Genomic DNA, 144,179 nt, shown 5'->3' on the forward strand with positions numbered 1-144,179 from the left:
GTCTCCAGAGCACAGAGCTTCTGACCACCGCTCTGAGATCCTGAGTCTCACTCCTCACCCTTCCCCAGGGCTGCTTCCTTACTGACAGAGCTGCTGGGCATTGCAGGGCAACCCAGATTTCAGCCAGAACTCCGTCTCTGAAAACCGCTGGCAGTGGGAGGGAGTCCTTGAGGCTGTCTCCTTATTTGAGTTGGGACATCGCTGTGGCCACATCGCTGTGGCCTCCTGGTGCAGGCTGGGTCCAGTCACTTTAGCAGCTGGCTGGCTCTCTCTGGAGATGAATAGGGGGAGCCTGGGCCAGCCTTTACTTTTAGGCTTTTGGCTCTATGTCATTGTTTTCTTTCGAGGATGCATTTGCAGTGACAACAAAGAAAATCATGCAGACTGTAAGGCTTGCGTTGCCTCTTTAGCATTTTCTCCTCTAAATCATGTCCGAGTTTCTCTCAGCAGCCATGTGGCTTTACCCCTCACTTTCCCGAAAACAATCTCCCTGTAGCTTTTACATTCAAAACTGAATCTTGTTTTTTATTTAGAATCAGACCATCCTGGCAATGGCCACAGGAGACAATACATTAAATACTTCTGTGACCCTAATGGTGAGAAGAGCAGGCCAGTAAGGAAGGAAGCATCACTAGGTGGCAGGGTGGTGTTTTTAGACAAGCAGAATCTTGTGATAGCTCTGAAACTGCACTGAGTAAGGGACATGGGGGAACATTCCCCTACCCCTCCACTCAGGACCAGTAGGACCATTCAGTGTCAGTGCTAGACAGGATCAGATAACATTCCAGCCCCTGGAGAGAGGGGGAAGTCAAGAAGACCACTAGAAGCTAATTGCCTTGGTCAAGATCCCAGGTCACCTTAGCATTTGACCAAGAGCAGCCCTCCTGATACCAGTGCCCATAGCCCTGCATGGTGCCACCTCTTCCGCACCAAACTCCTGTGTGTAGCAGGTATGCATCCCAGACTGTTGGTGGTGAAACAGCACCAGAGAGTAGAGGGGTGGAGGCAGACAAGACCTTGGTTCAGCAATCTCCCTTGAGTTCTGGTTATGACAGAATTCAGAGCGAAGACTCAAAACGATAAGAGGAAGTTTATTTAGAAAGTCACAGAGGTAGAAGAAGTGACCCATAAAAGAAATAGGCACAGGAAACAGGTTGCAGAGGCAAAATGAGGTCATTTGGAGCTTAGGAAAGAGAGGCAAGGAAAACTTGCCTGGGGAAAGGGGTTAGGACAAAGCGAGAGAGATATTACAAGGGTGGGGATTTTAGGGGAGGTCCCAGGGAAGGATCTCAACAGAATGAATATTCATCAACTTTCCAGGTATATCCTTTCATAGCTGTGGTCTCCAGTAATTGGTCAGCAGGAGGGTAGTGGGTCATCAGTCGCTGCAGCCATGGCATCTCTTGTCTTGTCTGGTTTTGCTACTTTTCTGGGCCTGGAGCTGAAATATACCTGAGACCTAGATGTTGTCCCTAGAGGTTAATGCTTAAGGGAGTGGTCGTGCTAGGGCCCATTTGGGAGTTTCACGAGGTTACTCTTTGGCCCTTTGTTCCTCCTCCAAGGGGTTCTACTGCGTGACTAGTGACATGCCAAGGAGGAAAGCTCAGGCGAGAGTCTGAACCTCCTGACCACTGATATAAAAGATCTGGGAGATAAGGTAGCCCTGGGGGCAAGGTCCTTGTTTTTCCAGTTCTGCCTGTTGCTAGGCACCCAGGGCTTTCAACCCTGCTGACCTTCTGTACCTGACCCATGGAGACAGACTCTGCTCAAGTCTGTCTAAGTGCCTACCACAAGACCACAGATTCAGGTGAGCAGTGGGTTGAATAGTGTTCCCTGGAGAAGCTACTATGTTCAAGTCCTAATTCCTGGTACCGGTGACTATAAACTTATTTGGAAATAAGATCTCTTCTGATGAAATCAAGTAAAGATAAGGTTCTATTGGAATAGGGTGGGTTCTAAATTGGTGACCAATATCTTAATAAGAAGAAAACAAGGCTCAAAGACACACACACATGGAGAAGAAGACCATGTGAAGGTTGATGGAGGCGGAGATTGGAGGCAGGAAGCCGAGGATCTCAGGCAACCACCAGGAACTGGGAAGAGGCAAGGAAGGCCTTTCTCCTAGAGTTTTTGGAGGGAGCCTAGCCTGGCTGCCCCCTTCATTTTGTGCTACTAGCTTCCAGAACTAAGAGAATCAATTTCTGCTGTTTCAAGCCGCCCACTTTATGGTAACCCTAGGAAACTAACACAAGGTAACTATTAAATATTTTATTTTTCTGTAAGTCAACATGGCATTTACTTTGTTCTTTAGTCTTCAAGGGGGTTAAGGCTGACAAACCCCGGTAATTTAGGTTCCCCACCATCTCCCGGGGCTGTGTCTAAGCTACAGCATGTGCACGTCTGTCCAGCCCAGTTGTCTGGGGACATGCCTTGTTTTTGTGCCCACCCCTCTGTAGATCTGAGGTCTCCAGAAGCTTCCGGCCTCCTGCAGGGCATGCGATTCTCAGACAGGCGTTTCACACTCAGGGACACCTCGCTGAAGTGATATGGACCTTTGCACAGCAAGTGTGACTGTCACGACGGTCAGGCCAAGGAAGAAGGCGTTAGAGCCTCTTTTCATAAAACCCACCTGTGCCTCTTCTAACCATCTTTACCCACCTCTGCAGTCACGGAAAAGCATTGGACCCATTTCCCTCCACTTCATTCCTTGGCACTGTCCTTCTGGTCTTTATCTGTGCCCTGACCCTCTAACCGCCTCACTCAGACTTTTGGGCTGTAAACCCCAAATATTTGCTGGAGCTTTCAGCTTTCTGTCTTTCCACATCCCTCCCCAGAATATATGCTAATGTAGCGGGTCAAAGAAAGTGGAAAATACTGGTGAGAAAACAAAGAATATTGGTGAGTTTATCAAGATTATGATTTGGATAAACATGATAAGAAAGAAAAATGTACTCCTGAGGCCAAAGAGACATGTAATCAGATGCCAACCATGCCACTTCTTAGCTTTAACCAGGGCAAGTTTTATTTAGTCTCCCTGAGCCTTTGCACTCACTTAACCAAAATAGGAAATTAAAGACCTACCTTCCAGAGTTGGAATGAGGATTAAATTTAGTGAGACAATATATGCAATGTCATAGTGTCTCCATTTAGCAAAAACACGAAGAGGATACCAACTAGCCAAGTTAACCTCATCACAGAAAGAACTGAAAGCTGAGCCGACTTCCCAGTTCTTTCCCAAGGCACCAGCATCCATGAAGATACTGGCTGTTTGGCCCAAAGCTTCATTATGAAGGTAGCCTCCCACTACTATGCAAGGTGCCGCAATGGAACACAGCTGGCCCTTTAATTGTCTTTCTTGTGCCAAGGAACAGCCAGAGGATGAGAAAGAGCTCGGTTTTTGGTGGCTCCCTCTCATCATTTTTGAGCTTTGGAGCTCTTTGGCTTTGGGGCTTTCCTGAGCCAGATAAATACTGTACAAACAGACTAACCCTTATATTTTAATCTACTTGGTTCTTAAACCGGAACACCGCTGAACTCTCCTGGGGAATGAAGGAGCTGTAGTGTTTTTTCAGGAGTCGGTAAAATCAGGGCAGAGCCACTGTCAGCTGCCAGATGTTCCTTCTTAGACTTCGTGGTTGTCATTCAGAGGCAGGGCCACTAGATGTCACAAATGGGGAAGAGTTCTGCCCTCTCCCCATGGTTTCTGTTACGAGGAGAGATGAGGGACTATAGTCCTTCTAAAAATAAAAAAAATTAAAATTAAAATTAATTAAAAAATTTGTCTTAAAAGGCTTAATATTTTTAAAGCAGTTTTAGGGTTTATAACGAAACTGAGAGGAAGGTGCAGTTTTCCGTACGCTCCTTGCCCCTACACGTACATAGCCTTCCCCATTACCAGCATCACTCACCAGAGGGCTACATTTTTTAAAAATGATTTTATTTATTTGTTTTGAGAGAAAGGAGAAGGGAAGGAGAAAGAAAAGGAGAGACACATCAATGTGTGCTTGCCTTCCCCACACCCCCTACTGGGAATCTGGCACACAACCCAGGCATGTGCCCTGACTGGGAATCAAACCAGTGATGCTTTGGTTCTCAGGCTGGCACTCCATCCACTGAGCCACAACAGCCAGGGCCAGAGTGGTACATTTTTCACCAAGGATGAAGCTGCATTGACACATCATTGTTACCAAAAGCCCGTAATTCAACTTAGAGTTCACTTTTGTATATTCTGGCACCCTGATCTCAGACTGCCAGGCTCCAGAGATAAATTTTTGTTGTTTATAAGTTATCCAGTTTGTAATATTTTGTTATAGCAGCCTGAAAAGACCAAAAACAATTACACAGAGTGTTTTCACTGCCTTAAAAATCTCCTGTGTTCTTTCTCGTCATCTCTCCTCCCCATTCCCCACTCTTGGCAAACCTTTATCTTTTTTTACGTTTAAATATACTTTTCTCTCTTTCTTTGCCTGATAATCCCATCACAAAAGGTATGTTACACCTTTTGTAGTTGTCCAACAGTCCTTGGATATTCTGTTCTGTTTTTTGAGTCTTTGTTCTCTTTGCTTTTCACTTTTTGAGGATTCAGTTGACATACCCTCTAGCTCAGAGATTCTTCCCGCAGCCATGTCTGGTCTACCGATAAGCCCATCAAAGGCATTCTTCACTTCTGCTACAGTGCTTTTTATCAGTAGCATTTCTACTTGGTTCTTTCTCAGGATTTCCACACGTTTGCTTACACTGCCCATCTGTTCTTGAATGCTGTCTACTTTCTCCATCAGAGCCCTTAGCATATGAATCGCAATTGTTTTAAACGTCAAGTCTGATAATTCCAGCCATGTCTGGTTCTGATGCTTGCTCTGTTGTGTTTTTGCCTGTTGGTAAACCTTGCAATTTTTAATTAATAGCCAGACATGATACCCCAGGTAAAAGAAATTCCCGTAAAAAAGCTTTAATAATGTGATGGTGAGTTGTTGGGGGAGGAGAAATATTCCTAAGGTCTTTTTAAAAAAGATTTTATTTATTTATCTTTAGAGGGGAAGGCAAGGAGAGAGGGAGAGAAATATCAATGTATGGCTGCCTCTCGTGCATCCCCTGCTGGGAACTGGCCAGCAACCCAGGCATTTGTCCTGACTGGGAATGGAACCGTGATCCTCTGGTTCGCAGGCTTGCGCTCAATCCACTGAGCTACACCAGCCAGGGCTCTTAATGTCTTATGATTAGGTCTCAGTCTTTCAGTGAGTCTGTGACTCCAGACTGTGGACTTCTCAGTGTTTCTCAGTTTTCTTCTCTTCATTTGATGGAACAGGGTGGCTAGTGTGGGCTGGAGCGGGATATTCTCCTTCCTCAGGTCAGTTAGGCAGTAATACCCTAGCAGGTTAGGCTCTGGTTAACTAGTTTCCTCAGAGGACAGGCCTGGTTAAGAACAGAGCTCTCTGGCATATTTCAACGTGGTTCCTTTTTCCCTGGCCCTGCTGGAAGGTGAAAATTTTTCTTTGGTATTTACTTTGGGAGTCTGGTCAAACTCCTGGAAGTAAATCTCAAAATATTGTGGGTCCCCTGCTCTACCACCCAGCATGACTCAATCCCTTGGGGTTTTTTTTTATTTTTTATTTTTTAAAAGATTTTATTTATTTATCTTTAGGGGGGAAAGGAAGGAGAGAGGGAGAGAAATATCAATGTATGGTTGCCTTTCGTGCATCCCTGCTGGGAACTGGCCTGCAGGGAACCAGCCTGCAACCCAGGCATGTGCCCTGACTGGGAATTGAACCTCGAATGTCTGGTTTGTAGGCCCGTGCTCAATCCACTGAGCTACACCAGCCAGGACTTCAATCCCTTGGGGTTTTTAACACACTTGTTCACACTGAGCATCCAGCGATGTGTCAACTACAGGCTTTGTTAACCCAGCACGACATCCCAAGACCTCCTGTATTTGTGTCTTCCTCTGATCTCGGGAGCAGCAGTTTCATCTGTGACCTCTCTTCTCTTATGGATACAAAGTGTTGTTGATTTTTCAGTCTGTTTAGCTTTTCACTTGTTGTTGGAACAGCATAAGGGTTTCCAAGGCCCTTGCTCGTGGAATCAGAAAATGAAGCTTCTCTAATCCTTCCTTAGCTCCGGTGACCACCCCAGTGCAAACTTGCAATATAGGCAGTCTGTCCTTCTAGGAAGGGCCCAGGAAGGTTACGCATCTTTTCCACCTTTGTTTACGGTAAGTTCTCTCCAAGATAGAAGCCTTAAGAATCCTTTATGTATAATGCTGCCAATACAGGATAAGGGGAGAGATGAGATAATGTTCTCGAAGTAAAATCTATGGAATTTCTTCCCTAAAAAGGGAAGATGATCTGTGTTACTCCGATTTGGGGTTTCCACACCGATCTGTGTGACAGTGTGGCACCGTGCTAGGCTGAGGAAACTGGAAGCAAACAGAAATGGTAGTCACCGCCCTCCTGGAAAGGCTAAGGGAGACAGAAGTAACTTTCCTTTGTAGTGAAATCAGGAAATGAAGAAACGCATAAAATTAAGGACAGCTAGCAAGATTTCCTGTAACTAAAGATACTTACCATCAGTAACTGGGTTTTTAAAAACTGTTTCTGTTTTGTGTTGATATTAAATGTCTTGTATTTTGTGAACTAACATTTGTAGGTACGAGTTTTATTTTAATAATTCTTATTTGCAAAATTAAAAGGCAGCTTTATTGTGGTGTTCTAATTTTGGAAAATTTTCTGGTCTTTAAAACCCCCCCAGTCTGGGAAGCCCTGTGCTTGATAGTCCTGAATGTGACACTTAGAGCCCAAGATGCCTCCTGGCACAGATGACCGTCCTCCTCCCCTCCAGCGCTCAGCCACTGCCATCCCAGAGGCTGTCAAAGAGAAAGCCTCAGAGAGAGTGGAGGAAAACGCCCGCCAGATACACTGAAATGAAAAATGAACAGAATCATACTTGGGTAGTGAATAGCATTAAAGTTTTCTCTAGAGAAACAGTTTTCCCAAAGCACCAATTGTGCCTACAAATTATTGATATATGTTAAATTTGAGTCTCTGGTGAGCGTTTTATAAAACAAACTCCTATTTTGTATAGTGTCCCAATAGAATTTAACCTATCCAACTTTCTTCTGACAAACATACCAGTGAAATAAGAACAAAGAGGCGAACTCTCCGCCTCAAATAACTAACCTGCCAAGTGAACATGAGAGTCTCCTTCCCTGCCAGAGTCCACTTGACCGATCATCTGTATACCAACCTGCTGCAACCTGATGCTTGAATAGCCCATTAGAATAATAATGATAATGATATTAATAATAAAAATGGTGTGTGAATATGCCAGAACCAAATGTCACCATATGAGTGTATGTATGTAGCAGTTGCCTCCACATACAGAATTTGCTACTCTTTCTGAGAACAAATGCTGAAAAAATTAACAGTGGTTAAGTAAAGGGAAATGCCCCTTTTATCTAGAATAGTGATGGGGCAGAAGGCGGAAAAGGGCTGAGCTCTTCAGGGCTGGTCCAGGCTACAGCTAGGGTGTACTCCAGAACAAACAGCACTTTATGATAATGACCTACTTGGTGTCTACGGCTTGAGAAGAACTGGGTGGTAGGCAATACTCTTCTTAACTAGAGACTTCGAAGGCATTCTGTTAGCATGGGGCAGTCAGGAGGGTGGAGCTTGGATTCTTTAGCTACCGAGTATAGCACGTGTCCAAAACAGCACAGCTTGCACTAGACCTGGAGGTATGCACCACTGACATGAAAATGGATCCCCCAGAAGCCCCATCAGGGGTGGTGACAAGCTAGCCTTCAGCTATTACTCTCTCCCAGGCATTGCAATGCCATAGGTGTCCCAGCCTGGCCTAAGGGCCTGCCCTTCCTAGGGTGGACCACATTCACTGACTGACAGGTCCGTAAAGGCTCAGTCGTTTCAGAACAACGTGGGGCTCCTTGGAAGGGCCATTATCTCCAGAACAGGACCAGGGAAAGCCCTTTATCAAGCCTGCACCCCAGGCTCCCTCCACTGAATTTTTTTCTTTCTCCCTGCTTCCACTTCCTAATAAACTTGCTATACATTAGTCTGCCTCAGAGTCAGCTTCTTGGGGGAAACTAACCTGCATCTGTGTGTGTGGAAAGGAAAGACAGGAGCTTGTGGGCCACAGTCAGGGTTCCTTTCTCCTCTTGGAGCAACACTCGGTATTCCCAAGAGTGGGAAGGCAGAATGAGCAAAGTTATTGACCTACTGTATTGGAGATTAGCAGTGGTAACTCCTAGCTGATTTTTGCTGTAGAGAATACTGATTAGAGGTGTGAATGAATAAGCTCTGGCTGGTATAGCTCAGTGGATTGAGCACAGGCCTGTGAATCAGAAGATTGTGGTTCAATTCCCAGTCAGGGCACATGCCTGGGTTGCAGGCCAGTTCCCAGCAGGGAACACATGAGAGGCAACCATACATTGATATTCTCTCCCTCTTTCCTTCCCTTACCCGCTAAAGATAAATAAATAAAATCTTTGAAAAGAAGAAGTATGAATGAATAGTAATATCCCACACAGAAACACATGTTCAAAAATCCAGTAGGGAATTAATATTTTATAATATTCTAATTCTAGATAACTAGGTGAAATCTTAGTTTTTATCCAAATTCAGTTTAAATGTCACTGGTCCTATTTTTCTTTCTGTAGCTTCCTTGGAGAAAATCAATCTCTACTTTCCTTTTGTGAATGAAGCACTTGGTATCAGTGGATGCCAAGGGGATGGAAGGAGGGGGTGGGGTGGGGAGTAATTTGCCATGGTGGCAGGCAAACAGGGGGTACATTATCTGTGGAAAGTTTAAAAACAATAATAAAACTGACTAAAGGTCAGCCTGCTTTTAATTACCACCATGCACCAGCAATTCTGTACAAAATATACTCCTTCTTTCCATGAGGAGTGCTCCCCTCTACCACCTCTTTTCCACCTTGACCTACTATGACTCAGCATATACCTCGAGTATGCCACAGTTCACATTGTATTATACTGCTTATCCCAGACTATGACTTCCTTATGTCTGGTTTGTAGGCCCGAGCCTACAAATTTAGGTATGGGTGATTTTTTATCCCTCCTGTCATTTCGGTATGATCTCTGTTATAATCCCTGGCCCAAAGAAGTCATCAATAACATTTAGTTTAATAAAAGATAGTAATTCAGTCTTTGTCTGCATGTGGGAATAGCCGGTTATCATGGCAATAACAAAGACTTCCAGTCCTAAAGCTCAATCAATATCCTAAATCAATGTCATTGTGATTTTCTCAAACTTGATTTTCTTGTATTTTTCCACAGTTATTAAATGAAAGCTCCACATCTCCTGGGATCACTAGCCTATTAGAATAGATAAAGTTATGTAACAATAATAACTTAAATATCACTAGTGCATGACCTTATCTTCCTAATTATGACTGCCATTTGCATTTATTCATGTGAGCAACAGGTAATTGTTTATGTAGTGAATAAATATTGGCTACCATGTGCCAGGTACTAGGCTAGATGGAAATCTTATCCAATTATGTCTGAGAGGTCCAAGTGGATGTCTTTGCCATGATTACAAACAGAGTGTAGGCAAAACATTGCTAATACTAACCTCTTCCCATAATGCAACTTAAATGTACTGCTTCACAGTAATGTCTGACAGTGTGTGAGTCTTTGCAAAACTCCTTTTTCTAAGGGTAAGGAAAATAGGACAAAAACAGAGGAAATATTCTGTTGTCACTCATCACCCTTCATTTCTCTAGTCTCTTCTTTACCTTATGGTTGTGGGTGGAAATCATGCTCTTCCACGGGATCACAAGAAAGCATGCCAGGGACCCACGCACGCAAAATTGTAGTGTGGCAATATGGTTTATTTGTGTGGAAGGCTGTCCCTGTGTCCCCTCTCCATCAGTCTCACCATGGAAAATGTCCAACCATGTTCTCAGTAAGGCCCAAACCACAGCCAGTGTCCAGAGTTTCTGCTTCATATTGAAGTTTAATCTTTTGGAGCCCATACCAGCTGCTGCAGGCACCTGTAGCTGCTAGACCTGTATTAATGGATGCTCCTGGGTGAGGGAGAACTTGCAAATGCTCGGGTGAGTGCGTTACTGGGCAGGGGAGAGAAAGAGAAACAGAGGGACCGAGAGAGAGTGAGAGCTTCCCAGGGGATTATATTAGCTTGGGTTTGGGATAGCCCGGGTGCTTTTTCAAAGCAACACCCAACTTTTCAAGCTTTTGTGGGCTTTTGATAGGTCCACCTCCCCCCAATCCCTTCTTTCCCCAAGCTAGACAGACAGGCCTTTTTGGTAAGCACCTACCCCTAAATCTGGTATACTGGATTGCCCCCACCCCCCTGAATCTGGTATACTGGAGGGGGAAGGGAGGAGTGTTAATTTCCTTGGAGGAGCAATGCTATAATCCCGTGGGGTGTGGGGGTGTGAAGTTGTAGCGTACCAGTGAAGCAAACAGGCTGGTGTTCTACAATATAGTAAACTCAACATCTAATTCTCGCTCTTTCTTTTTTTTTAATTTTATTTATTTATCTTTAGAAGGGAAGGGAAGGAGAGAAATATCAATGTATGGTTGCTTCTGGTGCATCCCCTGCTGGGAACTGGCCCCTCCTTGGAACTGGCCTGCAACCCAGGCATGTGCCCTGACTGGGAACGGAACCGCGATTTTTGGTTCTCAGGCACGTGCTCAATCCACTGAGCTACACCAGCCAGGGCCTCTTTGCTCTTTCTTAAAACAAGTAGTTAACTATCTGTGGTAACAAAACTATCTTCCAATATGTATGGGTAAGTCCTTTTCTTCATCATACCTTATCAGTGTTTTTTTATTGCTATTATACAAAATAAACTCCCAAATCCTATGAAATTTAAGGCTAGTAGAAGGGAACAGCATACAAACAAATATCCCATAACCAAAGTGACTGATCTATGGGAGCTCTCAGGCTTTTTCTTCTTCCTGACAGCTCAAGAGTGGTTTGCCCCCCATCCCGTCCTCAGTTTTTCTTTTTCTTTTGAGAAGAGTTCTTCCAGTGTCCCATGACACCTCCTGGTCAGTGTTGTAGTTTGGGGGGATCCCAACAACCCCTGAGGCAGGATGAACAGTGGACTCGAGCATCAGCCTGTGATCAGTCTACGGGGCTGTGCCTGGTCCCAGGAGGTGACCGTCCATCCAGAGGTGGCCTGCTCATCTTACTGTCTCAGAGGTTCTGCATAGTTCGCTTTTGTGATTCAAAACTGGGAGAATTGTAAAAAGTCTGATCAAAAGAAGAAAGTAAAGGATCCAGAGAGATGATGGCTAGGACTGAAAAGGAGTTTTTTCAGGCAGTTAGTGTGAGAAAGGACCAGAGAAGCTGCAGATTGGTATGGAAGTGAGTTGGAGGGAATAAGCTCTTAAGAAACATTACTCAAATGAAAAATCTAAGTTAATTTGAAATTTCTCTTGGTTGCTGAACTGTGTTTTTATTGTCTGGTCTGCCATAATGTTAGAAAAATCATTTTACACTCCAGACTTCATGTCTCAGTTGAACTAGCTAACCAGTTAGTTCAGGTTTGCAACTGCATTCCAGGTCCATGTGTGCTGGGAGGAGAAATCCTTTCATCTTTGCATTCATGAGCTGTTTGACCTTGACAAAGTTAACGTTTGCTTAACCTCCATTTTTTTTTCCATCTACAAATTGGGATAGGAACAGCACCTGCTTCATGGAATAGCCGTGAGGATTAAGTGAAATCGTGTATATATACAGATCATTATTTGGCATAGTGGGAGGGCTAACTAAATGATAATGTCCTGTGATTGTTCAGGTTGTTAAATGGTGAAGAGCAAGCAGAATCCTTGGGAGTGTCCAAGAACAAACTCTGTGTTCTGGCAAGCTAGAAGGGACCTAAAAGGGAGCCCAGGGCTTGCTGAATTACAGTGGCTGCCAGCAAAGCGGCCTGCTCCTTGCTGTAGTTTGTAGACATAACATGCTTTTATTTCTAACTGCTAGCGTGCCATAGTTCCCTTAAGTAGTAGTTTCTTATTTTAAGTCTTTCGTATAATTTTAACATTTTTCTGTATCTCATTTGTTGTGTTTGTTTTCCTTTTTCTTTCACATTTCATCCTGTTTCCTTGCTCTTACTCATTCCTACTTTTATTGAAAACTTTTAGGGATTGTAACACTCCTCCAAGTAGGAATTTAAGGGTGAAAACTCATATTTGAATTTTATGTAAATATTGAATTGAATGGTAAGCTTAACATGGTATCTATTTTCTTTTGGAGCCATTACCTTCTTTCCTCCCAACTCCCTACACTACACCTTAGACATTTTCCCCAAGAACGACTTGTTCCTAAAGATCTCATCTCTTCCACCTTCAGAGGAGAAAAGGATAGAGGCCTTTAGTCAGTTGTATCTTTTTGTCTCATAAAGAAACAGCAATAATGGCAATAAACCCACACTGCCTCAACGGCTAGTTGTAATGCTAAGCCAGATATAGCTTAAAATAAAATTCAAACAAACCCTGGGGCAAAAGCTCTCTTAGCCAGTGTGGTCCAAAGGGACACCCTCTTTCTTTCCTGTTGCAAACTTCCACTTCTCCTAAAGCTGACTATTGATTGTACTACAGAGTTCTGTAACACAGAACAGAGGCAGAGTTCTGCCCTTCACATCATTTCCAAATATGCAGTGTTCTTAATCTCTGGTCAGAAGTTGATAGCCAAAAGCTCTCCACTGGAATCCATGGATGCATTTCAGGGGCAAAAGATCCCTTAAAACTATCTTGAAGGTGTGTGTGCGTGTGTGTGTGTGTGTTCATGTGCAGAAGCAGACCCTTTTCTGAGAGGAGAATATCTCTTAGTAAAATTCCAAAGACTTCTCCAAAATTAGTCACAATTTGTGTAGGACTTCAATGGTTCATTCAAACGCTTAATTCCGTTCATTTTCTATTTTGCCCCTGCCTCTCTCATTGCGTGTATATATTCTTTATACACTAATAGATGTGTACCGGCACTTCAGTTCTCAAAGCAGAAATATCTCTTTCTTATTCATTGTCACTTGAAAGGATTAGCTCCCAGTTTAGGGTGTATGTAATAGACATTTCAATTAAAATTATGTTTTCAAGTAGTGTGATTGCATAAAAATACAAAAGCTAATTAAGTGTGGTTCTTGCTGTTCTGTAGTTTATAATATAACCAGGAGGCAAATTGTTTAAAAATATATGAAGAGCAACAATTGCAACGATGCAGTTATGTGTATGGGCAGTTATGAGAAGCATGGATGAGGAGTTTCTGTATCTGCCCAAGAGAGTTAAAATAGATGTGCTGAAATACATGATATTCAAGTGCATTTTAAAAGGCCCCCGGAATGTTCATAGGGGGAACAGGAATAAATGAGCATTCTTGACTGTAATGGGAACAACAGTTAGTTGGGGTGTATCTGGGGCCTGAGGTGAATGGGCAGGTAATGGTGGATCTGTTACTGGTGGGGACAGGAGAGTGAGGTGAATGGCTGCAGGTAAGTGACTTGGGATTTTAGGTCAAATCCTCTGTGTGTGTGTGTGTGTGTGTGTGTGTCCTTACTTGGATGTCTACCTAGAGAAAATGTCATTTGGGAAGAAGACTGCTTAGTTGTAAAGAACTTCCAGGGTGTGGGAGATGGGGAGGCAGAGGATGAGCAAACAGAGACTGTTGGGAAGTGAGGAGTCTGGCCTTGGTGCCCTAGAAATGCAGGTCCAAGTCTGAGATGGCGATGGAGGGACAGTTCCCAGAGACATGAAAAAGGACCCAAGTCAGTCACACAGGGAAGAAGCCAAGACTGCTATAGATCCTATGCAATTCTATGAGCACTTTAAAAGGCATCAGTAAATATACATCCTTATACACTTCTCAATTTGCTTATTTAAACTAGGAGCTTTCAGCTTATTTTACCAAGAAGTACATTGGGTTTTGTGAAGAACAGTGTGCTGAGAGAAAATGGTTTCGGTCATGTAATCATTTTCCAGATGAAACCCTATTACTCACCAGTACAGGTCAAATGTACGATGACTATTTTTGAAAAGGGGACTCTCACATAATTCCTTTTCATTTTAATAAATAGTGTGTTCATGGATACTTTATTCTGAGCATGTCTTTAGTGCCCTGGCAAATAGGCACTAAACATAAAACGGATGGCAGAGTCTATAGACCAAAGAAAGGAAGACTAAACATTGTAAAGTTGTTTGTAAGTTATGGCTCTCTGTGAGGAACCAGACATTTGTATCCTTTGCCTAGGGCTGCTTACAGACAGCTTAGCTGTCAAATAAAGTTACTAAATGGGCTTTTAATTTACTATATATGTATCAGAACCTGAGGATCCTGTTGTAAATATCTGAGAATTGGCTGTGGAAGAAGCCCAGTTTGTCTGTCATCACTGTTAAAAATGCTACATTTGATTCGTTGTTTTAGTGTGTAAAACTTAAGTTTTTTGAAGGAGGTGCTTAGATAATATACTGGAGGTAAATTTAGGGAGCAGAGTAACTATGAAAAGATTTTTGTGCTGAAAATGGCTTTCATTTAAACTCTTTTCCATGATAAAGATAGAAAACTTATAGGCTGATTTTTTTTGTTGTTTATTTTGTTTTTGTTTCCCTAGTTTCTTTCTTGATGATATAGGCTTTGTTTTTTCTATTGTTATCCTTGATTTTCATTAAGCATGTTGCTGATATTTAGGTTTAAATCAAGGATCTTTAGGGGCTGTTATGTATAAAACACATAACAATGTTTTACAGGATATAGTCACAGGGTTTGTAAGAAGTGAGAGGAAGTTCTGAAGAAGCTCCCACCTGCAAGTCGCTTTGCTCTCACCAAGGCCTGCAGCAGCTGACTGTGGACCTCGTGACCAGCATGGCTTCAGACAGAAAAGCCCCTGCCTGGGTCTCGCAGCCATGCACGCCCACAGGGCGCATTTGCAGATGGGAATTGGCAGAGAGTGAATCTCTCAGTGGGGCCCTGCAGGGCTGCGGGCATACTGAATACAGACTCTTCCCAGAAAAACCGAACTGTGTTAATAATGGCCAAAAGGTGTTTCTCCATAGGTGGTATATTATCACTAACCAGGCCAATGTGGGACACCAAAGAGGAGAAGCAGACAATACAGACCATACGGTTGTGACAGAAGAAGCCCTGAGCAGGACCTTCCTCCAAGCCTGTCTGCCTGAGGATCAGGAACATCTTTAATGTCCAAGGATTTAAACCTCAGTGAGGTGGACCCGTTCTTAGTCTGCAGATTTTTGCTGGGGTGGTGGATTGAAGAAATGATCTCAACCATTGACGGCGGAATTTCTGTATAAGGGGAAAGTGTTCTTATTTTGGAAAATCATTGTGTAATAGATTGGGGTGAAATATGAGGATTTGGAGGCAGTAAAGAGATGCTGGAGTGGTGGAACATTAGGAATAAACAGGGATTTGGGGAAAGAGAGCCACAAGTAGGAGAGAACAGAGGTGTGGTAGAAGCCAAGAGACATTTAAGAATAGGCTTTCTTAATGTTCACATTTTAAGTTTCACGTTGCACATTAGACTCTCCTTGCTCACAAAGACAGTTAACACAGTCTGCTGGACACCTCAAGGCTTTGTTTAATTGCTAAAACAGCCCTTTCTTCTCACACCTGAGCCAAATGCATATATAATCAAAATGTGTGTGTCTGACATCTGTTCTTAGCCCCTGTAAGTATAATTTTAAGGTGGTAAAATGCCAATCAGAATGTCACTATAAATATTGTGTCTGCAGCCTTTACAGAATTAAAGAGTATTTACAAGTTGTTTGCAACGGTGCTTTTCTATTTTTTTATATTCGTTTTTGGTAATATACTTGAAATCTCATCTGGACTATTTAAAAAGTAATTTTACATGGTGGCTTAAAGTATATTAATCTTACTTTTTATATGGCGAGTCATAATCATTATTTAAAAAGTAGTTTATTTGTCCAACTTGACATCTCATCATAGCCAATTAACTTTGGATGCTGGTGCTCTACCTTGATCTCTAAAGCTTTGCATATACATTGTTAGTAAAAAACATTTTTGTCCAGAAGTTTCACCCGTTAGCAATTTAATTCTTTCCAAAGTGTCCTCTAACCACAACTTACTTCTATCTAGGGACTACTTACCTAGAGACACAGTTATTTTACACTGTAGAAAAACCTAGTCACGTACAATTATAGGATATCATATACTTCAAAACAGTACCACTTTTTCCTAACCCAATGTAGTGTCAGCAATGCTATTGACTATATGTTAGAAGAACTCCATCGGCTTGTTCAGAAAAGCTTTTCTCTAAAGATAAAGATGCTGTAGGTGCTTGTTTTAGAGGATCAGTTCAGCAGTTGCTGTGTGGCACTCAGTGTCTAAACATGTTTTATATAAAGATAGTGTGAACCTAATAAATAAAAATTATCCACGTAGTCAGCTGAAGATATGTCTATTGATTTGAGGGAGAGAGAAACATCAATGTGAGAGAGAAACATCGACCAGTTGCCTCCCGTACACGCCCTGACTGGGAATCCTGTCAAAACCTAGGTAAGTGCCCTGACTGGGAATCAAACCCACAACCTTTTAGGTGTGTGGGATGGCGCTCCAACCAACTGACTCACCCAGCCCCCCCGAGGGGGCGCAGAGTATTAAAAAAAATCTAAAAAAAAAAAACTACCAACCGACCCTACTACAACGACCCTGCCAATCAGTAAGTGTGAAAGGTCACTCAGAGCAGAAGACTTTTAGGAAGAGTTTTTCATTAAATAAGTAGTCATGTTTTTAAATGCAATTAAATCCATATGTCTCCACATATCAGTTTTTTTAAATGCTTCTTTCTCAGCCTAATTCTGAGTTGCTTGAACAAGTTTATTTTCTATCTTTGACCATGGACTTTAACCCCATCTCTCCAGCATTCTTCTCCACAGCAATCTCCTCTATTATCTGAGGTGGCTGCCGATACTAAAAGTTTAGAATGTACTTTGAAATCACTAGAAGTTCCCCTGCTCTCAACACTTAAAAATGCATATATAATTGAAAAAAAATTAAGTTCCTCTTCAAAGCTTATAGGGAAATTCTTTACTTAAAATATTTATTTCTTTCACATAATTATTGTTCTGTGAAGCTATTTGTGCAATTTCTTAGCTTTAGATTTTTGTTTGAACAGAATGCATACAAAGGTTTTCAGAACGTAAGTATTTTATTGCTGTGGCTAATAGAATCTTGGAAACCAGTCATTCAGCCTACTAGATGGATGAAAATGAACTCTGGACGTGGTAAACACTGTCTTTTGGACACTGCGCTTCTGGTGAACAGTGACGGTGCAGACAGCACTACTTCTCTGGTGTTACTGTGGTATGAGTACAGACTCCCTTCTAGCAGCAATGGTGTTGTGGCCTGGCTGCTTCTGACTGCTCTGAAAAGCTGCAAAGAAAAAACTCATAAACTAGAATTTTTTATTTTGGCTCCAGGCATGATCAGGATTATCTTAAAATATTGTTTTAATCTTTTGTAACCGCAGAGCTATCGTCATGAAAATAAGACCTGGGAGTTGCTAATGATTCGAAGAGTTGAACGTATAGCTTCCTTGGATCTACTGTGTGGCTGGGAGGGAGGAAGACCATGAGGGTTCGGAAAGGGAGCCTTCCTAACGGTTTCGATGATGCTGTGTCCTGGTCCCCGCAGGGCTCCCTCTGCCAGTAGAGCAGGCCCTGCCTTGTTATCGGTGAAGCGGGTCCTGCCTTGCCTGGAAACCTCAAACAACTTCACCCAAGACAGTTATGCTGCAAAGGTGACCCTTCTCATGCCCTGCTTTTCCTATCTCTCATTTTTCAAACTATCACTACTTGTTCCAGGCAGACAAGTACAAAGTGCCACTAGAGAGGAGAGGGTTGGCAAAAAATATTTGCAGGATGTTGACAATTTACTAAAGGACAACTTGGGCATCAAGGTTAAAGGCCCTAGATCAGGAAGATATGATTTTAAGAGACACTTGTTCTCCCAGCTGCTGGGAATGTTGGCTGCTGAAAACTCACATCTAAATCCTTTAGTAAAAGTTGGCTTCTGCTGAAGAGCATCCTTGGAGCAGCCCACTTCCAAGAACTGGTCAGTTCAGGGACACAAACACCCTGCTCCTTCCCTCAAGTCAGAACAAGCCTGAGGATCCATTGTACCTCTTGAGTGTTAATGGGCTTGGCTGAAGCTTCTGTTGTAAGAGCCTTGCCATTCAGCTTCTTCCTCTGCTCAATTCTGCTTCTCTTGGCCCCTCAGAGGTGTTACTCCTGAGTGCACTGCACTAAACACTTCCTGCACTCAATCTACATCTTAGAGTCTGTTACCAGCAGAAGGGGATCTAAGACAGTCACTGCCGCAGAAGCCATCTCTAAGATGGAACACTGAAGGTGGACCCTGTGCTGTGGCTGGCAGCGAGGACCCTGTTCCTGCTCGTAGAGTGTATATAGAGCTCCTGGAATGTGCCCTTGGAAGCAGTAAGTAAGGCAACTCTTACCTCTGCAACTGGAAGAGAGAGAAAGCTAAGGAGTGGTGGCCTCACAGAACAATTCTGCACTAACTCAGGCCCACACCCCTCCTTTGTGTCAATAGTCACAACATGCAGAGACTTTCTGGTTCTTTTTATATGCTCTTCTGTCCACGTGGCAGTCCCTTGTCTCTCCTCTCATCCACTGGGGAGCAGTAACCACCCACCCCTCACAAGCAGGTGTGAGACTCTCAGTATCCTGTTAAGCCATGCTGTTGAAGGGTTGAGTATCTTAGATATTTCTTCCTTAGGCTCTGCATGGGTCTGACCCCAGCACTTGGAGGGAGGAAGCCCTCAGAGCGTGAGTGAACACATTCAGTATTTGGGAGGAAGGATGCAAACTGATATCTTAACACGCTACTGTACCACATCAAGAATCTCTATGTGGTTGTTGTGTGAGAGGCAGCAGAATATTAGTTGGAGAACTGCTGAAATGCACACATTTTTGATGAAGCCAATCAGGAAACATTTTTGTCAGATCTGGAAGTTTGGTCTGCTTTTAAAATTCCCGGGCTTTTTCAAGTTTAATTTGGACAAGTAACATGCATTTCTACTCATTTATATAGCGAGCTGAGGAGCACCTGTGGACTAGGAAGTCTACCTTATGACCCAATTTCTTCCCATACTTACTGAGACTAACTCGTATTAAATCACCCACCAAAACCTGAACACGTGTCAATAGCATTTTTCTGTTGTGTAATTTGCTCTTTATTAAAGGATACATGAAGAGGAGAAACTCAATTATTTTAAGAAAAAAAGTTATATTAGGTGGAACTCTGCATATTGGTCAGCCATCTGGCTCACAAACTCCCCAGGGATACTGAACATATTGCAACTGAAAAGAATTTGAACTTGAATGACTTTTAAATTGGGACATAAAATGTGGCAGCCCAGGCAATGCACAGATACTTAACAAGGACTAATGAATAGATCTATTTTGAGCCTTTTGCTTTGTGATATTTTCTTTTTTTTAGAGAGAACTAAAAAGGATGCAAACACTTGTTAATTTAATGAAAAACTCTCCCTAAAAGTCTTCTGCTCTGAGTGACCTTTCACACTTACTGATTGGCAGGGACACGGGTTATCAGTAGTTAAGTTCTTATGTAAAGGACACTCCTATAAAGAAAAGTCAAGGTGTTTCGTAGGTAAGTCTGCACACTGAAATGTAACAAACCTCATTTTATCTTAGCATTATTCTTATTTTTCACTTCAGACTCACCTCTTCAGCTGTCTCCCCCTCGGTCCCACTGCGCCTTGACTGAGGGCTACGGAGAGCAGCGTGGGGCAGCTGCTGCTGCTACAAGTGTGTAGGAGTTGGGGACCTGTGGACGGACAACTGAATCTCAAGCAACCGCAGTGTTTCTGCATCAGAGACGCTGTACGTCAGAGCAGGGATGACCAAGTCCCAGCTCGGAATATAGCTGGCTTTCAGTTTATACTTGTTTGTCTGGCAAACACCAATTTTAGATCTTTTAAAAGTAATTAACTAGAACCCTACCCCTAGAGTCCCCGCCCCCGTTACCTGCTCAAACTGTGATTATCTCACTCCACTAAGGGTCTGCAGTCTCTACCAACACAGGACGTGTCAACAGGTGACCTGGGGTTTTTATTTAAAGGCGTATCAGAACGTTCATGGATGCAACTGACGGTGTATAGTTTCAAGACATTTGATTCTAATTTAGAATCCTACAGAGAGGATCTTCAATCAATGGGAAAAAAAAGACTCACTTGCTACAGAAAGCTTTTTCTAAGCCATGAAAAACTATTTCTGGTTCAAATGTCCCAGTCTTTGAAGAAATTTCAACTGTTCAGTGTATGCAGAAAATTTCTGAAGGAATATGTGTTACGAATTTTACATTGTGTTTGGTTTTACAGCTTAACAAATATTTTAAAAAATATGTATTTGTGAATAATTTTGGTAACTTTTTTGGAAAAATACATTACCAGGAACAGAATCATTGTGTGTATGAGAAGTATGGTTGCCACTTAAAATTTTGACAGTTGGGCAGGAGTGTTTATCTTAAGTTGATCGTCACCAGATTGTAGAATTGTTACAGAAAACAACTCAGCTGCTTTCAGGTGTATGGAGTGGAAGTTTATTTTCACACGCGGACCCAGAGGAGTCCGTCTCCAAATTCTGGGCCCCAATCAGTGGGGAGTAATGGCTTATATAGGGTGAGGGGGGCAGTCTGTCACTTGGACCCTTACTTCTGGTGTGAAAGCAGGAAGCAGTTTACAGAAGCAAGAAAACGGAACTGCTGATAGGAGTTAATACAAATTTCTTTGTTCTTACTCCTCAGTTACTTAGTTACTTGCTCTCCCTGATCCTGTTGACTCACCGGCTAGCTCCTCTCCTGGGCAGGCCACTACATTAGAAGTAACTTGCTTTATGTAGAGCGTGGCATGTAGTAGACTAAGGGGTCATCATTGTAAGCTTCCAGGCTCCAGCCTTTGGATAAAATTATTTCATATACTGTGCTTGGAAAGAAAATCACAAATGATGATGATGATGATAAAGAAAATGATTGATGATGAATATGGCATTTATTGAACAGTTATTAGTGCCAGGCATTCTTAGAAACACCTACACATATTAATTCACTTAACAAATAATCTTAATCAGAGGGATAAGGGCTGCCACAAGTTTCTTTCCTAACCCCAGGCACTCATAGAAGGACAGCAGCAGATAGGAGATCAGCACTGGGTACACTGTCCCGGGGATTCCAGGAGAAGGGCCACCCTGACTGGGCCCCAGACGTGTGGCTGGTTCAGGGAGGAGCACACCCTTCTGCCTCTGGTGGACACTGCAGCAGGAGCTTGGTTGTGGCCACCTTATAGAAGATGTAACAAAGCCCCACTGGGGGGTATTATTTTCTTTCCTCTCCCTTCTACTCTAATCATCTGCCATGTAATAGAAAACACAGGCATTTCTCAAAAAAGTGGCTATTGTCTAGATGAGGGATCTGGAAAAAGTGTGTGTTTAGAGTTATTACAATGACTAGGAGGGAGTGATCACTAACAGTGAGTGGCTGGAAGAGTGAGGGATATGTAATACTTGAAAGGTGAGATGATCCCAGACAGCGAAGATCATTTTTATCCAAAATGCCCAGGGCACTTCTTCGGAAAAACTAGAAGTGATTCAGACCCTTACCAAGAGATATCCACGGGGCTTTACCGTGGTGGAACTGGAACAAAGTATGATGTAGGGAGGAAGTGACAGAATCTGGTCTGAAATATTTTTCCAATTTTGGGGGGAAAATTTTAGCTCTAATGAGAATGTATTAATATTGTCAGACATTAATTTGTTAAGTAACTTTTGTATAATATAGCTTTGCTGTGGAAACTTTAGAAGTAGTAACAGAAGTAGGAAAAAGGGTAACTGCCATGAACATGTTAGTGTACTTTCAGAATTTACTAGACATAAGACTGCGGGCAGCTCATTGAGATCATAAAGACAATACACAATTTTAACTCTTTTTGAACATTTGCATAGAAGAGAATAACTTTCACAGCCTCAGATCATTCCTGTATGCTTGTAAATTTTAGTTTTTTTAAAGGTTGTATAAGTGAAAAGTCATTAAACATTTACATTTCAAAGAGAAGGGACCTTTAATTACATTTTAAGTGTTTTATTTATCCTTGCATAATTTCAATAACATTGGGCAGAGTTTGCTTATATTACATGTCAAAACTGACTTGTGAAGTAATGCGTTAGGAAATGAGATGGGACATTTCTTCACACCAGCTGTCACAGGGCAGCTGACCTCCGCAGGCTGGGCTCTCCACACTGTCAGGCATCACTCTCTAGACACTGCTGTGCTGTACTGTACGTGATTTTAAATTCCCAAAGTTGATCCCAAACCATGCTCTTCCACCAAATCCTTCAGACTCTGATGCCTTGACTTTCCAACACTGAGCCTTTACAATGGAGCCTGTTCTCAATTCGCCATATGTTAGCAGTTTCCTGGATCTTTTTGGTGTCAACTAACTTATAATGTTAGTATACCTTTCTACTTATTGTCTATTCTTTTTAGTCTGGATAGGTTATTGGTTATCATTTTTTCTTTGGAATTTAAAATTATTATTCCCAGTGAAGAGAATGCAACATTGTGGGAGTGACTTCTTTGCGAGTCTCCCCCCCCACCCAGTGCCATGGACACGAGTGAATAAATATGGTGGAGACATGATGGTGATCTGCTTGGGGAGGAGGAGTGGGCTGTGGCCAGTTTCTCCGAGGAGAAAAAGGCCCCGAACGCCCTGCTCCATAGCCTTTTATCTGGTTGTAATACACAGGAATACAGGGTGGCAAGGATCAAACAGTAGATAACATTACAAAGAAATCTGAGGGCTTCAGAGTCTGAGTCCGTGTCTGTCAGGAAGAGAGTTACAGAAACTTTGGGAGACATACTCATTTCCTCTCCGACCCTTATCTTGTGAATGAAAGCACTCTTAGCAGAGCAGATTTCACAGGTTTATCAGCAAGTCTTTGTGATGTCAGATTTTTCCCAGGGCACACCCTAGCAAGGCAAGGAGCTGCACTTCTCCCCATCAGGTATTCAGGCTTAAGAGGATTAGAGCCAGGAAGTGCTTCTCCCAGAGAACTTGGGGACTCGGGCTATGTCAAAGCCTGGGGGTGAGAGTCCATTGCTCTTTGTTGCAGTCCCCTGAGACCTTCCATGAAGGCCTCCCAAGTGATCGAGTCTGGCTTAGGTTGCCCCCCTGCTGTGAGGGGTCTTACCCATCATTGACTTCTGACCAAGCTTTGGGGGCAGGGAGAGGAAACTGAGGCAGCATTGGCTGCATGAGACAAGCTTTGTCTCCTGTGGCTGGCATTCCAAAGGTCGTCTCTCGCCCTTAGCCACAAGGGATCGAGATACAATTCCTAAAACCATGGCAGAGCAGTCTACAATACAATGTAGAACTATATCCTTCTGGTTTTTTTCAAGGAAGGGTTCTGATATGAGGCCTTCATGTCTTTAGCCACTAGTCTTTCCTTCATGTTTTCTAAAGCTAGGGAAGGAAGGAGCAGGTCCACTGGCCTCTGTGCTCTCTGCAGGACCCATAGGATTGAAGAAGCTGAAGGACAGAAGGTATTTCAAGCTAATTTATTACTCTATTGCACTGTTCATGTTTGTCAGTTGCATCGCGGTGAGTTGTAGCAGAGTCAGATTGCTATACCAGACCCATAAAACATTAGGAAATCAGCTTTTTTGTTATGACATAGTTTATATATTCTATATTTTTAGAGTTGATTAATCAGTTAATTAATTTAGCAAGTGTTTAAATCTATGTTGCTCATCTAATTTTTACTAAAAACTATGCCTATTTGTATATATAATAGAAAATATGATATTATTAATCAAAATAAAACTTTACTTTTCCCTTGGGTGTTTGGATTATGAATTATATTTATTTTCTTTTTGTTCTTATCTGTATTTTCCAGTATTTTCACTGTAAATGTGTTATATGTGATAAGAAAATATTACTCATTTTAAAATGACATTTACAGCACTACACTAGACTTTGAAGTGAAAGTGGAGAATTATTAAAATCATACTAATAGTTTGTGCTTTTGTAAAGTTACAATTTAGCTTAATGACCAAAGTATATGCAAATAGAAATATTAATTATACATTAAAGGTTTACATAGTAACAAAATGAACCATGATGATATTTCAAGGTAGTATTTAATGATAAATGATAATGAATTTAATTTCAAATTATCTCATTTAATTATAAGAAAAACTTATAATATTGATATCCTGATCTTTTTTTTGGATGAGGAAACTGAGGCCTGTTTACCCATTTGACTTGTGAATCTAGATATAAACAATAATAAGAACTAATATTTATAGAGTGTTTACTATATACCAGGAGCTGTTCCATCATTTTCTATGAAGTTAAGTATGGTGCAGTGGTTAAGAGAGAGAATCCTTCAACCATCTCTTGATTTAAATCTTCACTTTGCTACTTACAAGAAGCTATGTGACTCTGAGCAAGTCATTTAACCTTGTTGGGCCTTTGTTTTCTCATTTAAAAAATACATATTAATACCTACATTATAGAGTTAGGTAAATTAAATAAATTATATATTAGAATATTTAGGACACAGTCATATATTTTGGCTACTACCAAAATATATTAACTCATGTAATTTTATAACTCAGTGATGCAGACATTGATGAGATGGGGAAACCAAGGTTAAGAAACATCCTGTGGTTTGGCCAGAGCCAGTATGTGGTGGAGCTGGATTTGAACTCCAGGTATCTGGCTCTAAAGTTTGTGCTCTTAACCACTGTACTGAATAGTGTCTTCAGATTATAAAACAGCTCAATGTCTTTTATTCAGTGAGTGAATTAGTGATATGTAGTAAGGACTGCGTATTTCCATATGTATGCACAACAAAATAAATATGCTTTTGGAAGACAGCAGATTCATACATTTTAACATGGATACTTAAACTATTAGAAAGTAGAAGTTGTCTCCGACACCTGGTCAATTGATTTCACCCAACCGTGTATCCTTCCTCAGGACAAAGGTAGATTTCTCTCACCTCTCTATTCCCTCCTCCCTTCCCACCTTTCTTCCTCCTTGTCGACTCCTCCCTAGATCCTCTTGTCTATCTTGTCTGCATTGTGTTGGTGTTTTTTTTGTTTTTGTCCGAGGGCCCATATCTGTAATGTACGGCTCACAGTGGAACTAGTTCTTTTATTTCTGAGATATAACTGAAATCTCAGAAGCCATTGACTTTCATGTGGAATTTGGTTCTTTTCCCCAAAATATTTTATACGATTACTGTGATAGCCCCTGGGTGTCAACACTTCAGATGGGGAAGAGTTTGAATATCGGAATAATATGTAAATGGTTAAAAGTCACTTTTACAGAAGTGACAATAGTGGAGCAGGCATATAAATAGCTTATTTGATACACATCTGCTCACGGGAACTATCACCAAAAGAAAAGACTAAATCAGATAAATCAAATACTTGAATAGTATTGCAAATTTAATCAAATTTACACCTATTAGACTACTTAAAAATTACATTCAATTGAGCTCTTAATATCAGTATAATTCTATATTAATTGAACGGTTTTACTTTTTCTCCTAAATCTATTAAATCTATTAAGTGGTTCTCAACCTTGGCTGACTATTAGAATTAGCTGAGGCTGGAGGAGGCTTACAGAATCCTGATGGCCAGGCTGCACTCTTGACCATAATCTGCAGTGGAGAGATGCAGGCCTTGGTCTTTTTCTAATTCTCCCAAGTGATGTAAATAAGCTGAATACAACTGCTTTTATTGGGTTGCTGAAATTCCATGTATATTGAACTTAAAAACTGGCTTGTGACATTCTGTCAGAACAGCAGAATTCTCTTCTCAGCCACTTGATCATTGGCTCTCATCACAGGAGTAAGGATTCCATGGTATAAGGATGTTCAATTTGGCAAAAGCAGAGCACAGGAAGAACTCCCAAGGACTTTATTTATCTTTTCCCTGGGCTCACAGCAATCATTACACATGAATATGTTTATTTCTCAGAATAATAAATGAGTGTTCTGCAGCCCTGGTTTTAGATTCACATGCAAGATTCTCAGCATCTTCAAGGAAGGGCTTTTCAAAGACTCTAAAACCTCAAACCCATTTTTTTCTGCTGTCTACATACATAGTATGGGAGTTTTGGAAGGCAGAGTTTTCACTGATGAAAATCAATGGGAGAAATATAAAAATGAAACAAAACATATTTCAAACAGGACAAAGAATCGGTGATTGAGCCCATTCATTAGAAACTAATTATGGGAAAAAATATTCTTAGAATTCTTGCATTTGTTGAAAAAAAACCAATAGTTTCATTGTTAGGTAACGCAAAATCTGAACTTTCTCTCAATCTGGGAAGGACTCCCTGAACAAACAGAGCTCAGGCTGCAGTCAAGTACCAATGAAATGAAAGGGCCACCTCTGAGTAGGGGAGGCAGGTGACACTGCACAGCCCCAGTGGACAGAAATAAGCTGAGAAGGAGAATTGGTGGGTATCAGGAATGACATGGCATCGTCCTCTGGGCTGACCCATGAGAGTCAGATGATGAGTGGCCATGAAGGTGACAAAAGTTTATTGGCCTAAAAGAAATATGGGGAAAATAAATAAGCTTTATTTGCTTCTCTGTAGAAATAAACGTGTGTAGTGAATTTCCTTCTAAGACTAGGGAATGTAGTCTGCTGTCAGTTTCCTAATATATCTATCGCTTCCTGAGAATCAAGGACTACAGGGACACTCTAAGTGGTGCATCTAAATAACCCAAAATGGACAGCCCAAGAAATCAAGACAGGAGGGAAATACCAGTTTCTTCTTAGTTCATCCCTGTGTCCCATTAATGGTCCAATAATCTCTTGCTTTCATTATTCTCCTTGCATATCTGACTGTCCCAGACAGGGTCCATTTATTCAAGAATAGTCTTAGTATTAAGATTTGTCACTTGGTTGGGAACTAAGGACATCACATCTGAACAGTGTAGCTTGTTTTTATTTAAGCATAATGAAACTCCATAGGACTTTTCAGTATTAGTACCAGGAGGTTTTGTACATGACCAGGTTGTAGCAATAGATGAAATTTGCTGGCAAGGTAAAAATAATATATTCATCTGTGTGAAACAATAAACACTAAAAGGGGATGCTTTAGTCCTTGAACTTTTCTTTTCCAAAGTATTTCATTGTATTCCAAATAAGAAAGGGAAAAAGTTTGGTGCATTTTCTATGTGAATATCAATGACTCAAAATATTTTTAGTGTGTTTGCGTTGAAGTCATTGAACCAGTAGTGAACTCTTGTACCTGGGAAGCCATTTCTGTATACAAAGAAAATCCAAAAGCTACTTTCCACATTGAATATTCAGGAAAAAGATAGAAAAATTAAAAAATGTTCTCTGTTGTTGAAATGTAGTGAATTTGCTATGAAAATAAAATCTCTTAATTCAGTACTAATAACTAAAGTTATAAATTATGTCATACAAGTATTTTAATCAAATTATTAATACCACAGATTTCTGGAATTATTACCCAATGAGCAAAATAAATTATGCTTTGAATCATATAAAAAGAAAAAAGCTGCCCTGGCTGGTGTAGCTCAGTGGATTGAGCACGGGCCTGTGAAGCAAAGGGTCGCTGGTTCCATTCCCAGTCAGGGGCACATGCCTGGGTTGCGGGCCAGGTCCCTAGTGGGGGACACATGAGAGGCAGCCACACACTGATGTTTCTCTCCCACTCTTTCTCCTTCCCTTCCCCTCTCTCTAAAAATAAATAAATATATTAAAAAAAAAGAAAAAAGCAATAGATTTTGGGATAGTATTACCGATGACTTAGCAACACCATAGGTATACTTTTTTCCCCCTAAGTTTACAAAAATTCCCAGGAAATGGAAATTTCTATGTGGTTACAATGTGAATGTAAATGTATTAGAACAAAATGGGTTAATTATCTTTTCTTAAAATAATGTATTTATAGAGTTTGACACAAAGAATAATGACTAAGGTTGCACAACTCAGAAGAATCGAAAGATACTGCAGTAACACAAAATTGTCTTTTAATGTTTGTTCACCAGTTCATTGTATCTTACAGAAAATGAAAACATTTTTTTCTTGTAATACAGATTGGTTCTTTTCCTCAGATTTGCATTCAGTAGGTATTAAATGCCTTTAAATACTGATTGTCTTTTGATCAGATGGCTTAATGACTTTTTGTATTTTGTATTTATTTTGTACATCATTGCTACTCTGGCAGTAGTGAGCTGTGATACAGTTAACTTCTCAACAAAACTGTCAGTTACCCATTGATCATTCTCGATGCATTCTATGCTGAAAACTGAGAGTAATTCCCTTTTACTCCCCCCGCTCACAGTGGTCAGCTACTCTGTGAGACCACCATGTTCTCTGGAGCATTGAAATCAAGAAACCCAGTATGGCTGCCAGCAACCAAATTGGAATCTCCTTTGAGTCTACTTTGAATTGCCAAAATAATAAGCGACTAAATCACTGTATAAAATAAAACTTTAACAGGTACCGGCCCCCTTTCTATGAGAGAGTTTAAATTTACAAAAACCATATCTGACTAAAAATTACTGTGATTAAATATGGCAACAGTTGTTAAAAGATGGCTTCCAGTGTTAATATGGTTAACTTGTGTCTATTCCTATTCTTTTTATATGAATCATGTCTTTTTGATGGGTTTTAAAATGTAGGTGTCTCAATTCAACTCCAAGATAAACTTTCCTGCTTATATAGGCCACATGTGTTAATTATGGACAAAATGATCAAAACAAGGTTTTCTAACCCAGCGTCCCATCTTATCTCTTCTTGATACTCTTGGAACCCAAGCCTAAGGGGCAATATCTGAATTAGCCAATGTTGTGCTGACTTTCTGTTAGTAGTTGTACAAGGATAATCTGTCTTCTCCCAACATTCTTAGTGAGATATCTTGGTCAATGAAGTAGGAAAGGAGACATTTGGTGGAAAAATGGCAAATGATAACATTAAAAAAGAACTGTTCAAGTAGAAGTCCAAAGCGGTAAGGAGATCCTCATCCTTTAGGGGAAAGTCAGAAGATAAAAATTCTGCCCTGCAGTTTTCTTTTGAAAGATTTTTTTAAAAGCTTGGAAAAATGGTGTGCAGTCAGTATAGATTTTAATCAGCTAACAGTCAGTCCAGAGTTTTTGATCAGCACCAATTTCTATACTAATAAGTATTCAAAAGTTAAGAAATGTTAGCTACTATGATTAACATTATAAAGGTAGAGTTTGAAGCAATAACTGAAAATTATGCATCTGTTCAATATAAATTTGTTCCCACTTGCATTTCCAATAAAATTCTTATAACATGGGTAATAATCATTCAAGTATAAGCTTCCTCCAATGAATTAACCTCCATACTTGAGGTGTTAAGAGTCACTCTTTTGGATAGTACCATCTTTAAATAAAGTGTTTATCTAACTTGAGACCATTCAGGAATTTTTAATCTAAAAGTTCAAGTTCTATTTGTATCATCAGTGTTTGAGTTTAAACCTCACAATCTCTTTGGATTTACATTTGTAATTTTTGTACAATTTGCATATCCAATCTAATGTAAAAATGTGCATGCATACCTTGTTTTAATAATTAAAGCATCTGAAAATTTCCAGCTATGTTCTTGATAAAAGATGTGATTTACTTTTACTTACAATATTTTGTCTGGATGATGTATGAATATAGTTATGGTTTTATGGACTTCCAATTATTCTATACCTTCCACAAATATAACTCTACATTTAGAGAGTAAATTTATTAGAATTATTACAGCACTTTAAATGCAACCACAATCAATTCAGGAAACAGATTTATTTACTCATGTTCACGGGAGGAAAATCTACATAAAAACATTCATGAAAGCATGCCAGCTATGTCATACTTGGGTTATTATACTAAATCCCATTTATTAGAACTCATTGGGAAACAATGGGAAACCATAACATGTAATTTGAATACAAATATTGGTCCCTGTGGGGTCTCAACAGTCATAAAAATATAGGAAAACAGAGCTTTATTTAAGATTGGAGCTGCTAATGCAAAAGTTGCTTTTCTGAAACTGGCTTTTTCCCCTTTTGCTGACAGCCCTGATGATTTTAGTGTAAACTCTTTGATGACAGCTTCAGTGTTTCATTTACACCTAAGGATGGCCAGCAAGGAGGGTGACATCATTCACCACCGTTGTCTCATGGAGGGAGGAAGGTTTAGAACTACTTTGCGGACTTCTTTTTCCTCAACCACAGGCACCAGTTGGGCTTTCTTATGTAAATAGAAATAAGAAAAATAAGAATTTTGAAAGCTGGGTCCTTATTTCTGGGTTAGGAATGTGTGTAGTTATTTATTTCTTTTATGAATTAAAATTTTAAATGTAATGTAAATAAAAAGGAAATATTAAATAGCTTAAAGTTATTTTTATAGGACAATAACATTTCATAAGCTAACATAAAGTCAAGCTGCTAAATTTTACAATTTTTCTGTCCAGCAGTTTATCTATATAACTGCCCTGAGTAGATGCTAAATGCTGCTTAGCCAATGGCCCTTAGAATTTAAATATAACTCAGTAAAGCTACTCAAAAGATAAGACGATTCTTCTTAGGCATGTGTAATTTTAATAATAAGAAGGTAGGAGTCTCTCATTGATTAAATATTATCTGCTTATTTAAATCTCATACTTCATATAAATGGGGTTATTAAGGAGTTTTATCTGTGCTTATTACTGTGCATTGGAGTCCTATGAATTTTATTTTATGTTTTGGTCAAAAAGGCAGGATTTCAAACAGTAAAACATTCTATTGGAGAATTGCAGTATTAACTTCTAGAAAAGTGTAGATTTTTTTTCTTGTGAAACTGAGTTTTGTGCAACCTCTCAGAATGTCAGTTTATGTAAAGAAATATGCATTTCAAATCTGTTGCTCTAATTTGTTTGTTGTAGTGCATTTCAAAATTGTACAAATGTGTAAAATTTGTGCTTGTGGAAGCTGCTGCTCTGAGTAGCTTTACTTTCCTTAATTTAGGAAAGTAAATTTCCTAAAGTAAATTTCCTTTCCCGGCAAATCCTCAGGTTATTGCATGCCCCGTCATGGGAGGGTACTTCATTGGGATGATGTAGCCTAAACAGTCTGGCTCTAAAGCCTCCTTTATGTAGCACTCCCCTCAGAATTATATTAATTTATAATATATATTGAATGATAGCTTTACAAAAACAAATTAATGAATTGATCTTTATGAAAATGACTCTTTACAGTAAGTAAAAAAAGGGTTATCACAGTTTTGGTAACTTGCATGAGTTCATATTGAAAAAAAAAAACAAAACCTTTCACATGTTCTTAATGACTTTGAACTTGCCGTGCTCTGGGGGCACGCTCAGTTGTATGCTCTGAAGCAGTAGACACCGTACAGCTTATGCTTTTTATCTGGGAAACCCACGAAGCGCACCGCAGCCTCCGTAGGACTGCAGCGCCTTCTTGGCCTAGAGATAGGGTAGCGGACACTGCCGTCCTCCAACCAGCCCGCATCGCAGCGGTCGTAGCCCAGAAGTTTCCAGGCAGCGAATATCTGGCCCACTTTCGCAATCCGAGCACCGTCGTTGAGACAAGCCTGCACCGCTTCATCATAGGTCAGCTTGGTGGGGTGGATCAGGTAATAAAAACGGCCTGCGGAGAGACAGAGAGAGATCAATGGGCCTGTGTGTGCCTGAGCCACGCAGAGGTGGAAGGAGCCCCGCAGGGAAGTGTTTCTCAGGAAAGTGGGAAATAGAGCCATGTCTCAACAGTTTTGGGGACCCAGGATTCTCAGTCAAATGCAGTGCCCCTAAATCACTCTCCATTAAATTAGTTAGTTTTTTTTTCCAGGCCCCTTAATACATGTTCAGACATACCCTTTTATAGCTCTAAAAAGGAAAAGGGGAATGACAGATGAAGTTTCTGAAGTTTCTGTTCACTAATTAGTGACTAAAAGGGCCCTTCTGTGGCAATAGAGAAGACAGAATTCCATGTTAAAAGCAAGAGCTATTTAAATTCTAGCTGAAGCAAGACTGAACCCCAGCACAAGTTTCTGGAGAGGCAAAATTTGAATGTGAAAGGATCAAAAAACATTCCTGACATAAAAGTCCATTAAAAAAAATCAAAAGCCCTCAAGTCCTTTTCATCACAGGTATCAATACGACATTATTCTTATTCAAAGACTACAGTATGAAAATGCAAAAAAAAAATACAGGAAGACACTTGCCATAAATAATACTGGCTCAGAATGTGAACCTAGTCTGTTCACTCACCAGGGAAAAGGATGAATTTATTTACTTTTTTCAACTTTCCTCTGTGGGATCCTGATACCCAACTTTTTTTTTAAATTTCACAGGAGCAATTTGAAGTTAGTCTCCAGAACTAACTGAATAGTGTTCATTACTAAGATTCCTTCAATATGTATTAAACATCCATAAAATGTACGAAATATGAGAGCACTGACTGAAGTGATACACACCAACTGAATATTTTCTCAGACTTTTTTCAGATAGAATATAATCAGTCTTGTGTCTGATTATACATAAAATATAGATTACTGAAGTATAAATTAATGCTCGCCAGTACTTTCTAGACTAAGATGATGTGATCTGGAGAAAGGGTAGATAGAAGCCATTGGAACATTAACTAGTTCTATCACTTACACCAGATGTCGGCAAACTACAATACCTCAGTCAAATGAAGTTTTTATTAAAACATAACCACGCCCATCCATTTACTACTGTCTATGGTTATGTTTGTGTTACTATGTACAAAGTTAAATTTATTACTTATAAAAGAGACCATATGGTCTACAAAGCAAAAAATATTACTCTCTGGCCCTTTGCAGAAAATTTGGTGATCCCTGATCCCTTGCTATTTGTCCCAAAGCATGTCACCAGGGAACTAACATAGATGCGGCCAGGGTTTGCTTCATGGGTGTGTGACCTGTGCAGTCAGACATGGCCGCATAATTGGTTTAATGCCCCGCTGTCACCATCTTAAAATTCTCAATACTTTTGGAACAAGGGACCAACATTTTCATTTTGACTGGGCCTCACATTACGTAGCTGGTTCCAGAAAGAGCAGGGTAAGTTTGGGAGTTTTGTTGAATGCGAAGAATCAGTCATCACCACTGAGGCAACATGAACCTCTTCTCTTCTCACTTCCAGTGTTATTGCCACTGAGTTTTCTTGCAAAGCACTCTTCCTCCTCAACTTTGTCGATCATTTATGACTATATTGACATTAGAATGGAGAGAAAGCGCACATGACAGAGAAGCCACCCTTACTTCCTTTGGGAGAGCTATATCCTAGGGAGAGTACACAGGGGCAGCCTCACTTTTGGCAATAAAAAGCAGGCCCTAGACAGCATCACACCGTAAACTGTTTCATAGTACCAATCAGATGCAACAAAACCCAAGAACAGTGGAAATATACACTTTTGCTTGACTTCTGTCAATTAGAAATAAATTATGACCTCAAAGAACTCTTTACATCTTTTCAAACTGGAGCAATACTTCAATGCTTTTATCTTTTCTTTTTAAGTACATAAGACTGGAAATGATGTGTAGTGGCATAGTACATATTGGCTTGTGGTATAGGAAAGAAGGCAGTGTGGTTGGTATCTTACCGTTGAAGTTGGATGTAAAACAGAACACATCATATCTGCTTTTCTCTTTATCCCAAAACCCATAGTTCCTGACACCGGGCACGGTGTTCTGGCCTCCGCAGGGCTCCCGTGGCTTGGTGATGGGGTACTGCACAGAGCCGTCGCTGAGCCAGCCAGCATTGCACCAGTCCAGCCCACCCCGCCAGGCATCATACAGCTGGTCGAAGGAGGCAATCACAGCATCCTGGTCTAGACAAGCCTGCTGTGCCTCGTGGAAGTTGAGATTATAGCGCCCCAGTCGTGGAAAGTAAGGGAATACCACACCTATCCAAAGGAGAAAGCACGGGATCATTAGTGGTACAAAAAGTTACATGTATGAATAGGCCCCACTTGACTGGTGAAAAAACATGATAAACTCTCCGTCAGAAGAAGCAGTAGGTTTTGGCAGCTTGCAATGGGTTCTCATTGTCTCTTCCCCCTTCAAACAGCCTCTCAGCTCTGAGCTTGTCACAGTTTGCTTTGTGGTTTGACAACTTCAGTGATTTACTTCTTTTGCTGAGTTCAACCTGAACCTTGAAATTCTCCTTTCCAAAATGAATCACCTGCAGACCATATTTCCAAATAGCCATCCTTGAGAATTTACCATCTGCTACTGGTTACTAACCCTAACAATGTATTCCTGAGCCCTGTTTGGAAAAAAGTCGATATCGAACACTAAGCATGGGAGGGGATACAGAAATGGTGCTGAGAGAGAAATTGTTCATCAAAATTCACAATGTGTTTTTCTCAGTAATTATTCTTATATAATCAGTAACTCATTTTATATTGTCTTTTAAAAGTATAAACAAATGTTAAATTATCCATATATTTTTTCCTTTTTTAATTGCTGTTCAAGTACAGTTGTCTCCATTTCCCACCCTTGATCCTACCCCCTTTCGCTTTGTCCATGTGTCCTTTATACGTGTTCCTTGACAACCTTCCCTCCTTTCCCCCACTATCCCCTCCCACCTCCCCTCTGGTTACCGTCAGTTTGTTTTTAATTTCATATACTTTCTTTTACCCTTGATCCTCAAAACTTGCAGATAAGTAACTTTCACTTACAGGTGCCTTCTGATTTGGATAAACCTCAAAGTGAAGCCCTTTGCATATCTAACAAAAACCTAATCGAACCATCTTATTTTATCTTAATGAAGCAACCCTTTACAGTGAGGAATGCCTCCATAAAAAGCTTCATGGCTCTCTTATTTGTTTCAGTTTTTAACATAGCCCTTACACTTTTTTTCCTGTTCTTAAACAAGGCAACTAAAATAATGGCTTTATTTAAAAATATTTCTATTACAATTTTCAGTTTTCACATTCATATATTGCAAAACAAAACTAAGCTTTTAAAAGCATTTTTATTACAAATAGAAAAATAAATAACACTTCCTAATGCTTGTCCTATACAAGGTAGGTAAAGAATAGACATCTGCTGATTAAGTTAATGCCAGAGAATTAAGTTAAATATTTTAAAAGGCAAATGTGTGTGGTGTGATTTGGCAGTTAGCTAGCCTGGGAAGATGCGGATTTTCAAAAGCATTCTTTTTGCTCAAATAATCATGGGAGGTGATTGAGCTGTCTCACAATTTTTTGCACAATTTCTTTAAAGGATAATGATTACTTAAGAAAGCAAAGTTGTACCATTTGCTGAACTTTAAGAAGGACACTGTATCAAAATGTTTCCCCCATTGTTGCTAAAAGACAATTTTAGTGTGATTATTCAAATCCTTGCCTTGGATTTTAAAAATATAATCAGAATTAATATTTTAAATAAGGAATATAAGAAATTGTCCCACTGACAGTAATGTGGTGAATTATATCACTTGCGCTATTTTTATGAGACTACAGGCCCTACTAAAGATGAATGTACAATTCACTAATAGTGCAACCAGTACACAGGAAGTGTTTTCTTTTATAAGTTGTCCTGGATGACCCTAACAAGCAGAAATTTCAATAGCCTAGATCAAGTCACATCCACCGAAGGCCCCTGCAGGACACGTTTGTCCCTCCAGGGCAGTCCAGCTGGCACTGTCCACGACAGGCAGAGATCCAGGGAGGCCTCCTGGTCTCATCCTGCCTTCTCAGGTTCTTGGCTAAGTGATCTGTAAGCTGAATCAGAGCCAAAAGGAAGGAGGAAAAGACTCTCGGGTTGCCAGCGCCCCCTGCAGTGATGATGGAAGGGGAGCCTGCGGATGGCTCTATCGAAGAAGAGCTTCGTCCAGGCGTCCAGCTAAGAACCCAGTCAGTGCTGGGAAGGGACAGAGCTCCCAGTCCCTTTGTGCCTTTCATTCTTTCCTCAGCAGCCCCAGGGATGCCGCTGTAAAGGAAAATGCTTAATTTATCCATTAGTGATTTCCTTGGCAGCTGGATGTCAAGTGACAGAAAAACTCCAAAATATGTCCATGTGGAGAGAGAAGGAAACCATATGGGTTGAATTTCATTTTCCAAATGGTTTAAGATGGTAACAGTGGAGAATGTAGAATAAATATTTTCTTTCTTTTTAAATTGTTATTCTGTTATCGTCATCCCAATTTCCCCCCCTTTGCTCCCCTTCGCCCAGCCCGTCCCCCGCTTTCACAATCCCCACACCATTGTCCATGTCCATGGGTGATTCATATATGTTTTTTTGACTAGTTTCTTTACTTATTTTCCACTATTATCCCCTCTGGCTGTTGTTGTTCTGTTGCATGTTCCCATGTCTTTGGTTCTATTTTCCTCATTAGTTTATTTTATTAGTTTCCTCTTAGAAGTGAGATCACATGGTATTTGTCCTTCACCAACTGGCTTACTTCACTTAACATAATGCTCTCCAGTTCAATCCATGCTGTTGCAAAAGGTAGGAGCTCCTTCTTTCTTTCTTTTGTGTAGAATTCCATTGTGTAAATGTACCAGTTTTTTAATCCACTCATTTACTGATGGGCACTTAGGCTATTTCCAGCACTTGACTATCGTAAATTGTGCTGCTAAGAACATAGGGGTGCATAAGTTCTTTTGAATTGGTGTTTTGAGATTCTTAAGGTTTATTCACAGTAATGGAATTGCTAGTTCAAAAGGCAGCTCCCTTTTTAATTTTTTTGAGGAAATTCCATACTGTTTTCCACAGTGGCTGCACCAGTCTGCATTCCCACCAACAGGGCACAAGGGTTCCCTTTTCTCCACATCCTCACCAGCACTTATTGTTTGTTGATTTATTGATGATGGCCATTCGGACTTGAGTGAGGTGACATCTCATTGTGGTTTCAATTTGCAAGAATATTTTAATTTATAATAATTTTAAAAACTAAAAAATATCAGGCTTAAATTCATTGCAATATATTTGATGGATTTTCATAGGCATTAGGACAATTTTTCTTTAGTAATTTGTCCTTGATTAATCATTGAATATTAGTGAAATGTAGTTCTGTTCCAAATCCAGTGTAATATATTTTTATTTGAGTTCCTTTTAAATTTAACATAATTTCAAGCAAGCATTTTCCTAAAGTCAAAATGAAACCCTATATTAAAATTTCACTATTTCCCATTTGGTGGATGATCAACTTACTGTTTTATTGATTTAAAAGATTTACATATATTTTAATGAATATTTGATGATGCTCAAAGAACCCACTGCAAGTACATCAAGGTCAATGTCTACATTTTACTCAGCCCAAATTTTAAAAGCTTCACTGCATTTTGCACATTCAGTGCATATATTTCAACAATCAGATATTTCTTAGAAGCAGGAACATTTCTGGAACAACATGATTTTTAGCATTTATGTATATACCTGTTTTACTTTCAGCTTATTAAGATTTCAACATCTACAACTGTGACTGCAGAAATATTCTTGGCTCTTTGAGGAAAATCTGTAATTCCTACAGCTGAATTATGGAGCCAGGGGTGTTTGCTTTCATCCACCACTTACAGAAATAAGAAAAATCAAACTTCCATGGGTGAAAAGAAGCGTATTTAGTTATTTTCAGAGTATAATTATTTTATCCTTCTATGTCAAAGTATAATAAATGTTCTTTACTTTTCCATAGAGGTCTGGTACGCATCACCGCAAAGGGGCTTAGTAAGGATGATACATCATCGCATGGAAATGAGTAATAGCAAACGATGTGAGTAGGGTTGTCAGTGGAACTACGTTAGGAATACACATCCTTTAATATTTATAATTGCAGTCTATTTTACCCCAGTTGTTGGCAAACATAAGTTGTTAGACACATGACAGGGTTTCATATCATGGTACATATAAAAACTAAAGTAAATTTCAAAAACTCCATGAAGTAAATGCATTTAGTAACAAAAAGGCAGAGACCATGCAGCACAGTTTCGCCCTCCTCTGGGCCTCTCCTGGGGCTTACCAGTGCTGTCTACATATATAGAATTATTTTCCTATTTCTGAAAGTCCTCAGATGATATTTTTTGTGTATTTGGCCTCGGTTTCACCAATATTCATGGATAATAATTTGAATCAAAAACCGAAAGCACAAGATGACGTGCATTCAGGAGTCAAGAACAATGACTGAGAGAGAGGAGAAGGTCACAAAAATGCATCTTACAACATCATGTAATTTATTAGATACGTACATCCAATAAATTTCCATACAGGTGATGGAGTTCTAAGGGGTTCAGAGGTCAAATCTTCAATGATGTGCTAGTGGAGGAAACACATCCTTTTCCAGAGGCAAAAATCCTTGGAAGGAGGTGAAAGGAGCTTCTAGCATGCACACACTTATAGTTTATGTGCATAAAGAAGAAAAATATTCTACCAATGCAGCTAAAATTCCTCCTCCAGTGGAAAGAAACTCAGAAATTCATGAATGTAAGTTTTGAGATACCTGAGAAACCACAGGGAAGTTTCCCTACTGGTGGGGCATTTAGAGTGTGGGCTTTGGGCAGAGGAGACACAGGATGACAAGGACACTTTCATTGTTGAGCTTTCTACACATTTTGGGTTTTGAACCTACTGAATATATTACACATACAAGAAATGAAATTTTCCCTCAAATGTCTTGACCATTTGGCATTCAATGTCTAAGAGACTATTGACCATTTAAAAAAAGTACTTCTTGCTCTGGCTGATGTGGCTCAGTGGACTGCATGGTGGTCTGTGAACCAAACAGTTACTGGTTCGATTCCCAGTGAGGACACAAGCCTGAGTTGTGAGCTTAGTCCCCAGTAGGGGGTGTATAAGAGACAACCACACACTGATGTTTCTCTCTCTTTTTCCCTCTCTAAAAATAAACAAATAAAATCTTAAAAAATTACTTCTTTACAATAGTAAATAAATCTGGAGGCAACTTTTTGTTAAATTGAGTTTTCAAAGTTACTTTATAGAATACAATTACATGTATTTTAGTTAGCAGATATCCTTCACAAAACTTGCCATTATTTTGAAAGTGAGATAATTTTTGAAGTATAATAAAAAAGCATTGAATCTGAATTTCTCAATAACCACGTAATGAGATTTAAGTTTTGAATAGCATAGGCAGTTTCTGAATATTATTAATTCAGTTCCACTGCACATTTGTTCTGCTTGTAAATAGCTTCAGTTTTGCACATAACCATTCTGTGCACATTTCAAGTATGAAAGCTGGAATCATAGACAGCCTACGAAATACACGAGAATAGAAAAACATTCTATGCATGGACTTTTGGTTTGTTGCACCATCGCTCTGATAACCACTAGACATCCTGAAAAAAAAAAGACTAGACATCATGAAAAAATAAAAGAGCAATGATTAATTATAATTTTTTAAGTTTGACATGATCTATGGATACTTACCTTGTAAATCTAATGCTACCACGGCAGTATCATCTTCTAATCCTTCAATCACCTCGCACTTGTATTTCCCATAATCCTCCAGGGTGAGGTCTGTGATCACCAGAGAAGCGTCGTTTTCACTGACCCCCTTCAGAAACACTCTACCCTGGTAGCCTGCATAGGCTTTCTTGTGGTATCCCATGGAAACAAAAACATCCACTTCCTTAAGGTAATCTGAAGTTAGCTTGGTCCACTTAATTCGGATTTTGTGGGTTCCTGAGCCAAATGCTGTAGGGTCTCGAAAAAATGCACACGGCAGAGTGACATTGCCACCTCTGTGGGAGAACACCTTGGCTTGTTCTGCTTCCACACGGAGATGGGGGCCATTTTCTGCTATAATTAAAAAAAAGAAAGAAAAGAACCATTAGTATGCTTTTAGACATTTCTCTGAAGTGAAATATGCTACCCATAAAGTGTATCTGATGAACAGTTGCATTGGGTGATAAGCTTCTCTGCATTGTTTGAGAGGAACCTCGTGGAAAGGTACCCCTAACACTTGGAGGGCATCTGGAAGGTAGCCATGTCTTTAGATCCATTGAAAAGAGGAAGAATGTGCATACGTATTAGGAAATATTGGATATAAAATTCCATAGTCATCTGGAATTTGATGATTTCATAATAAATGTTATTTTTTACATTTAAATGTCAAACATATAGAAACAAGGCCAAGGAAAATGATGAAGTGCCATGATTATTTCATTAATATAAACTAAAAAATTTGTAGATAAAGTGTCCTCTTCCTAGGTGAGCTTTCTAATATAATAAATCTGTATTATATTTATAGAAAAAGTATAAAACAACATGATCAACTTTTATTATACTTCTGGCCAAAGAACTTAGAATAGTCTCACCTTTATGGCCTCTATTAAAATATATACCTGTAATTAAAATGCCATTCTGGAGTATTTTAAGCAACAAGGCCGGACATCACAAAAGTATTTTAGTGAATGCTTTATAAAACCTCCAGATTTTAAAATATATCCCTTAAAACTCAAATGTTAAAAGTGTATCCAAAGTTATACTTATTTTCTGACTAGCCAAATAATTACTTCTTTATTTCCTTACATCTCCTTCTATTCCCTCTCTCTTTGCTTGCTGCTATTTCTTATTTAACAGTTATCACAGCCACCTCTCCCTTCCTTGCCCTTTGGTTTTCCTCTGCCAAGGACTTTCTCGTCTTCCAGAGAGCACCGCAGCATTCCAAGCTTGCCAAGTCAGCAGGGCTGCGGTTATCCAGAGAGCCAGCGGTTATTTTCAGATCTTGGCTTTCTCTGGGGTTTCCCTTGGTTAGCTCATTGTGCCTTTGACCTTGACAAGTGCAAGGTCAAAGATTTGAGGATGTGCAAGATTTGAAAATGAGAAAGTGATATAAAGGACTCCTGGGACACACACAGCTTTTCATCTGTACACAGCTTTCAAAGGCTACAGAAAACTGCCCTTCCTCTGCCCTTCTGCTCTAGGCAGGTAGGTACTGAGTAAACCTTGGACATGAATCGTTTAAGACACAAGACAGCATGAGTTGTAGCCTCTCACCTCCAGGCAGATCTACAACTTAGCTATTTAGTGGTATACATAGGATTCAGATTTAAAAATAAAAAGTGTACAAAAGTAGACACAGTGGTTCTATCTTTATGATATAGCAATCAAAATGATCCAACACTGAAAAATAAAATAAATTTCATATATAGGTTGGCCCCAACCCTCAGAAACAGAAAATTTTATCAGTTCCATCAATGTCCCCACTTGGGGGATAAAGAAAGAGAGAGAGGGAGAGAGAAAATATAATGACTTAATTAAAGTGAATCCAGCTCGTTAAGCATTTCCTTTAGATTTTTTCATTTTCAGGTCCACCAAATTATAAGAGATGAAAGATAATCTATCCAACTCTACCCTACATATGACTGTCCCCTACAATATCCCCGATGACTACATACAAGTGATACCTAAGGATCCCTAGTGTTTTCTTTCTGGGAGGAGAAAAATGAGCTGTTGACTAAGTTTGCTCCGTTATGCGTGAGGGCCATAGGGAACATCTTCTACCCAGACCCTTGGGAAGACACCTAGGAGATGGGCCTTTTCCTGCTGGAACTTGAGTTTTGACATGAAACAGAATTATAAGAGGTTGCAGTTTCATGTTTCTTTTAAGCTTTTTAAAGTCAAAACTAATGTCCAAATGCACCAGGATATGGGTTATCACAGTGGTTAAGAATAAGGACTTTAATGTGATAGAGACCGTGTTCTAACTTTACCTCCCTAATTTACTGGCTCTGTAGCCTAGAGCAAGTTGTGTAACCTCTAAACCCCAATTTTGTTATATGTGAATTAGGGGTAGTAGTACCCACTATATAGAGCTTTTTTAAAAATTATTTTATTTATTTATTTTTATTGTTTTTTCAAGTACAGTTTTCTGCCTTTTCCTTTCATCCCTCCCTACTACCTTTAGAGTTGACTGAATAGACACATGAAACACTTAAAATAATGGCTGAGCCAAAGTAAGTGTCCATTCGCTATTAACTGTTCCTACGGCATAGATTTTCCACAGTATTTCTCAAATATAACCCTGCCTTACACTGAGCTTAATAGTGGCATATATGAAACTTCCATAGTTTCACTTAATTATAAAGTTTTGAACTATGTGGAGTAAAAAAAATACATAAAATGCCACCTGTGTTGTACAGAAAACATGGAGATGATTGTATGGTTGGGCGTAATCATAAGGTATTCCAGAATGCACACAAGAGCTGAGTGTTTTATAAATTAAAGGGTTAAAGCCAAGATCAAAACTGTTGTGCAAAGGACTGAGACTTCTAATTTTATTGTGGTTAACTCTAAATCATCTTGTAGTACTTTAGACGTGTAAGCTTGTGATTTTTTTTAGTTACTATTTACTTTTACTCCAGCATTGTGAGTAGATGGTGACTTATGTGGTATAATGTCAAGAAGGGAGCAGACACCAAAAATCCAGTCTTTCCACAAAATAACGTTTTGTACAAGTCTGCCAGAGTGTATAAATTTCTACCATTTTATTTTTATTTTGGGGGAACTGGGTGTTGAGCTAATAGATGACAGAAGTCCCTGACTGAAATTCAAAAAATCATGAGAAAGACGTGCAATGTGTATGTAACACATTTAGTGACTGAGAGCCATTAATCATGAACCTGAACCTCTAACATGGCCTGCTGAGAACACTGCATTCTGTTTGCTTGTTTTCATAGCAGATCCACAGTGCAGATTATAGAGCATTGAACGCTGATGAGGAGTGGCCTACTGCAGAACAGGTAAGATGTAGGCATGAGCACTGGTCAGCGAATCAGGAGCTCTGGCTTCTATTGCAGGTCCTAAGAACTTAGCTATTTGAGTGACAGGTCTATATGTCTTGAGAACATTTAGTGTAAGAGTTTAAGATTCTTAAAGAAAAATTTTTGTATTTAATTTTTAAAATCCTTACCCAAGAACATGCTCAGTCATTTTAGAGAGAGGGGGAGAGCTGGAGAAAGAGACAGAGAGAAATTCTGACACCAAGAAACAGTGATTGGTTGCCTTGCACCATGACTGAGGACACACACAACCCAGGCACGTGCCCTGACTCGCAGTCGAAACTGCAACCTTTCCATTTACTGGACAATGCTCCAGCCAACTGAGCTACACCAGCTAGGGCGAGTTTAAGATTCTTATCAGACTCACTATGGAAAGTTGTCCTGCTAGGGATCAACCAGGAAACACACTAGGCTGGAGAGGAAGAGGGAAGGCTGGAAGAGTAGAAAAGGGAGCCGAGAGTGCTGGTGGCAAACTTCACACTGTCTTGTCTAGTGGAAGTTGTGCGTCTGATCGCTGAACACAAAAACCTGGATCAGTCTAACATTTATGCTTAACTCAAAATTGTTTGATCAATATTCAGTTGCAAAGCAAGTAAAATAGAAAAATAAAAATAAACTTTGGTAGTAAGAATAAGTATTGCTTGTTTTGCTTTTTAAAAAAAATGTAAAAAAAGTTAATAAAACAAGGCAGCATACATATACTCATTTGGGGGTAAATTTTTTTAAGTTAAGTTTTTAAGTTGCAGAAATTTCATATTCCTATTAATGGGTTTCAATAACAGTGACTTGAAAGATTTGATGCCCTTCACGGACCACGGTTGTCTCCAGGGCAAACAGCGGGGTCTTGTTATTATTTTACAAGTTCTGCTGTGAAATCCAGGACGTTGTTCAATTTCACCAAATTATAAAAGCAATGACATGACCAAATAAGTGATCTTTATATTGCCATATAATTTAGATGCTGTCTTTTAAACAATAGAACAAAAACAGTTGCAGAAAAAAGTTTTGAAACATATTAGACTATTTATTACCTATTGTTCTTCATTGTTGAGAAATACACAGGTAACAGACAAAGAAGAGAAGGTGCTACAGATCCAAGTTTTCTTTTCAAACTAAACTGGCGATTGTGCACATAGCCAGTTTTGGTTGGTTACTTGCTCTCTGGCATGTAGGTGAAGTAGCCTACAGACTTCTGAACTTTGTAGATCAATAAAATGTAAACAGAAAACCAAAAAAATTGGGGAATATAACATGGCTAAATAAGATACTAAACAAGGACATTGAAAATACTCCCCTCTACCACCATCTGCATTTTTGATTGTAGTGAAATATACATAACTGTATGTGTTTGCCATTTTAACCATTTGTAAGTGTGTGATGCAATGGCATTAATTGCTTTCACCATTTTGTACAAACACTAGCACTACCTATTTCAAAAACTTTTCATCACACCAAATGGAAAGCTCTTTCTTCTTGCCATTCCAAACTGGGAGGCTGAGACGCAACTGTTAGCTCCATGGTGAGTCACTTGAAAAAATCGCACTGGTTTAAAAAATAATTCCTTATTTCTGTGACATCTGTTATCACCGTGGTGGGCTTGGGTGTGTAAGACTAACACTTTGAAAGCTGTTACTTTCATTAGGGTAGCCAAGCCTGCCTGAGGGGGAGCAGCCTACATGGCTTTGTGTCCTTGCTGCTGTGCCTGCATTGTCTACTGGAAACGATCACTCCGCCTCCCCTGCCATGTCTTGTTCACATGGTTCCTCACTTAGCAACATCGCACCTGTCGTGTGCAGTGTCTGCGACCGAAATGGGCTGTGCTCCTGCTGCCTAGGGCCTGTACGAGCCGTAGCAGTAAGCATGGATACCTGCTATTTGCCTTATAGAGTTATATAGCTCTAAAATTAGAACACTTATAAAAAATTAAATACACATACTAAAGACTATTTAAAAGAAAGTATAACTTAAGCATTGGTCTCTCATTGTACCTTGCATATTCCATTTGAGTAGGGTAACTTGGAAAAAATGAAAAAAAAATGGAGTATCTTACCTATTTAACTGTTTATAATTAGTTTTTTTCAGCTTGGAACAAATGTAATTTTTTGTGAAGTTGCTCACCTGGTGTCAGAAGTTCCCATCATTTGCTTATACTTCTGATGTCTCTGACCAGCTTTGCATTAGAAACTTAACAAAGGTCCTCTTTCCAGACCCTCCTGCCTCCCAACCTCCGCCTTCCATCCAGCCTTTACTGTCCTGTTGGAGAGCTGATGACTTTTAATTTGTCAGAGGCAGAGCTTTCATTTATTCCCTAGATATCCCTGAATGCAAAGGACCCTGAGCTTCTCTGTGACCCAGCGCCTCAGGAAGGGTGGACCTGATGAGGGCAGGAGAGGAGTTTTAATGGGGATCAATTCTACCCTCTGCCCTCGTGGACTTGTTTTGAGTTTGAAACCCTCTTGGATTTGTCCCCAGCCTGTCTCTGCTTTCATCTGAAATTCAAACTCTGCCCTAAAAGTACGTCGTGCTTCTTACCATTTGTGTAAACTCAAAGAAATATGTATATGTGCATAGACTATATATGAAAAGATTTGCAAGAAACTAATAAACTTGGTAGCCTGTAGAAAGCTGAGGTAGATGTCTGGGTGCAGGAATCTTGGGAGACTTCCACTGTGTATACTTGCACATTTTTAATATGTTGAACCATGTGAATGCATCACCTATGTACAAACTAAATGAAAATGGTAGGAAAATAAATTAAAGAGTTGAGGAAATTTAACTAACAAATAAAGAAACCAAAAAACCCTTATCTAGAGCATCTCCAGAACATATGTTGAAGAGCTCTTAGCCAAGATTGTAATAATGTAATACGGTTATAACTGAAGGGTAAATTAAAGGATTTTTTTTTGCAGAAGACCTATTGCTCTCTTAATAAAAATGTTTCTTTAAACATGTCTTTAAAACATGCAAAACTCCTCTCATAGTCTCTGTTCCTTAAAGGTACTGTCGTCAAGTGTCCTGACTGGTGTCTGGTTTTGAACTGCAAAGGGAAAAGCCATCGCTGAAAACAGGCCGAGTGAGGACTGCTCTTCGCTGCGAAGTGTTCAGTGCTGGTTTCCACCACGGGCCCTGCCTCGTGGTCTCACAGGCCACAGAGATTCACTTCTCTCACCCACCCTGCTCCCTCCCCACTGCCTTCTCTCTAGACTTTGCAGAGTCTTTGTGCCCTGCTACTTCCTATCAATCTGTAGCCGAACCAAATTGCCTAGAATTGTGTTTTTACAATTTCTTTGCAGCATCTTCTTAGGTAGTGCCTTAAATTAAATTGTTTTTCTAATGGGAAACTATCCAGCACCAAAATATAGTATTGTTTTGAATGTGTACCAAGTTATTATATGCAAATTTCAGAGTAAAAATTAAAGAACAAATGTTATTACTATATTTTATAGCCTAGAGGTTGAACTCTGGCAATACATATTGAAAAAGTTTTTTCCTGGAAGCATGGGACTTTCCTCCCCAAAGGATATTTAGGCAAAACTTTGCCATATAAATCCGAAAAAAGGTAAGCTTCTCTGATTGAAATGTGCCACCCCCTGAAGACCCCTAGGGGACAGTCAACTAAACACTACTTAATTAAAAAAAACACATTCTGAGATGTAAAGCTGAAATTGTTAATATCCTGAAGAAAATTCTGTCTTCTTAATTCTCTTTTTTGCATGTTTTTCTACCAGGAAGAAGTATGATGAGGGAGTTCAGCTCTGTTCTGCTGATGAAGAGGTTTTCAATCATTCCACGATCATTATTCCTTCACCTACTTTTTAAACTGTGTGTGTGTGTATTGGTTAAGTAAATGCTCCATGCCCCTTATACTGTGTCATGAAACCTCTCCATGCCTCAGTTTCCTCATCAGCAAAACAGAGCTAAGTCACCTCCTTCCCAGGGTCCTGGAGAGAACTGGGTCCAAAGTGAGGTAATACGTTGCCAACTTCCTCCTGCCTTACGTTCTGTGAGTGCCCAGGAAAGCGGGCTCTTACTAACAAACAGCTACCGCGCTCCGCAAGGGTGCCAGGTATGCAGCAGCTTCTGTCTTCCACGTTGCCTTCCTTCCTGTGCTCCTTCAGAGACGGTTCCTAAAAACTACTGGTTCCTGACACATTCAAATCTCATCAGCTTTTGATGATTCTTTTAATCCATTGGTTCTTATCAAAATAACCGTGCATTTCAGGACCACTACCTGAGAAGCCTATCAAGAAAATCTCTTTGTGTCTATATAATCCAACTGCTTTCTAGAGCCTCCTCAGTTTCCTTGGGGGGATCCAGACAATCATTATTCAGGGATAGGGGTGTAGTGAGTTTTTTGCAGCTGCCAACCCACCCCCGCCTCACCAACTCCTCTAAAGAATCACCATGGTGGCCTATAGTAAAAATTTCTCTGAGGTCCAAGACAAAACTTTTTTGAGCGTGACTTGATTTCTTCTGGAACACAATTATATTCATTGAATGAAATCAAATAGCCAGTTTACCCAGTACTTCACTTAAAAGTTTCTAAGAAAAGGTATAGATGAGGCTATATAGTTCCTGTGTGAGTTAGGAGCACAAGAACTGGTCTGCCTGAGTGTGAATCTCAGCTTTACCTCTCAGTAACCACAGGACCTGAGGCAAGCTACTGAACCTCCCTCCACCTCAGTGAGGACAACCACCTTCATACTGTGCTGTGGGGAGGAATAAGTGAGATGGCTCAGGCAGCGTACTTTCTACTGTGTATCAGACACAGTAATATTGATATTATTGCCATTGGTAAGTCCAACACAACTGATCCCAGAACTAGAGACAATCTTAGTATTTTTGGCAACTCAGAATTGTCTTCAGAATTTCAGAATTTAAATTTTTCTGAGTTATCAAAGATTTATGAAAAAAGAAATAGATTTAGTTGTTATTATTTTAGATTTAGAATAAAGCAAATTAGTTATCACAGTTATAGAGAGATGAATGAATGCATTACAGGAAAATAAACTAGAAAATAAAATCAAACATTTCACTAATATAGTGAATGGCATTCTTAATATAAACATACTGTGCAGAATTTTAACTGTAATGGAGGCCTATTTCTAGAAGTATGGGGAAATCAAAACACTGGTATGAGTCATTTTTTTTTCATTAGGCTGTAATTAACCACACAGTCCTTAATTATTGGAAATGTCTTTATGTGGTAGAGGGGTAGATGGCTAATCTACTTATCTCCACTCGGACCACTTCCACTTTTTGGTGAAGTATAAGGTCAAGTTATCTGTAATTTGCAGAAAGGCCACAGTTGGTTTTATACTGATATGGTTAATGTCCTCACTTAGCATCAAAGACATAAAAATAATACTGTCACAGTCAATCCTGGAGGCAAAAGGGGCCCTGTGATTCATTACTTAATAAACAATTATGAACTGACAGCATTTGATGTGCCAAGTATTAAGTTTAGTGCTGAAAACAAAATGAAAGGTAAGTCAAGCAGAAATACGTGGGCGTGCAAGGCTGTGAAAGTGGAGAGGGCACTGCAGTCCTGAGAACACGGAGTGAGAAGGACACACCCCCATTCTGAAGCAGGAACCGCTTCCCACTGACGTTGTCCAATGGGAATGCAGGTGGAAGAATAGCACATCTTTGGGTTTTTCAACAGACACTAGAAATGCAGATTTTAATGCAAAGATCCCCTATTTTTAGCTTCCGAGGTCAGACGTAAAGATCCCCTATTTTTAAATGATTGCAAATAACTTAGATGTAAAAAAAAATATGAGAAAAAAATGGCCACACTTCAGTGATGAGAAGTCAGACTCAGGAAGCATTTGCACCTGGGAACCTGTGCCCCCTCCTTTCCACACCTGTTGGAGCTGAGGATCTCCAGATCTCAGACCAGGGCTGGCTCCTTGCCGCCATCTGCACTGCCTTCTTTCTCAGGTGACCTCATCCAGTCCCACGGCTATAAATACCACCAAGTGCTGATGATTCCAGAATTCCCTCGCACTACACTTTTTCCTGGATGCCAAACAGTAAATCCAACTACCTGCCGGTCATATATTGAACATCAAATAGGTAACTTGAGTCCCTGCCTCGCCCAGCTCTGTTCTCCCAATCTGCTTCAATTTATTATTTTTTATTTTTTAAAGATTTTATTTATTTATCTTTAGAGGGGAAGGGAAGGAGAGAGGGAGAGAAATATCAATGTATGGTTGCTTCTCATGTGTCCCCTTCTGGGAACTGGCCTGCAACCCAGGCATGTGCCCTGACTGGGAACTAAACCATGATACTTTGGTTCACAGGCCCACGCTCAATCCACTGAGCTACACCAGCCAGGGCTCTAATCTGCTTCAATTTAGTTTCTACTTCCACCATCTATCCATTTGTTCGAGCCAAAATCTAGGGAGTGTGTTTACTGTGTTTCTTCCTCCTGTTCTCTACACCCAAGTGCTGTTGTCTTTACCTCCATTTCCCCTGAAACTGGATCATCTCCATCTGCTACCATTCTGGTCTATACCACTGTGATTTCTCACCCAACTACCTCAAGACTTTCCTAAAATTCCCCTTACCTTACCCACTTGGCCCACCATAATCCACTGTTCACGTGGTCTTTTGTACATGTAAATCATACCACATTGTCCCCTTGTTCTAAACCTTTAACCATTTTCAGAATAAAATCTGAACTCTGTACTCTAAACCAAACACAAAGTACTAGGGTCTCACTCTGGCCTACTTTTCCAGTCTCGTCATAAACCACACCCTGTCCAATGCCAGGCTGCAGCTCCTTCAGCTTCCTTCTGGTTTGGAAACGTGCTTATTCCCGCGTCAGAGAAGTCTTCCTCTTTCTACCTGGAATGCTCTATCCCTGGCTTTTGATGTGACTGGCTCCTGTTCCTTGTCTATTTCTCAGCTAGTTTTACCCCACCCACGACGCCCTTGGGGCTCTCTCACAGCATTTCCCCCTTAAAACACTTGTATATTTATTGTTTATATGTTCATTTATTTTTATTTATTCAATTATGTGTGCAGGCCAAATAAATAGTTGTAAGAGGCTGAAGCTAAGAAGATTGGTTTTGGAGTATACTTTATCTCTAATTTATTCTGGGCGGTCCATAAAAGCAGTCCATAAAAACAGTCACTTTATCTGGGCAGTCCATAAACACAGTCACTTTATCTGGGGCAAAGAATAAAATTACTTATTCTTTAAAATTTGATTTTTGTTTACCCGATACTATCTCAATGAAGTATTTGACATCTAATCAACTTTTTAGTATTTTAAACTAATTAAGACTGTGTAATAAAAGAAAAAGTGAAGAGAAGACACAAAAATAATCATATGCAGACTTTGGAGATTTAAACCCTGTCAGCTTACGAGAAAGTAAGAATTGACAAAAAGTAACTGGAATTTGATCCTGGATTTATTTAATGCCCATGTGTTGATCATCTACTATGTTCCAGATACTGACTTAGGTGGCGGAGATACATCAGCTATCCCTGCCCTGGTGAGGCTGACCTATGTTCTTGCAGCAGAGATGGACAAAAACAACTACTTAAAAATAAAGTTGACAGCCAGTTCTACAGAGAAAAAGAAATGAAGATGTGAGAGAAATAAGAGTCCAGAAAAAGGGGAGAGTGCAGTAGTCAGGCAAAATTTTTTTTAAGATTTAATTTATTTATCTCTAGAGGGGAAGGGAAGGAGAGAGGGATAGAAACATCAATGTATGGTTGCCTCTCGTGAGTCCCCTGCTGGGAACTGGCCTGCAACCCAGGCATGTGCCCCGACTGGGAATCGAACTGCGATCATGTGGCTTGCAGGCCCGAGCTCAATCCACTGAGCTACATCAGCCAGGGCCTCAGGCAAATTTTTTTTACCTGAGAAATAAGCCCAAATTGGAAGAAGGGGAGGAGATTAGCTGAGGGAAACTGTTCCTCATTAGCTATGCAATCTGGGACAAGAAACAAAATCTCTGGATCTTGATTTCTTCATTTGTACAATGGCATATTGATCTAGATGTTGTACACTGAAGTCCTTTTAAGTTCTTAAATTCTGTAAACCAGGGGTGTCCAACCTGTGGACTTTTTGCTCATCAGTTTTTGTTAGTGTTTATATATTTAATGTGTGGCCCAAGACAACTCTTCTTCCAGCATGGCCCAGAGACGCCAAAAAGTTGGACAGCCCTGCTGTAAACTATGGTTTAGCTCTTGTCAGTGTTAGAATGAAGGCAGTCATCAAGTCAGTGTTCATTAAGCCTATGCGATGCGTCATTGTGTTGCTAAATGCCACAGATGCCACAGGATTTAAGAAATGCTTATCATGATAGCAATAATTTGGATATATCCCATTATACTCATTCATTTATTCAACAAACTACATATTACATATTACTAAAACACATATTAAACACCTACTATGTGCTAGGTACTGCTATAAAGCTGCGGTGTTACAAAGCTGACAATCTGATGAGGAAAGAGAGCCATTTGAACTCGAAGTAACACATTCTATCCTGGAACAGCAGAGTACTTTGAGATGCACAGAATGGAGAAATTAACCCAGTGGGTGGGGAGTGCCCACTTCTGCCAGGGGTTCTAGATAAGCATTCTTTTTTCTACCCATAAACTTCTGACATTTCTTTCTTTAAAAAATTATTGCTTTATCTTTGAGAAAGTGACAGTAAACTTTACTTATTAAATAGAAATAAACAATTTTTCTATTACTCTTATTTTTTTAAATTTAAAAGAATAACATTTAGCTTATCGCTGTTCACCTTGTAAGCATATTAAAGGAAAACTACTTAAGTTTGGAAAGCTTCCATTTTTTACAAGGAAAGTAAAAGTATCAGGGAATGTTTAATACTATTGGGGAAATTTTAAATTGTGAAACTAAACAGAACAATGAAGGCAATTTATAAAATGTTTATTTCATTAGAACTACAGTTCTGTTAACAAATACGTTTGAGAAACATGAGCTTTTCCATCAGCCTTTGTGTTTCCTTTCCCTGGGCAGCGAGGAAGTAACAAACATGACGACAATAACTGCCTTCTACTGGAAGCCAATTGCGTGCCAGGCTCAGTGGTAAGCACTTGTTCAAATGGTATCCAATGTAATCCTTACAAAGCTCTGTGGAATAAACTGCAACTATGCTCAATTTTATACATCAGACAACTAAGACTTGAAGAGATTAATTGCCTATGTTCAAAGCCAGTAAATGGCATTAGGGGAAAAACTCTCTAACTTGTCTTCAGAAGACCTGCACTTGAACACCAGAGACAGAAAGCATTGGTTCTCTGACCTTAATAACGTCAACCAGTTACTTATTTAGTATAATTTTTACTATTTTGCTTTTTATGTTGCTTAATGAGCAAATGGTCGTATAGTTTCTCTGCTATCTATGTAAATGTCTTCTTAAGCACTGTGTTTTTTAAAAAAGTATATCCATTATCTCTGAATCTCTATCTGTAATTAAAAGTCTACGGAAAGAACTTTTGGACCCGATCCAAATATTTTTAAAAATATACTTTTGTGTATTGGTACTCCATATAAAATTCTTCCTAATGGTCTCCAGTTTCAAAGGCTTCAGAAGCTGTTTGACTAGGCATATCGTGAAACAAGAGATGTAACGCATCAGTTGAGAGTGTTGTAAGACAGTATTAACAGCAGCTCTCTTCCTGCATCTGTATTTGAAGAAATTCCTATCCTCTACATTAGGGACAGCAGATGATAGACAACCTAATATGTTAATTGAACATTTTTAGCTTACTCGATGGACAAGTAAAGCTTGCTTTCTTTTTTTAAATTGTATTTTAATTTTAATTGTTGTTCAAGTACAGTTTTTTGTCTTTTACTCCCATCCCAGCCCACTGAAACTTGCTTTCTTATGTAACCAAATTGCTTCAATAATATAATTAAAAAATAAATTAGTACATTTACATTTTTTATCTAAGACTGTGTTTTAATGGGAAGCTGGGAGAGTATTCTTTTTTTAAAAAATATTTTATTTATTTTCAGAGAGAGGGGAAGGGAAGGAGAAAGAGTGGGAGAGAAACATCAATGTGTGGTTGCCTCTCATGTGTCCCCTATGGGAACCTGGACTGCAACCCAGGAGAGTATTCTTTTTTATAACTGGCAAAACACTTTTCACCAGAAACCCTTTGCACAGGGATGTACACATGCATTTTCTTTCCCAATAATCTTACTTGAAAAAAAAGAACAGATTAAATACTTTTGTGCCCATATATCTATAGATGCTCCCACAACAAAATTGTGAGAAAGCCTTCAGAAAAATAATCAGGTAACTTCTGCATGAGACTCAAAATCACACTGTCAAAGAGCTCAGCACTGAATCAGGCAGCTCAGGAGAATTTGAGAATCCTGTGTGTATTTTCCTGGGGTGATTTAGGCCTGTGAACTTAAGAGTATAAGCATAGAGATTTAATGAAAAGTGGGAGGTAGAAACGGTGTCTTTGCAGTGATGTGAATTTTGAACAATTTTCTGTCACAGAGGGAAGCTTGTATTGCTTATCAGTACAATTCAGGAATTTAAGAGTCAGATTCACTAAATCATCGGACAGCAAAATTCTTATAAAATTTTATGAGGGTTTTAGCCTCTTTAAAGTCCTTCTGGAATTAGCCATGCTTGATAAATAAAAGCAATAAGACGTGCTTGATAAATAAAAGTATAAATAAGAGAAAATAATCTTATTTAAAGTAAGTAATGCGAGTTATCTGCATTAGAGATTGCTATGCTGAGCAGTTTATTTTTGCATATGAAAGACAACTGAAATTACATCAGGCCCCTGGAAGTGTTTCTCTGAAGGATTGATGAATGTGTGTGTTCAATCTAAATGCTGTCAGAAAGGGAAAAGAAAATTTTCTATTAGCTGAAAAGTAACAAGAACAGGTATTTGGAGTAATTTTAAAATAAATTAAGACTTGTGGACCTAGCCAGCATTATAACCCCGATCCAAATCCCATTTCAGTATTAGCAAAATGTAGGCCTTGTGGTTTTATTACTTGAAAGCTATGAGCAACTTTCTAAGAATATCAATTTACAATTAAAATGAAGTGAACTATTGAGTTATTTTTTTTAAAAAGCTAGATAGTGTATGCAAATAATCTGGGTAATTTTGAGACCTCCTGCCAGAAATTCCTTCACACTGTATTCCAACAGAATATAAGGGAATGGAAAGACTGGAGCCATAGAAGTTTTCCCTGTTGATGAAACTTAAATATGACTTAAAGGCTCTCCAAGTGTAATTTTGAAATGTTAATACACTTCCAAAATAATATTTTCATACTCTGGGTGCAATTTAAACTAAATGGTTTGTACATAGTTCATGATATAACAGGTATTTGTCTAATCATAACTGAAAACCACAGCTAAAGTTTATTTAAATCATCTTTAAAACTGCTATCCTTAATAATGAGTAGGTATTAACCTTTTGGCTGAACTGAATTCTGTGACTAGATGTTACAAAGATGTTATTTCTCATCAGTAAAAGACTCATGGACTTGGACCACAGTGTGGGGATTGCTGCAGGAAGGGGGTACAATGAGTCTAAATGGAAAAAATACAATAAAGATCAAATTTAGAAAAGATATCTTTGTGTATAAACATAGAGTTTGGGAAACAGCTTTGATTCATCTACTGTACACATTAAAAAAACAGCTGAGTCAGCAGCTTGCATAGTAACAATTTATGATTGTATAATTCCTTTTCATGGTCCAGCAGTGAAAAACACAAAGCTGTTGGGAGCAAAAAGAGCTGAGAGAGATGTGTCTAAAACAGCTAGCTATCGTCAAATCAGAATTCTATTTGGGTAGTCATAATACACACAGGAAAATGCTTCTAGCCAGACTTACACTGTCATTTGACCTTCACAAGTCATACTTTTCAACAGTGGATGCAGTTTTCTGAGACTACCCTTTTGACCTTGAAGACATAACTTGATGTTTCCTACCTCTTAGCAAACTTACATTGCCTCTGGTCCCCAGACTGGGCTCACCTAAAATTAATATCATCATATGTTTAAACTGTTAAACTATGTAAGACTTCTTTTAATTATTTAGCACACAAGGGCAAAGAGAGAAGCTCAAGCTCCTTTAGAACCATCTTTTCCTAATTGCGTAAGTCTCTTAGCTTTCCTAGTGCAGGATGTCCCTCCTCTGAGGCTGGGACTGAGGAAAACGCTGCATCGTACTGCAGCCCCAAATCTTGCTACAGCTCTAAGGCTTAGGGATCAGCTGAGCTGAAAAGACTTATTCAGAGGCAATGTGCTGGTCTATTGGAACTAAATATTTACCAAAGGAGGTTATAACGGGGTAAGTTACTTTTCCCTCAGCCTTAGCTTGTCTGACTTTCATTTTCACATTGCTTTTCCTAAGATGATTACGTTAACAGCATGACCTTATAAGTTTTACTTCCTATTCCCCCCCCAACCCCGCTCCCATTGCCTTGCATTTAAATAAACTTTAAGCCCTCTGTTCTACTTAAAAGATATCAACTGTGCTAAAAAGCCTTGACTAATTGCATCAACTCCCAGTAGTGGGACATTCATAAGCCATTCCACTTTAATTGTCCCCAATTCTTAACTCTGCTGTAATGCTATAGCATTCAAAAGCCAGGGAGCATGTTCACCAATTAGCAGAAAGGAAAAGAGAAAGTCAATGCAGCATAACTAAAATGAAGAAACACTAACCAAGCATGTCAACTCGAAGTAACTTGAAATTCATTTGAATTTCATAAGAGAACCTGCGTTTTCTTACCTTGGATGTGAATAACTCTGCCATGATCTAGGGTATAGTTGTCTGAAGGAGGGTCAGCCCAGCAGACTGAAATCAGCACCAGAAGAAGTAGGCTCTTCATCTTTGTAGCCCAAGACTCTTCTTCACTGTGAGAGCATCACATACAAAGAGGCTTGTGAGATTTGGAACCCTTTGGAGTGTTGCACTGCACAACTTATTACCGCCTTATCATCATAGAATGGGTCTGTAAAAATATTTAACCCAATCTGTTCAGAAAGTTTTTGTAGCTGTCTTTGGGAGCTGAAGACTGCAGCTTTGAACAATTCCAGTTTCGTTTATGGAGCCAGAGTCCAAATAGTGTTTAACTCTATCTTTGCAGAATTGTAAAATTTAAGATAGTATAGTTTCGATAACAGAGTTATAGCAAGGTGCAAAGACATGTGGCAAGGATATAACAGACTTTTAAAAGAATGTTTCAACCTCTTAATTTGAAGTATAAGATAATTACACACATTTCATATTATCTATATATGGATATTTATCAGCCAGTCTAATTAGAAATAGAATGTTAAACAAGGGCAAATAAAGAATATTTGTGTGAAAGTTAACATCATCATTCATTTTCCATGTGGCTTCCTAAGCAGTTTAGATTTGCTTGTTTTAAAAGGACAAAAAAGGACCAAAAAAAAAACCTGATTAAGCAGAAGCAGCACATTCATTACACAATCACTTACCATCTTAAACACTGCTTAGGTCTATGGTGAATAGTTGCAAATTATGGACAAACTAGGTTAGAGTTGTACCTGCTACCACTGCAGTCATTCTGATTGATTTTTCATTCATTTCCACCTAAAACGCTGACGCACCAACTTTGAGTGCCAGGTAGGGTCTCTGCAGTCAGCAGAGCCACGCCGCAGGGAAGGTCCCTGCCAGCCTCACAGTGCAATTAGGCAAATGAAGAGCTGAGACAGACGGTGAGCAGCAGCTCTGGTCCTAAGTGAGAGAGGCAGAGCCATCACTCGGCTGTCCTTTACTGCAAGACCAACTGATAAAAGGGGACAGCATCTACCCCTCAAACTCCGTCACTGGAAGGAGCAAAAAGTCTTTCCAAGTGATTGATACAGACCTTATGACCTTTGCAGTTTCTGCCGAGCAAGAGTTTCAGTGTGGCTGCTCTGTTTCAATGTGGAATCCGAGGCAAATATTAACAAGGGCTTTCTTTTTCTCTCATGCACACAGAAGCCTTCACAATACTTGGCTATTTTTAAAGCTGAAATTGCACAGTACTGGCTTCTCACACTAATTTGTTTTTTCCAGGAAAGCCTGACTCCCTGGAATACTTATTAAAGAGCTCTCAGTCTGTTCCTGGAGGTCCTCACCAGCCAGCTTCTATTCTAGAGCCAAACGCCCTGTTCACTCTACTCATTGACATCCCCTGAGTCTCTCTGGGGACCACGACACCTGCCTGCATTCTTCTCCCCTCTACACACTGGCAGTACCGTGATGCTTAAGGCTTTAGTTTTTCATGTTTGCTTTAGCACTTTTCTTCTTCATTATGCCACAGAAAGAAGACGGTGGATGAGCAAACTGAGAAATTTTTCCAGAAAATGAAGTGTCACCTTCAAAATTCTACCTGATACACTCATCATCTTTTCAGAAGTTCACTACTGGCTTGTTCCTCTGAGGATTTTTTGAAATGGTTATTTTTTGATGGCACTGACTTTTGACCATGGAATACTCTTAACAAAGATTACCTGTTTTGATCCCAGAATATATTTGGGTAAAGAAATATAATAAAGTTGGCCATTTTGGAATTTAGAATATAATTGGGACAATTGTATACACAAACATAAAACAATGGGCAAAACAGCACAAATTTATAATTCTCCTTTAATTCCAGACCAAACTATTAAATATTATACCACTAAGGGCTCACTTCATTTGTTAAGGTACTAATTGTCCAAGGACCCAATTACATATGTAAACATGGGGTTAGAAATAACAATAATCCTAGTAACTCTTTTTGACTGAATGTCTACTACTTGCCAAGTGTTATCTATGCTAAGTGCCATGCATACAATGCTCATGCAATCTCTGCAATAACACCACGAGACAAATATTTCCAATTTTGCAGTTTCTTGCTGAAGGTCATGCATCTAGTAAGTGGCAAAGCTTGTATTTGCTTTCAAACAAAAATAGCACCTACTTTGAGTTGTGCTTATATTTCCAAAAAAATGAAACATTTTATTTGTTTTGTTGCCTTTTTACATTTAGGCTTTTTAACTTGAACCTACTATGATCTTGAAACTCTGACCTGTGTTATACATGAATACAAACTTCCCCCCCAAGACTTAGATAAAAGAAGCCAGATGGCGTTTTGGTTACCACGACTGCTCACCTCCTTGTTTATGACACCGCCCTGGTGCCATGGACACTTTTTTGGTGGCTCATGTGTATGTACATACATGTGCACTCTCACACACACCATCTTCAGTTTTAGAAAAGCTGAGGACATTGCACGACTTCAGTGGTCTGTGATTAGAATGGAGGCATCTTTTCCGTGAACGCCTCCAAGGACCCACTGCCATTAGCACCCTACAGGTAGGACAGAGTGGAAATCATCTTTGCCACACTGGCAGCATAACAACGGTCTCACCAAAAGATCTGTGACTAGAACATTGAACTTTAGGGACACAATCTGCAGGTCTTTCAGCAAAGTACGCACGGGGTACCACACACTAGACTGAGGTTCTTGAGGACAAGGGCTGTGCCAGAGGTCTGTGCACCAGCCTTCAGAGAAAAAGGGTGCCGAATCTTGCTTACTTGCATTTTATAATGATGTCTTCTCTGAATATTAGGTGTGCTTGGCAAAAAAATTTAGCCTTTGATATGAGTAAAATTTAGGACATTTGGGGGACTTTTATCCCACCAGCCTTGAATCAGCATTCTTAATTCGATTACAACTCATACACAGATGATCTCTTTTTGGAACCCATCCAGCCTTGAGACAGTGATGCTAGGGCCGGCTTCCCAATGAGTTCAAATAGACATGTCCATGTCCATAGTCAAAGACATGGCGGACTGTAATTTTACAGTTCAGCTTTAGTGATGATTGAACCTCTATTTGGGAGCAAGATATTTTGGACAACCCAAAATTCTAGAAGTTTGATAGATAGAAATGAAGACATGTTAATTAATACCAACAGTCTAACACCAAGGTGGCCAATTGTTATTCCTTAAACACCCACTATTTAACATTATTGTGTTAGGCAATGGATAAACAAATCCAAGTGGCATCCACACAACTTTCTGTGCCTGGAGAGCTAACGTCATCTATTTCCTCCGCCACCACTTTATGCTCGGCAGTTGAAGTAGTGTGTTAGGAGACCCCTGTCAGAATGGTGAAGTCCCATCATGGGCAGGGAAGAGCCTGCAATCTGGGCAGTGTTCCCCGGAGCCCTCACTCCCCACCCCTCTACTGGTGGCCTGTGTGCCCGAGGAATGTCACCGGCTCCGGTAGCCAGCTCTCACGACTCCTTCAAGGTCTCACTCGCACAAGCTAGAATGCCCTCATCCCTCATCCTCATCCCTCTCTCACCGGCTTGTGGGTGTGTAGCACTGGGTGTAGCCCTGTTTGTGCAAGGCATCTGCGAGTTCAAGTCTGAATGCTCTTCCAGCTGCACACCTGGCACCCCGCACTGCACTGTGTCCTGAGAGGAAGACTGAATGGAAAATGGGCCTGGGGAAGCCAGTCACATGGAATAAATAAGCCAAAACTGAGGGGAGATTTTGCTCCGTTTAAAGATTACGTGTGTAATTGTATGGAGGATGATGAAGAGCTACTTTTTCTCCATAATGATACAAACCTGTTTCAGTTTAGCACTTGACATTTAGTTTAGGAATTATGAGAATCAGTATAGAGGTTTCTAGAAAAAAATTTTAACTCTATTTTTTTTAAATTGTTCAAGCACAATTGTCTCCATTTCTCCCCCATCACTCCCCCCAGCTCCCCTTCCCCCACCTCCCACCCTCAGTCCTACCCCCCTTTGGCTTTGTCCATGGGTCCTTTATATACGTTCCTTGGCGACCCTTCCCCTTCTTTCCTGTTATCCCCTTCACCCCTCCACTCTGGTTACTGTGAGTTTGTTCTTTATTTCCATGTCTCTAGTTGTATTTTGTTTGCTTATTTTTGAATGAACAAAGAAACCATACAATCTCAAACCAAAAAATATTTTTTGATGAAATTATTTTAAAATAGACTGAAACTTCTCTTTGATATCTTATAAGTCTGATCTATTCACAGTCAGAAGAGGGTTCATGATTAGCATTTTCTAAAAACTGGTCAGTGGTGCAATGAAATGAACTGCAAAATGTACTTTTGTTACTGGGTTAAATTTACTCAATTTTAAAAAATGTTCTTATTTTTCTGAGGTTACTTCTCTTGCCATTTTGCTGTTAGAAAGACCTTTATTTTATAAAATTATAAATGTTAGACTTTTCAAATTATAGATTTACTATCCTTACTTAACATTTTTAATGGGTCATCAATTGCTTTATGTTGGTGGTGAGCTTTGTTTTCTGTTTTGACATTACATGTAGGAAAAATACAGAAGTCAGACCATTGATGTAAATGATGGGGAAAGACCTTAGACTAATGATGTATCTGAATTGTTCAGTGTGTGCAGGTATAGTACATCTGGTTCTTTACTTAAGCCTCAGGATTCACTGCATATAATGGTAAAGAATGCAGAACTGCTTGGAATATACCCAATGCTCAAGAAAGAAACCATAACTGAAAAAAATCTTTGTTCAACTATACGAATAATTCCCCTCAGGGAGTGAGTTTGTATATACTTCAAGTGAACAAAGCATTCTCCATCATTTTTCATTGTTCTACCAAAGAACAAGCTACTGAAGAAACTGAAGGGCATTTGTGATGTCCTGAATTAGATGTGCAGTCACAGACATTGTGGTGACCTCCTAATCTGGCCCTGGTTCCTTGCCCTTGGCATGACCCTTTGGCAACCTGGTAAATGGAAGGAGTCCTAAATCAAGAAGAAGAAACACAAGTTCAACTCCAGATCTCATCTCTACTATATCAAGTCTTGATTTCTGCACCCACAAAATAGTAATAATTATAATAATAACAGTAACAATAATAATAAATTCTCTTTAGGGTGCAAAGTGTTTCTGAAAAAGTATAAAAACTAGATAAACTATTGTTCTTGAGCTGGCATAACTCACCTCAAACCCAACTAATTTTTATGGGCAAACACAAGAAAAAGAGCCCACTAAAGATATGGAGCACACTCACACTCAGAGGGGGCGAGTTCCAAAAGTTCGCTGTGTGGAACGAGCGCAGGGGCTGGAACACAGTGTGGGTCCTGGTGCAGCAGTCGGTACAGCACCAGGACACCTGTTTAGAAAAGCAAGTTCTTGGGTCCCACCCCAAACCTCCTGAATCGGAAACTGGGGTGGGACCCACGCGCCTCGCCAGTGTTGCACAAGCCCCGCCCTTTCTCCAGGTGAGTCTGACAGGCTCAAATTTAGGAACCACTAGTCTATGCCGTTAAGATTACCAGATGTTCTTCATCTGCAGCTGGACTTCAGAGAGTCCATAAATCCCTGGAAGTAATGTTTGCCTATGTTCATTTTCCTTCCTTAATTTTCCTTACTTCTACAGTGCACATGTGTTTGTTTTTAGTGTTACATTAAAACACTAGAAAGTAATGCACATAGCATGCTAGTTATTTTCTTAAAACGTCAGGCAAATGGACATTTTATAAACTTTTCATAATGGTGCTATGTTTATAAAATCAAAAAGGCAGAAAACTGCGTGATCCAATTTGGAACAATTCCCATCCAAAAAATGGCTAACAATTCAAAAAATATATTTGACATTAAAAAAGATTATTTACTATGCTTTATATTCTCTAAATTTGGAAAGACTGCCATGTTACTAAAACAGTCCCAGATACGTTCTGAGAGAGTCTCTGGACTTTCGATGTCTGATTCTGAGGTTCCCGTGAAGCACCAGCTCTGGGCCCATCGCTCCTCTCTGAAAGCAACGTGGTTTCCCTTGCAGGCTCACTGTCAAAGGACGGCAAGTGCATGGGGATAGAGTGAAAAGTAGAAGGTATAGAGGAGACATTAAGAGAGGTATGTAAAGAGGAAGTAAAGGTCACTCAGAAATAAGAAGGGTGATAAAAAGCAGCAAAGGGATAATAAACAAAATATTCAGCACACTGTCTCCGAGTTTGAGTACATAAAAATGCCACAAGAAAATGAACATTGTATTGTGATTTCCAGGTCCAAGAATGTCTAAAGATGGCTTCCCTAAGAATAAGATTTGTAGTAAAGCCTACAGTTACTGCTGAAGGAAGATCTAAGTACACCATAGCAACCTGTATGGAAACTGCTTAGGTTTAGAGCAAGCCATTTTAAAATGACCACTTTTGTAGATGTTTCTACTATTTACTTGTAGTTTCTTTCCTAAGTATTTCCAAGTTATGAAATCCAAAGACCTACATCCAAGATTGATCTGTCAAGCAAAGCTTTCATTTAGAATGGAAGGACAGATAAAGTGCTTCTCAGATAAGATCAAATTCAAGGAGTTCATCATCACCAAGCCCTTACTATATGAAATGTTAAAGGGACTTACCTAAGAAAAAGAAGATAAAAAAGATGAACAGTGAAAGGACAGTAAACTCGCAGTTATTAAGAACCACACCTAAAACAAAAGCAAACTAAGAGGACAGCTAGATCAGGAGTGAACCATAGAAATGAAGATCATGTGGAGGATTAGCAACAGGGGAGTGGGAGAAGGAGAAGGGGGGAGAAGGTACAGAGAATAATTATCATAGACAGTAGGTAGAAAATAGACAGGGGACAGGGCAAGAATAGTATGGGAAATATAGAATCTAAAGAACTTGTGACACATGGACATAAACTAAAGGGGGGAATGGTGGGGGAGGGGGTGTGCAGAGTGGAAGGGAATGAAGGGGGGGAAATAGAACAACTGTAATGGCATAATTAATAAAATATATATTTTAAAATGTCTCAGCCCTGACTGGTGTGGCTCTGTGGATTGAGTGGCAGCCAGTGAACCAAAAGGTCACAGGTTTAATTCCCAGTCAGGGCACATGCCTGGGTTGCAGGCCAGGTCCCCAGTTGAGGGCACGTGAGAGGCAACCAAGCAATGTATCTCTCACACATTGATGTTTATCTCCCTCTTTTTCCCTATCTCTAAAAGTAAATAAAATTTAAAAACATTGTGTGGGTTTTTAAAAAATAAAACAAAAAGTCTCAGAAATCTCAACAAGTCATCAATTTATGCTGTGCAGATAAAACTTGAGAGGTCGAATCTAAGATCCTCATGACTCTCAGAATAAGCTGCATTTTAAAATTTATGGGTTATTTCTCTTTCTCTTCCCTCTCTGCATTTCGTAATTAGCCTATTTTTTCACCCCCCCCGAAATTTTTCACCCCTTTATTTTTCTCCTGTTTTTCTTTCATATTTCCATTTTGTCATTCATTATATACAAATCTGACTCATCCACTCTTCACTTTTTCTCACTTCTTTTCCCTATGTTAAATTTATTGCATTATTTGATATTTGACATGATCACATGACTTATCCACAGAGCAAACAGGAGAACTATCTACAATGAGGTGGGAAACCAGCGACATGTGAATTAGGGCTGTCTCAGGGAGATGGGGAGATGTGGAATGTGTGTAATGGAAAAAAGGGCAGACTTGAGTTTTGTTTCTTGTTTTGCCACTTTCTAGTTTTGGACCATGGGAGAAGCCACTCAGCTGCTTCATGTTCAAGTTTTTCATCCATCAATTGGACTAACTGGTTACAAATGTCAAAGCCTTACACGTACTAGTTCCTGTTATTGTTGGAGATATTAGGCCTTCTTTTCTACTTATATTGTATTTTAGGACAGTCCTCCTCAACACAAAAATGCATGGATTTTTAAAGGGTTGATAACAGTAATGCTTGTTTAAAGAGCATTTCAATACACTTATTGCTCTTGGATGGTTATCCTTCATCAGCTCTCCCTTAGAGAATATTGCAAATTCAGGACAAACTCTGCAATCCTCCACTTAATCAAAGCACATTTGTTCAAGCTGTTCATTAGCCTATGTGAACCCATTTTGCACAGTTCTTGAGATAGGGGCTCAGCTTCTCTGAAACCAGCTTTATTAAAGGGTCCCTCACTGGTTTTGTTTGAATATCTAGGGCACAGGTGGCAAACACAAGGCCTGCAGGCTGAATCCAGCCCTCCTCCACCTTGTTTGATCGGCTCAGCACCTTGTTTTTACCCAGCAGCAGCACCAAGCTCTCATTTAACTGTTAAGGAGTAGTTACATTTATACAGTCCTAAAATTACATTCGGCCCCTTGAAGGCAACCGGGAGGCTGACGTGGCCCCCAGTGAAAATGAGTTTGACACCCCTGACTAGGGTGTGAGGGGACAGCAGTGCATATACATGCTAATAAGTGCAGGACTTACTGGGACTTTTTGTTTGTTTGTTTCTGAGTAACTGATAGTCTGGCACTGCTGAATGCATAAATAAATGAAACTCATATAGCAGGATTTTAACACTCCTAGGTTACAAACTATGCAAGACCCTACCCTAAAAGTGATGCTTAAGAGTTGTAAACATTTCATTCAACCTTTATTTGCAAATGATACCTTCATTTGGAATTGTATTCTCCAACCCAGTTCACATTAAGTTTGGGAATGAAATTTACAGATATAACAGATATAGTATTGCAAATTTATTTTATATGTCATTTGACCCATTTTTTCCACTACTAAGAGAGTTAGCAGAGTAAACTATGCCTCTTCAATTTTGTGGTACGTCTTCTTCAACCAGGAATCTGTCTATATTGGATAATACCGGTGGACAGGCAGTTGTCAAAATCTACTCATGTGACAGGAAAGAAAGACTATAAGTTGTAACTATAGGAAAAATTATCTTTCTTGTTGCTGTGTGTTTGTAGTACTTTTTGTATGTGTAGCCACATAATGCAGGTGAGACTGGGTATATACACAGAAACACCAATTCATTCTGACATAACTATGTAAAAATGTTTTTTAATTGGGCAGTCACTAAGACTCTCTTTGCTGGCCACACTGAAAAAATTCCAGACTTGTTTTCAATATATTACAATATTCGAGTTCTAACTTTAGTGGATAATTCACAGTCTGTTGGGGAAAAATATGGCATGATAGCTAGACAAGACTTATGACCTCAAAGCCTCAGAGTGCAGTAGAAGTCAGTGCGGTAGTTTCAATAAGTTACTCCGAGCTCTGGCGGTATGTTATCTGCAGGGGTTCTCACTACGCTCTCAAAAGTTTTTCAGTGAAATGAGACATCTCAGTTTCTAGGGTCAGGAGGGGAGCTGTATTCTACAATTAATAGTCTGGTACATAAACAGATAGTTGTGGAGGAAGTAAATAAATGCATGTTAGGCAATACATTTTGATGAATATGGTGACATTAAAAAATAAAACTTTTAGCTTCCCTTCTATTTATCCTTGAGGGCTTTATTCTGTTTTTGATGCCTTAAGAATCATAAAAGTACCACAAAACATTAAAAAATAAAATATAACCAATATAAATATTACAATGCTATATTCTTTAAAATGCATCCTTCATGGAATGAAAAAGAAAACATATTTTCTGTCATTACACATAAAAAAATCATCAAAAATCAAAGCACCTCATGAACTATTTTTAAAAGATGATTAATCTGTCAGAATATAAATTAGCAATGCTGCCACTTCTCAGACGATCTCATAATTTCTTTATAGTTTAATATGCTAACTGTTATCACAGTGTATTGGCATAATAATAATGATTATATTATGGGGATAAGTCCATGTGCTAGATGTAATTTTGACTAAAATGATAATTTAAAAAATTTTTCTTTGTTTCTGTCCTAATGTCGGTGTCACAAACTCTAGCAAAACACTCAGAGTGTGCTTTTTAGGCAATGCTTGTACAGGAAGGATGTCATCTCAAGATTCATTCTTTCTTCATTCCATGATCAAAGCATTATATCAAATAATATTAAACTGTACTTTACAACTCTTTCTTAATGTAGGACATCAAATAGCTCATTGTCATTACCAGTAATAGCAAATGATTTTTAAACACTGACAAGGAATTTAACACTAAGAACTCTAAAAAGGTAGACATATTCCCTAGTGAATTGCGATTCAAATAGAACTTAAACACAGTTATTTCAAAGAGATCGGAAGACCCCTTTTAGTCAAGGATGAATGGTAAACAGTTTTTTTTATTTCAAATGCTATAAAAGCATGCATATATATGTATATATATATATATAAATATTAAGAACTTAGATTGCTATCTCATTGTTTCCTTACTAACAACTAACAAAGTCGAAAGAAGAAAAAAGCAAATAAAATAAAACAACTAAACCATTTTTATTACTTTTTTACATCATTTCAAAACTATGAACAATAACTTCATTTTTAAAGTGCACATATGAATAACTCTGACATTGTTAGGATTGCTATTAAATGTAGGTTACATAAAAATGAGGTTAGAATCTAGCCCACATACACACAACTAAATAAATACAAGCCTTAATTTTAGGCTTTATAATATAAAACTAAAATTTCTAAAATAAAATATTTAGAAGTAAGGAGTATATAACTAGAAAACTGATCATAACATCAATTTCAATTAAATTACTTTCAGAATTATTTCTAATGGAGCTAGCAAATCAATATCTTAAGGCTGAATTTCATTTAAAATTCTAGCATTTCTTATAAAGTTCGAAGTTCCAACAGCTGTCAGTTAAATCTTATATTAACACCGGATCTAAAAACAGAACTGCAAATCATCTACAGCAGTTTGGTGGCATCACAGATGCGACAGCAACTAGTTTTCTACATAATGCGAAAGCCAATTCTAAGCGCACCACCCTGCTCCACAGGTGATTCTAAACTAGCTCACAAACAATGAGAATCTGGCAACTCACACACATGGTAGAGGGTGATCAGACGCTGAGAAGGTGTAGAAAGGATTTAAATATTATGTCAATTCTGAGTTTTTACTAAAGACTGATCGATGATTCGCTGAGGTATCTGATTGTATTAAGTCATGATAAAAACAAAAATAAGTCCATTAATGATTTTTAGCAGCAGAAACTTCTCTCTCCTCTCCTCTTGATGCAGTCCCCACCTTTTCTGGCTGTCATTCGTAAGCTATCGTTCAGGTGTGAAGCAGGTTTACTATTGGTCCACACCCTATGTCAGAGTATGATCTCATCAGAAATCAGTTTATTGGCTTATGAGTAACAAAGGCTGTTCCAGTCCAAAAGGCTGTGTCTACACAGCACAAAAAGGGAGACTACAATGTTCTCCAATGAATTTGGCAAATACTGGCAGATAAGCTCATTAAGTCAAGCTTCCAAATTGGTTTTGTGATACAAGACACAAACTGAGTATTTATTTAATAGGTTTCTAATTTATAGTAATCTTTGAAAGATTTTTTTAAAGCTTTTAAAACTCAACAATCCCCAATCACATCTTCTGTAGCTGAGGAATTTTTACATTCTGAAAGCAACTAAGATCATTTGACCAACATTCTTCATAGGCACTGAAGCTCTGTCAGTCAGTCAGAACTGATGACTCTAGACTCCACAATTATCTACATCATTCGCAACATTTATAAAGGTCAATGCCATTTAAGCTATATAAGTTTTATGTTATATAAGTATTGGGCTTGTCATTGACTTAGAACTAAATAATCATCTATGAGTACAAAGCACAAAAATTTGGGCAATATTCTCACAAGAAGTAGGTGTACCTGAAACTCAAAGGCTTTTCAATGTCCAAAATACCATAAAATCACCACCCCCATCCTTCCCACAAGCTCCAAATTTCCACCGTTAGAGTTACCAATACAAAGTCCCCCAAGGTACTTTTTTACTCCAAACATGACCATGGTTTTGTAAAATATTATGGAGAGCCTCAAGTCCATGCTAGAGAGAGTGGCAGAGTTCCTGGGTGGGTCCTGTCAATGTCAAGAGGAAAGACGTAACCGTAAACACAAAGCTTCTCTTCCATAATTGTTACACAAGAAATGGCCATCCGTGAACAATTATAAAATACCCAAATTCTCCTCCATGCTGGGCAAATCATGGCTGAAGTTTATTTGTGTACTAATGATCTTCAAATAAACTCTTTCACATTGTTAACTTTAGCAGTTAACAGAGATGTATTTATATCTGGGTGATGAAATGGAATCCTGAGAATATAGTCCCTAGAAAGCAAGAGGAATGGAAATATTGTAGGGCTCCTCAAAAAAGCAACTGCTATTCAAAAATTGGAGAAAAAAACCTCAGGTACACAGCTGTCAGTCAGCACCCTCAGAGTCTGGCAATAGCTGCCTACCCAGAAGTAGTTTTTAGTGCACACAGTACTGCAAATACTGAGAGAACCACGAACGATGAAAATGCCATGAGAAATATAATGTCAATGACTGATTCAGAGACTGGCTTCTAAAAAAAAGGTGCTTTGGCAGGTAATTGTTTAAAAGGTAGAAAGCCCTTACCAATGAGAAGCAAGCAGAAGAGAACAAGAGAGAAGAGGAGGAAGCGGAGCAGGAGGGGAACAGAGAATTGCGAGGGGGGAGGGAAAAGAGAGAGAAGTAGAAAAGGAAGACAGGGAAGATGAGGATGAGCGGTGGGGGAGGGGAAAGAAAATGCAGCACCTGGGCAGAGGAACAGTGCTCCTTAGTGGTATTGAATGCCTACAAAGTCAGCCAGCAGCACAGCCATCGGAAATGGGAGAGATGACTTGAAAGGCAGATGTCAAAATAGAGAAAAAAATCAACCAGATAGGCTAAGTGAACAATCTGAACAGATGCAGGGAAAGAAAACCCGGCCTTACACATCTCAAGGGCTCCTAAATTATGTACTATGCCATATGAAGCCATAATTCAAGTAATTATCTATTGAGAACCACTTTATGTCAGGCAAGCTGAACAAGGCTCAGCTTCAAATCCCAAAAGCAGTCACCCTTTTGGGAGGCTGCAAGCCCCAGAACAGAACAGGATGCTAAGTGCACAGAGAGGCATAGTCAGGCTGCTATTGGAGAAGGAGGAGGGTCTCTCCAGCTTGCAATGAGAATGACACCCCCTGGAGCTGTGCAAAGCAGTAGCCTTGGTAGGCACCTCACCCAGCCTGGGAGGAGACGGAATGGTTTCACAAAGAAGATGATTGCTCAGCTGGATCTGCAAGACGTGAAGGAGATGGAGAGGAGGGGCAGAATACTGCTGAGTATTGGAGTGACACATGCACACAATAAGGGCTGTGAGAGGGCTTGTGTTGCTTCTATGACTGCACGCAGCTTCTTGTGATCAGCGAGTAGGGCAATCAGCATGGGCTGGCTGGAGATAAGGCTGGTGCTAGCAGTTCTCCTAAACCAACCGCTACCACCACTGCATGTCATTTCCTTCTCTTTACATACCTCACAGTGATGCCCTGACAGTATCTCTGTGTTAGAGCATATGACATAGAATATTTTCTTAATCGTGTCATGTATACCCTGTTTATGGAGGAAGATGAATGCAAGACTAACTGAAAAGATGTCTATGTTTTTTTTAAAGTAAAATGTAAAAATTTCAAAATGTCACAGGTTATCTCTTAGTGCTGTATTCTCACTCTTTAGACAGGCCAGATTAATATAAATATTGCTATAAACTCAATGATCAATGTAATTGTGGAACCCATCAAGAATTTAATACATTTTTATATCAAGTTATATCAAAAGGCTGTCAAGCCGCATACTTTAATGTGATTGCAGGAATATTTTATGGGATTTGAAAGCAGAATCCAGCCCACTGTGTAGCTCTATAACCACTGAAATGCAAACTCCAAAAGGCTAGAAACTGTCCTCACAATATCTTCTCACCCATGGCAGGAGTTCAGGGGAGCTGGCTGCCCTGCAGGATGAATGGCAGTCCCCGTGTTGTATGACATGCAGCACGCACACCCATGTGCTGTAGCTTCTCTATATTATACACCACACACACACACACACACACACACACACACACACACACACCTTGTGAATAAATCATCACAATTCACACAAACACAGAAGGCAGTCACATCATTTTTAAGTGAAAGATGAAGCACCTGAAAGTGTTTGATGTCATGCTAACGTTACAAAAGTTTAAACCACTTGAGGACAAAAACCATATTTGATTAGTCTCTATAGTACTGGCATCTAGTGAATTTTCAGTGAGTATTCAATGAGTAAATAAAAGAAACTGGCGTTTTTGTGCTTCTAAACACAGCTAATGTAAGGGTGACCAAGAGTTAACTAAAGTAGGTGCTTCATAATTTTTTGATTGCTATGCCTCTTTCTGACCTGCCTTGACCTCAGCTTGTCATGAGCAAATCTTGTAAGTTTGCTGCTCATTTGAAAAGTGTAATCTACTCTGACATAAAAGGACCACTTTTGGCCAGGAATATATGACTCCTACACATTCCTGCAAGTGTTTCACACGAGTTCTTGAAGTCCATTTGTAGGAGAACATTACAGGACAAAAGCTTTTAAAAGGCACTTCCAAGGGCTCTTGTTGCTAACTATCTACCTTCTCTCCCTCTACCGCTAATCTTCAGCCCATTTTATTGACAGAATACTCTCACACTGCTGGAAACAAACACAGCACAAGCCATCGAAGTCACTGTGTGAGTGGGATTGATTTTTCATCAACATTTCCTATTTCGTTTCTTGAAGAAATCTTGGAGATTGTTTGAAATTGTACTAGTACCAGTGGCAGAGTCAAAACAAAACCATGGTCATAAAATACAGTCAAATGGGAAGAGGGAAGGAAAGAACAAGACTGGAGGCTGAATAGTCTATCTCGTTTCCTCCTACTTACTAATTTAAAATTTGCTTAAGGATAGTGTCCTTTGATCCACTCCTTGCATGATTATTTGCCCACTACCTTACACTGGGAAAGCTATGACAGATAAAAAGCAAAACGACAAACAAACAAACAGCTGTTACTAGTGCTAAAAAGGTAGAAGGGGGAACAAGACAAGACTCTAATATGATGAGGCTTTCCAAACTCTGCTTCTTTCCTGCCAAGTTTATGGAAATCTTCCTTGGCTTCGATGAGAGACAAAGAGAGTTTACTCCACATACTTTAATTCTCGTCTGCACTGGTGATACTAATAGCAGCAATGAAATAGGAAGGCTCAATGTCGTTGGGCTTCCGGTGGTAATTTCTAGCAGTGAGTGATTTCAAAGGCATCCATGTCACCTCTTCATTCTGCTAATGCCGACTGGAAAGTAAGGCATCAAACCCAGTGCAGACGCTGGCCTATGTCCCATCCCTCAACCCATCTCTACCATTGGAGACACAGGCAAGCACGTGAACTTAAGAAAGCTTCCTCAGTCTGCGCTGCTGGGCCAAAGGGTGGGAGAAGGTGGCAAAGCAGGTGGGGTGCAAAGTGACACAAGAAAAAAGAAGGTGATTTAAGTTTTGGGAAGTTCAAGAGCAGGCTAAGTTTATTTTTTCAACATCTGGAAGGGTGTGTTGTTTTTTTCATTCCTGAATTTCAAGGAAATACTTTCATACTGTAAAAAAAAAATGCCATTGCTAAAACCAATTCAAGAAGAGGAAATCAAAAACTTAAGCTGGCTGTTTTAAAGTTAAGGTAGTTAAGGTGACAGGTATTTTTGGTATATAGACAAAAGAGGAAATGTACTTAAATTAGTATGTACAATATAACTGGTATAAAAAAGAGTAACTGCTCATTAAAAAAACAGCAAAGAAAAAAAGACAATGATCTCATTGAATCATTAATTTTAATGATCTGATGTACTTGAAATCAATTTTAATTTTTTAAAACTGCACAATTGGTGAATATTTTGTCTGTATGTGGCGAGTGGCTTAAGGATGCATCTGCCTGCTGTTCCTCCCAATGAGGAGAAAAAGCACAGACCACAATTTGCATTTTTAATGGTAGTTGATGAAGGTCTTTGCAAAATAACCCTGATAGCAAAGGCATAAATGTCTGTTTAGTCATATGCATAGGCAGAAGAGCTACTTACCAACATTGTATTTAAAACATTTACTGAGCAATATTTTAGAGGCAAGTAAATAAAATGCAACCCCTATCCCCAAATATCTTTCACCATTATGGAATAACCAGAAATGACCTCATTAAATCCCATTGGATTGCACTGGTGTCACACTAATGTCATCAGATGGGTAACTTCCCCGACTATGTGTAACTGCCATTAGAGCCATGGCCACTTTCTGTATTATCTATCAGTTCTTGAATATCCAGCACCTGAGCTGGAAGAATGTTCTCATAACTATTTATCGAGTTATATCTGTCAATCTTAATGTTTGGAACATTGTAGTCTTTAAACTAAATAACGAAAAGTAAAAAAGGGAAAAATATCAAGAGGATCAATTAACTTTTGTGTCTTTGGTGTTAGATATCTAAATTTTGAAATCCATTTATATAGAATGTTCCCAATTACTGCTCTTCAACTGAAATTTCAAAAGTCTGCTTTTACGCCCTTGGTTTCCTTCAACTGAGTGCAAATATCAGATAAATGAGAAATCTACATCACAAAATAGGCCAAACGGGACCACCTAAATTTGCTCTCATATCCCTCCATTCCTTCCTTTGTTTCTCTTTTTTCTTCTTTCTCTCTTTAGAACACTCTGGTATCTGGACATTTTAGCTACTGATGGATCTACCTTTCCACACTCCCACCTCAGATCTACTGTTCTGATTCAAGTGTTAGCTTCTTTCTGACCCTCTCTTTCTTTGAAACCAACACTTCTCCTTTTTCTTTAGTCTTCCAATAATCTCTTCCTTCTGATTCAAAGGTTTGTCTTCCAGAGTGAGTGTTTTAGGCAATGAGAGACATGCTTTGTCCAAGAAGTCATCCCATTGGCCGAGACACACCATCCCCCTTGGCTGTCTGTTCTGAAACATGGGTTATATTTACCGATATGTAGCAGCATAGTTTCTTCAATTCTTTATTTGGTTCTTTTCGCAAGTTAAACTTCTGGTGCCCACAGTGGATCTGGCATGAGCCCACTGGCACGGACCCCACTTTAAGAAGTCCTTGTTCTCAATTGTAAAATGAAGTTGCTTCAAAATACTAGTATAATTGGCCAATCAAATCCTCTCCAATAATTAAATGCACATGAAAAGCAAATGGTTGTTGACCTCCTTAGTGGGCACCCAAGATTTTTGGATAATTTCCTGGAGTAGTGTTTGCCAAATGCAAATGCAGCTTCCAGTCTCTCTTTTAAGCTTTGAATAGTGGGTATTTGAGGAAAGCTTGTTACTCGGGAGACAATAGTACAAACTGGAGAGACACTAACACTAAAAAATGTGCATTCAGAGCAGTGGTGAACAGAGTAGGAAACTTCCATCATTTTCTCCTTAAGTACAGTGAGGAACAGCTACTAATAATTCCACTAATAAAGCCATAAGCCAAGAAAGCTAAGCTGTAGACCATGATGGTGTTTACTTGCCAACTAATGCCCATTTGGTCAATAGCTGATGAAACTCACCAGCGCCATGGGGAATTTTATTCAATGTTCTGTATTCAGGCTCAAGTATGATTCTTTGTACAGACACTGTATTTACATAGCCAAAAATGCCACTTAGAATGAGCTTGCCCGGAGGATTTGTAAAGTCTCCAATAAGCACATAGTCTGTCTTATTCAAATTTGCTCAGTCCACTAGCCAACCATCTCGATTATTAGGTTCCTATTTGTAGAAGATTTTCTTTTTTCATGACAGATTTAATTTGACTATCTGTCCTATTTGGGATGGGTGGGTGGGGAGGGTTTGGGGTCACTAGATTTAGTCAAAGCCAAAATGAAACATTCTAAAAACCTAAGGGCTGACTGTTTCCCCGGTCAAACTGACAATAGGAAGTACAGCAACAAAAATCCCAGTACGGGTATCTGAGGAGTAAGTACTACAAATACTCTCGGCACGTCCTACCGCTCTCTGGAGGGAATGGCAGCCTCGATGGACGTTTTTTAAAAAGATTTTATTTATTTATCTTTAGAGGGGAGAGGAAGGAGATAGGGAGAGAAACATCAATGTATGGTTGCCTCTCGTGCATCCCCTGCTGGGAACTGGCCTGCAACCCAGGCATGTGTCCTGACTGGGAATCGAACTGCGATACTCTGGTTCACAGGCCTGTGCTCAATCCACTGAGCTACACCAGCCAGGGCTCAATGGACATTTTTAAGGACAGCAAAATGCAATTTTCTTGGACCAAACAAAGAAAAGGAAAAAGAGAAAAAAAAGTCTCTGGGAAAAAATGGTGTGTCCACAAAAGCAACTTCAACTAAGTATTCTGCCAAGAGCAAACTATTGTATAAGGGGAGAGTAGTATCCAGAGAACACACAGGGGGGATGTCAGACCTGAAAGAATCAAATGTGTGAACTAAGGCTAAGTAATGGCCTTTTTAAAAAAAAATAGAAGGCATTTTGCATTTACTATATATCTCTAAATATTTTGAATGTATTATATACTAAGTTTAATATACAATGTATTAAGTATGCATAGGTATGTATCTATTTACATATTAAAAGGAAGTAACACATGTTGTTCATACACACAATTAATTAAACCTGGCTAATCCTAAGCCCAAAGAATACACATATCTTTTAAATAAGTTTCTTCCACTGTATTTATAGGGATTTTTTTCATAGTAAAAATCGGAGATAGGAAATTTTATATGAATAAACAAAAATACTGAATAGCTATTCATTCTTTCTTGGCTTCAAAATTAAAGGGCGAATGTTATTTTACATTTACAGTATTATTAGTTCACTACTCTCTTCAAAGGAGTATTTTTAAAAGACCACCCAGAAGTTTCAACTAATTGAGGAAGCAATCTTTACTTTCTTACAAAGAAAGGGTGCATGGGGCACATTCCTGGCACCAGGGCCCCGTCATAGCTGTTTGGGCTGGATATACTGGAAAAGACAATCTTCGATTTTTGTTCCTAAAACAACCAAAGCAAGAAAATAATTAAAAATCTCTGATACCTTTTTCAGAGAGATTGTTTCATAATTTGAGGTTTAGAAATGCCAGGAAAAAAAAAGTGAGCCACCCAAGGAGATCATAGAAGGCCAAGTCCCAGATGTAGAAACAGGTTTCCGGCGTGCGATGCATTTTGGAGTTTAGGGAAAGTGTAAGAAGTTACTCAAAGTGGAGGACTTAGGCCATGGAATTCTCATTAGCGGTTTGGTCATGGGAGAAACTTTTACAAATGGGGACTGAAGTTTTTATTAAAAATATTTAAGGAATACATTAAATCTAGAATAAGGAAAATGTTGGGTAATTTATATTTAGAGCTAAGTAAATGCTATTCCAATACGTACTATTGTAACATTTTAGGGCTTAGTAATATGGGTTTTTAAAAATAAAAAGTAACATATCTTTCTTTTCAAAACAGGTCTTTCCATTTTTTCTCCTGACTTATGATATTTGTGTGCCTGTGATTTTATCCTGAGGGGGAGAAATGTCTGAAGTAATTTGGATGCTAATAAAGAAGTTGAAAACTGTATGGTGAATGTATTAGATATTGGCATGTTAATATGATTAATTACCAATAAATCTTATAATACTACACTGCTTATTTTATTAAAATAAGTCACATGTAAAAAAATAAAAATAAATAAAATAAGTCACATGTTTTTAATATCACAAGTTTTATATGTATGTGTGTACTATTTTAGAGATATTAGAAAAATTAAAAAAGCAAAAATATTAAACTAAAACCATCTACAATTTCGGCTTATGATGAAGATAGAAAAAGAGAGGCAGGATTTACCCACCTATCTAAAACAAAAAAAAGTGGACAAAATATAGAAAGAAATAGCACTCAAGATGTCGGAAATTAGTCAAAAAAGAACAATACACTGAAGCGAGCCATATGATTATCCCAGCTTCTTACCTAAAGAAAGTTTTCAGCACAAAAAGACAGGATGTATGCAGACCGTGTTGGACAACTTGAATTGAGGGGATGGAGCCCAGAGTTCTGGAAATCCAGGGAAGCTAGAGATCAGAGGGCAGAATAATGGAGAGGAGATGAAGGGAGAGCAGGGTATAGTAAGGGAGGTGAGGGGAAGGGAAAGTTGGAGAGGGCAGAGGAAAGACCAGCCCAAAGCAAAAACTCAGGATATTTACAGAATCTGCCACTGAAATATTTAACTGAGGACTGATCAGTGCTTGTGGGTGAGGAATCTGCCCAAATCCAGGGAGCGATCATCTTAAAAGATGAACATTTACACAGCACCGACAATAGTACTTATTTCCAAAGCTGAAACAGGAAACTTCATGATTCATGGGGCATTATGTTAGACACTTAAGAAGATTTCTTTATGCAGTAGTGGGGGAAAATGAACACTAAATTAAATGCAACTCTGGTAGCATCTAAAAAAGCTTACAAGAATGACCTGAAAGAATCAAACTGTTTCTAAGTACCTGAATCACATCCCCAAACAAAGTATAATATTCGAATGAATAAAAAATATTCAGAACTAAATAAGGCACAAGTCAAATTTTATGGTATCCAGGAAAAAGCTACCAGGCATGAAAAGGTCCAGAAAAATAACCCCAAAAATAATGAAGAGGAAAAAAAAATCAATGAACTGACCCAGAAATGATACTGATGATAGAATTAGTAGATATAAATGATGGATATAGTAGACAAAATGATTAAAATGCTATTGTAACTGTATTCCACATGTTCAAGAAACAATTAGAATTATTTAACATGTTAAATAAAGGTTTAAAAAGACACTTATTAAAGACCCATATAAAACATTTGGAAAAAAAAAACAATGTCCAAGATGAAAAAATGTACTGAATGAGATTAATGGCAAGTTAGACAACAGAGAAGAAAAGATGAATGAAATTGAAGATGTTAAAATAGAAACTATCTAAAATAAAACACAGAGAAAATAGACTCAAAAATAGAAAAGAAAATAGCATAGATTACAGCCCAAGTTTAAGTGTCTAAAGGAGAGGAGAGTGGGCGGGAGAAAATGAAGAGGCAATGACTGAAAAATCTTATATTTGATGAAAACTATAAACTCGCAGATCCAAGAATCTCTACAATCTCAAGCATCAGAGACATGAAGACAATTAAAGCCAGGCACACAATAATAGCATTACATGAAATCGTTGGTAAAGAAAAAAATCTGAAAAAAAGCCAAAAGTAAAAAGGTACGGTACGTACAGAAGAATGAAGGGAAGGATCGAGGCAGATTGCTGGAGCCAGACCTTAAAAGTACTGAAAGGAAGCAACGGTCCACCTGGCATTTCAGGTGTTGCCGCTGTCCCACTTCTGAGTGACTCTCTCCCCTCCCATCAGGTTGAGGGAACAGTTACTGGCTTCTAGCAAACTTATTACAAGCCAGAATTCAGAAGTATTGTTTTACAGGAGTCTCATTCTTAGCATGAATATTGCCATGCTGGTGCAGGCAAGGAGGATGAGGGTGGCCAGGGTGGGGGTGGGTATGAATTTTCCCCCCAAAGATATACAGTAGTGCAAATTAAAAATCACATTTTGCTTTCTAAGTAAATTAGTATTTTTCCTCTGATGTTTAGATATCAACCTGGTCAAACTATTTTGTTTTAACTTTGGGCAATTACTGCGTTACCATTAATAGTAACTATCAGACCAAACTAGTTTTTTTTATATGACCTGTTTGAGGATGCAGATATTTAATGGCATTAGAAGAACAATTAATGCTCTTCTCACTCTGCTGTCTGAAGATTAATTTGAAATAGTAACAATACATAATGAAACCAAGTCACAAGAAGAGTGCAGATGGTCTATGCCTTCAGTCTTCAAAACAAAGGTTCTCAACTCTTCATTGACATTTGTTTTCCATGTCTCTGCTGCTGCAGCTATTTATTTAATAAAAGGAGACCTTTACAATAACAAAGACATTATCTTATTCATTTCTATAGTTCTGTGAGCACAGTCAATTCAAGAGGTTTGCTTTCAAGTCATGTTACTATAAATGAGTCTTTTTTTCCATTTAGTCTTAGAATTTCAAGACTTGAAGCCTGTACGTGGGCTGTGCAATGTGGCTCAGAAGCCAGAATAAAAAAATATGATTTGCAGAGTGGAACTATGGGCCTGAAATACAATTTTAAAGGACAAAACATAATGTTTTGCATTTAGAAATAAATTGCCTGACTATGAACTAGGGAAGTTATTTGAGTTACTCAGTGGAGCTCCACAGGGCGCAACTAGAACAAATGAAAGGACATTAAGGAAGCTGATTTTGTACAAAGTGAGTGAGAACTTTCTGGTAAGTCCTCTAAAAGTGAAATGAACTGCCCCATGAAATACAGAATGTTTTCTGCCACTGCAGGTGTTGAAGCAGATCGACAAACACCTGTCAATTATGTTACACAAGGGATTCTTACAGTGGGTGGGAACTTGGAATAGACTAGGTCCTTTGAACTCTGATTCTAAGTCTAAATTTAGAGGTCAGAACTCTGAACCATTTATCTAATGGATAAAACAATCTGCTAACAAGGACACTACAAAATAGGAAGAGACATTTCAACAATTACAGCAGTGATTTACAACCTTTTTCATCTCATGGCACAATAAACTAATTACTAAAATTCTGGGAAATACCAAAAATGTTTTATTTTTTTGCTGATCTGACAAGAAAACCAGATGTGATTTTGGCACATTTACACCAGATGGCTATTGTCTTTTTTTAAATTTGACAATCTAAGAGAAAAGAGGTCAGTGCCCCTGACTAAATAGTCAGGTATTGCATATTTAAAAAAATTCTTGTGGCACGCTGCTTGAAAATCGCTGACTTACAGTATAAATATATAGAAAAGAATGTCAACTGAAGTAATGGTGGTGCATATAAGAAATAATTGAGAAATATATGACTAATTCCAGGTAGCAGTACCACGGAAGGTTGCCTGGAGGAAGTGTTATATTAATGACGCTAGAGTGAGCCCTATTTCAGGTGGCAAGGACAAAGGCACGGGGTTTCTGCCTGAAAGAAGCGCTTTGCAAAAAACTAAGAAGTAGAACTTATTGAGTGTTAGGGAAGAGAAGATAGATGTTTTGGAAACCACCAGAATCTTTGTGATCAATTTGCATTTACTTCCGAGACCTGACTTTCAGTATACTAAGTAGTTATAACATTGTAAAATATCCTGTATAAATCATAAACTTCTCAATCATTATATTAATTTCTTCCTTGTAATTTAAAATAACAGGAAATAGTGATACAGTTAACAAGTTAGGAAGCATCTTCCCTTACAAAGAAAAAAGAATTTTTAAGTCATACCCCTAGTTTGAATCTGCTCATAAGATCCATTGGGTCCCTACTTTAGTTCAAATAACTGACTATAAAATGCATGTAGCATTTTGTGTTCTTAATATTACTTTATTTATTGAGTTCCATCTCTGAATTATTCTTTTTAGAATTTATTTTCTCAGTAGTTCATGTGTGCACACTCTCCATTTTGAAATATGAGGCATTCCAGATTAAAACAAATAACAATATATTGGGGTAAAGATGGACATAAACTTCCTAAACTACTTCCATAATTTTTTTCTAAGTAGGAGTAGGACTAGATAGCATCGGAAAATACGTTGTAGGGGATGAGTTGCCACCAAAATTTATCTTAGTCCTAGCTTCTTCAGAGACTAGGCACACACCAATACCCCTCTGTGCTTGAAGACTTAGCTCTTCCAGAAAAAGTGGACCGAGCAGATAATATCAACCCAGAATACAGTCATGCCAGCCTGCTGATTTTTGGCATTTCCTAAAGTGGGAAAAAAGGCAAAGTTTTCAACTAGCTAATTTTGTTACTTGTTAATTGACATGAAGTCTTATGTTTCTGAAAAAATTTTAAGTGTCTCTGATTTAAAATCAGCTTTTCCATGCCATGTCTGGATATGGATTTTTTAATTTTTTGGTTACTTATTATTTATGCTGTTGGGGCTGTTTGTGCTTCCTGAATCTGTGACATGAGGAGTCACAAGCTATTATTTGTAACAGATCGTTTCTGCTCCCTTTGCTCCTTCTTCCTCTGGGACGCCAATGTCTCTGTCCCACATTGTCATTTACTCTTTCTCCCACCTTTCAGCCAGTACTTTTCTTCTTTTCCTGTCATATTTTGGTTTGGTTATTTTTTTCAGACCTATTTTCCAGGTAACTAACCATCTCCTCAATGTGTCTAAGCTTTTTGAGAAATTCATAATTTTAGTTACTACATTTTTTAGTCCCAGAATTTCCATTTGAATCCTTTCCCTGTGTTTTCTAGTTCTTTGGTAAAATTCTCTTACCATCTCATTTCTTAATTTTTTTACTCACATAAAATCTGTATCTGAGAACTCTAATATTTAGGTCTCTTACTGACTTGTTCCTGTTTTTTGTCTTGAGTTTTTTTGTTATTTGATCCTGTTAGCTGGTCTGTTGGGGAATTTTAGCTGATGAGAGGTGAGTCTGGGATTGTTGGCTATGACTGATCAATGAGAACCTTGAAAATGGTATTAAATAATCTGGATTAAAATTTCGCTGCAAAGAAAGGCTTCACTGCAATCAGAGGACTTAAGTAGGCAAATACGTCCAGATTTATACTTTAGAAAGGTTACTCTAGCTTCACCGTGGGCGAATGCTCTAGAAAGTGACATGACTGGAGACACAGAGGCTGATGGGTGAGATTTGTAGGAATTTAGGCAAGAGAGGATGGTGACAAGGATAAGGCTTCTGCTAATGGAGACAGAAAAGTGTGTGTATATTCAAGAGATATTTGTGAGCTAAAGTTAACATAATGACTTCTATGTTTCTGTTTTTGGAAACTGAGTAGGGAGAAAATTGAGCCATTTATTGAACTAGATAAAACTGGGGGAAGTGCAAATTTAAGAGAAAGAAGAGGTGTCCATCGGGGGCCTCGGGAGATGGAGATGTTGTGAGACCTCCCAGTGATAAGACCTATGCGTTTTGAATGCTCAGGAGAAAATGCCGGGCAGATGCTGCGATCTGGGAAAACGGGCACACAGGTGGTGGTGGTGGTGCGACGCACAGGGTTACGCAGAGTGGGGGCAAGGCACCCTGGCTGTTGGAATGCAGGTGACTCTGCGGCAGGTGAGCTTCTCCTTAGATGCCTGAAGTGGAAATGGAGATCGAATCATCAAAGAATCTATGGAAACTTAGGAAAGTGGGATGTCACAAAAGCCAGAGATTCTTGTGAAGGGAATGCAGTCACCAGCACTAAATGCCACCAAGAAAACACATTGAAAACAAATCTCGATGACTCTGGTGAGGAGCATTTCAGTGGAGCAGGTACCTGCGAAAGCACATGGCAGTGAGTTGAGGGGTGGAGCCGATGCCGAGTTAGAAAGTGAGCAGATTATTCATGAAGTTTGGCTCTGGTAGAAGTAAGAATGGTAGATAGAATGTATGGGAGAGTAGGAAAAGTCATATTTTTAAGACAAAAAGATTGAACCATGATTAAATGCCAAAGAAGAAATAACCAGAGCAGGAAAGGTTGAAGATACAAGAGTGAAAGAGGCTGACTGATAGAGAATGATTTTGAGAAAATTAAGGATAAGAGATTTAGAGCTCAGGGGACAACGCTGCTTAGACTCTTAGAGATCCAGGAGACTTTTTTCCTAACAGAAGGGAGAAAAGAACATATGGGGGTGCTAGACATCAGGGACTAGTCTGGGTGGCGGGATAGTGAGAGGGTAGTTTTTTATACAAGGCTTCTATTCTTCAGGATAAATTATGGAGGCTTAGAACTTTGCTATAGAGTTCAAGAAGCAAAAAACTTAAAAAAATCCTCACCCATGGATATGTGGATATGTTTTTTTAGTTAGTATTTTTTAAGAGAGAGAGAGAGAGAGAGAGAGAGAAACATGGATGGTGGCCTGCCATATATGCTCTGACCTGGAAGGAACCCACAACCTAGGTAGGTGCCCTGACTGGGAATGGAGCTCACAGCCTTTTGGTGTACTGGATGATACTCCAAAAAACTGAGCCACACTGGCTGGAGGCAGAAGCAAAAAACCTTTAAGAGATATGGCAGAACTACCACACAGCACTGAAGATCCAGCTGAAGTCAGGTACATGAAGTGTACAGTGTTCTCATTCTTCGGTGTGATTTGAGTTTTTCCTAGCAGCTTCCAGCACTTTGAGCAAGTGTGGAGGAAGTGGATAGTTTGATTTTTTCCTCTACTGACAACAGGACACGGGCATTGAGAATTTCAGCAAGCAATGATGTGCGGTGGAGAAGAAAGTGAAGACGAAAGGGAGCGAATGGATGGAATGAATATAGGAAGTCTGGGATGAGGGTTCCAGCTCAGTGTGATGACCCCGCAGTCTGTGACTCCAAATTTTCTAGCTTGGTGACTGAAATTACGGTATATATTTTACTTATAGTGTCTATAAGGACACCAGTTGGTCTGAGCCAGTCTTGGCTTATACTTGTTTAGCTGAAATAATTGGTAAGGCACTTCATCCACTTTCAAAAGTGTTCTGGTTTGGATAATAATTTATGTGGTAATAGTATCTATTTAGAGATTACATGAACAAGGCTTGAAAAAAGAAAGATAATGAGTTCAATTTTGGATGTGTAGAGTTAAAAGTTTATTGGAAATTCAGGCTAGAAGATATAGTGAACTGAACGTATATGTAGGCACAATGTAAATTTATCCATAAAACAAAAATTAACACAGTACTAAATGACATAATTTTGTAATTATTTCAAGATTGGTATACTGATTTGCAAATAATCCATTAAACTCCTGCAGAATATTTGCATTAAATGCTTGACAGCTCTTTCTTGGTTTTAAAATATATGCCACTTTTGGTCCTGGCTGGTGTGGCTCAGTTGGTTGAAGCATCATCATGTAAATCAAAAAATGTCACAGGTTCGATTCCCAGTGGGGGCACATGCCTGGGTTGTGGGTTCTGTCCTAGTTGGTGTGCATGTGTAAAAGGCGAATGATTGATGTTTCTCTCTCTCTCTCTCAAATCAATGAGCATGCCCTTGAGTGATGATTAAAAAACTTGACATTTTGGGGGCAAAATGAAAAATATTAATCATTTGAGAAATAATTTTAACAATGAAATTATCAGTCTGGGGTAACAGAATATAATGAGTTAATTTTTCATACCTCAAAACATCACAAGGCAGCTGCACATCTACAATGTAACACAATTAACAAGGGAAAATATCCCTTTTGGATATTCTGTATGTAGAATATGAGAATTTATACTCATTGTACATTATATATATTTTAATGAGTTTACTCTTTCATTTAAAAAATTTACCATTATTGTCAACTTGAAAAGGTAAAATTCAAAAGTTTTATTGTTTAACATGCATATTATTTTAAAATACTTTAGACTAAAACATAATCACTAATACACACTTAACGCATCCTTAAGATAGCTATTAGTACATAGGGTATAGAACACCATGGCTATAAATGTTTTATAAATTTGCATTTTGACTGGTATATTGTAGTTAGATAATTTTATTTACAGAATATCTTTAATACATTTAACTCACTAGTGAAAGTAAATTCAGTAACTTCAATTTTTGGCCTTTTGAAGGAGAGTTCAGAAGACTCATGGAGAAATTCTTTTTTGGCTATATTCTAGTTACAGGAACTTCAGCTAGGGAGGAACGGTTATCAGATTTAGTCAATAAAAAACACAGGGTGCCAGTTAAAGATGAACTTAAGATAAACAACAAATAATCTGTTTAGCATAAGTATGTACCATGAAATATTTGGCACACGTGTATACTAAAAATTATTCAATTATTTGTTGTGTTTTATATAGCTAACTTAGTGCGGTGGTAAGTGAAGTGGGAAGAAGAGTTAGGGGGGAAAAAACAAGTTCTTGAGAAAACCAGAGAAATTTTAGGATCTGGTCTCCCATCTAACTTAAAATTTAGAGGCCCTCAAGATCAAGGCACCAGGAAAGTGATTCCAAATGGACTGTAGGTTGCATTCTGTGGTGAAATCGTTTATATGTTCAGCTAAACAACATGGGTTAATCAAGTACTCTGGTGAATTACTACCTACACCACACATTGATTACTGATCTTCAAACAACAGCAACAAAAATATAACAACATATATTTAAAGTTAGCTCAGTATTGGGAAAAGCTGAATAAATAACTACAATTCAGACATTTGGGGGTCTACTCAGATTCGGGGTCATCATTATGAAAATCTCTCATTAGGGTATCAAGGCTGGAAAATGGCATTTTAATTTCATTGGATTCAAGAAACATGTCTGATACCTTCTATTTCCATGTGTCTAAAACCGTGAGATATAAGAATTAATAAAATGAATGTTATCTGACTCAGTGGACATTTACAGTTGATTAAAGTAAAAATCATGCAAAAATGAAGCAAATGCAATCTTACCAATTTTTTCCTGAGTTTCAGTCCTTGGTGCACTGTTCTCCCTTTGTTTTTCCCTGAGATGACATTCTTCCCTCTTGATGAACCCTAGCTCTGGAAATCACATGCCTCCTTTCTCTGTATCTACCCCTTAGAGACCTAGCCTTTTCCCTGGAAAGTCGGCAGAAGAGTTGCCTGGACCTGGCCAATGCTCACAGGGCTCGGACATCGGGCAGGCTAATGATAACACCTTGACCTATAAGTGATGTTTCAGTTTCTGAGCCCTAAGGTGGAATAACCCCCTGGTTACTTTCCCATGGATCAGAGAGTGGGTGCCTGAAAAAGAAAAGAAAAAACCCCCCACCAAAAAACAATAAACAAGCAAACCTAAAGGCTGTTTTTAAGACCTGAAGAAATCATTCATTACTATCATCACACCTTTGACAAGTCAGCCCTCTGGGCTACCCTGAGCCCCTAACCCACAGTTTCTTGCGATTTTGCCCTATATAATCTGTAACATATATGCCACTGGGGAGTTTCAACTTTGAGCATTAGCTTCCCTTGCTCCTGCATGGTGCCATTCATAACAAAATAACCAGTCTTTGTCCACTGCAATTCTCAGTGTCCAGTGTTTGGCTCTGTTATGTTAACATAAAACAGTCAGTCAGAGGAGAGCCAGGGAGTCTCCCTTATCAGCCAAGATGGTGGCAGTGGGAGGTTCTTACTCCGAGCATGCAACGAGGTAGCAAAATAATGGGATAGAAAATAATGTCCTTGCCATCTTCCCCTCCAATACCAAATTGGGGGTGGGGCCAGGAGAAGGCAAGTAAATACATCTTAAAAGTCCAAATGGTGCAGGGGGAGGTGCTAGATCAAAGAAGCTTGTCACTCTAGCCAGGGGAAAGAAGGGATTGGTTGGGAGGTGGGCCCATTTGAACTACGCAAAAGTTTGGGAAACTGGTCATTTTTGAAAAGCTCTCTCGTTCGTGACCTGCACTTGCACAGTGCACTCACCTGTTCTCTCCGTGGGCCACGTGGCTTTGCGGCCCACGGCCACCAGGAGAGAGCTTCACTCTCTCTTGCCCACCCGATGATGCACACTCTCTTCCCTGGGACCACACAACCATGTAGTCTTGGCAGCCAAATGCTTGTGGCTCCCAAAAATTGTACTTTCAAATGGAGCAGGAACTCTGGATGCTGGCTTTTTGTCTTGGCCTTGCTGAGGACTTTTTCCATGGCTAAAAGAGGAGATGGGCTTTAAGATGGGAGTCTGCCATTCTCCCATATCATGCAGCACCTGATAAAGGCTCTTTCCTTTTGCACCAGCATCTGCCTCACGAATTCAGCTTTTGTGGCAAAAGGCAACAGAACCTCCATTTTTGTTCAGTTACATTAGCACTGGGTGGGCAAACCCTCTCTCTTCTGAAATAACAATGACAACCAAGAAGCGACTCAGCCTTGAGTGGGCTTTCTGCCTGCTGTTCGGCAGCCCCTGGCTGGTAGCATTCTCTTTAGGTTCTGTCTGAGCAGCTGCCTGAACCAATTATTCCAGGGATGGATACGCAGTGCTCATCACTGACTGGCCGCAGCTGACCTGCAGTGCTTTCATTTTGCAGTGAGAGGAGTTGGGCACTTGGTTTAGGAAACATTTGCTGGTGAGTAACCTCGTGGGTGAAGACCCCAGGGAGCTCCCCGCCCCCACTCCTATCTCTTGTGGTTGGATCCTTAAGGGACTTAATCTGACTTGGTTTGGGGACCTTCCTAATGGCTGTATTAGGGAAAGGCCCTGAGAAGTTAAAATTAGCAAGTAGGACTGATTGCTGAATTGTATCTGTTTTTGTTGAGTCTGTGTCCCATCTGGTGGGAAGGCGTCTGACTCCGAGGGCACTGTCACGGTGCAGCAGACCTTGAAGTGGCGTGAGGTGGACGCGCGAGGCGGACGCGCCACGGAGCCATGGCATTTTGTTTATAACTTGAAACCGGTTTTGAAATTGGCCTAAACCTGGCAAATTAAATGTGAAACTGTTTTCTGTTGGGGGGAAATGTATGAATGTGAGTGAGTGAGGGATGTTACTTGTTGATATTATTTGTTTTACTGAATGCAAAGTTTTGGTCATTTGATCGAAGCCTTAAATTAGTCCATCTGCTGGAAATGTAATTTGGATCTAATTTTTCTTCTAGGTTTTAAGTTGTACCTGGGACGCAAAAGCTAGTGATTAAAAATTAAAGCTATGAGGCCTCCGTTTATAATTATTTGTATGTTTATGTATGTCTGTGTATGTTGTATATATAAGCATATTTTCACTAATGAATAATATTGCTTATTTCTTTTTTTTTTAATATTTTATTTATTTATTTTTAGACAGAGGTGAAGGGAGGGAGGGAGGGAGAGAAACACCAGTGTGTGGTTGCTTCTTAGATGCCCCTGAATGGGGACCTTACTCTCAACTCAGCCATGTGCCCCGACTGGGAATCAAACTGGCAACCCTTTGGTTCGCAGGCCAGGGCTCAATCCACTGAGCCATAACAGCCAAGGGCTTCTTATTTCTAACATTAAATTAACTTAAACAAACAAGTGTTTATATGAGAAGTTTTTAGAATAAAACAGACTAACCCAAATGCTTTTCAGAATCACATTACTTAGGAAAATATTTGATATTAAATTTGGTCTGAGTTTGATTTGCTTATATAAGCATATTCTTAAAATGATCAGCATTAAATAATTTAAAAGTATTTTATTTATTTATTTTTAGAGAGAGGGGAAGGGAAGGAGAAAGAGAGGGAGAGAAACATCAATGTGTGGTTGCCTTTTATGCACCCCATACTGGGAACCTGGCCCACAACCTAGGCATGTACCCTGACTGGGAATTGAACCAGCAACCCTTGGTTCACAGGCCAGCACTCAATCCACTGAGCCACACCAACCAGGGCTAAATGTTTTTATTCTGCCTGGGTTTGTCAGTCAAATCAGTTCATGTCATCTGCATTGTAAACTTTGCAACAACAACAACAAAATAACTTGGTATCGTAAAATATTCATAAGTCATTTAAAGTTAATTGTTAGAAGCAAGTAATTTAAACAAATGTAAATGAAATTAAAAGTTTCTTTTAGGTTACTTCTTTACCAATAATTATATTGTATGGTACTCAAATAGTTTTCTAAACCTCTTTGGTAATTTGAAACTTTAGAAGTTTACTAAGTTAAAGCATAAAAATTATTGAATGTCAGGTATTTCCAAGTAGCATGAAATATTGAAACATTAATTGCTTGAAGTGTTTAAATTTACTTCTTTTTGACTTCTTATCACAAAAAACTAAAAGATAAACTTATATTTGTTAATGAAAACATTTTGTGTTTGGCCAATAAAAGAATGCATTTTTCTCAAGTTTGTGAAATAGACTTATAAATTTGCCAATCTAAAGAATATTGATTATGCCCTGGCCAGTGTGGCTCATTTGGCACATAGTCCTGTCACCAAAAGGTGGCAGGTTCGATTCCTGGTCAGGGCACTCATGGGAGGCAACTGATCAATGTTTCTCTCTCACAGTGATGTTACTCTCTCTCTTCCTTTCTCTCTAGAAGCAAAAAAAAAAAAAAAAGTCCTTGCCTCACAATAAAAAAATAAAAAATAAAGAATGCTGATTACTTACATTTTAGTCACCAGTAACAATGTTATAAAGGTTATGAATTCTAATTAATGTAGAAGGAAGTAATGGGTGTTTTCAGTGGAGAAGCGTATAAGGTGTGGAAATACATTTTTCAAGGAATTAAAACAAAGTTGATTGTTCTAAAGTGAGATTTTTTTGAATAAGTAAGAAGAGACAAGCCAAAGTGGTCCAGGAAAGTCATAGAGGTTTATGGAAAAGGAATCCTAAGAAAGAATAATTTATGTATGGTCAAGGTAAGTAAGATCAAAGTCAATTTAATAGGGTAAGTTAATTTAAGTACCTAAAGTAACAATACTGAATTGGAGTTTGGTTCTCTTTCACACTGTCAAAAGGATAAAGTTTTCCTATACTGTTGTGCTCCAGATAAGATATTATGAGAAATTTTCTAAGTAGACAGCAGTAATTCTATATTTTATTTAAGTAGTTTTCTGTGTTTCTTATTTTCTTCATCAGTTACTTGACCACTGAAGAAAACAATCTTCTTAATCCTAAGAACTAAAGCTTTGATAATAATAGGTAACTTATATTTATGTTGGAAGTCTTTTATTTTCACTTTGAGTAAAAGAGTACTTTAATATCGTTTCATAGTGATATATATATTTTTTTGTCAAGCATGTTTGACAAACATCTCAGGGTTCCGGATGTAAAAGGAAATTTTTTTTAAATTTAGAAATGGATTAGGGTAATTTTCATGGGGCCCTGGTATACTTCAAGAATTTATTGTCTCTCCTTATACAAGATCAATTTAAACTAATTAGGCCTATTTGAAATACTAAAATTACATGGGAAGCTTTGTCAAATAAAGAAATAATAATTATATTGAGTTTGTATTCTTATATTCTCATTACTAAAAATAAATTTTTGGGAAATTGTAATCTCCAAGAGTCTGCAGTATACTGATGTGTGTTTTCATCTGTAATTCTAGTTGTTGTCTTAAAATGTTGTGTTGCAGGAAAAAGCAAGTTCCCTTGCCAATCGCATTATGCTCATCTATATAGATAAAACCATATTATTTAAAGTTTTTGCCATTTACAGACGGTCATTATTTTACTGTGATACTTTTGAAAACATGTTTCATCTTGAGAAAGACAGGGAGGACTCTGTTTTCCAAAACACAGGTCCCTTGAGAATAAACTTTTGGATTTTACCTTTAAGATAAGTAAAGATTTACAGAACTCTAAGGAATAACTGTAATCATGAAATACTGACAAGTGATCAAGATAAACACAAAATAAGGCACTGAGTGAACTGAGAATGATTATAATTTTTATGAATTTTTGTTTAAAATATTACAGATTTTTTAAAAAAAACGTTCGCTTTCCAGATTAAAGGAAACTTGTTCCTCTTACCCTACTATGATTTGGCAATTTGGTAAATTACACCTTTGCAAACAGAACTGAAACATTGATTTTTTTCTCCCTACTTAGTCCCTCCAGAATTCCAAAACTAACCCTTAAGGAGTTGAGCATTTTTCTTTTCATGCCAATGTGATTGCCTTAATTCAATAAGAATCTGCTCCCTTTATAACAGGACATAATTGGAAACTAGTTTTTATTATCAAGAGTTTGACTAGAATGGCACATTTGAATGGGAAATGCATAGACTTGAATGTGACCACACAGCTTCAAGGAGTTAAGACTTACTTGTGGAAGCCAATGAGAATCATTTGAAGTATTGGCCTTGTACTTTGCTGGCCTGGTTCCCAGCAGCCTTACTATGTGAATGAAGAATGTCACTACTTGACAGATGCAGGAACCTTGATATATTTTGGGACTTCAAGAGGAGAGGGACTCACCCAAACCTCTAAGTACTGCAGGCAATGTCTGACGGAAAGTCTTTGTGTTGGCTTTTTTGGACGTGAGAGGCTGTTTACATTCATTCTAAAGATGCCTCATGAAAGACTCCAACAAAGCACACTTCAAAGTGCCTATATGGTTAATTAATATTCTTGCTGGACTTACACAATTAATCAGGCCAAGTTTATTGAAACTAGACTTATTCTGCAAATAAATTAGTCTTAATTTGGATATCTTTTGTAAAAACAGGGATGATTAGAGGGAAAATCATGTTTTAATATGATAACTATAATATCAAATGATAATATATCTTTGTGGATATTAGATTCTAGTGTTCATTGTCTTTTGGATTTTGTTTTGCTTTCTGCTTGTAAACTGGTTGAATCCTGAATCCTTCTAATTTCCTCCAATATCTGCCTATGACTCTCCAAACATGTTTCCGATTTATCTCCCCTTCTTTGACTAGGAATCACTGAGAATTAAAACTGCCTTTTCCAAAGCCTTACAAGCTAAAGACAGAGAGCTTGATAGGAAATTCTGAATACTGCCACAACAGCTGACACTTAAACAACCTGTGACTGTTGCTGTGTGAGCCGTGCAGAAAGTTTACCTGAGCACCTGATAGCATCATCAGAGTCATTTCAAACTACAAAAGATGCTTCCAGCCTGAAATCTAGAAATCCTGACTGATGGCTTTCAGAAGCTGGCTTATAATTTGCTTGGATCATTAACCTTTTGTCTTCTGTTTTCACAGACATATTTTCTTATTAAATACCTGGTATTATGGAATTTAACATAAAGCCATTTAGCCTGTTTTACTGCTTGAACTCTAGGACTCCAAAAGACCTCTTTAGAGTCCTCAGCACGTGTGAGACCTTACCCAATAGGGTTGCTTTAGATTGCATGCTTGCTGGCAAAACAAATAGTCTAAATAGCAGCTAATACAATATGCTATACCTACATTAATACCTCTGGAGAAGTTAGACTCAGAAAAACAGAATTATGCAGCAGGCTACTTTGTCACAGATGTGAGAAGGAACCATTAGACAATCTCTTCTCCTGGCTCCATTCTGGAATAGCAAGCCTCTTTCATTGGTTATTATGGGGATGCATTATATTGATAGTTCTTGTCATGTTATGTTTCCCAACTGTTAGAGGTAGTATGCCTTTGACTGAAGATCTACCTTTAGAACTAAAAGCAGAGTTCCCAGGGAAAAGTCAAACATTATAATAGTAAGCAACATTCATGGTAAACAAAGAACTAAAAACTATTTTCAATGAACTATAAGACAGTTTCATTTCTCTAATCCTGAACTTTGCCCCTGAATTTTTAACAGAAATCACCCAGAGTGCTACTCACCCTTTCCCCTCAAGACCCAGGAATGATCAAAAGAAAAAGAAGAATTGAAACCAAGGGTCCTTATGACTTTGAGTAAATTTAGTTTTAAATTCTACCTCTAAAAACAATCTCTTTTTTTCTCTCTATCTATACCCTCTAGAGGCCTGCTATAGATAATCCGCAGAACATAGAAGCCCAGACTGGGCAGACGCTCACAGGGTGTGGACCTCTGGCAGGCTAAAGATTACATTTTGACCTAAGTGAGGTTACAGTTCCTGAGCCCTGAGGTGGAACTGTCCCCTCCCCTTCCCTGCCCGTCACTACTTTTCCCAGGAGATCAAACAGAGAGAGGCACTGGAAAAGCAAAAACCAAAACCAAAGTCTTAGAGCTGTCCTCAAGACCTGAACAAATGATTCATTATCCTTACCACACCTTCAACAGGTGTGGTCAGCAACTCTCAGCCCAATTCTAAATTCTAATCCACATTTTTTGGTGATTTTGCCCTATATAATCTGTAACCTGCCCACCACTACCAGGAAGTTTCAGCTTTGGGCATTAACTTCCTGTTCTCCTGGATGACATTCGTAATAAAATAGCCAATCTTTCTCCACTGCAGTTCTGAGTGTCTAGTGTTTGGCTCTGCCAGGGCTGGGTGGATGACTCTGTCTTCTGTCACACCCTGGCATAGGATTTTCAACTCCCATTTTAATACCAACGACTTCCGAGTCGTTATTTCCAGCCACGACTTCTCCCCTGTGCTTAAGATATGCATGACTCAGAGGGGACCTTGGCTCTCTCACTTCCTAAATTAGACTCACCTTTGTCTTTAGAAACTTACTTTTCCTTTATTCCCAATCTTAGTTCATTGCATCCCTCTTCATGTTACCTTTCACCCTTGAAATAGTCACAATATCCTTGACTTCTCCCCCCCCCCCACCCAATCAATGCACTCGGATTAAATCATGCCCATCCTGTCACTCATATTAAATCGTGCCCATGAACGGCCTCTTAAAACTCATTTCCTGCCTCCAGTCCTGCTCCCTTAAACAGAGATTTATTAATATTACCAATTAACATTATTTACTTTATAAATTTTATACCAATTACTATTACTTAAAGCTGAGAAGAGTTTATAAATTTAACAGCATTGAAAGATAGAGAGTTGACTGATAAGGAAATAAAGATAGTCAGGAAATGGCCTGGGCTTGGGAGGTGTTCAGACATCCGAATACAGGCAATTGGGATACAAGACAGGGAGACTGCTGGTGCTGCACATTCGGCATTGTACTGGACACCTGCTGAATGTCCAGCATTTAAATCCCCTGTGCAGCGAATAGTGAAGGCCAGTGATCGATCCCTCTACTCTAAGCTACAGGGTAGAAAGGAAAGGAAATCAACTTGCTCGATCTGGGCCATCAGTCCTAGCAATTTAGGGAGTAGAAGCACATTTTTGTACTCAAGATTAGATCAGTATCTTACAGGAGCACCAAACAGGGGGGACGTAATCAAAGATCTGAACATAAATAATCTGAAATGGCTTCTAAAACACGACTGTCATGGAACCATATGTTAAACATGAAATGGGAAGGAATTTAAACAAATGACTCTGATTAGTGTTACTTTTTATATAGCCAAAGCAAATTTTCATTGTTCTTTTTTCCGCGGTTAGTGTTCCAGAATCTATAATCAGCGTTGATAGCAAAATTTCTCTGACACCGATTGCAGTTAAGTACCTGGCCACACTTTTAAAAAGGATGTTGACTTTGACTCATATTTCATTGTGATGTCTAGTTCCTGTGCTTGCCCCGTGAGTATCCTGGCTTCCTCATTCAGCCCCTGGACTGAGAGCAATTCTTGGACCAAATATGTAGATTCTCAATTATTCCCTCCCTCTAAACCCAGATTTTTGGGGTGGCATAAGGGCTCAGACAGTAGAGTATAACCAGCTATAGGTGCCTTTCTTGTTCAGGGGCAGCAACTCAATCTTGGTAATGAGGGCTGAGAGGCCCTGAAAACAGGTTATAGCAAAGTGAATAGGAAGGGTTCAGATGAATGGGTTTGGATGCCACTGGGAGGGGCGTGGGGTGGAAGGACAGGTTGAACAGGCTCAGGGAGAAGAAGCCAGAGGTTAACTGAGCCCAAAGTCCCTCAGCTTTCTGTAAACAGGCCTTGAGGGAGTCCCTCCGGCCTCACCTTGGAATGGGGTTCACTAAGAGATGGAAGAGCAGAGATGACTCAATCAGCTTAATTACACCTCTTGCTGTAAAGATGGTTAGGGCTCCAGATGTTTGAAATTCTTTTCACAGAAAACAAAACATTTACTTTAAGGAGATAAAAGGCTTGAAATGTAAATGTGAGTGAAACTCATTCACACTTAGGTGTGTGATCAGTCAAAATGAATAAACCAGAGAAGTATCAGATCTGGGTCCTCTGGGTTGAGGAATGGAGGGCATGAGTCTCAGTTTATGAGATAGAAGCGGGTGGAAAGTTTGGTTAAGTTCAAAGGGAAAAGACTTGGGACCCTAGGAAGGCAAACTACACCTACTTGGCAAAATTTACCAGTGATTCATGGTGCATGTCCATCTGTCTTCTCCACTGGCTGTGAACTCCGGGAGCTAATTACTCTGCAACTCCTAGCATGGAGCCTGGTGCACATCACATGCAGGAAATCATTCTGTGCTCAATCTGAATTTTAGTTGCATACTGGTAGATGGCAACTATGTGCAAATAAGTTTTTGCTTTTCCTGACCATCCGACTAGACATATTATTGGAACCCTAGCCCTCCTGGGGCCCTGAAGTCTCCGAGCTACCTCCCCAGATCCATCTGCACCCACACAACCAAGACACAAAGCTGTTACCCACTCAAAGCTAGGAGATGGCAAACAGAGAAATGACTTTCAGGATACATGCTCAGAATTCTCTGAAAACAAAAACTGTGAGCCTAGAACATTTTGGTTGTTTCTGTTACTCAGGATCTTGCAATACTTTAGATTCATTATTACCAGTTTTGATTTTCTATTTTTTTAAAATTAATTTTCAAGGTATAAAGTGAGAGCTACAGCACATAGTACCGCTAGTACAGTGACTGGCAAAAGCAAGTATTCAATAAATTTTTGCTAAATGAACAAATGGATGCATGAATGATGAAGTGAGGTGATCTCCAAACTCAAAACAAAAAAAAAATCTCATAATATATAGGTAGAGAATGAGCCAATATATTACTTATAAAACTTTGAGAAAAGTTAAAAAAATTCAGAAATAATTTGAATGTATTTAACTTAATTGGCTTTTACTTAGTACAGTAAAGGTAGTTGGAATATAGTAAGTAGAATTTAGTAACCATTCAACTAAATTGTATTCTCTTTGGACAAAAGGAGACATTACTGTTTCTCTTGCAAGATTGAAACCCATCCCTGAACTTTAGTAAGTTTCCCAAATGAATTTTAGACTCGGTTAGCTTATTCTGTTTGTTTTTGTTTTGCTTTGTTTTTCAAGTAGCCTGCTGGCCTTCTAGCATTTACTCCATTTCAGATATCACTCACCTACCCCCTGTTACGCTACAGAACAGTGAATAGAAGCTCGAAAATAGTCTGGCAATGTAAGACAGTCCACTCGATATCTTAATAACTCCTGGATTTTATGAATACGGCTAGGAACTCTGCAATACCAGCGAGCCCCTGCAGGCCTCCCTCACTGGAGAAGCCACTATGAGGAGCTACCATAGTATAACCCAGAACCCAGGAGCATCAGACCTTTCACAGAGCTGGCTGATTCTCTCTGGTAAGGATGGTTCTTGTCTACAATAGTATCATTATGTCATGAAAAATCATGAGAATTTCCTGTAAGAGTTTTCCAATCCATGACTCAGCTTCCACATTCATGTCCTTTGACTTTCAGGCGATCTCTCACTGGCTTGAGTTTGCGATTCATCCTGAATCACAAAAATGATCAGTTGACATTGTCAACAGGATGGCCTGTTTCAGGGGGATAATGACTTATTGGGAAATGCAAATTAAGATATTATGCTTTATTTTACTTGGTTGTTAGTGTTTCCAGCCATCACCACTGACCAATTGAGGCTACAGTTTTGTGGCATTAATGAAAAAGGACTTAATGAGCACCTTCCTCAGGCACCAGGTAGGTCTCCCTGCCATGTACAAAACCAAAGTTCCTTCAAGAGGAAACTTCCATTCCACACTGGCAGGCCTTCCTCGATTTATGGATTATACCTCTAGACTCAGTAAGTAACAAATTAATCATTTTTTCCTACTGAGTCATTTTTTCCTTCCAATCTGAATTTCAGAACTGGCCTTGATTAATGCTGATGTACTGAACACTCTTCCCATTAAGTCATATATCTTGCAGGGAGCCAGTTGGAGCAACCATTCATATATCTCTCAGAGAAAAGTTTTTCAAAACTCTCAGTTTAATATTCTGATGGATTAATCTTCTATGATATCCTGAGGCTTCTTTCAAACACTGACTTCCGTTGTAATTATTCCTGCTTAGGATTTTTTTCCATCGTGGCAATTTAAAGGAAGCAATGTTCCTGCTTCAAAACTACATATGCATAACAGGTATGTATAGAAGGAGTTGTTTGACGTGTTAATTATTGCAGTTTGAGCACAATATTTTGTAAAAAAAAAAAAAGAAAAGAAAAAAAAACCCTTGCTACCCAAAAGCAACTTTTATTGTTATCCTTTTAGATGTAATGAAACAAATCTAAATAATATGTAGTAATATGTGCTATTTTTTGTGTGCTAACCTTTTAAGCTAGTGATTATTTACCCTTTTAAACTTGAAAATAATAAACCTTATAAAAATGTATTTTTATTAAAAAATGGCGATTCAAGATTCAAACTCTCCTCACCCTTTTTTGAACAAGGTCATGACATGTCCGCAAAAACAAATCCTACATTAGAAGCAAGTTACAGTTAATTAAACTGGATTCTCATGGAAGCAGAACTTTAGTGGTAACTTCCCTAGTAAAGTGTGAACTGGTTTTAAATGCAACCATCGGGAATTTAACCAACCGTTAAATAGTTCCTTGGTTTTTAAATTCTATAAAAGTCATTTGCTGTAGTTTCTACTTTGAGCTCCTATTCCAATGCCTGACATGTAGTTTGCAGTCAATGTTAACAGAATGGAAGGAAGTCTCGGAATTTTTTAAGAGGCTGCTGAGAGCGCCTTCTTTGACTCATCCACTAGGTGGCACCCAGGCACCACACTTCACACACAACCATCACAGACCTTCCCATTCATGGTGCAAAGAAAGAGCTGCATTATTAATTTATACCATCACGACCACTCTACACCTAATATTTATTTAACCAGCTGCTTCCTCTAATCCTCCTTAAACACTATTGATTAAAATCCTAAGTATATTCAAGTTTCCACCCCTCCCTACTTCCTCCCAACAACACTTTGTTACTTCTGAATAACAGACTGACGGCATTTAAATAACATAGACCAGGTGATATGGTTGCTAATAGTAAATCCAGGCTGTTGGAAAACTAACTACAGGCAACAGAAGACTATAATGTAAAAGTTATTTTCAAATTTGTTTTTGCATTTCGTTGGGGTTTTAATTGGTGGAACACCATTACCTTAAAAATAGAATCTGAAAATAAAACATGCATGGAATAAAAAGAAAACTAATGCTAGTGCTTTCAACATAAGGGAGTCATTTTCTGAATACGACTCTTGTTCATCTCTATGAAGATGAAGTGCAGTGCCACCTAAGGGTTCAAAGACTCTTTCAACTACTCAGAAAATGCCAATATTCTACACCCAGGATACTAAAAAGCAAGATTGTGTAGCAGGCCGTCTACTCAAACTCTGCATACTCTGAATGTAGAATGTATTTATCCTGGATGTGTTACTCGCTCCCAAAGGAATGCCAAGGATGTGAAACCACTAGGACTATAATGAATTGATTCTTCTCGGTGAAAGTCTCTTCAGTACTTCTAAATTACAGTGTCAGTCATTCCTCTGAGAGACAGGGCACGGCTGACATAAATGACTCATTTTATAAGAACATGATGTCCCCCCTCTTTCCTGTAGAAAGCCCTGACTCAGTGGACACTCCGACTGCAGTATTGCACCCTGGGTACATTCTTCCTGAGGACCAAGGATCTGTGGAGGCACTTGGTTTTCTCTTGCTCATTTAATTAAATTTAAGCACAACACTTCTTATCTAGTTTTCCCATTTCAAGCTGTTTCCAATTTTTGGAAGAGACTACCAAAAATATAAAGTCATCCTCTCTTAGCTTAAACAATTAAATTATTAGGGAGCCCCCAAATAACTAAAGACCAAAGCTTCAATGTTGAGTAAACATTTGGCATACATTCCATTTTACTGAATGGAAGGAAAAACATCTTTGTTAGTAGAAATAAATAGACCTAATGTTGAAAACTAATGTAAAAGATTAAGAAACATCACATTAAAAGTAATCCAAAGAGAACTACTATGATATATTTTTAGTAGGGCAATATTCCCATTTCATGATTCCATTAAAATATCAGAGTATAAAAGACTGAAACTATTACATACTGAGTGTGCATAAAATTACTGCAAATTTAGTACACTGAAATAATCAAATAAAAATGGTTACCAGAAACTACATTTGTAATGAATAAATATTACATTTTACTTAGAAAGAAATTAATTCACAGGCTTTATTTCTTAAGAACCGTTAGCTTCCAAGAAGCCAGCCAGCATGTTGGGTTTTATGACATCACACTGGGACCTGGGCTGGAACAGTTTCCACCTAAAAGTCCCCAAATGTACTGGCCACTTTGTGTGTTTTTCCAGTGATAAATAAAAATAAAATAACCTATTTTCAAAATAATAAATCATCTTATGTTCAACACAACAGTCATATTCAATGGAAGAAAACCATTTAAGCCTCAAAGAGTTCACATTTGCTTAGGGTGGTGAACAGTCTCAACCCATAAATAATTCCTTTCATTAACTTTAAAAAATAATCTTAACAACTATGACAAAAATTTTTGCATATTAACATTATTCATCAATGTGATGCTCTCTGTATAAAATGCATCTCAATTCTATGATCTTAATTGTACAGTTAACTGGAGAAGCCTGGACCAAAATTGGTAACATTGCAAAGATGATCAATCTAACAGCTATTGTCTATGATAACAGTAACTTTCATTTTCACACACATCTATCTATTCCCTAAAACCTAACTCATAAGTCTGAAGTGGACAGTCCCATTCCTCAGCATTTCTTCCTCCTATACTATTCTTTTTCCCCTCTCAGGTGCTGTAAAAATGCCCACTGGAGCACAGATGGAAAAGCCACCACTTGGAAACCAGACGTCTACCAGATTTATAGGAGCATTAGCAAATGCCAGGATACTAGAGTTAATCCTTGCCCCAATTCTAGACTGAGCTTATTTACTGCTATACAATATTTTATTTGACATGGATCCTAAAAAGTTGAGATGTTATGTTAAACTCAAAAGAAAATCATAAGAAAATTTGTTTTAATATATACATATATCGTGATATGTATTACTCTTCGAAATATGAAAGGCACCAAGGTTTGGCAGAAAGAGTAAAAAAGTGATGGAAATTTTACCTTGTCCTGAAAGCCAGAAGTTCAAATGTTCTCAAGTCCTGCTGAAGTTGGAGACTGGAGATCAAGTGAAGCTAGAGCTCTTTCCCCTCACCTTAAGTTTGTCTCTAGGCAAGTGTGTGCGTGTGCGTGTGTATGTGTGTGTGTGTGCTCAGAATGTCTCTTTGTGGCGCTGGATGGCAGAGGTCCTGGTCCTGAGAAGAAGGAGGCACTTTCTCACCAAAAGCAGAAGAAAAGCAAAGCGTCACCAGGAAAGTTTTCCTCCCAGATCCCCTAATTACAGCCTAACATGCACTTCATGCAAACTTCAGGGAGGAAGGGAGGGGCAGCTCTGTGCCCAGACCTCGTGAAACAGCAGCTTTTAGACGGCTTTCCCCGCTGCTCAGATCCCCAAGTGCAGGCAGAGCAGCAGCTACAACCACAGGCTCCCACCCACACCACACCTCCTGCGCCCTCATCACTTCTTGGGTGTGTCCTGAGGGGATGGGGCAAGGGGCTGCGTCGTGAGGCAGAGGAATAGTGAATGATTTTCATTTTGTTTTTTAGCCTCTGTTTAAAAGGAAAATTCAAGGGTAGCAGAGGTCCTGGCTTTCCTGCCTTTTCCGCCCCAAAGTAGAGCCAGGATAACCAGGTAGAGTGGCAATTATGCCCATAGATAAGCTTCCTAATCTGGAGGTGCCCTTGCAGGGCAGTGGCCAGAAGTATATTTTCTTGTTTACTGGACTCAGCATCGTTATTGGGTTTGAATCTCCTTTAACAAACAACTGCTATTGTACCTCTGGATGACAGAGCTCGAAACCTGGATTTATTTATAGCCTGAGGAATGCGAAGGGCAGACGGGATGGGTGGGGTTGGCTTATGGATCTATACCCAGGATTAGAACCAGATGGGCCCAGGGTACTTGCGGACACACACACTCGCCCCTAAAATAACCATCGGGGAAGATGCTGGGACACGCGGGAAAACACCTCCTGAGTAAATAGACGCTTATTTATAACTCCGGAGAGAGTATATAGGTCCATTGATTCCCGCCTTGAGTAACCAAGGGTATTGGAGAGGAAATGGCTTCATATTTCAATAACAGAGCCACCTTTGATGGAGCCTTGCAGGGGAAAACAGAAACACACCGCAGGAAGCGAACGGCTGTGCGAGCGCCCGGGCGGAGGGAGCGGGGCGGCCTGGCGAGGAGGACGAGCAAACCGGCGCCGGGGCCCGGCCGGGAGCGCGCTGCAGGGCGCCTCGGGCGGGGGCCCTGGGGCGCCGGGGTCCGACCGCGAGCCCTCGGGTCGGGCCGGGGCACGGGCGCCGATGCGGCGGGGAGGCAGGGACGCGGGTCGGCAGGTGACTCGCGGGGCAGGTGGGGCCCGGGCGCGGGGCGCGGGCGCTGGGTACCGGCCGTGCGGCGGCGGCGAGCGGCGCTATTGTCTTAGAGATGCACCTACACCCCGAGGCCGCTTCCTCCCAGGAGGAAGGCGGGAAAGAGACCGCAAAAAAAAAAAAAAAAAAAAAAAAGATCTCCCGCTTTTCCTTGACGTATTTCACCAGTTCCTGCGCCCGGGCTCGCCCTTGCCCGCTATTCATCTCTGGTAATTTAACACGTGCCTGAAAAAATGTTATTCCAAAGGCAAACCAAACACTCACAAACCCTCACGAAATAAAGACAGTTATTTCGAAATGAAATAATTAAGAATGAATCCTCCAACGGACAATTCATCCCCTTTTCTGTACTTCCAACACCTGAGCCAGACACCTCTTCGTTTTTTCTGTTTCTCTCCACAGGCCGCTGAAAATTTTTAAGTTTTATGTCGTTAATTTCATGGCTATTGAAATGGCTGTTGGAAATGCATCAACTGCCAATACAAATAAAGTGCATCTGCTTTTTAACCATGAAAAGAGTGTTTATGCCATTTCTTGTAAATGTTCAGAATGGTATGCACTTTAAGGAACATAAAGGAATTAGAGTTTAAACCAAATGTCCTATAATTTTTATATTAAAGCTCCACGAAGGTGGTGAGGCTGCTGGTGTGTGGCTGTGAAATCATATAAAGATAGTTAAATACTGATCAGGCCCCCTCAGCTTAGAAGGTCATTTCTGGGAATTGCCTCGGGAGGAAGTCAGCGGGCCCACGGATGCCCTCGTCCCCTGGTCTGTGTCTGCTCTAGTCATTCATGCCATCCCAATGCTAAGAGAATGCAGTGCGTTCTCTTCACGAATTGTTTGTTAGCCACACAAAACCATCTGTTTTGCAATTCATTCAGACCACAGTAAGAATATAAAAAAACTGGGACATTTTTTTCGACTTCAGGTATAACCCCATTTGAGACAGGCTTTCAGAAATAATGACAGGCACTTAACCCTTGCTGTTCCTTGTCGTTCCTACCCCACCCCTTTCCTGTCTTCCCTTCCAAGTTGTCTACTAGTGTTTGTTAAAAGATACTCAGTATTTTTAATCACAAGTACTTAACCTCTCAGTAGTGTGTGTTTCAAGTGTTATTCAGGCTTAGCTTAATTATAAATATACGTTTTCATTCTTTTTTGTGTTCATGATTACTAATTATTTAAACTTTACATTGTATCCCCGCTGGCTCAGTTGGTTCTGCGTGGTCCTGTAGAGCAAAAGGTTGCTTATTTGGTTGCGGGTCAGGGCACATGCCTGGGTTGCAGGTTCAGTCCCCAGCTGGGTGCTTCCCAAAGGCAAACAATAGATGTTTCTCACACTGATGTTTCTCTCTGTCTCTCCCCTTCCCCCTCTCTCTAAAGTAAATAACTGAAAGTAAAATTGACATTGGAATTAGTTGATGTCCTTTAAATTTTTAAAAAATATTTTGTTAACTAATGTTATCTTAATAGGTATATATTACTTTGACCAGTCATTATAATTATGCATCAAGGCAAAATTATAAAATGCTTTGATAAAAATCAAGTAAATAAATAAAAGACAAGTATATTTTTATGACCAACTATTTTAGAAAGTATAAATTATAAAAAAATATATTAAAGATACAAATTTCTTTTCAAAGGAAAAACAGCAAAAAAGTGTTCTGTATATGAAGATTCCCTCTAAGTATTAACAATAAAAGACAGAAAACTGTACTTGAACAACGATTAAAATAAAATAAAAAAACCCAACATTAGTTCATGTGGAAACTCATGTCCTTCATTGCATATTGAGATGTTTTTGTTTGCTTGTTTTTTCATTTATTTTTAAGTTTTTAATTGTTGTTCAATTATAGTTGTCCCCAGAGATGTTTTTGTTTTTACTTTAGAGAAGGCAGGGGGACCAGCGTTTTTTAGTTTCAAGAGAAAACAAATATTTTCTTCAATATTAATTTTTAAAATTACTTACTTGCTTGTAATTCATGTCAGGCTTTACCTTAAATTACCTGACTATTGCAGAAGATACAAAGCCAAAAAATCAAAATTGAAAATCAAGGCCAGTTCTGAAAAAACAGGCACAAATTTAGAGATAACGGGTAATACATGCATTTTCCGCACATTTTAAAAAGATCTTGTTTAGCATAATCCAAAAGTATTTTTTTAAATAAAAATTAGATCAGAATGGTGTTATAAAATATAATTTTGCATTCTTTTGCTAATTTTAGAAAATTTGAGTAATCGGATTGAACCAAATAAAATAGAATATTCAAATATTTTTGACTCATCTGAAAAGGCAATTTTATCTGGCTTAAACTAATACAAACTTAGATATGTGCAAACTATAAACATATCAAGAACATTTTCAACATTTAAAGACTATCGATCTAAAATATCATGAATCTATAAAATATAACATATTCTCCAACAGAATGCTATTTCTCCTCACATGAACAAAATATATATTTACATTCAAATGGGAATTATCTAAATTCACCTCCTCTTCCAACTCTGAAAAAGGCTGGTCTATTATCCACTGAATTCCAGAGAACTTCTTCCATGTGAGTTGAGTTTCCTGGAATTTTTGCCTCAGGCTAACATTGTACCTGGTTGAACATCTGCTAACCTAAAGGTGCAGCTCTGTGCACTTTGAGGTACTGGGGAGGAAAGCCATTTGACCTTGCCTGTCTGAGGGCTCAGAACTTCATTAAAGCATCCCTTGAGATTGCCAGCCTCACCATGAGAAAGACATCATTTGTAATTAAGTCCTTCCCACTGGCTATATTCTTGTTGAACTCTATGATTAAACACAAATTCAATATTGTAACTGGCCACAAAGCATTTGATAAAAGGTTATTTTGCTTTTAATGCAATGGGAGGTGGACGGCATTCAAAGGGCCTACTTTTTTGTACTATCGCTCTGGGAAAGTGTCCTGCAGGGAGACTCTTGAAAAGGGCGAACGAAATAATTAGGCAATAAATTGGTCAAGTGTTAAGAGCAGGGCCATTTCAGAAACTAGTGAGGCCATGTATGAATATTACACCAAGTAATAAAATAGCCTTAACTCCTGAGAAGTAAAAACGTGCATTTTCCCTTCTTGTCTGCTGTTGGCTTTTGTTTTCACAGCATCTTCCTTGCACTCTATTGTTCTCTCAGCATGTTATTTTGTCCAGAATGTTGAAACTCTGTTTTCATTTTTTCCTCATTAACTAGATTCTACTCATTTTGCAGTGAGCCACGGCTTGAGTCTTTTGCCATGCTGACTGTCTGATTAGGGAAGCTATTCTTCCCTCACAGTCCCATCTTCCTGCTAAGGACATCCACTCGCCACTTTTGTGCTGCTCTGTGTTTTTTTTTTTATTTTCACATATTTAGATGTTGACTTTAGTCAGGTGTCCCATAAAGCCTATTATTTATATCTTTACACAGCTACTAAAAGCTGACCTAAAATGTTTATTGACATTGTTGAAGATGATGATAAATTTCTTTATCTTCAGGAGAGAAAATAAAAAACAAATGAGGGATGCTAGTTATTGAAAAAGCTAGTTTAAAAAAACAGCTCTCATAGACACAGACAATGGCACGATGATTACCAGAAAGAAAGGGGTTGGGGAGGTACATGAACAGTGAAGGAGGGGTAATGGTGATGGAAGGAGACCTGACTTGGGGTGGTGAACACACAATACAATATACAGATAATGTATTATAGAATTGTGCACCTGAAACCAATATAATTTTATTAAGCAATGTCACCCTAATAAATGCAATAAATAAAAAATTAAAGTGTAGATGATACCACCAAAAACACCTAGTTCAGAGTATTTTTGCCTCTAATAGCCAATGGCATAAATAATAAATCATCTAAGATTGATTAATAATTTGTGTCATTGTTATTCATCTCATAGAATTAAAAGAACCATAATACATATCTTTATTCTATGCTTGGCTATAAGTGATTATATAAATTATAATCAACGAAGGTGAAATATTTTATTCTTTTAAGAAACTAGGTTAAGGTTAGTGACGAAATAAAGTTTTTTCTTGGAATTACAATTGCAGTCACTAGAATATTGATTTTTTTACTTTTGCTTATATAGGTATCTTTAATTTAAACCAATTATAACCATCAGTAAATGTAGTCCTTATTGTATTTTCTTTCTGCTATTTTCTTCTTATAACCTTCAGAGGAAAGGATGTCAAGTTTAATTGGGCTGGAGTGATTTATACATAGTCCTTCTTAGAGTAAAACGGGTGTAAATTAGCTAATGCATCAAGGTTGGCATAGGCCAAGACTACTCAGGAGAGACCAAGACATAGGGCTTTGATTGTTTGGAATTGAAGAAAAATAGTCTAGAGTTGTCAGAAAGAGGGAGAAGAAGACAGGAATACTTTGTACCAGAAGCCTCTGAAGAATGTCGGAAGGGAGTGATTAGCTAAGTGCCATGCTGAGGGACGGTTCTACCAGAAGACTAGAAGAGAATATTAACGTATATCTGGAACAACATGCCCCACAGTAAATTTTAATTTAAATGGTTTTGAGTAAACACCTGGATGCTTTTCAAATTTTTATATACAAGTCTGTGCTAAATTTGTTAGGTAAAACCACATTTTTCCTCATCTCAGCAGAAGTACAGAATTAATCCTGTCCTTACATTGAAGTTTTAGGCAGACACTAGACAGTATTTAAAAGAATAGCTGAAGTACCTATCTATATCTACATGTACACGCATACACATAAATCATATACATGCTTTTTTATTTTGGCACTGAGGTCATTAGAAAGCCCACTCTGGCTTATTTTAAACACTGAGGAAGTAAAAAGATTTTGGAGGAAATCTTTGAACAGTGCAGGTGGAAATAGCTTTATATGCATTTATCTTGAGTACTTCCTTTCACAGAATAGTCCAGCCAATTGATTCTACTCTAAATAGGAAACCTGCACTTCTTTCTTAACCACAGTCAAGTTGTTCCAACCTATGGCTAAATTAAGGTACAAAAAGTTAAACTGGAAGGAAGACTGTGAATAAATGGACAAATGAAAAAGAAGAAGCATTGCTCCGTGTCTAACTGCTATTAGCCTTTTTGCTAAATGCACAATAATTCTTCTGCAATCCTGCACTAAATGTCAACTAGATGACCCTTTCTGGTGCAGATATGTGGTGTTTGATGTCTTTTGAACTCAAAGGCAGACAATTTGGGAACATGAAAAATGTTGAAAATTTGCAAAGTTCAAACGACTCTCTTTCAGCTTGAATGGAAAGAACTGCCAGTAACTTCAGAATCTGGTTATCTCTAGGAAGTCTTTCCCTTTTAATGTTCTCTGTTCTAAAGTCTCCTTATCCTCTTCCAATAACACTTAAAGAGAAGTAGAAAGTTGTTCGAATTAAAAGTAAGCTGAAATGATCTAAGGACAATCCTTTACTTTCTGGATAAGTAAACTGAGTCTACAGATTGAGGAATTGTCCCAGTGCCACCCAGGTATCCTAATGTAAGTTCTCCCAGCCACTCATTTCTGCAAATCTGGAGTATTTAAGGGGTGGTTGTAATTAATACATTTTTCCTACAACACAGCTAAGAATTAATTATTTTCCTTACTGTTTATTACCTTATATCTCTATTATGAACTCAGCACACAATTAAATTCACTAGTTAGGTATATATTTATCTCTCCCATTACACTATGAGCACATTGATTGCTCATGTCTAATTCATTTTTCAGTCCTTCCAATGTTTCCTCCCAAATCAACTCAAGCATTATTCCTTGTACATTTGGGGATTGAAAAATGGTTGTTAAATTAAATCAAACCATAGAGGAAGTATATTATAAGGAAGAAACTGGAAAATGATTCTAGTCCAATTTTTCAGGTTTATCTTCTATAAAAGATAGCAATGTGTTTTGATTTGGGACCTGAACTTAATTCATTTTTATGGCCTTTGGTCCTCCCCTCTCCCCTGCTGGTTTTGCTTTTCAGCATCTTAGTGCTTAGCATTACAAATGTTTGGTATTTCGTATAAGTTGGAAACTATCATGTCAGGATTCTGTTGGCTATACAAAAGCCTGTAATGTTTCTCAAAACTCTCGCCTTTTCCTCATTGTGAATAACCCTTTCTTATACATTCTTTGTAGCAGCATCGTATTCGCCCTCCCTGACTCTTGGCTCTCCTTTGTAGGGATCCACTTCTACGTGCCTAAAATATTATTTCATTCTGTCTTAGCTCTGAATGTAACACTTCCTTCATCAGGAACTTTTTTGATGGGCTGGCTGGAGAGTTGAGCTCTAAAAGCCTGAGGTGTATGCAGGTATCCCTTGGTTTTCAAAAGTTCATGTTATGCCACTTTGCTTTTATGAGAGACTTGTATTAGTACCTGTTTTCTCTGCCTGAAAAAAAATCTGAAGAGGATTTACACTTTTACAAAAAAATGATGAAAAATGAAAATAGCTTCCAGTGTTTATTCATTTTGCATAGAGCCATTGCAGAGGTGACATGCATCCCAAGCAGAGAGGGTGGCGCTGCCAACTCCTTTCCTGGGAACCACAGGCAGCTTCTTAGCATTGGGTCACCAAAGCTTTGAACTGTCTGTGAGCATGTGTGCTTTATCTCAATTTATTTTGTGCATCTGTTAGCAAATGTGTCCTAAGGTATAGGAAAAAGCTAATGGTGCTACGCTTAGCATAAAACTGGACATGATTAAGTGTATTTGTGATGCAGACACTGGCCCGCAGTGTCTGAGGCATTATGGATGAGGCATGAGACAAATTCACATGGACTACTGAGTCCTGTGGAGGAAAAGAGATAGCATGGCTACTCTCTCAAGGGGAGAGTGCCTTAGAGCAACTCGGCCACTCTCTCAAGAGGAGAGCGCCCTGGCCCTTGCCTTGACAGGCTTTTACTGGGTTCAATTTGCACAGAAATACAGGTAAAGTTTATTAATTATTTTTAGGCAGTAAGGATCAAACAATAGATAGCATATAAAGAACTCTGAGGGCCTATTCCAAGTCAGGGTCTGTTAGCTAAAGGGCTACAAAACTTTGGGAAACAAAGTCATTTCCTGCTCAGACCTTTATCATTTAATCGAGAACATTCTTAGCAAGGCAGGTTTCACAGGATTTTACACATCCTTTCTCAGGCCTGATCATCCGGGGAGTCCGCCATTCCCAGCACAGGGCTGCACTGCCCTCTGTCATTGTTTCAGGGTTAAGTCAGGCAGAGGAGGCAGATAACCAAGGAATTCTCTGAGACTTCTTGTGGACTCAGGGGAATCAGGATTCGTCAAAGCCAAGGGGCGAGGGTCCATCACCCCCTTTCTCCATAGCCCCCCAAGTCCTTCCCTGGGGCCTCCACATGATCACGCCTGTCTTAGATGGTTCCCCCCTTGGGGAATCTTACCTGTCATTGGCTAACTGACAAAGCATTGGGGGCCAGCTATGAAAAAAGGAGCAGAAGCAGCACTCCTGCCAGGGAGATAAGCTTTGCTTCCTTAGTGGCTTATGGTCCAAAGCTCACTCACTCAGCCTTAGCCATGGCGGGGTTACAGCTCCTGAAACCAGGCAGGGAAGTTCCCAACATATTTGATATGATTTGGTAGGTTATTTTGGGGGCCTATTTATGGACATGCTCAGACATTTTTCCATATAAATTAACGGTAATTGCTTTTTTGCTTTATGCCACTTCGGTTTACAAAAAGTTTCATAGAAGCAGTATACTCTCAGATAGTGAGGGAATCTCTATTTGGTTTTGTGACCTAGATTTTAAAATCTACACTGTTTTACTATACTTGGCCTGAGAGTGGCATTCTTTACTCTTTGAATCAATTATGTTGTTTGGAGACAGTAGAAACTACCTTTGGATCAAGTTGAGTAAATATAGTTGTTTATCAGATTCTGGCAACTGTTAACACATATTTTTTATTATCTAAATTACAATGCATGAAACTTTCTTAAACAGATAGGTCTGTGCTGAATGCAATTGTGTACTCCAGTTTCATAGATAGTCACTATGCTTCATTTCCTTACATCTGGACTCATAAAATAATGGGCAAATATATGTAAAGCAAAAAATACACTTGATAATTTTGTATTATGGTTTGATCACATTGTGGATTTTCTTGTGGCTATTAGGCTTTGTGTTGCATATTTCTTTTTATCTGAGTACTCAGAATAGTGTGTAGAGAGTTCAGAAGCCTCCACCCTCAACTGGAATACCAGTTAAAAGAAAACAACTGTGTATGTTGTCTTATTAAATTTCTATTTAAAAAATATTTATCATTTTTACAGCAGTTTTAGGTTCACAGTAAAATTGAGAGGAAAAAGTATACAGATTTCCCCAAACTCATCCTCTCCCCACACATACATAGCTTCCCACATTATTAGCATTCCCTGCTAGTGTGATGTATTTGTGTCAAATGATGAATCCACATTGACGCATCCTTATCACCCAGAGTGCGTAGGGTTCACTCTTGGTGTTGTACATTGTAAGGATCTGGGCAAATGTGTAATTACATATGTCTACCATGATAATATCATACAAAATAATTTCACTGTTCAAAAAATTCCCCGTGTTCAGACTACGCAGGCCCCAGTGGTGGGAAGCGGCAGAGGGGACCACCATTGTCCCTCTCTGACCCCACCCCCACATACAGCGTCACAAACCAGCGACCTGGGTGGCCCTGCCCTGGTGAACAACTAAGGCTCCACTCCTCATACATAACAGGCATGAACAGATCAAAACATGGCTCTAGAACAACTCAGAGCCCCAGAGCCAATAAATCTAGACGACGAAGAAATAACCAAACTTTCAGATGCACAGTTCAAAACACTGGTGATCAGGATGCTCACAGAACTGGTTCATTTTAGTCACAAATTAGAGGAGCATATGGAAGCTAAACTAATTGAAATGAAGGGAAATACACAGGAAACCAACAGTAATGGAAAGGAAACTGGGACTCAGATCAAAGGAGTGGACCAGAAGGAGGAAAAAAAATGACCAAAAAGAAAAGGATGAAGAAACAAGAATTCAAAAAATGAGGAGAGGCTTAGGAACCTTCAGGACATCTTTAAACATTCCAACATCCAAATTATAGGGGTACCAGAAGGGGAAGAGGAACAACCCCGAGTGGAAAACTTATTTGAACGAATAATAAAGGAGAACTTCCCCAATCTGGCAAAGAAAATAGACTTCCAGGAAATCCAGGAAGCTCAGAGAGTCCCAGAGAAGTTGGACCCAAGAAGGAACACACCAAGGCACATCATAATTACATTAGCCAAGATTAAAATGAAGGAGAGAATCCTAGAAGCAGCAAGAGAGAAGGGGACAGTCACCTACAAAGGAGTTCCCATCAGACTGTCAGCGGATTTCTCAAAAGAGATCTTAGAGGCAAGAAGGGGCTGGAAAGAAGTATTCCAAGTCATGAAATCCAAAGACTTACATCCAAGATTCCTCTATCCAGCAAAGTTTTCATTTAGAATGGAAGGACAGATAAAGTGCTTCTCAGATAAGATCAAATTCAAGGAGTTCATCATCACCAAGCCCTTATTATGTGATTTCAGTTAAAGGAACTTACCTAAGAAAAAGAAGATAAGAAAGATGAAGTGAAAGGACAGCAAACTCACAGTTATTAAGAACCATGCTTAAAACAAAAGCAAACTAAGAGGACAGCTAGATCAGGAGCAGAACCATAGAAATGAAGATCACATGGAGGGTTAGCAACAGGGGAGTGGGATGAGGAGAAGAGAAGAGAAGGTACAGAAAATAAGTAGCATAGACTGTAGGTTGAAAATAGGGGGAGGGCAAGAATAGTATGGGAAATATAGAATCTAAAGAACTTGAGACACGTGATCATAAACTAAAGAGGGGAGGGGGTGTGCAGGGTGGAGGGGAATGAAGGGGGGAATAGAACAACTGTAATGGCATAATTAATAAAATATATTTAAAAAACAACAAAAAATTCCTCGTGCTTCCCCTATTTACCCCTCCTTCAACCTAACACCTGGAGACCATCGAGTTTCCATTTTTAATGCATCTGGATATTTTAATCAAGCTAACAGTGAAATTCTGTGAGATCTCATCCTAAATAAAATTTACAGTCCTCACAGCCACTTAGAAAACAAACAAACAAAAAAAGAACAAATTTGTGAGATTTTAAGATATACATTTGCTATTTCAAAATACATCCTAATATTGTCTAGCTTCTATATAGAAGCAGATAAATGAAAAGTTTTGATGTAAACTAATTCAGTCCTTGAGGATTATATTCCTGGCCTTTTACTAAGAGTGAAGACTCATTTCTGCCTAGTGCACCATCATGCAGGCTGCTTTGCTGCTGATGATATCCAATGGCTAGCCTTCTTTATGTCTTTATTAATGGTGGTACTATTTTCTATTTGGTAATTTTGCTATGAAAATAATGAATCATTTTTATTCAAGTGTATAATTTCATGTGAAACTACATTTCATAGCATTATTTTCATTTCAGTATAAAATACGCATGCCATTTTGTGACTAACCTTTAAAAAGTTAACTCTGAAAATGATTTTCTAGCACCATTTTTAAAAATAATTGAATTTGAAGCATATTTTAAAGATTTTATTTATTTATTTTTTGAGAGAGGGGAAGGGAGGAAGAGAGAGAGAGAAACATCAATGTGTGGTTGCCTTTCACGTGGCCCCCACTGGGGACCTGGCCTGCAACCCAGGCCTGTTCCCTGACTGGGAATCAGACTGGTGACCCTTTGTTTTGCAGCCTGCTCTCAATCCACTGAGCTATAATAGCCAGGGCTAATTTGAAGCATATTTTGTCTCACTGATTCTTCAAAGTTCTGACTGTCAAAAGCCATCTTTTTTCCTTAGGGTTTAGAAAAAAGAAGACTCATAAAATAAAATATACATCTAATTTTAACGTCTGTAATCTTTCTGTATGCTGCTATTACCAAGAAATAAGAAAAACAATAGATCCATGGCTATAATTTTCATTCTTTTATTTACTTGACTTCCAGGAAAGGAATAATGTGAATAATCCATGTTTGTTGTTTTGATAGGGTAAGATTTTTGTTAAGGTTTTTGTTGTTTTCACTTCAGAATGGAAGCAGATTTTACCCTATATTGTGGATTAGGCAATCACATTTGACTGATTAATCAATGAAATAATATGTTGTTAATGCTTTAAGTCATTTACTTTGTGTTCCTGCATCAAAATATTCATTGGCAATTATTAAAGCTATTTTGCTTTATTCACCTGTCATGCAGAAAATGGAAATAATAGAAAATAGAATATATATACTTTAAGAAGTGGGAGAAAGTATATTATAATACATTTATGTAGTTTTGAGGCTACACGCCCAGGTGGACTTCTCCTTCATAAACTGGTCAAATAATACTCTAAAGAGGTTTTTGTGTCTTGTTCAATAGAATACATGTTCTGTCAAGGAAAGTTTATACCTGAGAATCTTTGGTGCTTGCAAAAGTTATAGTAGGACAGTTCTTTAGAACACTAATTGCCTTACTAGACAAAATTTTTTTCAGAGACATATGATTCATATGATTCTCTCTTCCTAAGATGTGTTTACCAGTGCATGGGTGTAAGAAGCCACAATTACTTCTTGTATTATTGGCGCTTGAGGAATAGTTTGAAGAAAAAAATCCACTTAATCTACCAAAATACTAACAGACTTCTGTTTCTGGTGTCTTTGAACTTTAATCACTATAAAGTTATGTTTTAACTGGCTTTAGTTGTAGTTATAATACATGATTACTACCTACTAAGTTCTAACTATTTTTAGAAATTAAGTGTGCAGTTATATACTAATAGAAATCAGAAAAGGGCCTCAGTTAAGTTCTCTTTTTTCAAATTTATTTCCTCATGGCATTTGTTTTAATTCGAGAAATGATAAACTATCAAAACTGTAATAGAATTGGAAGGAAACGATGTCTAGATTTTTTTTCTGAGAATTGTAGCCTTGGTTCCCCTGCCATCACTCCCTTAGCACCCTGAACCCCTGTACATCGTGTTCTGTGACATCTGAAATCTGTCTGCCTGGGTAGAGTTAAGCTACCCTGTGCCACAGATATAGCCCCATTGTGTTCACTGTTTTATCTTCAGTTCCTAGCAAGTTGTAAGTTACTGATAAATAGTTGACAAAAGTTTTTAAAATGATGTTTTGTTTTAAAGGTATAAAACAAAAAATAGAAGAACTTCATAGCCAAAATTAGATTTTACGTCCAAAGTGTTATCCTTAATTGACTCTGAACGGCACTGACACTCGAGAAAAAATGTTTTCCTACCCCAATGTACACATTCCCCTTCTTCCAGATCTATTAATAAGAAATAGCATTGAATTATTTTGAGCTGGGATGATCCTGCTTATAAACAGAGTGGAAAGCAGCGTCAGTGGCATAATTTGAGGTACAGAGAGAGGCCTGTCAGTTCAAAAATAGCTCCCCTCTGGTTGCCACAGTATTTGGAGTACCCGTCATTACAGTTGTTTTGTTGTTGTTCTTGCCGTTGAAGTGGCCCTGGGAGGCCCATTTTAAACTTATTTATTCTGGTTGTTGTAAAAACAGAATGATATACTGGCTCCTCTATGGGCCAGAACTTTTAGTTAAGGCTTTATTATGTGAAAGGTTACCTTTTGACAAGTAAAATGACACATGATTTTGCTCTATAGGCACAGATGATCCACCTGAAAATTTGAGAAAGATAAACACACCTAACTCTAAAAAGATATGTTAAGCTTTAGGGAAGGACTGGAAATTACTCCTCGGAGGAAGGTAAGTGGATAAGAGGTTGAACAATATCAAGCCCAAGATTATTTCTGCAAAGTTTGAGAAAAAAATGAAAGCGAAATGAAATATTCCTGAAGCATGGAAAAACCTGTGTGATGTGGAAATTACATGTTTTACTTATGCATTTTTATTATGGAATGGATAGAATGACCGGGCCAGAGTTGGTGAGCAGTGGCCATCGGGACAAGAATGAGCAGAAGGAGAGGGAGCTGCTCAGCAACCCAAAGGCCATCACAGCGATGAGGGCCTGGTCAGAAGAGAGACCCGGTTTGTGAAACTGCGCCTGCCCGCTCACCTGCTCACCTCGCGGGGGAAACAGAGCAGAGGTGGGTCTGGGGGCGGTGCAGAGTTCCCTTGTTTTACTTCCGGGTGACATTGTGAAGATTGTGATAACAAAAAATATACACAGTATATTTTTTGTGCAGTTCTGCTTTTTGTAGTTTCAGACACCTGCCATCGACTGTGGTCTGAAAGTAAATATTAAACGGAAAGCTCCAGAAATAGACAACTCACTAGCTTTAAATTGTGCACTGCTCCGAGTATTGTGATGTAATGTTTCGTGTTCTGCTCTGCCCTGCCGGAGTGTAAATCGTCCCTTCGTCCAGTGTCTCTATGTTGTGTAAGTCCCCCACGTGTCAGTCACTTGGTAGCTGGCTCAGTTACCAGATGGCCTGTTGCTGTGCGCAGTGTTTGTGTTTAAGTAACCCCTAATTTACTCAACGATGGCCCCAAAGCACAAGAGCAGTGTTGCTGGCAATTCGGATCTGCTGAAGATAAGCCATAAAGTGCTTCCTTTAAGTGAAAAGGTGAATAGTATACAATGAAATATTTTGAGAGACAGAGCCACATTTATGCAACTTTTATTATAAGATATTGTAATTGTTCTACTTTATTTTTCATTATTGTTCATCTCTTTCTGTGTCTAATTTATAAGTTCAGTGTTATATAGAGTAGTATAGTCTACACAGCGTTCAGCCCTCTCCATGGTTTCAGGCATCCGCTGGACATCTTGAAATATGTCCACCACAGATAAGGGGAGGCTACTGTAGTTGGTCTTCATTCCCATTTTTGCCACAGAGCTCCTGAAGCTCTTGGAGTTCTCTAAGTGATAAGAATGACAGTATATCTTTTGTACGTTAGTGAGGTGATTTTGGATCTCACCTGAGGATGGGGGCTGAGTGGAGATGTGGGGAGAGCGTCATGCTTGGAAAGAGGAGGGAGGCTCCTAGCCCCTTCCCCGTACCCTGCCCTCTGCATGTCTTACGTCTGACTGTTCCTGAGTTACACCTAGTGAGTAACATGCTTCCTGAGTTCTGTGAACTGCTCTAGCAAATTAATCAAACCCGAAGGGAGTTGCGGGAACCTCTGTTTCATGGCTAGTCAGAAGGGGAAGTAACAACCTGGATGAGTGATTGGTATTCTGAGCAGGAGGGGGCACCTGTAACCTCCAGTTTGTAGCCATTAGATCAGAAGCACAGGTCACAACCTGGGCTTGGGACTGGCATCTGGAGTCAGGTGCGGTGCAGTCTCATAGGACTGAGCACTTGACCTGTGGAATCTGATGCTGCTACCAGGTAGATGGTGTCAACTGAGTTAAATTTTAGGACACCCAGCTCATGTCTCAAGCAGTGCTTGTCAGTATGGGAGAGACACCCTCACCCCAATGGACTTGGGTTCTTGTCGTTGGAGTGTGAAAAACCTCCACACGTTTGATGACTAGAAGTGAAGTGTTCTGTGTGAGTGCAGGGGTAGTTTGAGAGCAAAAGAGAAGCACTGGGTTTTTCTTTACATAGGCAGACTGAACTGAGTTTTTCTAATTGTGCTGTCTTGTTTTATGTTTGTCTGCTATTGTCTGCTTTCTTTTTGATAGAGGTGAGAATGTGTTCTGCAGCAGCATTAACATGTGGGATGTGAGGCAAAAACAACCCCCCCAAAGGCTCCAAACTGCATGGGAAGTATCTGCCTCAGTGGCTGAAATATGGGAAGAAAGGAAACCTTTGATATGTGACAAAAGTGGTACTTTATTGAGCATGTTTTCCTCCTAGAAGATTTGTCATGATAGGTGGTTTATGCTTCACGTGAGACAATACCAACTAATAATGAAGATCTTAGAGAAATGCTGTGAACTGTAATCACAGAGAATTTTAACTACTACATGCTAAATAATTAGAACAAACAAGCCGTGGTGAGCAATCTGATTAAACACTCATCTTTTGAACTTCCCTCTTAGACTTTTTTTTTTTGGTCTAAACTAAGTCACTGCTTCAAAATTTTTGCTTAAGAATTTTGTGACAGTAGCTTCTTTTCTTCCCCTTTGCTGCTGAACCACCATAGGTCGGTTCTGCCCTATTCACCTGACTGTTCTCCCAGGGGACTAATGTCATTTATGGTGTCAACTCCCAAACCAGTGGACAACCGTCAGTGCTTATTTGCCACTTTTGATACTGTTGCCCACAAAACCTGTTTTTCAAATTATTTATTCCCTTAGCTTTTGTGCTGATCCTCTCTCCTTTTGCTCGTAAATCCCTGACCATTGCTTCTTTGTCTGTTTTGCAGGATTTCCTCTCCTGCCATTCCTTTAGTGTTTTCCGCGTTTCAATTCTTGGCCTGCTGCTCTTTTCTCTTTGCATATTCTTCTTAGATGATCTCATGCATCTATCATGCGTGTCAATCACTCCTAAATCTGAATCTCCAGAGTTTAGACTCCAATTTTCTAACATATGTTTGACCGTATGTCCAAAGTGAACATTCACCTAAACCAGCTCCACCACAAATACGCTCAGTCTCCTTGTTTCCTGCCTTGGCTTATGGAAACACCATCTGCCTACTTGCCTACACCAGAAAGCTTAGGAATCACTCTCAACTACCCTAGCATCATTCCTTACACCGAACAGAGCCCAGTTAGATTTATTTCCTCATACATGTCAATTTGATCTGATTGGGTGAATCTTTACTGACACAAGTCATTGTGTCTTTATTATATGTCCACTTTTATCATTTTTATGATTGTGATAACAAGCCCTTAAAAGGTTCATACTACATGCCAATATCTAAGTGTGTTATTATCTTTAACTCATTTAATTCCCAAGACAAGCCCCCAGAGTAGGTATTCCAGCTAGCTGCCTCTTCTAGATGAGATCATTGAGGTACAGACAGGTTAAATAACCTGCCCGAGATCACAGGGATGATAACAAGTGGTGGCCAGATGTAAACTCAGGGAGTGGGGCTCCAGAGTCCATCCTCTTCACTGTTTTGAGAGTGATCTTTGCCCAAGGAAATTTCACTGCATTGTTTCCCTGCTGTCCATGGCCCCCAGAATCTCTTCAATGTGTCTATATAGCTTCACTTGTCACTTACTTCACACTATGTCCTAGCTACACTAAACTCATCCTATACTCTATCAATACATGCAATAGCCATGATCATGTCTATGCCTTTCTGTACCCACCATGCAGCTTGGCATTCATTTTCTCTGTTCTTGTATTGATAACTTTCTTAAACACACAGTTTACAAATACTTTAACAGCTTGGCTAGCTTGTTAAAAAGGTATTGTGTCAGACAGAATGGTAAAGTACCCCTGCCAAAATTCCTGGCCCTTGGTGTAAATATAACTTCTCTCAGTTAATTATGTTAAACAAACACTAATCTAGGTACTGCTATAAAGGGATGTTGTAGATGTAATTAAAGTATCAAATCAGTTGACTTTATAATGGGAAGATTATTTTGGTGGGCATGGCCTAATCATGTGAACCTTTTATAAACAGAAACTTTTTTTCAACTGCTTACAGAAAAGAAAGTCAAGAGATATAAAGCATGAGAAAGATTTGGTATGCTGTTCCTGGCTTGAAAATAGAGAAGACCCCATGTCAAGGAATGAGAGAGTCTTCAACTCATCTAGGAGGTGAAACCAGCCTCTGGCTGGAAGCCAGCAAGAAAACAAGAACCTCGTCTGGCAACTGCAAGGAACTGCATTGTGCCAACAACAAGGAAGAGCCTAGAAGCCATTTTTAAAATATAAGATCATGTCATCTTTGAATAAAGGTGGTTTACATTTTTCTTTCTAATCTGAGTGTGTTAATCTGAGTGTGTTTTATGTCCCTTTTTGTCTTATTTCCTTAAGTAGATCCTCCAGTGCATTGTTGAGTAGAAGTGGCAAAAGTGGACATTCTTGTCTTGCTCCTGAATTTAGGAGGAACGATGTCAGTCTTTCAGCATTCAAGCATGATGTTAGCTTTGGGTTTTTGTAGATGTTCTTTATCAGATTGAGGAAATTCTCTTCTATTCCTAGTTTGTTGAGTGTTGGTTGTTTTTTTTTAATTGTAAAAGGGTGGTGCTGAATTTTGTCAAATGATTTTTCTACATTGATTGCGGTGATCATGTGATTTTGTTGTTTACTCCATTGCTGTTTAGTCTATTGTAGTATTATGTTAACTGATTGTGTGTTGATAAGTGTATTTCCTGAGGTAAATCCTAATTGCTCATGGTACATAAACCTTTTTATATGTTGTTCGATTTAGTTGGCTAGCATTACAACAAGAATTTTTGTGATTAAGTGAGTAACATTTGCCTGTAATTTTCTTTTGATGTCCTTGTCTTGTTTGGGTATGATAGAATAGGCTACAATAGAATGAAATTAGAAGTTAATAATGGAATAAAATTTAGGAAATTAAAAATTATGTAAAAATTAAACAAAACAGTCCTAAGTAATCAATGGGTCAAAAGTGAGATCACTATAAAATTTCATTAAAAACAAAGGGAGTTACAAAAACTTACATAATGTAACTAAAACAGCGCTTAAAGGAAAATTCATGGTTGTAAACACTTACATGAAAAAGAAAAAAATCTCAAATCAATATCCTAACCTTACACCTATAAAAAGTAAAAAAGAGAGAGAGAAAAAAACCCTGTAAACTCAAAAACCCCTGTAAACTAAAAAAAAAAACCAACAAAACCCTGTAAACTAAAGCCAAACTAAAGAAATAAAATAATTATTAATGTAAATAAACAAAATAAGGAACAGGAAACTTTGAAGAAAATCAATAAACCCCAAACTTTATTCTTTGAAAAGATCTAGAGAAATTATAACACTTTGTTTATAAAGTGAGAAAGAGAGATTAGGCTCAAATTACTGAAATTAGGATGAAAGATAGAATGCTACCGTCTAAGCTCTAATTTTCTCATCTGTAAAATGAAAATTACAATATATATAATCATCAGGTTGTTGTAGATATTAAATGAGAAACTACTGACCACTGTACCTATAGTAAGTTGTTAAGAATTGTTTCTCCCTTCCGTCTTTTGTGCTTCGTGTTCATTTTACACCATTTAAATCTTTCCAAAGTCTATTTTAAAAACCAGAATTGATTATTTACACATGTTTAAAACGATTACTCTGCTATCCTTCCAGTTCCTTCCATGTTGTGATACCAATTAACCTTTCCATTTATGGTCCTCTCTATACTGTGGTATTAATGCTTAGTTAGCTTCAGCCAAGTTCTTTCTTTCATGAACTTTTCCTTGGATTGCAAAGGTTGTTAGTGTTAGTTTACATGTATTTATCTGTTTATTGTCTGCATTTTTCTTTCCCTTTATCTCTGGTCTTTTGCTGATACTCTGTAGGCTATTTTTTCTCCTCCAGTCCAAAACAGAGCAGAATCAATGAATCAAGGCATTTCTTTCTTTAGTGAAAGGCAGAAGCATTAGGTCCTGTTAGTAGAGCTGTTTCTTTTGCACCTCACCCCCTTATTTAAATAGCCTTCAAACTTCTTTCTCTCATACTATATACACCATTCAGGACCTTGTATCCTGACTCCTCCTTCAACTCTTCATTCATGCCCAGTTTGAAGCTCAGTCTACTTCTGCATGTGATTACAATCAGTTATTTAACTAATATATCTTTTGGTTTATTTAACTGCTGTATGACCAAAACTGTAGCAAGGCACGTGTATACCAGCATATCAGTACAATGTTACTTTGGATTGAATTATAAACAACAGGAAAAAAAAACACAATTTAAAAAGTTTTGATTATAAAAATAAACAATATTTCAGGGAGGTTTATTAAAAGGGGTTTTATGAATTTTTTCTGGCACATTTTTGTTCACAGAATCTAAAATAAATGTTTTATCTTTTAAACAATCTCATCAGAAAACATTAACTTTAGATAGGTTTTATTGAATATGTGCTGTAAAAAATTAGGAAATCAATGCATGTACATTTTCCCACTTCCTATTGAACAACTTTATCTTATTTTTGTGATGCATATTACTGTTATTAATATTTTCAAGGTTTACAGTATAGATATTCTTTTTTAAAATTTTATTTAGTTATTTATCAAGTACAGTTTTTTTGTCTATTTCTCCCATACCCCCCCCCCTGTGGTCCCCACCTCCCTCCCCTTTCCACCCCCCTTAGTTCTCGTCCCTGTGTCCTTCATACTTGTTCCTCCAAATCCCTCCCCTTTTTTTTCCCTTAAATTCCCTCCCCTCTCCCCTCTGGTCACTGCCCACTTGTTCTCTATTTCAGTGTCTTTATTTTCACTCTGCTTGCTTGTTTATTTTGTTGTTTAGCTTCCTGTTAAAGGTGAGATCATATGGTATTTGTCTTTCAACCCCTGGCCTATTTCACTCAGCATAATGCTTTCCAGTTCCATCCATGTAAAGGGTAGTAGCTCCTTCTTTCTCTGCTGCATAGAATTCCATTGTATATATGTACCACAATTTTTTTATCCATTCATTTACTGATGGGCACCTAGGTTGCTTCCAACTCTTGGCTATTGTAAATTGTGCTGCTGTGAACATTGTGGTGCATAGGTTCTTTGAAACTGAAGTTTTTCTTAAGCTGGCCTTTTAAACTAAGCAACAAAATACCCATGTGCCTTTAACATGTAAATATAATTTTTGACACTTGTTATATGGGTGCATAGTGCATTCCATTGGATGGATGCTCTGTAATTTATTTAACCTATGTCCTGTTATAGGATGTGGAGATGTTTTCCATTTTTCCAATATAATCACTATTTTGATGATTATTCTTTTTAATGTTTATTTTTTATTTAATTGTTGTTCAAGTACAGTTTTCTGTCTTTTATTCCCATCACAGCCCACCCCGCTCAGTGCTCCCCACCTCTCTCCCATCCCCCCCCGCCTTAATTTTTGTCCATGTGTCTTTTATACTAGTTCCTGTGAATCCTTCCCCTTTTCCTCTGAAATTCTCTCCCCTCTCCCCTCTGGTCCCTGTCAGCCTGTTCTCACTTTCAGTGCCTTTGGTTATATTTTGCTTGATTATTTGTTTTGTTGTTTAGGTTCCTGTTAAAGGTGAGATCATATGGTATTTGTCTTTCACTGCCTGACTTATTTCACTCAGCATAATGCTTTCCAGTTCCATCCATGCTGTTGTAACAGGGTTACAGGGTTAAGCAGTTGGCGGGGGGTGCCCCAAAAAGGATTTGGAATGGGGTCCAGAACTCAAGGTTTCCAGGACATATAAGATGCCACCGCCCCCCACATAGAAAAAAGGGGAGCAGGCCATTTTTACATACAATTTTGCAGCTAACCTCTGGAATGGTAATTTAACATATCTGTAACCTTTAACTGGTTTTATAGATATGTTAAATAGCTGTGGCCAAGCTTTGAGCCAGGGAGAAGGAAGTGGCTTCTACCCTGGATGTAACTAGGGGCAGGTCCCCTGATTACAGCACCTGTGTGGGAGCTTGGAGAAGATTGGCTCTAGAACATGGGGTCACAACTGCCCAGACTCACTATGGCAGCCCAGTAAAGCTGGGAGGGTATGGAAGTCCTGGCAGGTGTAACTGATTGTAGGAGGAGTAAGCAATGGGGCTGCAAAGGAGGACTGGTGCAGGGATTTAAACGTAGACCACCTCTCAACCATGTAGGAGAGAGCCACATGGTTTTTTGCAGAGTTAGGACCCCCTCTTGTCCAGGTGGGAGAGAGAGCCACACGGTTTTGCCAGAGCGGGGACCCCTGCAGCCATGTGAAGGAGTACCACTCAGCTTTGCCAGAATGGGGACCCCTGCAGCCAGGTGAAGAAGAAAGCCACACACCTTTGGCAGAGTGCAGACCCCTGCAGCTCTGGTAGAAGAGGCCCACACGGCTTTGGGATGCTCCCTTTGGCCGCATGGCCTGGGAAGCAGGAGAGACTTTGCCTGGAAGAAGAGTGAAAGAACTCTTTGCCAGTGGACCATGAGAAGATGCCATATGACTTTGAAGTAATTAGAGATCCTGCCTGGATGGCGACACAGCTGATGGTGCCAGTGGCCTGGAAACACAGATGTGTGCTTCTTTCCCTGAGTTACAGTACCCTGAATTAGGGCAGGGGGGAAGGAAGTGCTGTGGGCATCTGTGGTTATCCTGAAGGAATTTGATATTTTAATGGGGACATTGGGTCACTGCTTTAAGTCTGTATAGATTTAAATAAACCTTTCCTTTTCACAAATCTCTGGCATTGAGAGATGTCTTTCCAACTGGTGGCAGACAGATGAGCCCAGTAGGTATTAGTACACCATCCTTGGGAGGGGCCCCTGTTTCCTGTAACAGTTTTTGGCATGCCTGGGTGGGCCAAATATTGCCCCCCACCCTTGGACCTCTGTTCGGTAACACTGTTGCAAAGGGTAGTAGCTCCTTCTTTCTCTCTGCTGCATAGAATTCCATTGTGTAAATGTACCATAGTTTTTTGATCCATTCATTTACTGATGGGCACCTAGGTTGCTTCCAACTCTTGGCTATTGTAAATTGTGCTGCTATGAACATTGCGGTGCATAGGTTCTTTTGGACTGGTGTTTCAGGGTTCTTAGGATATACTCCTAACAGTGGAATTGCTGGGTCAAAAGGCACCTTCATTTTTAGTTTTCTGAGAAAATTCCATACTGTTTTCCATAATGGTTGTACCAGTCTGCAATACCATCAACAATGGATTAGGGTCCCCTTTTCTCCACAACCTCTCCAACACTTGTTGTTTGTTGCTTTATTTATGATAGCCATTCCGACCAGTGTAAAGTGGTATCTCATTGTGGTTTTAATTTACATGTCTCTGATAGCTAGCGATATTGAGCATCTTTTCACGTGTCTCTGGATCCTCTGTATGTCCTCCTTGGAGAATTGTCTGTTCAAATCCTTTGCCCATTTTTTAATTGGGTTGCTTGTCTTCTTAGAGTGGAGCCGTGTGAGTTCTTTGTATATTTTGGAGATTAAACCCTTGTCTGAGGTGTCATTGGCAAATATGTTTTCCCATATGGTTGGTTCTATTTTTATTTTAATGCTGTTTTCTTTACCCATGCAGAAGCTTTTTATTTTGATGAGATCCCATTTGTTTATTCTTTCCTTTGTATTCCTTGCTCTAGGGGACATATCAGTAAAGATGTTGCTGCATGAAATATCTGAGATTTTCCTGCCAATGTTTTTCTCTAGGATTTTAATGGTGTCACAGCTTATATTTAAGTCTTTTATTCACCTTGAATTTATTTTTTGTATGGTGTAAGTTGGTGCTCAAGTTTCTTTTTTTTTGCACATAGCTGTCCAGTTCTCCCAACACCATTTGTTGAAGAGGCTATTTTTATTCCATTTTATGTTACTGTCCCCTTTGTTGAATATTAATTGACTGTAGAGAATTGGGTTTATTTCTGGGCTCTCTGTTCTGTTCCATTGGTCTATGTCCCTGTTTTTATGCCAGTACCAGGCTGTTTTGATTACAGTGGCCTTGTAATACAGTTTGATATCAGGTATTGTGATCCCTTCTACTTTGTTCTTCTTTCTCAAAATTGCAGTTGCTATTCAGGGTTGTTTATGGTTCCATATAAATTTTTGAAGTATTTGTTCTATGTCTGTGAAATATGCCATTGGGACTTTAATAGGTATTGCATTGAATCTGTAATTTGCTTTGTGTAGTATGGACATTTTGATGATGTTTATTCTTTCAATCCATGAACACGGTATATGGTTCCATTTGTTTGTGTGTTCCTTGATTTATTTCTTCAGTGTTGTGTGGTTTTCTGTATATAGGTCTTTTACCTCTGTGGTTAGGTTTATTCCCAGATATTTTATTATTATTTTTTTTGCTATATTTAATGGGATTTTTTTCTTGATTTCTGCTTCAGCTGTTTCATTGTTAGTTTACAAAAATGCCTTTGATTTTTGGATATTGACTGTTTTGCCAAATTCATTTATTAGTTCGAGCAGTTTTTTGGTAGAGTCTATAGGATTTTCCATGTACACTATCATGTCATCTGCAAACAGTGACAGTTTTGTTTCCTCCTTTCCTATTTGGATGTCTTTTATTTCCTTTTCTTGTTTGACTGCTGTAGCTAAAAATTCCAATACTATATTGAATAGAAGTGGTGAAAGTGGACAACCTTGTCTTGTTCCTGATCTTAGTGGGAAAGCTTTGAGTTTTTGCCCATTGAGTATGATGTTGGCTGTAGGTCTCTCATATATGGCCTTTATTATATTGAGGAATGCACTTTCTATTTGCACTTTGCTGAGTGTTTTTATCATAAATGGGTGTTGTACCTTATCAAAAGCTTTTGATATAAAAGCTTTTGATATATTTATTGATATAACCCACATTTATTGATATAATCATGTGATTTTTGTCTTTGCTTTTGTTTATGTGATGTGTTACATTTACTGATTTGCAAATATTAAACCATCCTTGCATTCCTGGGATGAATCCCACTTGGTCATGGTGTATGATCTTTTTAATGTGTTGTTGGATGTGATTTGCCAATATTGAGGATTTTAGCATCTATGTTCATCAGCACTATTGGCCTGAAGTTTTCTTTCTTTCTTGTGTCTTTATCTGGTTTTGGAATTAGGGTGATGCTGGCTTCATAAAAAGAGTTTGGGACCTTTCCACCATTTTGAATTTTTTGGAATAGTCTGTGAAGAATAGGGGTTAGCTTTTCCCTAAATGCTTTGTAGTATTCTCTTGTGAAAGCATCTGGTCTAGGGCTTTTGTGCGATGAGAGTTTTTTGATTACTGCTTCAATTTCATCTGCTGTTATTGGTATGTTCAGGCTTTCTGCTTCTTCATTGAGTTTTGGAAAATTAAATTTTTCTAGAAATTTGTCCATTTCACCTAGGTTTTCAAATTTCTTGGCATACAGTTCTTCATAGTAATTTGTTATTACAATCCTTTGTATTTCTGTGGTGTCAGTTGTAATCTCTTTTCTTTCCTTTCTGATTGTGTTTATTTTGGTCCTTTCTCTTCTTGATGAGCCTACTTAATGGTTTGTAGATTTTGTTTATCTTTTTAAAAAAACAGCTCTTGGATTCATTGATTCTTACAATTGTGCTTTTAATTTCTATGTCATTTAATTCTGCTCTGATCTTGGTTATTTCCTTCCTTCTACTTGCTCTGGGCTGTCTTTGTTGTTGTTCCTCGAGTTCTTGTAGGCATAGGGTTATGTTGTTTGTTTGAAATGTTTCTATCTTTCTTAGGCAAGCCTGTTTTGCTATGAACTTCCCTCTCAGGACTGCCTTCGCTGTGTCCCATAAGTTTTGGGTTGTTGTGAGTTCATTTTCATTTGTTTCCAGAAACTTTTTGATTTCTTCTCTAATTTTATTCTTGACCCATTCATTGTTTAATAGTATGGCATTCAATCTCCATGATTTTGGGTGTTTTGGGTTTTTTCCTTTGGGGTTGGTTTCTAGTTTCAGTCCTTTGTTGTCGGAGAAAATGCTTGGTAGGATTTCAATTTTCTTGAAATTGTTGAGGCTTGTTTTGTGTCCTATCATGTGGTCTATCTTTGAGAATGTTCCATGTGCATTTGAAAAGAATGTGTATTTAGCTTCCTTGGGGTGAAGGGCTGTATAATATCAGTTAAGTCCATTTCAGCTAGGGTGTTGTTTAACGCCGCAATATCTTTGTTGATATTTTGTTTGGAAGATCTGTCCATTTTTGACAGTGGGGTATTAAAATCCCCTACTATAATTGTGTTGCTGTCAATATCTTTCTTGAAGTCCTCTAATATTTTCTTTATATATTTGGGTGCTCCTATGTTGGGTGCATATATATTTACAATGTTAATGTCTTCTTGGTGGATTCTTCCCTTGAGTATAATGAAGTGACCTTCTGGGTCTCTCTTTATGGCCCTTTTTTTGAAGTCTATTTTGTCTGATATGAATATTGCTCCCCTGGCTTTTTTTTTCATGTCTGTTTGCTTGGGAAATTTGTTTCCAGCCTTTCACTTTTAGGTTGTGTAAGTCTCCTGTCCTAAGTTGGTCTCTTGTAGGCAGCATATGTGTGGGTCATGACTTCTTATCCACTCAGCTATTGTATGTCTTTTGATTGGAGCATTTAATCCATTTGCATTTTAAGGTTATTATTGATAGGTACTTATTCATTGCCATTTTTGTATGTGTTCCTCTCAGTCTCTCTCTTCTCCTTCCTTTCCTTAAATCAGTCCTTTCAGCATCTCTTGCAGAGGTGGTTTGGTGAAGGCATATTCTTTTAGACTTCTTTTGTCTTGGAAGCTCTTTATTTGGCCCTCTATTTTGATTGAGAGCCTTGCTGGGTAAAGTAGCCTTGGTTGCAGGCCTTTGGTTCTCATTACTTGAAATATTTCTTGCCATTCTCTTCTTGCTTGGAGTGTTCCCATTGAGAAGTCAGTAGCTAACCTTATTGGGGCTCCCTTGCATGTTACTTCCTTTTTCTCTCTAGCTGCCTTTAAGATTCTCTCTTTGTCTTGGAATTTTGCCATTTTAATGATGATGTGTCTTGAAATAGGCCTCTTTGGGTTCCTCTTGATTGGGACTCTCTGTGATTCCTGGATTTGTGTGACTTTTTCTCTCATCAAATCAGGGAAGTTTTCCCTCATTAATTTTCAAATAAGTTTTCTATCCCTTGTTCTTCTTCTTCTTCTTCTGGTATCTCTATTATTCGGATATTATTATGTTTCATATTATCTTGCATTCCTTTTAATCCCTCTTCATTCTTTCTGAGCCTCTTTTTATTTTCTTGCTCTTTCTGGGAGTTTTTTTTTTTTTTTTTTCTACTTTGTCTTCCAACTCACTGATCCAATCTTCTGCTTCATTGATCCTGGTTTTGATTCCTTCCACTGTGTTCTTCAGTTCAGAAATTGTATTCTGAATTTCCTCTTGGCCTTTGCTGATAGTTTCTATTTCCTTTTTCATGCTGATATAGTTTACGGTGAGTTTATTGTAGCTCCCTGTAGTTTTTGGTATCTCATTGTGAGCTATTTGAACTTCCTGATAACCAGTGCTTTGAATTCAATATCTGATAGTTGACTTTCCTCTATTTCATCTAACATTCTTTCTGAGGATTCCTCCTTTTCTTTCATTTGGGGATTGTTTCTTTGTCTTTCCATTGTTTGTGAGACTCTTCTTGCTAGCCTCAGCTTCTTAAATTGATCTGGTCTGACTGACTGGGTTTATGTTGTTAATTTCAGTGGTAGAATACCTGTGAATTTCAGTGGTGCAGTCTCCTTCCTGTATCCTGATGTTCTCTGCTTCCACCTACTCCTTTTTTTTTGTGATCAGTTGGAGGGGGAGGCAAAATGGTTTATGACAGCAGGAGAGTATTTTATGATATTTATAGTCACAGCTGATAGAGAAGATATAGAAGGCTATATATAGTGTTAGGCTATATATAGTGTTAACTTTAGGCTATATATAGTGTTAACTGTAATGTTCAACCCAACTTGCCACTTTAAGAAAGGATGGATAAAAGATAAGTCTCTTGTTGGGGAGTGAAGGCTTGTGAGTTGGATCTAGAAAGCAGTGAGGTTGTGGGTGGTCAGATTCTGAGGCAAGGTGAGAGTAAAAGGTAGTAAATAGGTGTAGTGTGTGAGCAAATAGACTTAATCACTACACTAATAGAATTCAGGAACCTGTAAAGTGGGCTAAGATCTGGGAGATGTGTTGTGAAGTATTTACAGTTGTATGGAACAGCTATTATTTATGATAATATTAGAGTAGCAGTCATATAACAGACTCTATGTGATCTGTCTGAGTAGGTGGTATAGAACTTTGGATAGTGTGCTAAATGAAAACAAGTGGAGTGAAGTATAGAAAATTAGCAATACACTGTGGAGGAAAGAACAGGGGAAACCTGTCAAATGATATAATATAACCAGCCAAGGCAAAGAAGCCTATACAGGAAGAGGAGGGATACAAAGATCCTATTAAAATATAAAAAAGTGAGAATAATAAAAATAATAATAATACAAATGTGTAGCAACTTGTGGTTTCTCTGCTGTAGCAAAGTGAAATTCGTCTGTCTGTCTCTACTGTCGGGATGCCCCCTCTTTGGGTCCAACTCTGGTTTTCTCCCCGTTCCAAGTTGCTTGTGTCCCTTGTGGGTAAAAGAAAAGATAACAAACAAACCAATAAAAAAAGGCAGGAGAAGGAAGGAAAAAGTGATACATTTGGAAAGAAAGCAAAAAGGAATAAAACAGGAAGAAGAAAGGAGAGGGAAAAAGTATTGAAAGATAAAACAATAATAAAATTAAAAAGATACAAGATTACTAAAAAAAATTACTAACCCCCCCTACACACATACACCAAAAAAAATCTCTTGTTGGTTTCAAACTAGTCAAACCATTTTTTCTGGCTGCAGCAGCCTGAGGGTCGATTGGTATGGTCTTTCTACGAGTGGTCTCCCAAGAGCTAGCCCGCGCCTCTCCCCAGTGCCCCATGAAGGTGATCTAGGTTCTTTTCAGACCACTTTCCCCAGGGGTCCTCTCTGTGGGCTGGGGTGCGGGCTCGCATGCACCAGGCAGGCTGCCTGGGTCCTGCAGGATCTGGCATGGACCTTCCCAGTTTTGTGGGGGAACTCAAGGGCTTCTGCCCAACCTCTGGATTACTGCCAGTCTGGGTGGGGAGCAGGCCAAGCTGCTGTTGTGGGAGAATCCTTCAATTTACTTTCCAAAAGCTTTCTTCTTTAGAAAGCCTGCCTCTCAGCCCAGTCTAATCCCCCAGCCAGACCCGTGACTATCAGAGTCAGAGCCTGACCATGCGCCTCTCAGTTCTCCTGGGCTGGCCACCACAGAGTCCGAGGTCTATCGTGGCCCTTTGTCCTTATCACCCTCTCTGTAAACTCAAGCAGACAGGTCTCTGCCCAGTGTTGCCCAACCTTGGTTAGACAGGGAGAAAGGGAGCTGATGACCTGGCTCTTTCCCAAGGTCCCTGCAGCAGGCCTGAGGCTCCCAAAGAGTCTGCTGTAGACCTGCCAGGTGCCGGGGCTCCTGAAGAGTTTGTGGCAGACACCCCCAGTGATGGTCTCCAGCTGAGGCTGCTGGGCGCCTGGTGCTGGCTGCTGAGCGAGGCCGCTGGGCACCAGCCCATGCTGCTGCTGTTCTTGTCTTTGCTGAGGTCCCCGAGACTCCACTGACCTGCAGCTGTCTCCTTATTGTCTAGTCCTTCAGTGTCCATCACAATCTCTGGTCTCTTATTTTCATAAATGCTGGGGAACTGTTGGCTGTTTGCGCTGTTCCTCCACAGATCTGCCAGGATTTTCTCCCATGTGTAAGGGAAATGGAATCTGCTCTCTCCTACTCCATGGCCATCTTCCCAAAACTCTTAATGATTATTCTTATAATTAAACTTTTGCTTACATTCTTACTTTTTTCATTCTTTCTTCCCTATTTATGAAGAAAAAAAAGACAAGTTTCAAAATTTAAGCCTGGGTAATCACTGGCCATCATGTTAACCAAGAATACAGGAATTTCAATGAATGTATACAAATCCTACTGCAGTTCACTCATACAATTAAAATGTGATATCTGCTTCCCCAAGGTTTTGAAAGTACATTTACATAGCATCTGAAAAAGACATGCTGTCAAACAGAGCAGTGTATTCCTAACTTCATTGTTGAGGCAGCACTATGAAACCATGCCAAGAGAGCACGGCTTTTATGTTTTATTACTTTTAGATGTAAACGACTACTTACCAAAATGGAAAACACTGTGATAATGTCAGAACAGTCCTGGGTTCTACACATTCCTAGCTTTAAACACTTCAGCAGACCATGTGGTTAGAAACTTCTAAGACACTTGTTTTGGAAAACCACATGATAATGGCTTTTTCAAATATTTCTTTTACTGACCATAGTATTCTAAATGAATTGCAAATCTAAAAGTTTAATGTGTATTTGGTCATTTGCCTAATTATAATACAATTCCATCAATTGCAGTAATGGCATTTTTGTATCCTTAAAAAATTGCAGAGGCTCTGCACATACCCTGTGAATAGAGATGTTAAAATAATCTCTGTTAGCTAGTTAGTACCTTTCATAATATTTGCAAATGATATACTAAAACACATGACTTCACAAAACGGGTTAAGGTTGGAGGAGATGATTTTTAAAAATGTGCTTAGGATAAAAGGAGAGGTGAAATCCATTAATGATTCAAAATGCTACCATTAATACTTGCCTAATTAAAAAAAATGTCTTCCCTGAATCTGTCGAGTGGCATGTCTGTGTGTTACTGACGTCTCTACACCATTAGCTTTCCTCTTCTGTTCAGAAGTGTTTAAAAGAGAAGCAAACACTATTTGTAAACATGCCATGGGTTTGCATGGTGTAGACAGTAGAACGAACAGTAAGATCCTCCTGTGGAGAGGGCACTATGCCAGGTGCCAGAGACACCGAGATCCACCCTTAGTGCCTTCTGTCTTTGATGGGTTTACAAACTAGAGGGAAAAATAGACACATAAGCGGGGCATCTCAATATAATAATTTTAAACTAGTATTTAGGAGAAAGCACTCCAGGTATTTTGGGGAACAGAATCTTGACATAGTCAAGGTAAGGTAATGCTATCACTGAGACTTTGAAGACAAATGGCACCCAGCGGGCAGTCCAAGCAGCAGGCAGTCCAAGCAGCTGGCAAGGTGTGAGCAATTTCAACCAGCTCCTGTCTAGTCCCACCGTGGCCAGTAGACTTAGTGTTGTTCTGTAAGCCGTGTACTGAAGTCAAGCTCACGCTGCCCTGATTTGCACTCTTAAAACTTTGTATAATTCATCTGTCCAGAGGAGGCAACTTTTGGTAATTTCTCCATTGAGAGTGGTGCCTTTTCGTATTTGTTCACTCAGAAGGGGTACTTTTTGCAGTTTTGCAAGGCACTGCACTTTTAGCCTTGCACTGTCGGCCAGAGGGTGAGGTTTCTTTTCAGATCATCTTTAACTTACAAGCATCTTTTCTAAACACCCATAACAGCTTCTTACCCTCTCTTCTGGAAGCTTTCAAGTATCCTTAGCTATCAGATTGAGAAGTGGAAGGAAAGTGTTGGTGTGCACTCCAGGTTGTCTCTCTACGGTCTAGGTTAAAGTCAAAAGCAACATGGACGACCGGCTAGCCACTGAAAGGAGTAACTCTCAAAAGGGAAAACACTGCACAATGAGTACGTTTTTGGAAAAGTTCATTTCCAGGGGCTGGTGGTTTCTCCACGGTCTTCTTTCTACCTGGCGCCTCGTCATCGTTTTCACTGGTAGTTTGAAACTGACAGAGACTGCTTCTGTTTTTTTCTGCCAGTGGACATTTTCCTCGGCCGTAAGCCTCTGAATCTCTCTCTCTCTCTCGCCTTGTTCTCAGACTTCGTCTATGACTCTATAGTAGGTGATTCACATCTGCCTGTCTTTGTGAAAGCCTGAGAGAGGTCAGAGATCCTTGAGAAAAGCAATGAAAAGAACTCACTAAATTCAGCTGTATAAGCAGGGAAAAACAGATTAAAATTTAGAAATATTCTATATTACCATATGCAAGATATCACTTGCAAAAGAACAATTTGAGAATGCTCGGGGTAGTGCCGGGCAAGCACAGATAGTCACTTAGTTTAACTGAACCAAGTCTCTGAGAAGGAAATCAGGTACTGATAGTGAACAGTGCCCTGGTCAGATACTAGAACTCCATTAAGCAAAGATATTAGTGTGGTCTTTGAAGTTGTTAGGCAAATATTAACCTCATAGATAATAAAGGACTGATAGCAAGTAGTTTAAATTCCTTTTCTGCTCCTTGGGGGAGTCATAAGGAGGCTCCTAAGTATATTCAAAAGCCTTTAAATTTTTGGCTGGGTATTTTTAAGGAGCTCCGAAGAAAAGGTTGCAAACTGGGAAGCATGGCTTGGAACAGAAATTATGTGATCTTCGGGGAAGTCCCAACCCAGCAAAGTCCTGCTTTTACTTAGAAGTTGGACGCAAAAATACGATCTTTAGCCAAGAAAACCAGCAGTAGCTATTCAGCAGCAATCAATTGGCAAGTAAAAAAACCATTTCAAAAAGGGAAAGTGCTGAGATAAAATTATCCAGACAAATCGGAACAAGAGTTAGTTGGATCAGGGCTCCTGGAAGAGTTGGATGGATATTGAGATGTAAGCCTGACCTAGAGAGATTGAACAAATACCGCTTCTCAGAACAGGCAGGTTCAAGGTAATTTTTGGCCAGGTGACCAAAGCCTGCAGATGCTCTGCCACCGTCCTGTACACCAGCTTATGGCAGTGCCTACGGGAGGAGGCTGAGAGCGGCGTGCAGCACAGTCACTCGGGGTTTGTCAAATATGTCAGGTTCCTGGACCCCAGCCTGGATCTACAGCCTTGGTGTCTCTGAAAGGGCGACTCCAGGATCTATTTTTGTAATGGCTCTAATTTCCATGTCCTTTGCCATTTAGGAATTATTAATTTACAGAATGCTATGTACTACATGTAGTACTGACAGGCAAACATATAGGAGTTCACACAAAGATAACACAGGTGTAGGTATAGAAATTCTTTTTTGAAGATTTTACTTTTTTATTTATAGAGAGAGGAAAAAGGGAGACAGAGAGAGAGAGAAATATTGACTTGTTGCCTCTCCCACGTCTTGAACTGGGGACCTGGCCTGCAACCCAGGCATATGCCCTGACCAGGAATTGAACTGGCAACCAATTGCAACCTTTCTGTTTGTGGAAGGACACCCAGCCCACTGAGCCACACCTCTCAGGGCTAGAAACTCTTCAGTATGCATATATCTCTGCATGAGAGGACTATGCTCCTTCAGGATAAGAGCATAACTACCAAGTCAATACAGTTCTCATATAAATTTTTCCTCCTTTTTCTAAAAAACCATTTTTTTTAAAACAGAAAGCTTTATATAGATAAACTGGAATGAACTGGGGGTGGATAGATGAAGAAAAAGGAAAAGAAAAGTTGGTTGTTCACATAATAGCCTGTTTATGATTGAGGCCACAAACATGACTAAGTAAATTGCTCTGATTATTATGGCGGTATGCTAGTAAATGTTTAATCACTTGGTCTTTGTGATAAAGTCTGATTTGTCCAATTTTCTGGTTTCTGTGGTATAAATATTTCCATATAGTGAATTTTAAGCTACCGATGATTTAATAACTGGTTAGGAAATTTCCTAAAATTTTAATAACTGAGTTCTTGTGAACTAATGCTAGCTATATCCACTGATTTTATATATAAGCAATTATATTTCTACTTATTTTTCAAAGTTAACTTTGGAACTTATTACACTGAACAGTACATATTTTCTCCATGTTGCCATCAATGTTCATATGCTCATGTATTTTTTTTTGCTGCTCTTTGTGCATTCTCATGGTTTTGAGATGTTAACATGGGAAGTGCATTTTTGCTCAAATTGTTCTTCTAGAATTACACACTTTTAGTGTGCTTTAAACATGAAAAAAGATATCTTAAAATAGTGATGGATAGTTAACAACAACTATTAGAGGAAGTAAGTTAAAGTTATTTTTACAAGTATTTCCAAAATAAAATGGCATCAATGTATTAAATACCATCTGACTCATTACATTTTTTCTCTTTTGCAAAATAATTGGGTTTATGGACTTTAGAGGCTCAATTGCTAGAAAACTTTAAGTAACTATTTGATATTCACTAGGAAATGCAAGCTGATGTGTTCTGGCAGCCAGTGGGTTTGACAAGGAAATATTTGTTATATAATTTTCTGAAAAGAGAGAAAAGGTTTAGGAGAAATGCAGGGAGATATTTTAACAGTATTTGAAGATACCCACATACACGTTTTTATAGTTGGAAACATCGGTGAGAAGGTCAGGTGTGTTTTGAGGAAGCTCCACCTGATAATCTGATTTAATTCTTATGTAGGTATTATCTAACTATCTGTAGGCTATGCTCCTTGTCTCGGCCAGACTCGCCCTTCCTTAAGAAGCACTTGGGTAAAACACAGACAAAAGATTGGATTAGGGTTATGATTAATTCAATTCTACCTGAAAATATTATGTTTAGAGGAAATAAGAAAGTAGGGATTTAATTTCTTAAAGTGCCATTAAAATTGTTCTTCTGAATAATTCAGCTAAATTAACATGAGTTTATTAGTAGGGAGGAAGACTGTGGTGTTTTGGTTAAAAATGCTAAATACCTGGATAACATGTGTTATGGACTGAATTATGTTCCCTCAAAATTCAGAGGCTGAAGACTTAACCCTAAGGTATTTGGAGACAGGGTTTTAAGGAGGTTATTAAGGTTATATGAGATCATAACATGGGGCCTCCATCCAACAAGTTTGTTATCCTTATAAGAAGCGGAATAGATATCTCTCATCTCCTTCTCTAAAACACTCGCCCCCCCCCCCAGTTTGTGCACAGAGGATGGAGAGAAAAGGCTGATATCTGCACACCAAGGTGAAAGACTTCACTAGAACCCAACCTGCTGGCATCTTCATATTGTACTTCCTTTGTCCAGAACTGTGAGAAAATAAATGTCTGTAGTTTAAGGCATGCAGCCTGTGGTATTTTGTTATGGAAACCTGAGCAGATTCTCTCTCTCTATTCTCTATCTCTATTTCTCTATCTTATCCATATATATATATATATATATATACATATACAAGATATATATGTAATAAAATAATGTATTTTATTAATTTCAAACAAAAAATTAAAAAACAGGCTGAATATTCTTTCAACAGCTATTATCATAACAATAATAGCATAAACTAATTGAATTTGTCTATTTATGTCAGGCATAATTTCAACCTTTTTCTGCAGCATCAATCTATTTAACCCTCACAAGTCTACTAAGTTGCTACCTACTTTATTGTTTTCCTTGTGTTACAAAATGAGGTAATGGAGGCACAAGAGTTTTAAGAATTCTCCCAGTGCCACAGTTCAAAGATGCGGTAGCATCTTTGAACCCATCGTTCTCACTCGAGTCCAAACTCTTACTCGCTCACTGTGCTGTAGGAATAGTTCATTTGTAGAACAGATATGTACTTCTATAAATGTTTGTTTTACCAGAGGCAAATTGCTCATCTAAATTGCTTGTCATCACCCCATGTAGTCACCACCTGCACACATTGTTCTCGAGGGGATGTGGGTGAGGCGATATTGATAGAAACTCACCCACGGTTCGTAAATTCCATTTCTCTTGACCTTGTGCCCTCACTTTGGCCATAGTGACCCCTACTACTGGTAGAGATGTGTTACATATTCTGAGTCCAGGGAAGGAAAATGTTTGAGAACCACTGGTTAATGTCCTTAGACTATTAAATTTATAATGTGGGGCCTGAATGAAATTTCAGCTAGAATCGGCCCACTTGATGACACTAGAATGTTCAGAAAGATTATTACTTGAACAACAAGGTCTTCGAACATCCAGCATTACCAGGTGTAATGAATAAATCGGACAAGTAAATCTAAATGTGTCTTCATTGAGTTTTCGTCATAGTCAAGTGAGAATATTTTGATGGACCTTGGGATAAAATTTATATACAGAAAATATATCTCAAGATAGACATGAGAATACTTTGAGGCAGGACTCTGTTATTTAATTATGTAGGTTATTTTATTTTAAATATAAATTTTACTGTTCCCAAACAATTTAAAGTGGATTTTAAAATAAACATGTAGAGAAGTATGACAGGTTCTTACGTACATTCCTATGTATGGGGGCATTAAGGGTAAAAAACGAAGTTAGAAATCACCCTGTAAAAGGAAAGGTAGTCGTTTGTAGGAGACCGTTCTGCATGGCGTGGGCCCAGCTCCCACTTGGAGATGCAAATGATACAGGGTGCAGCCTGGGGGGCACCCAAAAAAAAGATTTAGAAAGGTGTCCAGAATTCAAAGTGTATAAGAATATTGGAGAGACATATAAGATGTCCTCACACCTCCCACCAGGGGGAAGAAACGAATGGAGCAGGGCCATTGAGAGCTGTTTTGCATAGCAATAGTTTTGCAGCTAACCTCTGGAATGGTTATTTAACATATCTATAACCTTTAACTGGTTTCATAGATATGTTAAATAGCTGTGGCCAAGTTTGGAGCCAGGGAGAAGGTAGAAGGGCTGGGACTCAGGAGGATGAGACTAGGAGCTGCTCTCCTGAGTGAGAAGGGAGTAGCAGGGGACTCAGGATGGAAACTAGGAGCCGCTCTCCTGAGAGAGGTGCCTGGGTGAGAGCTTGGAAAAGACTGGCTCCAGGACATGAGGGGAGAACTGCCCAGGTGATGAGAGAGCCACACGGTTTCAGCAGAGTGAGGACTCCCTCTTGGTGAGGTAAAAGAGGGAGCCACGCGGTTTTGGCAGGGTGTGGACCCCCTCTTTCCCAGGTGAGGGGGAAAACCACGCAGCTTTGCCAGAATGGAGATCCCCACAGCCAGGTGAAGAAGAAAGCCACATGCTTTTGGTGGAGTGCACACTCCTGCAGCTTTGGTAGAAGAGGCCCACGCGGCTTTGGGGTGACCCCCTCTGGCTGCGGGGCCTGAAAAGCAAGAGAGACTTTGACTGGAACTGGGTACAAAGGACTCTTGCCAGTGGACCATGAGAGGGTACCACAGTACTTTGGATTAACTCGAGATCCTGAACAGTGACACAGCTGACAGTGCCAGCTGCCTGCAACACAGACGTGTGCTCTTTTCCTGATTTACGGTACCCAGAGTTGGGACAGTGGGAGAAGGGAGCGCTGTGTGGGTGTAGGTGTACAACCTAAAGGACTTTGATATTTTAGTGGAGGCATTAGGCCTAAATAGCATTAAATAAACATTTTGTTTCCCTTTCACAAATCTCTGGCATTGAGAGATGTCTTTCCAATTGGCGGCGGACAGAAGAGCCCAGTAGATATTAGTATTTTGTTTTTTTTGGGAGGGGCCCCTGTTGTATAGCAGTTTTGGGCATCCCTAGGTGGGCCAAATATTGTACTGCCCCTCCCTCCGACCTCTTGTTCGGTAACACAAAGGACCCCCGCACACAGATAGGTTCTCCCGTGGGTAATCAGGCCTGCAATATGCCGAGTCCGCTGTGAGTCTGGCTTTTGCGGATTTCTCAAAAGAGACCTTACAGGCAAGAAGGGGCTGGAAAGAAGTATTCCAAGTCATGAAATCCAAAGACCTACAGCCAAGATTGCTCTATCCAGCAAAGCTTTCATTTAGAATGGAAGGACAGATAAAGTGCTTCTCAGATAAGATCAAATACAAGGGGTTCATCATCACCAAGCCCTTATTATATGAAATGTTAAAGGAACTTACCTAAGAAAAAGAAGATAAAAAAGATGAACAGTGAAAGTGTTATCGAACAAGAGGTCCGAGGGAGGGGCAGTACAATATTCAGCCCACCTAGGGATGCCCAAAACTGCTATACAACAGGGGCCCCTCCCAAAAAAACAAAATACTAATATCTACTGGGCTCTTCTGTTGTCCACCGCCAATTGGAAACACATCTCTCAATGCCAGAGATTTGTGAAAAGGAAACAAAATGTTTATTTAATGCTATTCAGGCCTAATGCCTCCACTAAAATATCAAAGTCCTTTAGGTTGTACACCTCCACCCACACAGCGCTCCCTTCTCCCACTGTCCCAACTCTGGGTACCGTAAATCAGGAAAAGAGCACACGTCTGTGTTTCAGGCCACTGGCACTGTCAGCTGTGTCACTGTTCAGGATCTCGAGTTAATCTAAAGTACTGTGGTACCCTCTCATGGTCCACTGGCAAGAGTCCTTTGTATCCAGTTCCAGTCAAAGTCTCTCCTGCTTTCCAGGCCCCGCAGCCAAAGGGGTCACCCCAAAGCCGCGTGGGCCTCTTCTACCAAAGCTGCAGGAGTGTGCACTCCACCAAAAGCATGTGGCTTTTTCTTCACCTGGCTGCAGGGATCTCCATTCTGGCAAAGCTGCATGGTTTCCCCTTTCACCTGGGCAGTTAGCCCCTCATGTCCCGGAGCCCATCTTTTCCAAGCTCTCACACAGACCTACTCACTCAGGAGCACAGCCCCTCGTAACCATCCTGAGTCCCCGCTACTCCCTTCTCCCTGGCTCCAAACTTGGCCACAGCTATTTAACATATCTATGAAACCAGTTAAAGGTTATAGATATGTTAAATAACCATTCCAGAGGTTAGCTGCAAAACTATTGCTATGCAAAACAGCTCTCAATGGCCCTGCTCCATTCGTTTCTTCCCCCTGGGGGGGAGGTGTGAGGATATTTTATATGTCTCTCCAATATTCCTATACACTTTGAATTCTGGACACCATTCCAAATCTTTTTTGCCCCTCCCCCCAGGGCTGCACCCTGTATCAAAAGGACAGCAAACTCACAGTTATTAAGAACCACACCTAAAACAAAAGCAAAGTAAGAGGACAACTAGATCAGGAGCAGAACCATAGAAATGAAGATCACATGGAGGGTTAGCAACAGGGGAGTGGGAGGAGGAGAAGGGGGGAGAATATACAGGAAATAAGTAGCATAGATGGTAGGTAGAAAATAGATAGGGGGGAGGGCAAGAATAGTAGGGGAAATATAGAATCTAAAGAACTTGAGACACGTGGACATAAACTAAAGGGGGGAATGGTGGGGGAGGGAGTGTGCAGGGTGGAGGGGAATGAAGGGGGGAAAATAGAACTGTAATGTCATAATCAATAAAATATACTAAAAAAAAAGTCCTCACCCGGATTAGTGGCAAACATTTACTGCAAAGTAACTTCCTAAAATTTATGCTCAACCTTCCAAGTTCAACATCTAAACCGGTTCAACCACTTTTCCCTGTTCATTTGCAAATATCTCTCTTCTGTGATGTGATTAGCAGCATTGGCTCTTGTTTTCTATAAAAGGTAACCACCTCAAACTAACCAGTGCATAGTAAATGAAGACCATCATGTAATGTGCAGAGAAACCCAGGAAAGGTGGGTCACTTCAAGGACCACAGCTTTTGCTCCCCTTGAGAGAAAAGCCATGCTGTCCCTTTTCCTCCACCGGACTCGGTAGTCCGTGTGAATGTCTCATTTCATCCATAATGACACGGACACTGGGCAGGTGTCCACATCAGTCATTCTGCCCACCAGGGATCAGATGGTCCATAAAAGTGACCATTAAATTTACTCTGGGCGTCTTGGTATTTCAAGGAAAGAATAATTCAATAGTTTCTTAGATCTCCTTGTCAGTATTAGGCACTTTATCACATCTTAGTACATTTTATTGTCCAGACTGTGGTTAATATTCTGCTGTGGAATAGAAATAGTTGATTTCTATAAATGAAAAATGATGGATCTGTAGGGTGACATGGATTTGCTCCAGCGCAGTTTTTCCTTCAGGCCCTTGGCTTGCCGGTATAGCTGGGTGGTTGCAACTTCAAGAAAAGGAAGAAAATGCTGTTTAATGTCTGGTTGTTTTTTCCTGGCCAGAACAAAGGGTGACTTTGGTAGTTATCAAGCTCTTTCCTGTTTTTGCTATATTTGGTCCCTTCCTGCACTCTTCCCTCCCGCTCCCCAGCTCCTTCAGAGCCCGAGTTGCCATTTGCTTGAGCTTTGGACCCTCAGCCCCGCACCCTCTTGCAGTAGACATGCTCTTTTCCCTGGGAGTGTAAGATATTTAGCATTTCTGAAGATTTTTCTTTTCTTTTTTTTCCATAGAAAAAAGCTATAGAAAGTTTTATTTTTGAATCCAATAATTAGAATTTAATTTATTAAGGTCACAATTCAAAAACTTAAATTTTTCTTGTAAGCTTACAAAATCTTACTATTATGATTTATAAGTCTAGCAACATTCAACCATCATTTTAAAGTACTTTAAAATAGTTTTTGGTACCTTTTAAAACCTAATTAATAAACACATTTAAATCTACTTAGCTAATTTAGAAATTAAATATGTCCAACATTATTCTTAAATATTTCAATTGTCTGAAGAGAAAGACATCCATACAAAGATCATCTTTCTGCATAGTAAACACTTCCAACATGACAAAATTTATACATACTTTCAGACTCCTTAATATTTACCTAAATGAGCATGCCTTTAATTGAACTGCCATGAAACACCTTATCCCCAAACCCTGTGGCTTTCTGCTTGGGATCTACCTGTCTGTCACATGCTGCTGAGAATTTTCTTTAAGGAAAAAGCCATCTAGATATGAATATTCCTCCGTGTAGTTCCCTTCCTCAGTTTCTGTCTTTTTTGGTTTCTCTCCATTGCTTTCAAATAGTTTTTAAAATAATTTGTCTAAGGTTTTAATTGTTTCCTGTGGAAGGGTTAGTTTGGTATCAACTACTTGGTCATTACTTCCTCGACCAGACCTCTTGCACCAGGGCTCTTGATTTGTTAAGGGGTCAATGAATATAAGGTACAGGCTGGGGTGATAAGATTTCATAGATAATTACCCAGCAACATATAATGTCTTCTCTCACAGGCAAAGCTGAAATTGAATGTAAAATTCATATGTGCCTTTCCATTGAGCAGTGCTTTGGAGTTGGCATTGGCTCAAAGATGGCATTTCAGAACTGTGCCCTAGAACCCTTGATGTGTTTTATTCTCCATTAAGTGGCTCAAATACCTGACAAATAGCAGATTATTGACCTTTTAGCCTGCACAAATGAATGGATATGCCTGTAGCATATTGAAACACTTATGCAGACTATAACTGTAAATTTTGAGTTTAAGCCTATGAGAAAATGTCATTACTCCATTTGAAACATAATGTATTGGAATGCCTCATTCAATGCAATATAAAAAGTTGCAAGGAACAAGTACAGAGAAGGATGGTGGAGGAAAAGATAATTTTTAAACAAACATTACACATAAAACGTATCTGAGGGAAAAAAAAAACAAAGAAGGAAAGGTGCAAAAACCATCTAAGCCAGTTTGGCTGGGCAGCAATGTCACCTCAGATGAATAAGCATCGTCACCTCCAGTGAATAGAGATACGTGCGAAGCTACATGTTTTTTCCCATCTTCATGTTATCCATTGATATTTTATGATGAAAGCAATTTCATCATATTTTTTGATAAGCAAAATCATATTTTATGATTATTTTAGTCTTAGTCTAAACCTCCGTTCTGACTAATTTACAAATACTTATTAGCAAACAGGAACAAATGTAGGCATATAATCTTTTTCCTTTTCTTTCTTTCTTTTTTTCTTTTTACCTGTAGAACATCCATCTCTCTGTCCTCAGCCCCTCTGACAGGTTTCTTGCATGAAAGAGTCAATCTGAGGACAATGCAATGATATTTTGATGGCAGGCTCAGCCAACATTTGTACGGGTCAGATGAGAGGCTTGTCCTTAAAATGGAGCGATCCAAGGCCTGTAGAACCCTGAATTTCAAGTGAGTCCCAGTTTGAGTCATTGAATTTTTATGCCTTCTTCATCTAGTCTCACATGTTCTTTCTAGCTTATTATACATTTCGGAAACCATTCATTTTCGCAACACAAACTTCTTGCTAAGATTTCTTAGAGATTAACAAAACTTCTAGTAAAGATTTTGATGAAATATTTGAAGTGATTAAGTACACTTCCTGAATGTGGATTCTTCTTTAATCCATTTCATATGATAACTGAATGCCCTGCCTTGAGGATATACCTACATACATTGCAGTGCTTATTGATGGATCTTAAAAGCCGTTTATTACACAGATAATATAATATTCTGAATAACAATCAGATATGTCTAGAACACCTTAGCTCGGGGGTGACAAACTCATTTTCACCTGGGGCCACATCAGCCTTGCAGTTGCCTTCAAAGGGCCGAAGTAATTCTGTTACAGGAAAATGAAGAAACCAGACACCGAGGGATTCTGGAGTATGAGGTTTATTAATGTGCACGGGCCCAGAGGAGCCAAACTCCAAATTCTGAGCCCTGAACAAAGGATTCTTAGGGTTTATATAGTCTACAGGGTCTTCCTGTCTACGTAGCAAAGCAGGATATAGAAGCGGAATGTGGAAGTTAGTTCTAGCTATAAGGCTCCCTATACCTACCTGGCAGAAGCAGAGTACAAAGGCTAAATGTGGAAATTAGTTCTAACTGCGGGGGTGCTAGTCCTAGCCCTTGTGAATATCCCGCTGTTTGTTTTTCCCAGGCGGCCTTACCGCTCTCCCAGGGCGCTTGGGGTTTGGGTGAACAAAGGTTTTCCAAAGCTTCCCGCATCAATTCTAGGACTGTATAAATAAAATGTAACTACTCCTTACCTATTAAGGAGTTGAAATTACACTCAGCCCTTTGAAGGCAGCCATGAGGTGGAGTGTAATTCCAACTCCTTACTATTCAGGAGGCCGATGTAGCCCCCGGTGAAAATGAGTTGACACCCTTGCCTTAGCCCAAATGAATAGATCTGAATCACTACCCTTGCATTGAGGTAGACATTACTAATGAATAATCAACTATTTTTCTGGTAGAATTAAATATAGATTCACATTTTTTAGCAGGAAAAGCAGCCCCTACCAATTAGAATTTTTAGTCGAGATATGCCTTATTATTTTAGGCTAAGTCCTTCCTCAGTTTGCTGTCAAATGTTTATTTTATTTAAACATCTAGGTAATAACCAAGGTTTCCATTTCCCGTATTGTATGGTAGCAGCTTCAGGAAATACGCATTTGACATTTGCAATCATGAAGCATTTTTCCCCTGAGAAACAGAAAGATTGGGGGGTAGTTCAGTCATGATTATCGCAGTGTTAAGAGAAGTCAACATTGCAGATGATTGCTTACAAGTAGTAGCAGGGAGAGACCACCTATGAGGAAAACAGCGATAATTACAAACAACAATCACAGCTGTTAGCGGCAGCACTCATAACACACCCTCAGCATGAAAAGACTGCAACTAATGCATCACATGTCAGCTACACGGAGTCACAGTGACAGGCCCAGAGTGGAGACAATCTATAGACAAGCCAACTCTCATAGCAGCAGAGGTCAGAATTAAAGTCCACAGCTTATCTGGTGTGAAAATTTTTATTTACATCAGAATTAAGTTCTAAAGGTTCAAATTATTTTACATAAGAACTATTTTATCTAAAGGTTACTTATCAATCAACTCTGCAAGATTTCTTACCTTACTTTAACATTTCCTATAGGTGGCACTTGAATCTTGATGCTTATTTTTCCTAACTGCAAAAAGAACCACCTATCGTGCAGATATTGTGCTCTGCATTCTGTAGGTCCAAAGAAACACTTCCTTGCTCCTAAATAGGTTCCGTAGCTAAGGGCTAAGTTATGTGGGACTCTTTTCCACAAAAATAATTATGATTTACTCAAGAATATTCCTTTTTTTTGAAAACACTCATTTCATTCTCTGTGAAGCATATTTAATATTGGGATTATTTAATAAATGTTTTTCACACTATTTTTAGGTATTCATGTCCTACCAGGCTCACAGAATAACCAGTAACCACAAGTCAAGTAACACACACAAAAATAAACCATGCATAAAAATAATAATTGCATAGGTCCAATACATTATTCAAATTCTAATAAGATCACATATAATTTAAACATACTTCATGTACTTTGACATAAGCAGAATAATTTGAATATATTGTAATTTATAAGTATGGTCAAATGAAGCAAATAAGACCATTACTTTTCTTTGTGATCCTATCTGTGTATCTAGTTAACATGACATATGCATTTAAAATGTTTATTGTCATGCACAGAAAAGATATTTTGTTTCTGACAAAGTGTTAGTATATAATGTGTTTGCTTAAGGGACACCAATGTGCAGAAAACTATTAATGAATTCAGTTTTTGTTTGAATTCAATGGCGGTTAGCTGGTCTGTACTGAGATTTAGCTGGAAGTATCGATTTGAGAGACAAAAGCATACAGATTAGTTGCAGCCTTGGCCAGAAATGAGTTTATGCAGGACTGTTGAGGAATATTTCCTCTCCTCATTACCCAGGAAAGCAGGTCATGATGTGTGTGGAGTTAGATTACTTAAAGAGAGGGAATTCTTGCACCATAGCTTCTATTCTCTCTTAGAAGAAACGTGAGGTCAGTTTCAAAATACATAGTGACAATTTCTCCATAGAAGTCTAGCAAGTAGCTCCATTTTTAACGTTTTTTTCCCCTCCTGAATCTGTTTTCTCTCATCCTAATAGAAATTTTGAAGGGAATTTAGTAGAAAACTTACATTACACTTGGACTCATGTCAATGAAGCGATGTGGAAGGAATAAAGTGATGACAGTGGGAAAGTCTGATTTCACACCTTCTTTTCCCCCATCTTCCATCTGTGTTAATTAAGCAGCTTTTGAGTATATCCAAATGCATACCACACATAAACTATACTAAGTTTTCAAAGCATTGTCACATATAATTTTTAATTGATCTGAAGAGTGGTCCAAAATGTAGAAAGGGAATACATTCTAATTCTTAATAAGACACTAATGGCATCTCATATTTATGGAGCATCTCGTAACATGCAAAGTGTTTTCATGTAATTTTCTCATTCCAGCTTCAAATTATCTGAGTATCAGGACAATTTGCAAGAGAATAAATATGAGTAGTTAGTTTTCACAGAAGTTGGTCAAGGTCAATTATGGCCAATAAAGTATAAATTAAAATGACCAGAAAGCACTTTCACCTGCCAAATAATTGAGGGAACGGTAGACTCAATTTTATCCAAGGCTGTGCTGGCGAAAGGATACTGCTGTATGCTGTAGGTGAAGTTATTTGTCACAACATGTCTGCATGACATTTTGGCACTAGGAATTTATTACGAGGAAGAATGGGAGGTATAAACAAAAGTTTACATGTAAATGGATTCATTAGAGAGTTATTTATAATATAGAAATTAGAAACCACATTTATCTGGGCAAAAGTAGTTTGAGGCAGTCATCTGAGAACGAGAGGAGACCTTGCGGATGCAGACCCTGTGCAGTGAAACCAGAGCTGGGGGAAGGCCGGGATTGGAGCTGCCCTCGTTAGCCTCATTGCACATTTCTAGAATCTTACATGAGAAAAACAAAGCGCGCAATTCTTTTGGGATTAATTTGTTAACAACCCAACCCAATTTTAATTGGCATAGGTATACTTGCTGGGTTATGCATATATAAATGCATTTATTTAACATCTAAACACATGTTTTAGGAAACCTCTCAAAGAAACTGTGTTATTAGGTAAATAGTAGGAATGAGCCTACATAGGAATGACCGACTTGTTAAACCATTGCAGAACCAATAGGTATTGAAAACTGAAGTTATTTAAAAAAACTATTGAGATGTGTGTCTCTGATTAAAATGGCTTAGGTAATAGCCTTTATTCTGATTTTAAGACTTGATGATCCTGAAATTTCTTTTAACTTTATGAGTCTATGGTTGATTTAGCAGTAACATTTATTATTTGAAGAAAGTGAGAAAAAT

At 39.0% G+C, this 144,179-nt stretch overlaps 1 protein-coding gene and 2 long non-coding RNA genes across 10 annotated transcripts; 2 read left to right on the forward strand and 1 right to left on the reverse strand.

The window, feature by feature from the left end:
- Positions 1–1,774: 1,774 nt before the first annotated feature.
- Positions 1,775–18,339, forward strand: LOC119047512 (uncharacterized). The gene is made up of 3 exons (XR_005082155.2): positions 1,775–2,252; positions 17,501–17,770; positions 18,252–18,339. It is a non-coding gene; the product is annotated as an uncharacterized LOC119047512 (long non-coding RNA).
- Positions 18,340–30,548: 12,209 nt separating this feature from the next.
- HAPLN1 (hyaluronan and proteoglycan link protein 1) lies at positions 30,549–98,601 on the reverse strand. 3 transcript variants are annotated; one of them, XM_037142969.2, is made up of 5 exons: positions 98,471–98,601; positions 55,602–55,726; positions 39,480–39,851; positions 33,692–33,994; positions 30,549–31,714 (listed from the first exon to the last, which is right to left on the reverse strand). In XM_037142969.2, the coding sequence occupies exons 2-5, from the start codon at positions 55,699–55,701 to the stop codon at positions 31,425–31,427; spliced, it is 1,065 nt and encodes a 354-aa protein (XP_036998864.2). In that variant the 5' UTR covers positions 55,702–55,726; positions 98,471–98,601; the 3' UTR covers positions 30,549–31,424. The 3 variants fall into 3 exon arrangements, with proteins under 3 accessions (XP_036998864.2, XP_053520393.1, XP_053520392.1); XM_053664418.1 differs by lacking the exon at positions 98,471–98,601 and having other exon boundaries at positions 39,480–39,848; positions 55,602–55,827; XM_053664417.1 differs by lacking the exon at positions 98,471–98,601 and having other exon boundaries at positions 55,602–55,827.
- LOC119047507 (uncharacterized) lies at positions 36,487–57,328 on the forward strand. 6 transcript variants are annotated; one of them, XR_008391450.1, is made up of 7 exons: positions 36,487–36,545; positions 37,732–37,809; positions 42,734–42,796; positions 46,564–46,901; positions 48,779–48,913; positions 50,297–51,911; positions 57,145–57,328. It is a non-coding gene; the product is annotated as an uncharacterized LOC119047507 (long non-coding RNA). The 6 variants fall into 6 exon arrangements; XR_008391451.1 differs by having other exon boundaries at positions 51,843–51,911; XR_008391449.1 differs by lacking the exon at positions 57,145–57,328 and adding an exon at positions 45,148–45,349 and having other exon boundaries at positions 50,297–52,691.
- Positions 98,602–144,179: the final 45,578 nt, after the last annotated feature.

Source organism: Artibeus jamaicensis, unplaced genomic scaffold (genome assembly GCF_021234435.1).
Source record: "Artibeus jamaicensis isolate MK-2021 breed Jamaican fruit bat unplaced genomic scaffold, CSHL_Jam_final contig_373, whole genome shotgun sequence".
In the NCBI taxonomy this organism is placed as follows: domain Eukaryota; kingdom Metazoa; phylum Chordata; class Mammalia; order Chiroptera; family Phyllostomidae; genus Artibeus; species Artibeus jamaicensis.

Bases quoted from the DNA above. Each gene is read 5' to 3' on its own strand.
- HAPLN1 (XM_037142969.2), bottom strand. From the start codon at position 55,701: ATGAAGAGCCTACTTCTTCTGGTGCTGATTTCAGTCTGCTGGGCTGAC. The intron at 33,995-39,479 runs GTAAGTATCCAT...TCCTTTGGATAG, and splicing joins GGTAGCATTAGATTTACAAG to GTGTGGTATTCCCTTACTTT. The intron at 31,715-33,691 runs GTAAGATACCAA...GTCTCTCCGCAG, and splicing joins TTTTACATCCAACTTCAACG to GCCGTTTTTATTACCTGATC.